Source organism: Dermacentor variabilis, chromosome 9, assembly GCF_050947875.1.
Source record: "Dermacentor variabilis isolate Ectoservices chromosome 9, ASM5094787v1, whole genome shotgun sequence".
Taxonomy (NCBI): domain Eukaryota; kingdom Metazoa; phylum Arthropoda; class Arachnida; order Ixodida; family Ixodidae; genus Dermacentor; species Dermacentor variabilis.
The window spans coordinates 3,478,898-3,623,076 of NC_134576.1; the positions used below are offsets into that span (position 1 = coordinate 3,478,898).

General features: G+C 45.1%; 2 protein-coding genes and 1 long non-coding RNA gene across 4 annotated transcripts in view; all 3 read left to right on the forward strand.

Moving 5' to 3' along the window:
* The first annotated feature begins 16,858 nt into the window (after positions 1–16,858).
* Positions 16,859–86,839, forward strand: LOC142558253 (uncharacterized). 2 transcript variants are annotated; one of them, XM_075670416.1, is made up of 5 exons: positions 16,859–17,210; positions 45,352–45,519; positions 55,477–55,747; positions 77,506–77,598; positions 85,024–86,839. In XM_075670416.1, the coding sequence occupies exons 4-5, from the start codon at positions 77,544–77,546 to the stop codon at positions 85,515–85,517; spliced, it is 549 nt and encodes a 182-aa protein (XP_075526531.1). In that variant the 5' UTR covers positions 16,859–17,210; positions 45,352–45,519; positions 55,477–55,747; positions 77,506–77,543; the 3' UTR covers positions 85,518–86,839. The 2 variants fall into 2 exon arrangements, with proteins under 2 accessions (XP_075526531.1, XP_075526530.1); XM_075670415.1 differs by lacking the exon at positions 45,352–45,519.
* A 2,806-nt stretch (positions 86,840–89,645) lies between these two features.
* On the forward strand, positions 89,646–110,553 carry LOC142558254 (uncharacterized). The gene has a single exon (XM_075670417.1). The coding sequence runs from the start codon at positions 101,109–101,111 to the stop codon at positions 101,583–101,585; it is 477 nt and encodes a 158-aa protein (XP_075526532.1). The 5' UTR covers positions 89,646–101,108; the 3' UTR covers positions 101,586–110,553.
* A 28,435-nt stretch (positions 110,554–138,988) lies between these two features.
* The window catches only part of LOC142558258 (uncharacterized), a 7,128-nt gene continuing 1,937 nt past the window's right edge, over positions 138,989–144,179 (forward strand). The window contains exons 1-2 of the long non-coding RNA XR_012823003.1: positions 138,989–139,152; positions 140,478–144,179. The exon at positions 140,478–144,179 is cut by the window's right edge and continues 1,937 nt beyond it. This is a non-coding gene — a long non-coding RNA (uncharacterized LOC142558258). The remainder of the gene's footprint in view (positions 139,153–140,477) is intronic.

Consider the following 144,179-nt stretch of genomic DNA (forward strand, 5'->3'; position numbering starts at 1 on the left):
AAAGCAGTCTCTCGAAGTAAGCATTTGCTCCTGCAGTCCCCACAACGACATTGGCTCCCAATTTACACACGCCGTGAATCGTGCTCCCCATTGACCCTTTCCTGCTGCAGCCATGGACAAATTGTGCCTGTGGCCTTTCTCGGCGGCGGTTAAGCACGAACGGAGACCAGCATACGTGCTCACATGGTCCTACGTGTATTAAAACTGGGTGGAAAGGCCCTCAAAAGTGGCTGATGAAGGTGATGCCCGCGAAAGCGACTTGTCCATACTGAGACAATGTTGGACACCTAGTGTGAGCCACATATTAGGGGCCCCGAAAGAAAAGAAACGTGCAGGTTGGAAAGGAGTCAACGCTAAAATACCGGATAGTCCATGTCGCTGTGTATGCTGCAGCAGCACACCTGCCTTCGACACCCGATTGCTTCGCAATGCATGTTGCTCATCTTTAACAGCGACTGTGGCTGCAAACAGGCGGGACACACTGTAAAATCTGCTCGCGCCGCTGGTTGTCGCTCGTTACTAGACCGCCATGTGCGACGACGACGGTGAGCCGTTTACGAGCTCGCGACAAAGATTCCAGCGTATCTCGACATACAAATTTTATTTCTGCTATTGCACGCGAATGTAACTGCTTGTCTTCTGGCAATAAAGTCGCACGTTGTGTTCACTCACTTGTGGCTTGTTTGTATGGGCGTCAGTGAGACTCTTTGGTCTCCTGGCAATTACAACTCACCAGCTACGCGGCAGCCAAGGCATTGAGGCATGCCGCATAGCCGGCAGGACAAGCACGGCGCGTACCAGCGTTATGGTGGCTAGAGGCCCCTCTAGCCACCATACCAGCGTACGCGACCGGCAAAAAGCGGCCATATTAAATTTTGCTGTAAAAGAAGTGCGCTTCCGCTTCCGGATTGAGCAGCGTCATCAGGCGTACACCTAAGTTCCATGCGCTGCCGCTGCTTATTTTCGAACCACTGTGGAATGTACAGTTTCCCTTCTCTAAGTTGGTTCTTTATTCTATGGTCTGACGTTAAGAACAGCCCGCTGAGGTGCAAGTTTTGCCAGCCAGTTGCGACAGCAGCGTCAAATTTTCTTGGAAAGCCACCGTTACGCTCTAGCCTCGGCGCCGTTGTGACTAAACGCGATCGGCAGACCAACTATTGTTACTGAACCCGCCACCGCCGATCTGATCTGCTATGAGCGGGGGAGTTGCCGAGGGAACGTCTCCGGAGGCCCCTTCCCACGCGCCCTTCAAGACGCAAGACAATGGACAACCGGCGGCCGCGCTCCAGGGGGTCAGCTCGGGGAATCGGATGTGCCGTTCCTGACGTCAGCTCCGAGTTCTACGAAGGCCGTCTGACGTCGGTTGGGGACCGTGAACGTCGCGCAAAGAATTGTGTGTGTAAGCCCTCGTCAACGGTGCCTGGTCGAACGCTTCCCTCACCTTGGGATTGAGGGAGGACCGAGTGTTTATCACCAACACCTCCTAGACTAGAAGGCCGGAGTGCTCGGCGAGTGACGTCACGGGCAAGAGGCCATCGGCACGCTCGGGGATACGGGTTCAGTGAAGGGATCGCGGCTTGGTTCACCTAGCAGCCGTATGCTTTTATTGACCACTCCACACGTTTTCTTCAGTCGAAACTGCGGAATGAGCAACAGGCACCTTACAAAGCATTTATTTAGAGGCACAGATACAAAACAGCTTTGTAAACTTGTGCATGTATTGATGCCAGAAGCTTTTATAGCATCGCGCTTTGTCGTCTTTGTAACGTACGTTTTTTTGTGAATTATTATTATTTATTATACCCCATACTTCATACCTATTACTTCAAGTAAATTGAATCCATAAAAACCTCTCCTTCCGTATTTTGTACTTGTGGTTTTTACGGCATGGCAATGACGAATGTAATGCACTCGATTAGCTTCACAATTGCGTATGAACAATCTTATTGGGGACACATGTATTTATTACAATCTAGATTATGGTCAAACGAATAATTTCGCTTTCGACGCACTAATTACCGCAGTCCACTAATTTACAACAACTCAAATGAGTTTGGAAATGGGATATAAAACATTGGTGCAGCTATTTACACGAAAACAGCTGCCTTATTGCGCAGAGTTTCAGCTTTTCTCTTCCTTGCCTTAGCATCGGCATCCAATATTTTGTCATTCATTTTCCAGCAGTAGTTCTTCAATAAAATATTCGTCCTACACCACAAAAGGTGCCTTAACACAAATTCAGATTTATGTCTATCCTCGAAGGCGTCGAACTCTGAGGAATCGTCACTTTCTGTCAATGCACTTGCTGTAATTGAGCAATTAACCTTTCCGTATTTTTCAAAAGTAACTATTTAAAGAAGTTCTGAACATCTTACCCTGGAGTGCGCTAATACAATGAAGTCTGCACGTGGTAGCGCCCTAATCCAGGCACTCTGGGCTTCTTCATCTCGCGGAAACTTGTAGACATTATTTTTCTACCTTGATTTGTACATGTGATTGCTCCGGCAATTCGGCACGCAGCACTTAATAGGCATATCTTGGCATGGCACTCCAAATTCCGGGGCAATGAAGACTCGCGGTACACACAATCGCAAGCACAGCAGAAGTGTTGAGACTACATGCACTGGTCACGTCTAGAAAAAAATGTGCGTTCGGAAGCATGCAATAGCATGGCCGAGCATGCCGTGACTTGTTTAACCCCGAAGCTATTCAAGGAGCGGCAGGGTTCCTGGAACTAATTGAATTGTTGTCGCCGCTTTCGTCCCCTCGGTCTTCTCCGAATAGCCGGGGTTAACCATTGTATATCTTCCGCGCTTCATTTTCAAAACTGGTGCGCCGCTCGTAGCTTCGTAGCACGCTGCACGGAACTTCTATGTTGGCCTCTTGTGCGTGACGTCGCTCAAGGGGAGAGGGTCAGCCAGAAGGCCTTAAGTTCTCTAGAGGGTGTTGTTATAACCCGCTGTTGTGCGGCTGCTCAGTGTACTTTCTCTCGCAGTCATGCTAGACTGATCAACTGCAACGTCCTTACGTAGATACTGTAAATAAACCCATATTTCTCGATGGGAAGCAGTTCTTCCCTTCAACAACGTCCTCAGCGTGGATAAGTTGGACGACGGCACGGGCCAGCTACCATCTAATTCATGCCCGACTCCAATTTTGACAACTGATTACGAGCGATGGGATTGACCCCCCAATCCTCATAACGCCCATACGCGCGCGCTCCGCAGCAATACTAAACAATCGCGATGTCTCATTACATTACCGTTGCCGAAGTCGCGTTGAAAGTTCATAATGAACTTCGCAAATTTGGCCGTGAGGTCGAATCGGCCGCTTTTACCGGCTTTTATTAAAATAAGCATGCAGTCAGTTTGAGATTAGGGACTTGACCTCGCTGTTATTGTATGGCCCAGTTTAGGCGACTACAGCAAAGCGTAGGACGAGCCCACACCTGCTGTATCGGCCAATAACCGGAAATGAGGCACGCATATGGGTTCCGCGAGGAGGGGACGCGGGCAGCACTCACGCGTGAAGAGAAAGCGGATTAGTGGCTGCACCGTAGAAATGGCACTAGAACGGCACCCCCGCTCGGAACAAAAGGGCTCAAGGGCCGATCTGAAGGGGAGCGTTCGGGGAGACGAGCGTGAAGCTGAAACAAGGGGGGTGCTTGAGGTCACCGCCACCGCTAATGCCCACGCGCTCGCCGAATGTCCCGTCACGGAATTTGGGCGACGCGACGCTGCCCAGCGGCTTTGATGTTTGCCATCCGCGTGAGCCTGCTAAGGATTCCCGTGAAAATGGCGGTAGCTTTATCACTTAGCCGGCTATGGCCGAGGAATGCTTTTATGTGCTATTGCCATCGGGTCCCAATTATGGTGTTTGTATTTCAGGCGAACCGGCACACAGCTGCACGGGAGACAGATTTCTCAGTACTGGCAGGGTAGCCCGCTGTCCGGCGGATATGGAGTTAATAATCCGCGATTTCACGGAACATTGTCGGCAGCTTGTATGGCGGCCGGTTGCAGGTGAAAAGAGGGAAGACACCAGGGGCCGATACTCGCAGCCCAACGTAGGGGAGAGGGAGGTGGCACGTGTCTTTGAGAAATCCTATCCCCTGGCGTTTTCTAAAGAGTGCCACTGTTTCCACCAATGCTGTGTGCGGCATGAAGGTGGTTGTGCTATTGGTTACAATGATGTGAACTCGCATGTGTGATTGGCTGGTTTGCGAATCCTTTGTACAACTGAGGGCTTAAAAAGTCATGTTTTGTTGTGTGGAAAGAGAGCGGAGCTTCGGGCTTGGACCCGGACAGACGATTCGGCGTTTGAATAAAACGTCACTTCGTCGGACAACGGCTCTTCCTTCGCGCTGCCACCGTGCACTCGAATCATCGAGGGGCGCCGACTTCGGACCTTCAACACCTTCCCTCCTTGACTAGCGTTGAAGCTACGAGAGGAAACGGGAAAGGAAATTAACTCATGCCTTATAAGGCTTGCCAAATGAACTAGTCTCATCAACCGCAGGTACCGGTCACTGCTCAGTTCTTGCGTGTTTCTTTAAAAGGTCACCTTTACCGCTGTCTTCTACTTGCTTTTCTCAGCTTGGGCTTCCTGGAGTTCTCAGACGGACTTGCGAGCTAGACGTCTGGCGATACGAAAAAATGTACGCATTCTCACTGCACTGCAAGAACGCACTGGCGACACATACGACACACCGACTAATTTGCGATCCATTTGGAGTTTATGAGCACAAACACATTCTCGCTTGAGGAATCGTCGTGCTTTATTGAACAAAATTCGGGTGGCCGCGCATACGCGAGCGCGCCGGCGATGAGGCATAATGACATTTCTGACTCCGCGTTTAGATTCATTGACTGCGGCCTGACGTGCCTCCTTACCACGGTAAGTGAAGCGTCATGGAACCAAGGTTCTGCGATAGCCGGCGCACGGTGCAAAACAGTACGCGCGTAGAACCGCCCTACGTGCGACCATGGAACTGCTGTTTGATATATTCACGGGCGTACGTTCTGTGGAACCTTGCTCACTCTTGCAGCGCATCCGCTACTTCATTTCCCTGCGCTTGTCGCGCGCACAGATAAGATACGCCTGCCATAGGGAAGTCAAAGCAACCACTTCTTTCCTATAGTCCAGGATGAAGCGTCGGCTGGTAGGCGCACGGTGCCGAGGGCAGCAAAATGCACATATTCTGCGTAACGCTTTATCAGCACGTGTATTGAGGTACACCTGTGCTGGTGTGCATGAACCTCGAACGCGCTCTGCTTAAAAGGCCTGGTGCTGTCGCGAGTACGGCGAGGAACAAGCAACAGTTAAGCAACATGTGTTTTAATATGCACAAAAGCAAGTTGCCACTGAACACGAACTATGCATTCATAACGTACGTCTACGTGCCGCAAATGCACTATATGCGCTGTCAAAAGCAGGAATCACTGACCTGCAAGGCGTTCATTGTACAGATTCTGAAACGCATCGGTTTCGGCCTTCGATGGCACGTTAGCGTGATTCCGCCAAAGAGGGCAATATTTCCCGCGGATATTCCTTCGTCCGTTGCCATTGCCGTGGCGCGGTACATTGCGTACAGCGTTGCATGCGCGTTCATTTCGCAAACTTTAGTTGCTCCTGTACAATCTGGCCACAGCAACATCCGGGAGAGCACGGCGCGGATAACGCAGCGCAACAAAAAACGGAGACCAACGCAAACCTGCCCGCACGGCGCCTTTGCCACGGTACGAAACCCACGGCAAGAAAGATCTGATCAAGAAACGGCAATGTATGAAAGCCTCTAACCCTACAGCTAGAATAGAACTGGCAGAACTTTCGAAGTTAATCAACAAGCGTAAGACAGCAGACATAATGAAGTATAATATGGATAGAAATGAACATGCTCTCAGGAATGGAGGAAGGATAAAAGCAGTGAAGAAGAAACTAGGAATTGGCAAGAATCAGATGTACGCGTTAAGAGACAAAGCCGGCAATATCATTACTAATATGGACGAGATAGTTCAAGTGGCTGAGGAGTTCTATAGAGATTTATACAGTACCAGTGGCACCCACGACGATAATGGAAGAGTAGTCTAGAGGAATTCGAAATCCCACAGGTAACGCCGGAAGAAGTAAAGAAAGCTTGGGAGATGTGCAAAGGGGGAAGGCAGCTGGGGAGGATCAGGTAACAACAGATTTGTTGAAGGATGGTGGACAGATTGTTCAAGAGAAACTGGCCACCCTGAATAAGCAATGCCTCATTACCTCGAGCGTACCGGAGTCTTGGAAGCACGCTAACATAATCCTAATCCATAAGAAAGGGGACGCCAAGACTTGAAAAATTATAGACCGATCAGCTTACTGTCAGTTGCCTAAAAACTATTTACTAATGTAATCGCAAATAGAATCAGGAACACCTTAGACTTCTGTCAAGCAAAGGACCAGGCAGGATTCCGTAAAGGCTACTCAACGATAGACCATATTCACACTATCAATCAGGTGATAGAGAAATGTGCGGAATATAACCAACCCTTATATATAGCTTTCATTGATTACGAGAAAGCGTTTGATTCTGTCGAAACCTCAGCAGTCATGAAGGCATTACGGAACCAAGGTGTAGACGAGCCGTATGTAAAAATACTGAAAGATATCGATAGCGGCTTCACAGCCACCGTAGTCATCCATAAAGAAAGTAACAAAATCCCAATAAAGAAAGGCGTCAGGCAGGGAGATACGATCTCTCCAATTCTATTCACAGCGTGTTTACAGGAGGTATTCAGAGACCTGGATTGGGAAGAATTGGGGATAAAAGTTAACGGAGAATACTTTAGTAACTTGCGATTTGCTTATGATATTGCCTTGCTTAGTAACTCAGGGAACCAATTGCAATGCATGCTCACTGACCTGGAGAGGCAAAGCAGAAGAGTGGGTCTAAAAATTAATCTGCAGAAAACTAAAGTAATGCTTAACAGTCTCGGAAGAGAGCAGCAATTTACAATAGGTAGCGAGGCACTGGAAGTGGTAAGGGAATACATCTACTTAGGACAGGGGGTGACCGCGGATTCAGATCATGAGACTGAAGTAATCAGAAGAATAAGAATGGGCTAGAATGCGTTTGGCAGGCATTCTCAGATCATGAACAGCAGGTTGCCATTATTCCTCAAGAGAAAAGTGTATAATAGCTGTGTCTTACCAGTACTCACGTACAGGGCAGAAACCTGGAGGCTTACGAAAAGGGTTCTACTTAAATTGAGGACGACGCAACGAGCTATGGAAAGAAGAATGATGGGTGTAACGTTAAGGGATAAGAAAAGAGCAGATTGGGTGAGGGAACAAACGCGAGTTATTGACATCTTAGTTGAAATCAAGAAAAAGAAATGGGCATGGGCAGGACATGTAATGAGGAGGGAAGATAACCGATGGTATTCCGGGTTACGGACTGGATTGCAAGGGAAGGAAAGCGTAGCAGGGGGCGGCAGAAAGTTAGGTGGGCGGATGAGATTAAGAAGTTTGCAGGGACGGCATGGCCACAATTAGTACATGACCGGGGTTGTTGGAGAAGTATGGGAGAGGCCTTTGCCCTGCAGTGGGCGTAACTAGGCTGATGATTAAGTTTCACAACGAGACCTGCCACCCTCTCGTTAATGCTGTAGAATTCCTGTATGTTACCAGCTATATTCTTATTAATCAGGAATTCGATTCCTAGTTCTCGTCTCTCCGCTAAGCCCCGGTAGCACAGGACGTGCCCGCTTTTTAGCACTGTATATGCTTCTTTGGGCCTCCTAACCTCACTGAGCCCTATTATATCCCATTTACTGCCCTCTTATTCCTCCAATAACCACTGCTAGACTGGCCTCACTAAATAACGTGCTAGCGTTAAACGTTGCCAGGTTCATATTCCAATGGCGGCCTGTCCGCAGCCAGGGATTCTTGCACGCGAGGCGGGTGTTCTATCTCTGCGCCACCGCTGCACCAGGAATACACCGAGCACAGGAAAGTGCTCCGGGTTTAATATAAACACAATGTAAAAACGGATTCCGAACAATCTGGCTCCGATTTTGTCTTTGTAATTAAAATATCATTTATCCTCCAATGGTTTTATCTGTCCTCCTGCCAAGCTGTAGCTCCTGCGCTTTAAACCATCTTTTTTGCTTGCCGCGCACGAAAGAAAAAAAAAACGAGTCCAAATTCGCCTCAGTTCCAACCATACACAACGTAAAAAAAAAACCTTAGGCATTGCACGCTTTTATTTATTTGGGGATACTGCTAGCCTCTTTCGAGGCTGTAGCAGGATTGGGGCATAATATGATACATTTGAACACGTCACAAAAGAGCCATCCACAGAAAGGAAGCCCAACATTTGAGTGGTATAATGCATTCAGCGGCAAGCGTTGAAAGCTAAATATATTACACGCATGTAAGTACAAATCACATTTGTACCATTTCTAGAGGAAAACTGACAGAATTCCTAGATCTCTATATATCAAAAGTAATTTCAGGTTCTAAACTAATATGTAAAAGAACTGCGCAATTAAAATAATCTTCTCCGCTCAACTGTAAAATGTTCCGTCTTTTGAAACCATGCACGGCTACAGAAATAAAGAAAATTGCCTGCGTGTTGTGAAACGAACGCTCTCATGACGATCTGCCTCACCCTGGTCCGAAGTCTGCGTCATAATTTTAAAAAACAATTGCACCAGTCAGCTACTTGTGCTGTGCGATAATTTTCTAGTGCGTGTCGCACACAGACTGCGAAAACTGCGTTTTCGTCCTCTGCGCCGGTCCGTATCAGGGAAGGCGAGCCTTGGGTTGCGCGCGCCATGGTGCGGCGAGAGGAGCAGTCACACCGCTTTCTCCGATTACGCTCTCTCCGTGCGAATGGAATGGCCGCAGCTGATCGCGGAGGCCACAGCTTAGGACATTTCTCAGGAGGCGAACCCCCATAGACACTAGCGCCACATTTTCCTCAAGGGTATTTATTTAGAAACTCTATGCTTTCGACACGGCCGGTCTCTAGTGGAGCGCGCGCTTCCCTTCTTACGGCCTTCGCATTCGCCGCGGAAGTAATGGGAGTGTTTCTCCAAGGGTTACGCCTTTCGCTGCCGCCAGGGGCGCGACGACCCTACTGCTAGTAGAGTTAGGATGGCTAGAAGGGGAGGTGTGAATACCGGCGGCACTTTCCTTCGGGCGCGCGAGACCCCCTTGCGCACCGATGCCACCAGGGGGAATGTGGCGCTGCCGCTCGCGGCGCGGTACTCGTAGCCTCGCTGGCCTGCGCCTCCGTGCCTCCGCTGTCACTTGGTCTCGTCGCCCCTTTTGGAGGGTTCCTTGCGACAACCTGTCATTCGAGGGCGGGATGCAGTAGGCAGCGAAAAAGAAGACGGAGCGTTGGCGCTTTGTGCCCGGATGTGATCCTGGGTGCAGGAAAACCTCAGAAAAAGTATCTCTTCCGTTCCCCTGCCTGCAAACAAATGTTTGCCGAACGGGATCGAGCGATCCCAAGGGCCAGGCTCATTGAAGCTATGACATCGAGGTTCACTGCAGAAGTCATGAGGTTATTTTAACATAGTTTTTCGCTCAAAATGGTGCATGATTGTTGTCTTTGGTATTTTAGACGGGGCAGCAAGAAAGAGGCCACCCTTGAAACTCTTCCGTTTCTTGATGAATGTGAGGCTCACTCCAAAGGGCTCGGCTTTCTTAGTAACAGTACTTCTGAAGGACTGAGGATGAACATCCATTCAACAAAACACCTTCTTCATGTACATGATGACTTCGAAACTGAGCCAAGACCGCCTAGAGCAATGTTTTGGCGTTGTGAGACAAGCGAGTGGGGCAAACAACTCAATTCATTCTAGTCATAAGGCATGTATACGTGCAAGCTTCGTAAATAGTTCCTATATGTTTTGCAGAAGTTCGGTTTGCTTATGTAACAAATGTTGCTTGTGCACATCCAGGTGTCTAAGCATCTACAGTATAGCAGGAGCCCCAAGGCGGCAATGTGCCGTCGGATGCCCTGGAGTTCTTGTTATCTGTTGAAGAGGCGCTGGCTGAACAAGAAAGCCACAGTGAAGACAGCGTGAAGGCTGTGCCAACTGATGCCGTGCAAGTGGCTTTGGACCACCAAAGTTATGTAGAGCACCGCAGCGACGCACGGCTAATTTATTACATTGCAGCTGCGTTATGTGGCGAGAAGGCGTGTTTTTCCCACACATTGTGAGGCTACAAAGCAGCATCTCTTAGTGATAAAGGCAATATCCCCAGAGAACTTCCATCAGAGGCATCCAAAGAGCGGGACCTTGGGGGTATTTTATAATTTTATATTCCTCAGAATAATTCTATAAGCTGGTCAATGCCCCTGAAAAGAAACTCACTCGTTCATTCAGTGTAATACACTTGCATGCCAAAGCTGTGGCCGAAATGTTGCAGTCAATTTCGTGACGTGCCAAAAATTGGTTGCCTGGACCGTTCTGTTACCCTGACAGCCTCAGTTATACGTTTTTATCGCCTCACAAGGATTTACTTTTTGCTTAAAGGTGTCAGTCAGCAGGGTAGGAGAAGAAACGGAAAACACTGAAATTTGTCTGTTGTAAAGTTATGACAATTTTTTTCCTCACTTGTAAATAAACGATTTCGCGACCAGATCTGTTGCTTCACTGTCTGCAATCATGGGAAATTGCTTAAATGAGCATCAAAATTACATGCTACAGGTCAAGCGCAGACAGAAAGTGGTTTGTAAATACGTCGAGACGAATTGTCAGGTAATGTCTCTTAATCTGCAGACATTACCTGATACGCATAGGGTGATTGACTACTGTACGTGGCTACGTCATAGGGTGATTGATTAGTGTGATTGACTACTATGCGTGCGTCACGCATAGGGTGATTGACTGCTGATCTCGAGGACGACGGTCGCATTTTCAGAAAGGCGAAATGCAAGGCGCCCGTGTGCCGTATTATGTCAGTGCGCGTTAAAGAACCCGAAGTGGTCGAAATTATTTCGAAGCCCCCGCAGTCAACAGCGTCGCCCCGCGGCATCGGTGCGCTGTGGGGTCACGTTTTCGCCGCCGGTATTCACACCTCCCTTTCTAACCACCCTAGTAGAGTGCCTTGATGTCTTCCTCGCCCGCCGCTCCGTTCAGGGTGGAGACAAGTGCGTCGTCTGCTACGGCGTCCGCCATGTTCTTGCACGCTTCGAGCGGCGCGTTGTTGGCGCGCGTGTGGATGAGCGGTTTGACGAAAGCAATGCGCTTTTTTGATTACTTCGATTACGAATTTCTCTACTATTAAGAAATATTTTTGCACCGAAAAAATATGTGCGCATTCCCTAAGGTCCCTCTTTTATGCCAGCTCAACTTCCTGTTTCAATTTAGTGTCGTTTTAATGCTGTCGTCTGGAAGTACCCGCGTAAAACGCGTTGCAACCACTGATCAGCGGCCTGGCGTGTTTTGTTTACGAACTGTAAACACAGAAGATAAGTTGCGAGGCAATCACTTTGTTTCACAGTGGGAAATGATGCGTTTAACACAAGCGTTCATAGAGGAATTCAAAAATTGCTACGCTGCCAGCATTTCTGTTCAAGAAGAGTTACGCCGTGAACCTGTGTTGCTTGTGAGCATGTTGGTATGCAGCCCTGGAAATTCCCATTGCATAAGAAGATGCCGGTGGTAAAGAAAAGAGGTCAATAAGTGACGAGTAGATACGTGATTTCGGTAACGACGTTTGGGTCGCCATGCAGGTTTATATTATGTGAGCTGTCAGGAGGTGTCAATTGCCACAGGTCTTTCGTAGATCTCAGACAAACGACCAGAAACTACAAAGAAGCCTTGACTTAACTTGAACAAAATAAATTAGAATGTCAGCTTGCAGCTCAGCTCGATCAGTTGGGAAAAAAAAGCGGTAAACTTGTACAGACACAAGGTGAAAAATCAGCATGCACAGCAAAGTAAAAATAAACACATGAACGAAAACTATATTAAAAGAGTAACACAATGAAACGAAAGTTTTTGAATTCTGGCGATAAGCATTTAAATTTATTTTAGTGTTCACTGTAGGCTCACTCCTGCACACGTCTTGCTTAGATGCCCGTCAAGTCCCGTTGCCGCGGCTTGACGCAGGTGCACACGCAGCCTCAGTCTCGCGTAGTTTGACACAAGGAGCCTTTCCACTGTTTCTTTGTGTTCCTGACAGGCGCCCGTTACGCCCCACCGCAACAACTTTGTCAAGTGTGCGGCTACAACCTTCAAAGGAGATTTCATGGTGAAAACGCTTTCCGTCCAGGTGGTGATACCATTAAAATGTTTCTCGCAAGATTTGAGAACTAGCATGACTGCATCGCTTGGGTAATGAAGGTTGCTGCCTTCAGAGACGTATTCCTTGTGGGACGTCAAGTACTCATGCTCATTGCTGCTTGAGCCTAACAATGCAGGCTTGCACTGCTCCCAGTGGCCAATAGATTTGAGGATCCCTTTTATAAGAAACCCACCGATATGAAACAAAATCTCGCACTCAGCTGATGTTCGCTCTTCGACAAACGGAATCTCCGCGTCGTCGATAGCTTCAATCTCGGCTTCCGCTTCTTGCATACCAGCCGACAGCAGGTCGATCAGGTACTGTGCGTTATCGACATCGTAGCTAGTCGTTGACGGTGTGTGGAAGAAGTGGCTGACACAAACACTTTGAGCGATTACTGCACAACGGCACGCAGCAGCCGGGCATTTTGTGCCGACGACACCCAGCGAACTCGTCGCAGCAACGTCCTACCACCTGCACCGTGCAGCGCGCGCGGCGGGCATGAACATGGGGGCGGTTGCTAGAACGAACCGGTTTTGGCGGCACCGGCGCCGTCAAAGAATGTCTCCACCCTGAATGGAGCGGCGGGCGAGGAGGACATCGAGGACTGCTAGGGACCGCTCTCTGCCCGCCTGCTTCTGCGGCGGCGGGCGGTGATCGCCTGTTTTCCCGCTGCTTCTTGTTCAACGATTCACCGAAACGAAAGAAAACAAAAAGCAAATAATTTATCTACATGTCAGCGAATAAGTTCACACGTGAACGGAGTTTTCATAGAAAAATTCGAACCAAGAAACATCAAAGGTTTAATCACTCCGTTCCTCAAAAGGTATGACAGGGAAATGACAGATGTTGCGGTCTGAAATGCCGAAGGTCGTATTTCGATCAATTTCTTGCATGTTTCATAGTCCATGCCGAAGTTAAGTGCTGGTGGAGAATTTAGTTAATGCGAAGGGTAACGGAATGGTTTATGGTTCATGGGGGTTTAACGTCCCAAAGCGACTCGGGCTATATGAGGGACGTCAATGTGAAGGGCTCTGGAAATTTCGACCACCTGGCGTTCTTCAACGTGCACAGACACTGCACAGTACACGAGCCTCTAGAATTTCGCCTTCATAGAAATGTACGTCTCAGTAACTTAGCACTCCAACCACTGAGCCATCGCGGCGGATTCATATAAGTTTCAATGCCGCCATATTCATTGCTTTCTTTTTCTCGCCACATTGTCAGGAATAGGGGTTATCGTCTCCTGACTCGGCTACCTGACGACGCCATTGTCGCCGCTGCTTCCGTGAACGGCATTCCTCGCAGCTGCGTGTCAAATTATGTCTCGAATTCCGACTCATCCGCCTTTACGTTGGTTTTCTAAGAATCCTCCCAAGGTCCAAATTCGCCGATCTTAACAATGTGCAGAAAAGCCTGCCAACTTGACTTCCCTCTTATGTGCGAAGCGCAAACGTCACTGTTTGTCTCCACTTGCTTTTTTTTTTCCGAGCCTCGCATATTTCTCTCTCATCGCACTGTGTGCCGGCAGGCAGCGTGGCCTTTAGTGCTGTGAGCGCTGGTGCACGTTTCTACCCATTTCTTCCACGGATTAAGTTATTTGCTGTGCGACGGTCTTTATTGCCCGCCGTTGATCATCCGACGCGGCGATAGTGTACTGCTGCGTACCGCTTTGCAAGTCGCAGTTGGGTAAGATGCAGGGCGTTTCTTTTCATCAATTCCCGAGTGATTCAGAACTGTTTGCAAAGTGGCTCAAAAACATCTCCAGTGAAAATTTCGTCTTGAACGACAAGTCGGCATCGAGTGTTGTTTGCAGTCGGAATTTCCTCGCGAGTGACTACGTTTCAGCTGGGTGCCGCATCAGAAAATTTTTGCCTGGTGCTGTGCCAACCGTGTTCGATGAGTCCAGCGTCCGAATCCGTCCAGCGTCATGAATTCATGCTAAATCCACTTTCGTGCAAAACAATAACGGCAGCGCTTGAGATTTCAGGAGCTATATTTTATACGCTTCGGAATTCTTAGGAATCTGTCATATTGTCGCGTAGCTGTCTTTACGTTTTTTTTCGTTGCCTGTGCTGTGTGGCAGTGTTCCTTTCTTTCTTACCGCTTTTCTCTTAAAATGTCTTTTCGCCCACGAGTCGGGAGGCCGGTTGGGGGGGGGGGGGGGGTCGGGGGAATCTCACGCGCGGCAGCCCCCCGTTCCGCCTGAGGGTCCGGCCGGCCGACTGCGCTGCACCCCCCCCCCCCCCCTTTGTACTGGCGACGGAAGCGGCGCCTCCTAATTGCTCAAACTGTTTGGGGATGCTTCTCGACTCTAATGTGCGTCTTCTTTTTGTAGACGCCGCTAGTTCGTCTAAAGCCCAACGGATGTCTCTGTAGTTTTCTGTGCATCTTTACTTTTCTTTGGGTCATAATTCTTCAGGCAAGCGGCCGTCATCAAGTTCAAACTCGGCGAAGTCCGCCAACGATTAGCTGTGAGGATTTGAATCTGTGCGGCCTGATTGGCGCTGGCCAACGAAGAGTTGGCATTGGTGATCTGTTTGCTCTCGGGCGGGATGTTGTGACGTTTCCCGAGGGTCCCAGGGGCGGTTCGCGCCGGAGACACCGAGGGACGAGGTCGCAGCGAGTGCTGCTGAGATGTCGCAGTTATGAATTGTGCAAGTGCGTACATGCTTATATTCGGTTAACCAAAATTCAAATAAATTAAATCAGGAAATGTCTACGGATCTTCAGTGTGCTCACTATCTCTCCGGCGCGGAACAAGTAGCGGACAACTTTCTACGCTGCAATATAAACGCTTCAAGTCGCTTATAATTCTACACACTGGTTAAAACCCGTCAGTAGGCAAACTGAAGAGATTGATAAATTTGTTTCTCTCCAAATTTAACGGGTAGAAAGTGTTGACGTGAGTTTACCAAAGCCTCATGCGACCATGCAGTCATACTGAAGAAGAGCACGCGATGGCGCCCGGTAGTTATTCTGTTGTTCATAACTCTTAGCTGCCAAATCGAAGAGGCTGATTGCGTGGTCTTTGCATAATGCATACGGGTGAAATATCAGGACCTCACAGTTACCACTCACGCGGGACGGACTTGGAGCGGGCGCGCGTTCTCCTTCCGCGTGAACGGCGGTCGCAGCGGCGGAGCAGTGGGGAAGTGGCGCCCCACCGCGGTGCGGTGGGAGGCGGAAACAGACCCCATTGCGAAGGCCGTAAGAAGAGAAGCGCGCGCTCCCCTAGAAACCTGCCGTGCTTTCGAGTATTCGAGTAAAATTCCATTCTTGAAGGCTATGCTTTTGCTGCTGGCTTCATCGCCGAAAGCATCACACGGAAGGATTTGCAGAACCAAAAAACGTTCATTTCATATGGTTTCTATTACAGGGACGTGTATATTACGCTTAAAATGTTCGAGGAAAAAAAGACATTGTGCTTATGGCTGTTGTTCAAATTTCTAAGAAAATCACGACATCAAGACAAAAAAATAACATTTAAATTTGCTTTCGTCTGCACTTTCCGCAGTCAGCGAGGCTTAAAAGATGAGGGCAATGTCACTTTCGTTGTCTGCATTATGGCAAAGCATATGGCTTTCAAGATTTGGTTCCATAAACTGTTAAGGACAGCATTTGAGAGAACACAACATTTCGTGTTAATAACCATGCAAGTCATAGTACAGGGGCTACATCAAACGATCTCTAAAAAAAGAAATGCGATCTTGCTGCAATATTTGAGCAAGAACAAAGCAGCCGTGGGCGCATTTTTTTTTTTGTCACTAATATATCCCATTCATAAGATTGCTGCAGTAGATCCGCAACAATCGTTTTTGCAGAGAAATATCTGCGCCAGCTTCTTCATTTTCACGTGCACTCACTATAACCCAACTTCGAGATGAAACGTGATAACGATAGGTACTTTCAGAGAGAAACATATGGCACATATATAGCGACGGTGCTTTCACCGGTTCGCGACAGCCGCTTCTCAATAAACGGCGCTTAATCCAGCTTTCCACATTCCAGCATATGGAAACATCACTGCGTACGGCTCGAGGTGTGCTTGCCAGCCAGAACTTGAAAAAAAAAAATTACCGTCCTCATCACGCAGAACAAATGCACCAAGGAATCGTCGAAGCATATTCCACCGCGATCCAACGGCACGTGTGTTACGTAAAGAAATCCAACTTCTGAATAGAGAAAATTTACGTCCATGCAGTTTGATGCAAATGATAAACGCCGTCTACGTGAAACTATGCATCTTGCTTTTCCTCGCTATTTATGCTTTTTCAGTCGTTGTTATCGAGCAGTTGATAGTCTGCGCTCGTTGTCTGCAGCCTAGTGTCTCAGTTCTAGCCACCCTATCTCAGTTCTTCGCATTGCTTTGAAACGCAGTGTTCCACGATGTCAGAGAGATAAAAGGACACGGATCTGCATGTACCGCTGCCTACAAATCTACACATAAAACAACCGTGGTTGGTATCCATGTTAGAGGCCATTAAGCACGGCTAGCTCAGAGACATATTTCCATGCACATTTCCTTCCTCTGCTGATACAGCAGCGGCATCCGAATCATCATCGCAATCGCCGTAATGGCCGCTTGCTGTGTTGGTTTTTGTTTCTGCTTTTCTAGGCGCGATAACTGTTCGTGAACCACCGTCCGGCCCGAAGAGTTGCCGCTGTGGTGACATTTGTGATTATTAAAGCCTGTCAGCGCCTGAACGACCTTCTGGACGCGTTCGGGCTCGAGCTGGCCCTCGTGGTCCGTGACGTTCGTCGGTGGCTCGTTTGAGCGCTTTCGAGGGTGAGTGCGCGCTCCGTCAAAACGCCTTCTTCTCCGGAATGACATTTGACAGGCGCAGTTCAACGGAAAGGTAAACGCACTCCCCGGCAGCCCCGAGAGGAGAGGCAAGTCGCTGCGGCAGGGCCACCTCTCGCATTCGGTAAGTTCGCCCTCACAAAAGAAGTCGGCGATTGAGGTATACCACCTCGGAGCGAGGCACTCGTATACCAAGAGGAAAACTGGGCCGTCTGTTGCTGTCCACGCTACGCGAGGCGAATCGGCGTTGACCCAGTGTCGTTCTCGACGACGCGATCGAGTGACCTGACCGATAAGAACGTCGACGCGCCGTCCTTTCTATTGTCGCCGTGTATTTGGAAAAAAACAAAATACATTGCGACCAAATCGAGTAGGCGTAGTGGCGAACTAATTCTAATTGTCAAGGAGAAATAAGGCGGTCAGAGCACAGGTTCTCAACATCGGACATTTCAGCGCTCGATTAAACGAGAAATGCGTAGCGCTTGTGTCTCTGTGCGATCTTGTATTCTAGTGGAACCTACATCGCTTAAAGCACATATGAGACTGCGTTTCGAAGCATAGTCACAGCTCGCATAGTGTCTGCATGCTGGCGTAGGCTGTAAGTGCGAAGCGAAGGAAAATAAAAATAACGCAGTCAAGATGACTCAGTGTTCGGCGGAAGAGAAAAGTGTACGGTGGCCTTGCCTCATTCATGCGTTGCCGCCGGTCGCTTCTTGCTTGGTCGACGGGTTCCGAGAAATATTTCGCGTGACTGTTTCGCGTCTAGGCGTGCGGACAATCGCTGCGTTTTTTGTCGCCCCGGATGTCAGCTGCGACATGCATCGGCGATTAGCCAGCAGATTAACTTCGTTTGTTTAGTAGATTAACTTCGTCTATTCAGTTCCGATAGAAGCTTTGCAAACATGTGGGTCAGGGCCGCTCGATAACTGCGGTAAACAAAGCAGGTGGGGTCGTAGTAGCGCGAACGGGAAAGCTGCCAACGGCTGGAGGATTTTGGTCACAAATTGCCCCGAAAAAAAAAAAAAAGAAAAACCCGTCGGCGTTTTGTTTCTTCCCTGTTTGGTGACGTGTACATACGGCATCGCTTTTACTTCCGTCTGCATTGCGCCACCCCATGGCCGTTTTTCACGTCTCCAGCTTCCGAGAGGCAGAAACTACATCAGTCATTATACAGGCGTCATAAGGCCACATCCGATCGCGATCGAGGCCTATGCGGATCGAAGGTTTTTACCGCGATTGGCTGCCTCCCGCAGCGGGCGCAAAAAAGCCAATTCGATGCCGATCGGGCTCGATCGTGATCGAAAGTGCGCCGCGTGACACCCGTATAATATCCCAGTCACACGGTGTGTGGTCGCGATCGAGGTTGATCGGGAACGAATTTCACGACCGCGATTGGCTCCCTTTCGTAGCCTGCTCAAAGGAGCCAATCGTGATACCGATTCTGCTCGAAAGTACCGAATGACCGGGGTGTAAGGAGAAGTACGCAAGAGCACAATGCAGTTTCGAATAATGTATTTTTCGCAATTCAGTCGCCTCATTTGTTGCTGACCATGATCACAAAAATATGAAAAATAGAGTTCAAAGTAATAAAATGAGATGACATAAGGTATTTTGCTAGAAAATTATAATCACGCTAGCCCGAAGTTACTTCAAGAATTATGCTCTGCTGGGTGAATGGCCGCTTGCTTGCTGCGCGCCTGTGCGGTCGGAATCCTCCATGTCAGCTTGTGTCACACGGAGCACTTTTGATCGCCATCGAGCCTGATCCAGATAAAATTTTTTGATTGTGGTTGGCTCCCTTCTTTAGCCTGGGCAAAGGAGCCAATCACGATGGAGAAATTTCATCCCCATCGGTTCCATCGTGATCGAAAGCGCCCTGTGTGAGACCGGTATGAAACATTGAAAGCCCCCATTAAAACATGGATAGAGTGCTTATATTTCAGGGGCTGCTTCTGTTCAAGAATTATGGTATAGTTTCACATCCTCAATATCTGGGGCTGTCGTCTTTAGCCCGGCTGGCATTCTTATTCCAACTTCAAAAACAAAATTTGCTCTTGCTGCAGGTGTGAGCTCACCTTCTCACAAGGTTGCAGATCTTAGTCCTGGTCATAATTATCAGATCTCAGCCACTTGATATCATTGCGTCCCTTACTTGTGCGTAAAAAAATGAAAAACACAGCCTTATATATGATGAGCACAAGCAAGCTGTTTAATCGACATGGAAAGCTTGATTTAAAACTTTTATTTCGTGTTCTTGTTTTGTTTTAAATACAAAACAATTTGACATTACGGACACACGCAGCAGCCCAGCCAACAAAGTCGCTCTGCATTGCCCACTAGCTGCACGGTATTGTTTAGTTGCCAACAAGTGGCAATAGGGAACACCACATGCGTGCACCACCTCGCTTGCGCTCGTACTCTGCTACTGTCTCCTCTCCTTTCTTTTTTAATACCCAGTGGTGCCAAGTGTTATATATTGGACGATGAGGACTAAGAAATAAAATCTTGTGCTGGAATATGAGCAAGAATGTTGTGCGAATTTAAAAATTTTTTTTTAGTCTGTTGGGATAAAAATACCACTGTACGTGCACCCAACTTGTGCAATGCTGGAGACTTCAGCATCAACACAGGAGCAGGGCTGACGCCTTCCTGTGACGATGAACTCAAGCAAAGGGCACAAAACTATTACTGGAATGACAGGCTATTTTGGACAAGAACAGCTGTGCAACACGGACACATCCGTATGAAAATTTCTTTTTGGGAGCTTTTGTCAACTGGCATTCTGAACATAAAATTTTTTTGCAGAAGCTGCTCTATATCTCTCCTACCTGAAGCTTTGCTTTTTATGAGGTCCAAAATTTTGTTGCAGTTGACCTTTGATCATCCCAGATCATAGTACCTTGCTGGTGAAGCAGCGCACAAACACGGACACAGTGGAGACAAGTAGGAATAGACGACACTCGCTGCACTCGCAACTATTTTATTTCAGAACACATACTTCAAGTTTATATACCTGCGCACCCTCAGGCGTCAACGCAAATCATGGCAAGATTAGAGGCTTTTTTATATATATATATATATATCGTTTGCCCGCTCATACTCGGGCGTCAAAGGCATTGCACTTATCTATCATGGTGTGCAATCCTATCGTAATTTGTTGCAACCCTACCAACGATTTTTATTACACATTTTCTTTTCTCTTCTTTTTAGTGTACTTCCAAAAACGCAACCTCACCATGGCTTAGATGGACAGATGGCTGACTGATACAACCCTCTCCCCTCTTGTGAATATGAAAGGCTTCGATTATTTCCCTGGTTAGTTGATCCTTATGGTGTGATAAAACTGTGGCATCATTGTAAAGCGGCCAGCACCCATGTTGTGAGCAGTGCCCCTTAATATGGGAATGAATGTTTCCCCCCAGTGACCTTTTGTGCTCTAAAAGTCTCGTGTTTACACAACGACCTGTTTGGCCGATGTATACTTTCCCACACGATATGGGAAAACAGTAGACTACAGAAGACCTGCACTCGACAAGTTTTTCTTTGTGCTTGACTGTGCACTTACGTCCATTTTCTTTTACTTTTGTTGACACTCTACGATCCAGTCCGGCACATATTCTTCCGAGTTTGTTAGGCGCTGAAAAAACTACTCGTAGACCGTATCTGCCACCTACGTTTTTTAAGTTATGCGCAATTTTGTGTGCATATGGTAGTGCCACAATTTTTTTGCTGTCAATCTCTAGTCTGTTGCGCTCTTTCTGATAGCCATTGCGCACATAACGGATCAACTTATACGCTGATGTACAGAGTACATGTTTTTCATACCCTGCATTCTTTAGTCTGATAACCTGTTGGCTGAATGTTTCTTTTATTTTTTCCGGGCAAGACTTAGTTAATGCAGCCCTCAGGCACGAGAAAGCTATGCCACTTTTTACGATTTTAGAGTGTCCCGAGTTATAACTAAGCAAGGGTTTTTCTGATCGTGGATTGTATGACCAGCAAACGTGGTCCGGTGTGGAAGTTAACGCCAAATATAAAAATTGTAGCTTGCCATTCTGCGGCAACTCAACAGTGAAAGCCAGTCCTTGGCTGTTGTCCTTGAACACTTTTAAGATTTCATTCATTCTTACGTCCAAAACACCATGTTCGATTATAACCAAAAAATCGTCCACAAAGCGGAACACTTTTACCGCTAAGTCTTTAAGGTTTGCAACTATCGCTTTGTCCATACTACCTAAAAAAATTGTGCTAAGTACCGGAGCTACTTTTGAGCCTATACATATACCGGACTTTTGTCTGTACATCACATCATTCCACATTACAAAGGTGGACTCAAGGTAAAATGTTAATAGTTCAAGAAATGTATTAACTGATACGCCACATTTGCTGACAAATTCCATCTCGTCGTTGTCTTCCGTTATACAGTGCCTAACACTCGATAATAAGGGACCATGCGGAATATTGTAATACAAATCCTGTACATCTATGCTGAAGAAATCACATCGTCCAGGGTTAGACGTGCTTAAGTACGTTACTAACGTTTCAGAGTTTGGTAAAACGAACGGATCGGTAACTATCAAGCCATTAAGGTGGTTTTGAAGGAATGAAGATACAACCAACTGCCACGAGTCCCTTTCTGATACTATGGCTCTGAACGGAACGTCAATCTTATGTGTTTTTGCCACGAAAAACAATTCGAGATGTAGGTTGCACGAGCGCTTAACTGCTGAAGGAAGTCGCTCAAAATTGTTGCTTGTCAGTAATGACTTAATGACTTAGCGGTAAAAGTGTTCCGCTTTGTGGACGATTTTTTGGTTATAATCGAACATGGTGTTTTGGACGTAAGAATGAATGAAATCTTAAAAAGTGTTCAAGGACAACAACCAAGGACTGGCTTTCACTGTTGAGTTGCCGCAGAATGGCAAGCTACAATTTTTATATTTGGCGTTAACTTCCACACCGGACCACGTTTGCTGGTCATACAATCCACGATCAGAAAAACCCTTGCTTAGTTATAACTCGGGACACTCTAAAATCGTAAAAAGTGGCATAGCTTTCTCGTGCCTGAGGGCTGCATTAACTAAGTCTTGCCCGGAAAAAATAAAAGAAACATTCAGCCAACAGGTTATCAGACTAAAGAATGCAGGGTATGAAAAACATGTACTCTGTACATCAGCGTATAAGTTGATCCGTTATGTGCGCAATGGCTATCAGAAAGAGCGCAACAGACTAGAGATTGACAGCAAAAAAATTGTGTCACTACCATATGCACACAAAATTGCGCATAACTTAAAAAACGTAGGTGGCAGATACGGTCTACGAGTAGTTTTTTCAGCGCCTAACAAACTCGGAAAAATATGTGCCGGACTGGATCGTAGAGTGTCAACAAAAGTAAAAGAAAATGGACGTAAGTGCACAGTCAAGCACAAAGAAAAACTTGTCGAGTGCAGGTCTTCTGTAGTCTACTGTTTGCCCATATCGTGTGGGAAAGTATACATCGGCCAAACAGGTCGTTGTGTAAACACGAGACTTTTAGAGCACAAAAGGTCACTGGGGGGAAACATTCATTCCCATATTAAGGGGCACTGCTCACAACATGGGTGCTGGCCGCTTTACAATGATGCCACAGTTTTATCACACCATAAGGATCAACTAACCAGGGAAATAATCGAAGCCTTTCATATTCACAAGAGGGGAGAGGGTTGTATCAGTCAGCCATCTGTCCATCTAAGCCATGGTGAGGTTGCGTTTTTGGAAGTACACTAAAAAGAAGAGAAAAGAAAATGTGTAATAAAAATCGTTGGTAGGGTTGCAACAAATTACGATAGGATTGCACACCATGATAGATAAGTGCAATGCCTTTGACGCCCGAGTATGAGCGGGCAAACGATATATATATATATATATAAAAAAGCCTCTAATCTTGCCATGATTTGCGTTGACGCCTGAGGGTGCGCAGGTATATAAACTTGAAGTATGTGTTCTGAAATAAAATAGTTGCGAGTGCAGCGAGTGTCGTCTATTCCTACTTGTCTCCACTGTGTCCGTGTTTGTGCGCTGCTTCACCAGCAAGGTACTATGATCACTCACCAACTAGCCCAACTTTCCACGTTACTGATCATCCCAGAAACAAGTATTGAGGAGGAAATTTCAGTGTTCTGTCAGTTTGGAAACATCTCTCTTACCATCTACATTTCCCGCAACCAGGGTTCTCCAGAAGTTTTTCAGGGTTGGATATTTAACAAAAGTGGGAAAGAAAGAGGAGTGCACATAAGGTTTTATTTTTGCCCTTTTCTTTTTTCCGCCACCACTGAGCCATTTTTGAGTTTTTGTACGCATTAACGAAACAAATGCAAGCCGGTGACACAGCCTACAGCGACTGCTAAACGTTGCTGGGATAGAGAAATGTGCAGCACGTGAAACCCTGCACCAACAATTCAAATCTGTGCCAGCCAATAGGAGTGCACACATGGCAGCGGTAATGAATTGTGGCACCAGTTGTTGTTCATTTCGCTTGCTTCACTTGGGATGGCGAAATGTGACACTGCAGCCGCACGGAGCTCCAATCTCCTTTTTATGACAGTGCCAAGATAATGGCGTAATGTAAAAGGAAAGCTGCACAAACCGCAGTGCAATGGCACCTCCAAGAGCCCGATTTTCTACCAGATTTTCGTCAACAGCACGCTAAAAAAGATTACTTCTCTGAGTTTCTACTTCACATTTCTTTGCAATATTTATCCAAGGGATAATGGGACACCTGGGTGTTGTGCGAACCAAAGAATAGGACACCTTGACCAAATTGACAAATCTAATTGCCAAGTCCCCTCCTCAAAGCGGTGGGGCTTAAACCGAAGCATTGTCCCCACCGCTCTCTGAGACGTAGAACCCTGCTTGCAATGTATTGCTTTTTCTGGTTTGACATTTCCTGTTCATTCCACTTTTGTGCAGCATTTTATTTTTATGGCTGTATTGTTGCACGAAGCAACTATGAACTTGTTTGCCAAAGCTATGCTTGGTCGTCATCTCTGCATAAAATTTGCAGAGCAGCACTTTACTGCTAGTGTATTTGCTCCCAAATTTTAGATTTATTGTGGACTGCCTGATGTTCATTGCTAATCTACAGGTCCTGTAGTAATACCAATAATTTCTCAATTTTATATTTGCTGGCCAGTTAGGATAAAACTTACTTAAAAATAATACTAGCAGTAGCCTCACTGTGACCAATTGCAGTGTGTTTACATTTTCAACTTGGCAACATTGGACTTCATCTCTGCTTCATTTGTGTTTTTGTTGCAGTGGACACAGTAATGGGAATAATCACTAAAAAAAAAATGTTTACTAGCATTTGCACATTTTGTATATTTCTCTCAGCAGTTGGCGTAGTGTTCTGGTGCATCTAAATAGTATGAAGAATGAAGGCTAAAGTCAAATTTTGCTATTACAGTGAGATGCTGAGCCAATCTTTGTCTGTGGCAGACCATTGTATGGCTGTTCATGGCAATCTCTACACAGAAGAGTTGGTGCAGTTTCTCTTGAAAATGATGGTGACACTTCTGCTTGACAAGCAAGAATTAGTATTTTTCATCAACAATTGAAAATTTTCTGTGCTGCACCTAGTAGTTATGACAGTTCGATGTTGGCGTTTGTGAAAGTCATAAAGAGACTTCCATATCACAAAGGTATGCCATAGGCCGGCTGCATTCAAATATTCATTTCAAGGACCAACCAGTACATGTGCACAGTAATCACCAGTAGCTGCCAGCAGGTGAGAGGAACCACCAAAGTTAGGGAAAGGAGCTTACTTAGGAAATCTTGAATTCTTGAATCTTACCAGGGAGAGAGAGATCAAGAGGAAAGGCAGGCAGGTTAACCAGATATCAGTCTCTGGTTTGCTACCCTACACTGGGGATGGGAGATAGAGGTTAGAAAGAGTACAGAGAGAAAAGCATAAAAAAAAAGAACACGCGCACATGCTTACCAATCGTACCAAGATCGCAATCTGATTATGACACATACGGTAGTGGGGTACTCGGGACAAATTTGGAAAAGCTGGGGCTGTGTAAAGTGCACCTAAATTTATGAGCACAGGCGTTTTCGTATTCAGCCCCCTCCATATATGGTCACCGGGCTCGGAATCGAACTTGCAACCTCGAGCTTAGCAGCGCCACACCACAGCCACTGGGTATGAAATTAGTTCCAGAATCTGTGGCAGTGTGGGTAGACACAAGTGGGTTCTGCAACACTTTACAAATATGGCAAATAAACTGGCTTAGCCATGAAGCAGTGCTATCATGAACACATGATCCAAATGTTATTCTTTTTAAAGAGCAGCGAACCTACAGTTTTGCTCAGAAGACCATCTTCTCGTTTCTTTAACTTTGTGAAATCCCCACAAGTTTTTATGTATGTTGTGGAGTGCTTTTAAGCAGTGTTGCCATTGACTGTATTTATAGATGACAGAAAAACTCTCCAACCACGAGGCACACGAACGGCAATCAACAATGGGCATCACTGCAAGGGGAGAAGGAAAGTGACAACTGAGAAAAACACAAAAATTTAAAAGTTTAACTCGTCAGTCAAACCTGAAAAATTCTACTCAAAGTAACAAAAGTTAATGGTTATAAAAATATGAAGCAATAACAAGACAACTGATCATAGTTCCTTCTAATAAAAATGTTAGATTGACGTTGATCAATCTTAAGTTTCCGTTAATGAATTTTCAGATTTATGTACCACTAATACAAAGGTCAGTTCCTCTATCTTGCCACACATCAGAGTGTAAGACAACAGTAATCACTTTTGTTTTTCCGTGACATATATGTGTCACTGTTTCCTTTCATATGCTTTACATATATTTTATTTTAGTAGTGTTACGTTTCGCCTCCGACGTGCGGTATAGCCAGCGCGGATGCAACGGACGCCGGGGCTTCGTTAACAGCGGCGGACATTTTGGCCAGTTCAGCGCTGCCGCAGCGGTTCCTGCCAAGCGCGTCCAGGCATGTTTCAATGCCACATGTCTTCGTGTGTGTGTGCATGTTGGTGCCCACGCTTGTCAAAACGCGGCAGCCGGGGAGAGGAGCTCCCAAACTGTGAAGCAAGGAGGTCGGACCGGCGCCGACCCGGCGGATACGTCACTTCTTGTCACAACATGTCCGTGTGCCGCCGTCATGGGCGCCTCTTTCAGAGCCGTTCCTTCTTGCCCTCCACTCCGAGAGTATAAAAGCAGCTGCCCCCGGACGCCAAGAGACGCTTCGAATTCTTCCGTCGAGTAACGTGCTCTCCAGTCTCTCCACTTCGGTTGACCAGACCGGCCGCTCTTTTGCGATGCTGTAATAAACAAGTTGTTCTGTTAGCAGTCGACTCATCCTTTGCCAGGACCTTGGGATGCTCCTAGCTGTGCCCCTGGCCGCCAGGCCAACGCTACCCTTGGGGCTTGCGACCCAGATGCAACAACTGCTTGCCAGCGGTGAGATCGCGACAACGGAGGCCAGCAGCGAAGATATGCGGTCGACTGTATGCTGAGCAACACAACGACCATCCGGGAGCAGTGCAACGAGCCCTGTGTGATGACTGGTTGCCTGCAGCGGAACGACTGCGCTGAATTCTTAGCTGCGAGGTTTGGTGAGTGCGGGACTTTCTTCTTCAGAGTTTTGCCAGGCTTTTGTTAGTGTCAGAAACAGCTGGTAATTGTGGTTGTCGTTGCTGCCGGGTTAGTTTGCGGCAAGACAAGAGTAGGCAGTAGAGAAAGCAGCATTCAGAGCAGCCATGGATTGGAAGTCGTTGCGCAAACCGAAATTGCTGGAGCTTGCAAGAGAGTTGGGTCTGGATGTCTCAGACAAACTCAGAAAACCAGAACTGCTAAGGGCTATTCTTGAGTTAGACGCTGAGGATGACGAGCTGTCGGAATGCCTTGAGACCATTGAGGAGAGGGAGACGGCAAAAAGACAGGAGCGCGAACATAAAGAGCAAAAAGAGAAAGACGAGCGCGAACGTAAAGAGCAAAAAGAGAAAGAAAAAGAGGAGCGCGACCGCCAACTTGCTTTGGAAATGAAGCGTCTTGAGGTACAGATGGAACGCGCTCGTAATGGAAGTCAGGCACACAGTGCAGGAGAACGAGTATCGTTCATAATGACTGACCTGATGCAACTGTTTAAGCTTGGAGAGGACATTGGTTTGTTCCTGGTTAACTTTGAGCGAACGTGCGAGAAGCAGGGGTTCTCTCGGGAAACGTGGCCACAGCGCTTGCTCACATTGTTACCCGGCGAGGCGGCCGACGTAGTCGCTCGCTTGAAGAGAGAGGAGGCAGAAGATTTCGACCAAGTGAAATCGAGTCTGCTAAATAAGTACAGGCTGTCAGCGGAAGCAATCCTTCGGAAGTTTCGGGAAAATTAGAAAGGCAGAAGTGAGTCATATACAGAGTTTGCCTACAGGCTTATTTATTATTTTATTTATTTATTTATTCATACTGTCGATCCCATCAGGGATCATAACAGGAAGGGCATACATAGTTATCTTGCAGTGTAACAATAATAATTAGCGCAATAATAAGATTAGACATATTAGACATGCAGTTAGCAGAGGCAGACAATGTAGTAGGCAGAAAAGTAACGTTATACACTGTAATAATGTTGCGAAAAAAGAAACAACAGGTAATCAAAGGTAGAAAATTTACAAAGCTGAACAAAATGGTAGGCATAAATTATACAATCATACATTGCATTAAATTTAAGAGTAACAAGGGGTAATGAGGTAGTCTGTCAAATATCAATGGTGGTGAGCAATAATTACAACAGGAAAAGAAGTAAACAATTTGCATAAATAAACAATAGTATTCAGTAATGGCAGGTAATACAAGTTATAAAAGTGAGGTATACACAAGAGGTAGTAATTCATAAGATACGTTTAAGGTGTAGTTAAAGAAATTGTGATTATGTACACAATCTAATAAAATAAAATGGCACAAAAATAGATGGGGACACAGGTACATCATAATTGTGAAACACGCAATTCATTTTCGGCTAGTGTCAAAAAAGTTGTTAACGATGGGCTGCCTGTAATACTAAGGTCCAGCTTATTCCATTCACGTGTCATTAAAGGGAAAAATGAATGCTTATGGCTTTCCGTATAAAATGGGTGTTCGTTTAATGACAGTGAATGTTTATGTCTAGTGACTCGTGTTTGTGCTAAAGATAAGTATTTGGAGCTGTCTATTTTCAATTCATTATGAATAAGTTGATACATAAATTTTAATCGTGCAAGATTGGCTCGTTTTTGTAAGGTCAGTATACCGGCCTGTTTTAGCAATTCTGTGGGTGAGTCTGTTAACCTATGTTTGTTGCAAATATATCTTAGTGCCTTCCTTTGAATTGCTTCTAGTCTGTTAATGAGTTCTTTGGTTAAAGGAAACCAAACAGCGTTAGCGTACTCTAATACACATCTGACAAATGTGTTATATGCCAGTAGTTTTGTGTTTGGGGGTGCTAGTCTAAGACCCCTGCTTAAGGAAAAACAATTTTTTTTGTGCGGTCGAGGTAATGTTGTTAACATGGCGCTCCCATCTGAAATCGTGTGTTAATGTTAAGCCAAGGTACTTGTACTCTTTCACTTTGTTAAGTGTGGCGTTATTTATAGTGTAGTTAAATTCTGATGCGAGCTTTTTTCTAGTAATTGATAAAATAGCTGATTTTTTAATATTTAAAGTCATTTGCCATTCGTTACACCATTTGTACACAAGTGACAAAGCGTCGTTCAAGGCCACATGGTCATTATGAGAATTGACTACCTGATACAGAACACAGTCGTCAGCAAAAAGTCTAACATTGACTGGAATATTAGAAGGCAGATCATTAATGTATATGAGAAATAAAACTGGAGCCAGAACACTTCCTTGTGGAACTCCAGATCTTACGCTAGATTTCATGGAATATTGTTGGTTAACCTCTACAAATTGAGTGCGGTTAGTAAGGTAGTCTTTGATCCAGTTCAGAATAGGGCCCTTTCCCAAGGTAAGTTCGAGTTTATAAATTAATTTCTTATGTGTTACGCGATCGAAAGCTTTGGAAAAATCTAGAAAGATTAGATCGATTTGTTTCTGTTGATCAATACTTAACGATACATCTTGGACAAGCTCAATTAGTTGTGCGACTGTGGAAACTCCTTTGCGAAAACCATGCTGACAAACCGTTAGTATTTCTTCCTGTTCAAGGTGTTTGGTTATGTGCTTTAAGATAATGTGCTCTAGTAGTTTACAAACAGTGCATGTTAGTGAGATTGGTCTGTGGTTAGCGGGTTCTGTTTTACTTCCCGATTTATGAATTGGTTTCACTTTAGCTGTTTTCCAATCCTTGGGGAGGGTACCAGAGGAGATTGATTTGTTAAAAATTATTAATAAGTACTTGGCCATCCACTCAGCGTATCTGCAAAGGAATGCATTTGGAATATTATCAGGTCCTGGTGATTTCTTTGGGTCTAAGTTAAGCAGTAGGTTAAGGACGCCTGTTTCGGTTAATGTGAGTGGCTCTAGTGGCTTATTTCTAGAGAAGCCTGCTTGTGGTAGTGTGCCGTTGTCCTCAGTGAAAACGGAGCAGAAGTAGTCGTTAAGCAAGTTAGCAGAGTTCCTGTTATCTTCATTTGAGGCTTCGTTGTCGTTACGATTCTTTTGGTTATTGTAGCTCCAGAACTTTGTGGGAGCAGTTTTCAAAAAGTTTGTGAGTGTATTAGTAAAGTAGGACTGTTTGGCTGTCTTAATTTTTGATTTCATAAGTTGGATAGCTGCGCTGAGATTTTCATGCGTAAATTTTAATGGGTTAGTTTTCAGCAATTTCCGCATTCGGTTTACTTTACGTTTCGCATGTATAACGTCACACGTTATCCATGGATTACGCCTAGTAAGTTTCTTTTTTCTAGTTGGTATGTAATTGGTTATACAATGAGATATAATGACGGAAAATGCGGGCCACAATGTATCGATGTCTGTAGTGCTATTTTGGGAAAGTTGCAAAAACGTGTGGTATTCATTAATCAGGTAATCAAGTATACTAGTGTCGTTAGCTTTACTATAGTCGGGGTAAGCGATGATTTGCCGAGGGGTAACGCTGTCATGAAGGGGTATAGTGCAATGGGTAATTTTGTGATCCGAAATGCCATCTAGTAAGCTTAATCTTGTTTCGTCATTTATGAAGTGATTGCAAAGGAATATTAGATCTAGTATGGAACAGCTGGATCCCTGTACACGTGTAGGTTCAGTTACAATTTGTGTAAGGTTGAACGATAACATAAAGTCAAGTAACACATCCGCACAGGGTGAATGATGCTGCATTGTTTGCCAATTCACTTCAGGAACGTTAAAATCAACTGCGATTATTAATCTGGACCCTGATGCATATTGCTCAGTATATTCATGCAATCGGCGCACATTGTCGAGGCCGGAAGAAGGACTGCGATAGACGCAGCCTACGACAACAGTATAAGATGCGAAGCGCAGTTTACAAAAGATAGCCCCAACACCTGCAACATCCGGTAACATTAAAAACGGGATTTCTTTCTTTATTAGAATGGCCACGCCACCACCTCGTGTTGTCCGGTCTTTCCGGATGATAGTGTAGTTGGCAGGGGCTATCTCAACATCTTTAATATCAGCTGTTAGCCAGGTTTCGGTTAGTGTTAGAAAGTCAGGTTCATATGCAAGAATCAAGGCTTCAAGGGAATCCGTTTTTTTTAATATGCTACGGGCATTTATGTTCAAGAAGGATAAGTCAGATATCAAGTTCGGCGTGAACGTAGGCTTCGAGGGCCGTGTTGCTGGTTTTTTGGATCAGGATTGACGGAACCTGGTTTCAAAGGAGCTACATTATTATTTTCTTCGTCCCAGTAGAACATTTCGCCATTGATTCGTAGTTTGTCATAAATTAGATTAACTTTATCTCCGGATTCTTTCCTTGGTTTGGCAGAATTCCGTAACTTCCTTCTTAAGTCTCGTATGCGAGGCGAAAAATCTTCGGAGATCGAAAAACTTGACCCCTTTAGCTTGAAACAGTTTCTCAAGATTTTAGTTTTGTCTCTAAAGTCGAGAAGCTTAAAAATTATTGGTCTTGTTTTAGTGGTATCCGGCCTGCCTAATCTATGAATACGTTCGATACTTACAGCTTCGAGTTTCAGGACATTTTTGACAATTTTTTCGTTTACTGTAAGTTGTAATGTGTCTTCATTTTCCTTTTCCTCTTCTGGCACACCATACACAATTAGATTGGATCGTCTGGAGCGGTTTTCAAGGTCGTCTATTCTTAGTTCCAGCGTTGAAACGACTTTCTCTAGTTTAGTTACCTTCTCCGCGCAAGACGAAATCTTTTTGTCTAGGGATGCAAGTTGCTCTAGTTTCTTGTCTATTGCGGTTAAACGCTGTTCCTTAATTTCTTTCAAATCCTTCAGGATTTGTTGTAGTTGCCGCGAAATATCGGGTGTATCAGGACCCAGGTTTGTTTCGATATCTCCAGCTAGTAGCAATAATTTGACGAGATCCACTATGTCAAAGATTAGTTCACGCAGCAGCCCAGTTCACACAGCAGCCTGCATGTCGAACATGCAGGAGTGGCTCAAAGAAGAGAAAGTGTTGGGTGACCACGAGAAAGTTCTGCAGTGTTTCGGGCTGGAACAGTTTTATAGTCGGTTACCTGAGAACGTGCGGTACTGGGTCTTGGATAGGCCAGACGTTAGTACGGTGGCTAAAGCCGCCAAGCTAGCCGAAGAGTTTGTGACGCGTCGGGCTCGCGGAGCTATGGACGGTCAAAAGGGTGAATTTGGCTCCAAGTTTGAGAGGCCGAAGTTCACACCCATGAGAGCAAGGGGGGACACACGTAGTGCGGATGCGAGTGAAAGCAGTCCGACCGAACGTAAGGAGACGGCGGCAGCCGAAGCTGAACGCATAAAGCGGTTCGAGACGAGGCAAGCGCGCGTGTGTTATACGTGCCAGAAGCCGGGTCACTTTTCGGCGCAGTGTTTGGAAACAAAAACAAAAGTCGTGTTTTTGTCATTATGCAGCACTGACGAGAACATGAAGCTTCTCGAGCCTTATATGCGAGACCTCGTCGTGAACGGGAAAGAGTGCCAAGTGCTTCGTGATTCCGCAGCTATAATGGATGTAGTTCACCCCTCTTACGTAGAACCCGATACGTTCATGGGCAAGTGCGCATGGATCAAGCAAGCCGTGGAAGCTCATAGCGTGTGTCTGTCCCTAGCAAAAGTGCTTATTGAAAGACCTTTCGGAGCACTTGAGACAGAGGCCGCAGTGTCATCTATGCTGCCCCCCCCAGTACCCGTACCTATTTTCGAACAGGTCCGATCACCTCCTGCGCGAGAAGGGGCTTTTGTTTGGTAAGGCTAGCGTTCAGGCCTTAACCAGATCGAGAGTTCGGGAGCTCGCTGCAAAGGTGGTAGTTGCGGGGCCGACGTTGTCGAACAATGAGAAAGGGTCGGAGGCGCAGCAAGCTGACATTCAGAGCACGTTCAAACTGAATAAAATTGAGCCTGTAGCGTTGAAGGCACCAGATACTGGAGAGGAAATGCCCGACACGGGAAAGTTAGAAGAGCTATCTGCAGTTTTGCTCATCGCGCCTACGTCAGATGGACTTAATAGGTTGCTAAAAGTCAGCCGGTTGGCTTTGATAGCCAAGCAAAAAAAGGATGGCAGCCTAGAAAACATGCGCTGCAATGTCAAGGAAGGTATCGCCAAGAAAAATGCTCGTTTTGTGGAAAGAAGTGGGGTCCTGTACCGGAAGTATCTAGACCGCAGGGGAGTGGAGTTCGATCAGCTGATCATGCCTCAGTGCTACCGTCAGGATCTGTTGCGCTTGTCTCATGGAGGTTCGTGGTCCGGAAACCTAAGAGTTAAGAAGACTAAGGACTGTCTCTTGCAAGAGTACTATTGGCCAGGGTGTTTTCGTGACGCAGAACACTTTGTGAGGACATGTGACACCTGTCAGCGGGTGGGCAAACCAGGGGACAAATCGAGGGCGCCGTTGAAGTTGGTACCTATCATTACGGAGCCTTTTAGACGGCTCGTTATTGGTACAGTGGGACCTCTGCCAGTAACAACCACGGGGTACAGACACATTTTGACTGTGATCTGCCCAGCAACAAAGTTCCCTGAAGCAGTGCCGCTTAAAGAACTCAGCTCAACTCGCGCAAATACTGTCCATATTTGCGCGAGTTGGTTTTCCTGCAGAAATCGAGTCAGATCAGGGCACAGTGTTTACTAGCGCTTTGACGACAGCCTTTCTCGAAAGGTGCGGGGTAAAGCTGTTACACAGCTCAGTGTACCACCCACAGTCGAATTCCGTTGAGAAGCTCCACTCCGTCATGAAGCGCGTGTTGAGAGCATTGTGTTTTGAACAACAAACGGACTGGGAACTGTGTCTGCCTGGGGTGACGTTTGCATTAAGGACCGCGCCGCATGCGGCTACGGGGTTTTCGCCAGCTAAGCTGGTGTACGGTCGCTCGCTGCGGTCTCCGCTTCGCATGCTTCGAGACTCGTGGGAAGGCAGGGGCGACGACCCAGTTGTGGTAGAGTACGTGCTTAGGCTCCTCGAACGCTTAAGAAGGGCAGAGGAGTTGTCAGGTGAAGCAATGGCAAAGGCCCAGCAGAGGGCCAAGGTTTATTATGATCGGACAGCCAGGGCCCATCGTTTTGAGGTGGGCGATGAGGTAATGATATTGCGCACATCGCTAAAAAACAAACTCGACGTGCAGTGGGAGGGCCCAGCACGGGTTGTTCAAAAACTGTCGGACGTTAACTACGTGGTGAGTCTGCCAGGAAAACGGAAAGCACAGCAAGTTTACCACTGTAATCTGCTCAAACCCTATAGACAATGGGAAGCAGTGGTGTGTATGATGGTAAACGTTCCCGAAGAGCTTCATGTCGAGCTTCCGGGACTAGGCTCAGTGACGAACAATGAAGACGCCGATCAAGTCATTAGTGACTTAATCAGTAAAGCACCGCTGTCGCCTGAGCAGAAAACCGAACTACACCAGCTCTTACAAGCGTTTCAAGGTCAGTTCTCTGAGAGGCCTATTAGGACTTCTGTCCTTACTCATGAAATAGAACTTACCTCCCAAGAGCCAGTACGATCCAAAGCGTACCGGGTGTCACCCCGCCAGCGCAATATTATGGAGGCTGAGGTAAAGAAAATGCTGCAGCTCGGTGTTATTGAGGCGGGTGGGAGTGATTATACCTCCCCTTTGATTTTAGTTGAGGTACCAGGCAAGGAACCTCGTCCTTGCGTCGACTACCGCAGGCTTAATTCCATCACTAAGGATCAAATTTATCCGATCCCTAACATCGAGGAGCGCCTTGAGAAAGTTAGTGGCGCTCAGTTTATTTCCACCCTAGATCTTGTCAGGGTTTATTGGCAGGTTCCACTTACAGAAGAGGCTAGTAGGTATGCGGCGTTCATTTCACCAATGGGAACATTCCATCATAAAGTTTTGAGTTTTGGTTTGAAGAACGCGCCATACTGCTTTTCAAGCCTCATGGACAAAGTGTTGCGGGGACAGGAAGAATTCGCTTTACCGTATTTAGACGACATAGCGATATTCTCCGCATCCTGGTCTGAGCATATGGCACACTTGCGGGCAGTGCTAACCCGCCTGCGCGAAGCAGGCTTGACAGTCAAGGCTCCCAAGTGCCAGTTAGCACAGGCCGAGGTTGTCTAACTCGGTCACGTGATTGGATGGGGTCGTCGCCGCCCCTCTGAAATAAAGGTGGCCGCTGTGCGAGACTTACCGCAACCGCGCACGAAGACCGATATTCGGTCGTTCTTAGGTGTCGTCGGCTACTATCAGAGGTACATCCCCAGGTACTCTGATATCGCGGCTCCCCTGACGGATGCTCTAAGAAAAACAGAGCCCCAAACAGTCGTGTGGCATGAGACAAGGGAAAGAGCTTTTAGCGCCCTCAAGAGCGCCCTAACAAGCCAGCCTGTGCTACGATCGCCAGACTACACAAAAGGGTTCGTTTTTCAGTGCGATGCTAGTGAGCGAGGCATGGGCGTTGTACTGTGCCAACGGGAAAATGGAAAAGTGGAACACCCCATCCTGTATTCTAGTCGTAAGCTGACCAGTCGTGAGCAGGCATACGGCGCCACCGAGAAAGAGTGTGCGTGTCTCGTGTGGGCAGTTCAGAAATTGTCATGCTACCTAGCCGGCTCAAGGTTTATCATTGAGACGGATCACTGCCCTCTCCAATGACTGCAGACCATCTCTTCCAAAAATGGTCGCCTCCTGCGCTGGAGGCTCGCTTTGCAACAATATTCCTTTGCGGTGCGTTACAAAAAGGGGAGTCTCAACGGTAACGCCGATGGCTTAAGTCGAGGCCCCTAACGTAGGCATCAGCCTCAAAGTTGTTTCTTACTGATGTTTTTCTTCCTGAGGCAGGATTTTTAACATATTGCTTTTGTTTAGTGTTTCAAAGTCATGACGTGCTTTCTAGTGCAATTTTCCAATTTGTGGACACGTTCTGAGTGCTGCTAGACCACTGTAAGAAACTAGGCAGTAGTATAAAAGGGGAAAGAGCCTGGCATGGCTTAGTGAGGGTTGTGTCGTGCTTGCTGACTGAGTGGTTGAGTTTCGGCGTAGTTCTAATGCTTGCTGGGAACGAGGAAAAAAATGGTAACTCTCCCGAAGTCACTTTGCAGTGTCCTGTGTGAACCTAAACGTGAGAATGAGGCCTTGTCTGTGCGCTGCACTCAAGAAACGCTGAGGGACGACCGACTTCGGTTATGAGCATCATCGAGCCACATCCTTTCGGACAGCGGATGCAGTCCCCTGACCATCGGGATCTCCTTCTCCCGGCGGGGCGGTCTGTTACGTTTCGCCTCCGATGTGTGGTATAGCCGACGCAGATGAAACGGACGCCAGGGCTTCGTTCACAGCGGCGGACATTTTGGCCAGTTCAGCGCTGCCGCAGCGCTTCCTGCCAAGCACGTCCAGGCATGTTTCAATGCCACGTGTCTTCGTGTGTGTATGCATGTTGGTGCCCACGCTTGTCAAAGCGCGGCAGCCGGGGAGAGGAGCTCCCCAACTGTGTAGCGAGGAGGTCGGACCGGCGCCGGCCCGGCGGATACGTCACTTCTTGTCACAACGTGTTCGGTGCGCCGCCGTCACGGGCGCCTCTTTCATAGCCGTTCCTTCTTGCCCTCCACTCCGAGAGTATAAAAGCAGCTGCCCCCGGACGCCAAGACAGGCTTCGAATTCTTCCGTCGAGTGACGTGCTCTCCCCTCTCTCCACTTCGGTCGACCTGACCAGCCGCTCTGTTGCGATGCTATAATAAACAAGTTGTTCTGTTAGCAGTCGACTCATCCTTTGCCAGGACCTTCGGATGCTTCCAGCTGTGCCCTAGGCTGCCAGGCCAACGCTACCCTTGGGGTTTGCGGCCCATTTGCAACAGTAGGTGATGCCGCAACATGCTGCCTCAGACCATCCATCCTTATCAAATGCCAGAGTGGCATCATTGTACACCTCCAGGTGGTGCCACCACCTTTAAAGTGATCATGTGACCTTGTATCCAATCTAGTACATTGAAAAGGAATCTGAAGATATCCAGCCAGAGCAGAAGGAAATGCCTCATCTTCTAGGAGTGCGGGGTTTCAAACTTGATGGGAGTATTAACTGCAGTACAGATCAGCAAGAGGTAGGAACGCTGTTGTCGCAGGTGTAGGTAACATTACGAGACAAAGTTGACATAGGCAGACTGCTAGATTGCAAAGCATATGTCATACCCTGACTAGCTCATGCAGGCTAGGTGCCTATTTGCCGCCACTTTCATTCAAAAGGAATTTCATTAGCGATCATCATCATGATGTCGTCTGCTTCAGCTAAAGGCACTGCTGTGTTCTAATGGATGCATGTATGGTTGCACTGTACATATTCACGTGCTTGTAATGCTCCAATTGCTTTAAATTTTCTCTTTGTTAATTTTGTCGCCACACATTTCTTTATTACCACTTGCACACTGCGCCCTTGGTTTTCAATTTGTTTAATATTTGTACCACAATTCTATCATTTCAGACTGTATGTCTAAGTCATAGTGGTTTTATGTATTGTTTTGCCGTATATTTTTCTGCTTGATATCAGGTGAACAGTACATCATTTATGCCATGATTGTACTGACGTCACCAGCATTGTCAGTGCATGTTATGATGTACAAAACATGTACAGACTTCAAAAGAATTTTGTTATATTGAAACTATATTGAAATTTTGCAGAGATTTTTCACGGTAAAAAAAGCTGTTTTTAAGAATGATGATAGTAACTGTAGGGGTTTCGTTTTGTTTATGCACCTCATTGCAATTGTTCTAAAAATTTTCTGATATCACCTGATTTCGAAAGATCTGTGAGAGAGCTTTGAGTGTTCATCACTGTTTTTATTTTTACAGCAAGTATAGAATTGTCATTGATCTCAATTGTTTTTTGAAGATGGCAGTAAGGAGCAGAGACTGATTTTGTGTAGCAGATGTTCTAGTCTAGATTAGAAGGAAGAGCTTAAGCCAGGCAGGTCATGTGATCTGTTGTGCAGATAACCTGTGTGTTACTAATGTAATAGGACTGATGCTGAGGGAAGGGAAATTCAGGAGTGGGTGGCAGATTATTAGCTGGTGTGATAAGATTATGAAAGTTTGCCGATGTAGAATGGGGTCAGCTGACACCACACATACGTAAGTGGAGATCACTGGGAGACGTCTCAGTCTTGCAATGTGCATAGGCTGATGATAGTTATGAGGATGATGGCTTTCTAAGTAGCACTGCCCTTTCATGCTTTTCCAACATCCTTATCAGCTTGCAGGTCAGTTTCGAGGCAGCCACCTGTTCACATCCTTGATACGAGAAGCAGTGATGAATGTGTGCCGTTTTTGCAGGAGCATCTGCTGTACATGCACACGACTAAATGTCACTACCACACACACATATGAGTGAGCAGCCCGCTGAATTCTATTTTAAGAGGCACAAAAGTGCAGCCTGAAGGCACATGCACTCATGTGGCTGTGGGTGCTGGCCCTTTGCTGATGTCAGTTCTGTCCCGTTGGATTCATTCAGCATGAGCTGCTCACTGACCATCTGCAGGATATCCCAGACGGACTTGTTCTTGGCCAAATTGGTTTGCTATTCTTGGCACAAAGTTTGGAGCATGAAGCAGGAAAGACACGGACAGTTGGTGGTTGGCGCTTCTGTCTTTCCTGTTCCCCTGCTCCATGCTCCGCAATTTGCACCAACAACAACATGTATAGTACACCTGTGGGATGAACACGTCATGGTGCTGGCCTTTAGGTGTGCTACTGCTGGGGCGGTTTCCTCACGTGACAGAATCTGTGGTGTGCCCCCAAGGAGTGCAGCTGTTCCCATGGCATCCGTGGCCGCTATCGGTGTGCTTGCACCAGAGCATCCACTTTCATCGCCATCCACCAGCTGAATGTGAACGATGCATTCTTGAGCCCTACTTGCTATTTTTAGTTGTTTTTCAAGCCCCTGCTTTGATATTGTACCAGTCAGCCAAGCGGATTTGATGAAAGAACTTTGAGCTTAGGCAAACTTCCTGTAAAGGTATTAGCTTCACACCACTTGTTGGTTGAGTGCAAGGGTCTTCAGTGGCGACATTTTTGGGAACAGACCAGCTCAGCTGTGGACCCTTTCAACAAGAGCGGTGTTCTAGCTTGGGCCATTTCGACACCTACTGTATTTACATGAATCAAACGTCCAATTTTTTTCCAAAAGAACAAGTGAAAAAATTGCATTACCATATCGCCATCGGCATTTCAAAATGGCCACCTAGTACGCGGTTTGAGCCTAACTGCCATAGCTTCATTCATGGGCTGCAGTACGTGTGCATAGGCAATACTTCCTTTGGCTTAAGTTAGTGCACCGTCCGTCTTCCCATTTCCTGCGTTTGCTCTATCAGCATGGAAGTGCCGACTGCAAGGACATGCTGAGTTCGTCACGATGCCGCAATTAAAATTAAAGCGATCACTTGTGTGCAGACGGACGCAAATCAAGTCATATCACGGGCTTTCGGATTTCCCAAAACTTGCGTGCGGAACTGGCTCAAACAGGAGAGGCGTGCTACACTGGTGGCTGCTACGTACGGCGCGGCCACGCAGCCCTTGTTTTGAAAGCGACCTGTGACAAAATCTACGCATCTAGGCACACCGCGCTGTGTTCTCGTAGCTTAGTTCACTTTGAAGTGAGAGGCCGCACAAAGGTCAATTCCCTCGCTCCTGCTTCCGCACTTCCTCGCTCCAGCGTTTTGATAAAGAGTTTCCACAGTCATTGAGAGACATGTTCATGTTTGCTTGTGCGCACGTGACAACATGCTTGTTTATTTAGCTAGTAAGCAAATGTTTAAAAGTTTATACGGATGATAAAACTATCATCCTTACTTTTCGTATCATCGCCATCATCATCATCTTTATCATCATCAGCCTGGTTATGCCCACTGCAGGGGAAAGGCCTCTCCCATATTTCTCCAACAACCCCGGTCATGTACTAATTGTGGCCATGTCGTCCCTGCAAACTTCTTAATCTCATCCGCCCACCTAACTTTCTGCCGCCCCCTGCTGCGCTTCCCTTCCCTTGGAATCCAGTCCGTAACTCTTAATGACCATCGGTTATCTTCCCTCCTCATTACATGTCCTGCCCGTGCCCCATTTCTTTTTCTTGATTTCAACTAAGATGTCATTAACTCACGTTTGTTCCCTAACCCAATCTGCTCTTTTCTTATCCCTTAACGTTACACCCATCATTCTTCTTTCCATAGCTCGTTGCGTCGTCCTCAATTTCAGTAGAACCCTTTTCGTAAGTCTCCAGGTTTCTGCCCCGTACGTGAGTACTGGTAAGACACAGCTGTTATACACTTTTCTCTTGAGGGATAATGGCAACCTGCTGTTCATGATCTGAGAATGCCTCCCAAAAGCACCCCAACCCATTCTTATTCTTCTGATTATTTCAGTCTCATGATCTGGATCCGCGGTCACTACCTGCCCTAAGTAGATGTATTCCCTTACCACTTCCAGTGCCTCGTTACCTATATGAATATACCTCCTATATGAATACAACTTTTCGTATAACTGTCTACTAATTTGCTACCGTAATCGATGCTTCACCTTTAAGGCTAAACTGTGACTTTCTTTATTTATCGCAACTTTAGTGCATTGGGAGTAAATCTTTGTTTTTTCCAAATGAGAGAAAGTTGTATTTCTGTATGAAAGAAAGGTGTGCTGTACTCTAAAGGACTTTTCTTTTTTTTAGGTCATGGCAAATGCATTACAATCAAAAGTGTTTTTTTTTTTCAGTTGCGGAAAATGGGTGCGTGTTACAATCAAGGGCGCATTAGAATTGAGTAAATATTGACACGTGTACTTATCTTTATCGGGCGACCACGTTTAGCCGCCTAACAAATGTTATCGCGTAGCGCAGGACGCACCTGCATGTATCAGAAGTTTCTGGAAAGTTATCGATGCTTCTATCCGCTGTCTGTTGTCGCCGAACCTTGTGTTATCTGATTTCATCGCCTGACTCGAATGGTGTAGAACTTTGTGGAAGGCATGCGGGTCCCAACGATTAGACTCGAACATTCGATGACTGCTGTATAAAAGCCGACAGGCTTGACTTGCTGATCAAATTTTCGCCGATCGCCGACCGTGTTCGCCGCTATCGTTGAGCCGTAAGTGTAGCCTGTTTTTGTGGGCACAGGTTCGCCCAATAAAATCCAGTTTTGTCTTTCACAGTATTGCTACTGTGTTCTTCAACGTCACCACCACGTGACAATATGGTACTGCCAGATTAGAGAAGGATCCACTCACAGCTGGACATGTTGGCTTCAATACACTACACTGGCTTGAGAAAATGTGACAGCAGAAAGCAGGGGTGTCGCCAAGTGGCGTGTGTGTGAGGTGTCATACCCGACCTTGCGTAAAACAAACATATTCCCAAAGATGATGGTTCCAGAATGTGATGGCAGCATAGGCTATTGATAATGTGGTGTAGACTGTTGGCACTTATCTGAGAACAACACAGATAGATGAAGCAACCATGGCATCCATGGTTGAAGCAACCATGAAGCATCCATGGGATTTCGCAAAAGTTTCATGCACAAACCAAAGTATGATTATTGATGGGTACCAATTTTCCCTGCTTTCAGTTCTTATGCTACAAAGAAAACCCCTCTGAAGAAAAAAAAAAAGCTGTGGTTGCGGAAAGCTTCTTGCAGTATAAAAACAAACCACGAACGTACCACTCTTCCAGGCAGTTATACCCTTTTAGGTAACCACAAAGCCAGTAGATCACAGTGCAACTGAGGGACCTCAGAACAGCACTTAGGCTACATTCAGTTCTGGTCAATTTTTGCACAAGGATGAAGTTTTCTTCAATTGCAGAGCTTCCTTACATGGAAGTGCAAATGGGTTTTCTTTTTGTTCTTGCGGTACATTGTGGTGCAGGCAAGTGTAGCCAATATTATAACTGTATTACCCTTCTTATTGCCTGCCACCTTGTATGTGTTGCAAACAACGTCAGTTGTTTTTGTGCCATAAAGCCCGCATAAACATTCATCTCTTTCTTGCGAGTGTAGTTGATATTGGGGCTAAAGCATGCTGGTGCTATGTCAAAGATAATGTGCACTGGAAAATCCAAGTTATGTGGATGATACAGCATTTTTATGCTGCCTCCTGCATACCATTGATCCAGAGACTGGGTACACCAAGTTGTGTGGAAAGTTTGCTGATGAGTGCCATTGGGTGTGATACTAAGAAGATAAGTATGGTGCTGCAGGTAGTTCAACTACCACCAGGAGAGTATGCATTTGGGCTGGTTGGTTCATGATTACGAGCAATAAAAAACAGTGCTAAACGACAGGACGAGTGAAGGGACACAGACAACAGCGCTGACTAACAACCAAAGTGTCTTTATACTTTTAGTCAGCATATATATGCTCCGCCGCTATCTGAAACCACAGAATTGGGCATGCGCAGGGGGATTACAATTAATGCGATAGGAAGGCAATCTCCTTCGGAAGGAGAGAAATGGAGGGAAGGCTTACACATGCTTCGCCGCTAACATGAATGTGGAAAGCTTCGGAAATAAGGCATGCACGGTCATCGCGGTATTTTGACAGGTAGGTCACATCTTTGAAAGACGGCTTGCAGCTGCATTCATTGCAATGCAGTGATAACTGACTATCTTTTGCTTGTTTTTGAATTTTGTTTGAGTGCTCGCGCATGCGGTCATTGATGCACCGCCCCGTTTGGCAGATATAAAACGCTTGCATGAAAGGGGATCTTATACACCACACAGTCACAACAGTCACTAACAAACCTCTGTCTATGCTGCTTTTTACAACTCTTTTTGTGGTTCTTGGTTACCCGATTGACTTGATGGCACAGGCTACCTAACTTATTTTTGGCAGTGAACAGCAACCTGACGCCTGCCCTGCTGACAACCTTTTTGAGATTGTGCGCAACCTGGTGCACATATGGTATAACCGCAACCATTTGCCGTGAGCAATTCTCAGATTGAGCATCTGCCAACTGCTTTCCTTTAAGGCTCATTGCGAGGCTTTCAGCAATGCTGGTCAAAAGCAGTACCGGGAAACCTGCGAGCTTCAGCCTGGCTACTTGCTTTTCGAAGCTTACATCCACTTGGTGGTCACAAGACCAGATGAGGGCCGCCTTAATGCAAGATCTTGCAATACCGCGCTTGACTACCTTTGAGTGCGCGAACGAAAAGGGGAGAAGGCTCTTGTGAGACCGTGGAGTGTAACCCCAACATACGTGATTGCTTGAGAACGATAGCTCCAAGTCTAAGAAAGGAAGCTTGTCGTCTGATGGATGCTCCGTGGTCAATTCAAAGGAATCTAAAACTATGCGGAACAGGTCAAATATTATAGCAGCAGCAGGCTGCGCGTCAGTAGTGTTAGTATTGTAAAAAATTAAAAAGTCATCGACGTATTGCATCACCTTTACAGTGCTTGTCTGGCTGAGCTTAGTTACAAGATTGCGGTCGTAGCTGGCTAATAAAATGTCACTAAGAACAGGGGCTACACATGAACCGATGCACACACCTTCCTTCTTTATAAAAAGCTTATCCTCCATGGAAACGAAAGTGGAAAGCATATAAAACCTTAAAAGCTCTAAAAAGTTGTCGACGTTGATACCACATGCATTTTGAAACCTAAGAACGCCATATTTGTCAATGCAATGGCCGACTTCAATGCATACATCTTCTTGAGGCAAGGAGTAATATAAGTCCTTGATGTCCACGGAAAAGGCTCGGACAGCCTTTGGACATTCCTCACGGAGAAAGTGGAAACAGTACCTGGCGTCTTTATGAGGAAGGGGTCATCTATGTCAAGGAGGCACAAAAACCTTGTGCCTCCTATTGAGATTGCCTTCCTATCGCATTAATTGCAATCCCCCTTGCGCATGCCCAATTCTGTTGATTCTGTGGTTTGAGATAGCGGCGGAGCATATATATGCTGACTGAAAGAATAAAGACACTTTGGTTGTTAGTCAGTGCTGTTGTCTGTGTCCCTTCACTCGTCCTTGTCGTTTAGCGCTGTTTTTTATTGCTCGTTACCACCAGGAGTTATGGGCCGTGCATAGTATTTTTGTACAATTTGGTATCACTTCATTAGTAAATCACGTTATGCTTTCTTTTAATGACCTCTTTGTTATGTACTAGCATCGCAACATATCTTTGCAGCTGTTAGCTGTTTAGTTTGCACAATGAATTCATTTTATCACAAGGTCTTGAGCACTTTAAAAAGGCATTTGAGAAAAACAGTAAACCATGTTGAGACTGACAATGTACTCTTGCAAAACTGTATAACTGCTTATTTTATGGCATTGGGTTGGCTATTAAAAGTGAAAGCGAAAATCTGTTTCTGAATTCGGCACTGGAACTGCAGGGCTGTTATGTCAGTATGATGTCACGGATTTCAAAGGATTTGCTTGTATTTTGGTCATTGTGGCTTAGTAAAGTTGGTGAAACTTTCCAGGTGCAGTCATTGGCTCATTTAGAACATAATGTAGTCCATCTCTGCCGATAACACATTAACTAGGTCTGAGCAGATGTTGCCAGCATCCATGGTGTCATGGCAAGCTGGTATGTGAACTTCAAGGCGGTCTCGCTGCCGGTCTTTTGTTTTTGCATCTTTTCTGGCTCACGAAATGTCTTGTAGTAAGAGTGGCTTTTTTGGTATTGTGGAAGAGTAATTTACCAATACAGCTGAAATAATCTTTCTCTTTAGTGTCCCTTTAATATGTCTCAACATTTTGTAATATGTGTGCCACTACATTTAAATGAATATTTAATGTTACACAAATTCTGGGTAAAAAATCTTGTCGTCATAAAGAATCGTTTTTATTTTCAGTAACTGTACATTGTAAATGGGAGAACTGGTGCAAAGGAACAGTGCTTAAGAACTGGACAAGGGAGGTGCAGTGTTTGTTGTCTCTGTTTTTAAGTGCTGTTCCTTCGCAAAGGCATGCACCAACCGACCCAGGGCAGACGGCAAAATTGAATTGAGAAATGAGGCTAACCACTATCAGAAAATTAATTCCCAATAAAAAAAAAATATCCAGATGGTTACTCAAAGTCAGAAAGACATGGCTTCGTGTAGCATGCATCATTCACAGATAAATGAGAAAAAAAAAAGCTAGGATGAATCGAGACAGCCTTTTGTTATGCCGATCCTCTTTTCCATGTGAGGCCGTTTGCGCATTTCTTGAGGAATAAGCCCTGTATGGCCACTGCAGACCATTTCAAGGCTTGGTTCGTGGTAGCTTGTCACTACCGGACACCTGCTCTTCATACCCTCTACACTACACAGCTGTCACATGGTGAGGGCCTATTTCCCATGAGCCTGTGTTTTATGTTTCTTATTCTTTATAACTATTCTTCAGAATTGCCGTGTCACATTCCCTCAAGTGTCACATTCCCTCAAGTGTCACATTCCCTCAAAGTAAATTTTTTTCCTTCCATGCCATCATCTTATAATAGCTGAGCAGCTACAGTCATACTGTGCGACAAGACTGAACACAAGGTGAGAAAGAAAACAGATGAGCACTTACTTGATACTGAAATCATTGATAAAATGTAAATGTCTGCGCTCACCCTTTCCTGTCTTGTCACACAGTTTGTGTCATTGCATCCGCACCAACTCGCCTGGACGTCAGTCTTGTGAGCCAGACTGACACAGTGCACTGATGTCGCCCTGCCTGCGCAGGCACGCTGTCGGCACCAGGCTTTCCAGCAACAAGGGCAGCAGCACGCCACCAGCCCACCATCGGTGCAGCACCCTTGGTCCCAGCGTGCCTGAAAAGCTCGGAGCACACATGCTTGTGTCACGCATTGCTTCACCGGGATTTCTCAATTTCCTCCTGTGTGTTCTGAGGTTGTTACACAAGCCTTAGTGTGAGCTGTTCAGCAAACTCTGCACTCATGTGTTTCATGTAGACATTTCTATTCTTTACACCATGACTTTGCAACATAAGCAGTCACAGGAAACTGTGATGCATTTTTGTACTGATAAAGGTCAAGTCAAGCCCACTTATAATTTATCCCGGTTTTAACCAATGCTCAGTACTTATGAACCAAGATAGCATGGCAGTCATAATTTTAATGTGACCTGTGGCTGTGCTTCTCGGACAGAACGGACATGTGTGGCTCCTTTAGAGAGAATGTGGAAGTATGTCTCGGTCATCAGGTTGTTTAGCAAGTTAGTAAAAGTGTTTCCAGGGTTTCTAATGATGCTTCAGTTTTGCCCTCACTGGCAGGGCAGGATCGCGTTATTGTGGATATGTTTAGCTTTAAAAGCTTTTCCAGTATAGCCTGTTGATTACCAGTGTAATTCCATTGGTTTTTGTTCTTCATATGTGATTCTTGATTCTCAGTTAGGTCTTTCTGGTGCAGTGTTTTTATAAGGTTTGCGTGTGTTATGTCTGGTTGGATGGTTCAATGCAAAATGCAATTGCAACATGTAAGCTAACTTGAAACAAGTGTTAGATGCATATTACTCTTTGGGAAAGCACCTGTAAGTGCAGTAAATCATCCTGGTAAACTGGAGTACTATGTACAGAGGAGTGCTCATTAATATCTGTACACTTGGCTCCCAGAAATGGGAGGCAGCCAACATATTTCTATATAATGCACCAAGCAGATCTCTGTGTCCAGTTTCATGCATACCAGAATATCTGCAGAAAATTTAAACCATGCTGCTTTGCCATATAGTTTGTATGGATTGTACTTATCCACACTGTTGTACCCGCTTCATTTTACTGGACAGATAGGGTTAGTGTGCAGCTATATGCTTCCATTCTTTTTTTCCTATTTGGTAGTCTGCATCAAAGGATAGCAAAGACATTCTCATTAGTGTTAACCTTTGAAAAACACACGGCTTGAACACTGTATGCGCAATTTTTTACTATACACGTCACGCTGCTTTAGTTCAATAATCCCTTTGTGCTTTATCGCAACAATTTCAAGACAATCATTATTTTCTCTGGTAGTGGCTGCAAAATCTTCCAATAAATAACTTGTGGTGCCACCATTTCGGACCACTATCGTCCCTGCAAAGGGACGACAGTGGTATGTGTTTCATGGCAGGGATGACAGCCACGGTGCACAGGCATGCCTTTTGGATGCACTGCTCCATACCACCTGGGGCGCGATTTGTTCTGTTCAGAGGTGCAAAGCAAGAGGCCCACTGGAGGCGTGCACCAACTGTTGCAAGCACCATAATGTTGTACATGTGGCATGGCGAAAATATCCTTGTGACTACCTTCTTTGAGCCACCTGTGCCTGGCATATATGTCTCTGAGGAATGCCCTGAGGATGAAGTGGGAGTCATTTTAGAGGGCTAATGCAGCCCTTAGGTGAGGGAAGATGTATTCCAATGCAAGAGCGGGGTGGTGTGCACAAGTTGGCATTGTCAAAGTAAGGACAGCTGATTTTCAGTGTGCTTGTCGAAGTTAACATTTTTGAAATTAATTTTTCTTAAAGTGCCCAAGAACAGCATTACGCCTTAATATTGGTGCACTTGTGTTACATAAAGAAGATAGAACTGAAAAACAAAACAGAATATTGCCACGTGCATTTATTTCGGCTTGTAGCGACGCGACCGGCGTCGCTTGACGCGTTTCGATCATGGACGCGAAATGTATAAATACAGGACCACCGCTTGCGCTGGTCTCAGTCCGACGAACGCCCCGGACGCGCTTGCTGCTTTCGCTATCACTGCGTTGTTCGCTTGATTTAGGGCACAAGTTTGCCCATTAAACTCTCTTTACATCTAACACTGATCTGCCTGCGTGCCAGGTAGCTCACCGTCACCTACGTGACATTTTGGTGGAGGTGCTTATGCTCCGGACACCCCCTCAAAGCCGGGACACCAGCCCAAGTGCATCTGGAGCTGGCGATGCGGAAGACAGCTCCAGAGAAGACAAGAAGGAAGAAACCCGGAGCAGCCGCCGACTACGACGACTGCCGGCTGAATTGGGACCACTACCTGCCCCTGGTCGCCGTGTGAACCACCGCTCGACGTAACCAATGCAAGCCGCCACTACAGCTGCGCCGCTCATCGTCCAGTAGCCACGAGTACCTCCGCTATTTAGCGGCTCCACTTGCGAAGATGTACAAGATTGGCTGGAATGTTACGAACGAGTTGCAACCTTCAACAAGTGGTCTGACAAAGACAAACTTCGGAACGTCTTCTTCTCTCTCGAAGACTCTGCTAGAACATGGTACGAGAACCAGGAGCTGACCCTTACAACGTGGGAGGCTTTCAAGAGGCACTTATCTGCAGCTTTCGCAAGCACTCTGCTCAAAGAACGCGCTGAGGCCTTGCTTCAAACTCGCCAGCAGCATCCAAACGAGTCCGTAACCGTCTTTGCGGAAGAAATGCAAAAGCTCTTCCACCACGGGGACGCCAACATGACTGAATACAAGAAGCTTCAGTACCTTATGAGGGCCGTCAAGGAGCAACTTTTCGTCGCTCTCATTCGCAACCCGCCGAGGACCGTCGCCGAATGGATTAGCGAAGCGGCCACTATAGAGAAGACGCTCGAGCTTCGTGCAAAGCAATACGACCGCAACTTACGCGCTCCTCTGTCAGACTGCGATGACTCCCGAAGTACCTCCGCAGTGGCCCTTCGAGATACCATCTGTGCCATCATGCGCGACGAGCTACGCAAGTTGCTACCGGGTGTGCAACCACAAATATCCTCGCTCGCCGACATTGTAATGGACGAGGTACAACAAGCGCTGGGCACACTCGGTCCTGCCAAAATGGCGCCAACCATATTGCCACCTTGCCAGGAGCCATGCGTTTCAACTTACGCCGCAGCTCTGCAAAGCCAAGCGAGGCCAACCAGCTGGCGACGGGAAACGTACGTGCCACCACAATGCAGCCAAGCCTACCCGCCACCGCCGCATCCGCAGCATGCCATCCGCTCAAACACGTTTCGGCAAACCACCACGAGGAAGACTGACATCTGGAGAACCCCAGATCGACGACTGCTTTGTTTTCACTGTAGTGAAGCCGGCCACCTCCTACGAGAATGCCCCTACCGTCAGATGGCCCTCCGCGGGTACAACATCGATGCCTCATGACCTCTTCCTGGCCAACGGCCTCGAGAAATTGAAGCCTATCTTCGAGCGACCGAAGATGCTGCACCACGTCGCTTCAGGTCCCTGTCACCCTACCCACGCCGTTCGTCTTCGCCGTACCAAGGGTACGCGAGGGAGAGGTCACCGAGCCCTTGTAGGGGAAACTAAAGCCAGCGACGTCAGGAGGTGACGCCACTCTCAAGCGAAGACCAAAAAACCCTCCTACAACCATGACGCGTTCCACCGCCTCGACGCATTCCGACAACACGACGCAACCCGACGCAGCGACACCACAAAACACGAAACCCCGACCTGACACCACAAATACAATGGCGCAGCTGAAGGCCACAACAGCACCTTGCCATGAAGCTTCCACCCGACGCAGCCGTGACCGTGCGAAGCGACAGACCGCACAGTCGGTGACCGCCCGACATCGAACGCAAACACCAAGTGCAAACTTACAAGTTACCCTAGATGAACATCCAGTGGTTGCACTCGTCGACACTGGGGTCGTCTACTCTGTCGTTAGTGGACGATTTTTATCACAACTCAAGAAGGTCAAAATCGCATGGGAAGGTCCTCAAATACGCACAGCAGGAAGCCACCTCATAACCCCGATGGGACGATGCACTGCGCGAGTAGCTGTTCACGGTCTCACCTACCCTGTGAACTTCATCATCCTACAGCACTGCTCTCGCGACGTAATCCTCGGGATGGACTTCCTGAACGAAAACGGCGCGGTGATTGACCTGCAGACGAAAACCATAACACTGACGACAAAACGGTCAGAAAGAATGCAAAGCAATCATTATCATCGCGCCGCGTTCACCATCCTCGACAATCAAGTGAGCCTCCCGCCAAATGCTGGCATCATGGCACTCGTCGAAACAGATGTGTTCTCAAGTGGCGATGCGATTGTCGAAGCAAACTTGCAGCTGCTTCTGGATCGCCAAATTTGCATCGCACGCGGTGTCGTCCATTTCCGTAAAGGCAGAGCGGCTGTACGAATAACCAATTTCAGCACGGAACACAAGCACCTCAACAGGGGTACTACGGTTGCTTTCTTGGAAGAGTTCGCTGAAATAAGCAACGCATTAGTGCTCTCCGAGTCATCCCATGAGGCGTCGTTAACGGTGACTGATGAGGTTAACTTCGACATTAACCCCGCTCTGCCTCAACAAAAGCAAGAAAAGCTACGTCGCCTTCTTCTGCGATATTCCGAATGTTTTTCAAAGTCGTCGAGGATCCGGCAAACGCACATAGTGAAGCATCGCATTATAACCGATGAATCGATTCGTCCCGTCCGCCGAAGTCCCTACTGCGTTTCAGCGCGAGAACGTGAAACAATCAAGGCACAAGTTGAAGAAATGCTTTGCTACGACGTCATTCAGCCGTCCAAGAGCCCGTGGTCTTCACCCGTGGTACTTGTAAAGAAGAAAGACGGTACCCTACGATTTTGCGTCGATTATAGGCGTCTCAAGAGCGTCACGAAAAAAGACGTCTACCCGCTTCTGAGAATCGACGACACGTTAGATCGACTGTGCGGTGCCAAGTATTTTTCGTCGATGGACCTCCGGAGCGGCTACTGGCAGATTGAGATCAATGAGAGGGACCGTGAGAAGACTGCTTTCATCACGCCGGACGGTCTTTACGAATTTAAAGTCATGCCATTCGGACTATGCTCAGCACCGGTGACATTTCAGCGTGTCATGGACACCGTGCTGTCTGGGCTGAAATGGCAGATATGCCTCGTATATCTCGACGACGTAGTCGTTTTCGCATCCACCTTCGACGAGCACCTTAATTGGCTGGAGACCGTGCTAGAGGCAATTAGGGTGTCGGGACTCACTCTGAAACCAGAGAAATGTCGTTTTGCATACGAGGAGCTCCTGTTCCTCGGTCACATAGTTAATCGCGAAGGCATGCGTCCAGACTCCAAAAAGACGGCAGCCATAGAAAGTTTCCCGATACCCAGTGAAAAGAAAGCTGTCCGTAGATTTTTGGGGCTCTGTGCATATTACAGGCATTTTGTCCGCGATTCCTCTCGAATCGCAGAGCCTCTCACTCGCCTTACGAAAGCCGACGCGCAGTTCACATGAAAGAAGCCCCAAGAAGACGCTTTTCGCGAACTTGACGCTTGCAGTCACCGCCAGTACTCAGCCATTTCGACGAGAGCGCTGACACCGAGATCCACACGGATGCAAGCAGCATAGGACTCGGTGCTGTGTTGATTCAAAAGAAGAACGGCCTGGAGCGAGCCATCGCCTACGCGAGCAGATCCCTGTCGAAAGCCGAATTGAACTATTCGACGACCGAAAAGGAATGCCTTGCTGTCGTTTGGGCGGTCACAAAATTTCAGCCGTATCTTTACGGGAAGCACTTCAAGGTTGTCAGTGACCACTACGCTCTGTGCTGGCTCGCTAACCTGAAAGACCCGTCAGGTCGCCTCGCTCATTGGAGCTTGCGACTACAGGAGTTCGACATCACCGTCGTGTATAAGTCAGGCCGAAAGCACGCAGACGCCGACTGCCTTTCGAGAGCCCCTGTTGAATCTGCCCCGCCCTGCGACACTGACGACGATGCCTTCCTTGGGCCCATAAGCTCTAACACCTTCGCACAAGATCAACGTGCCGATCCTGATCAATATCTCGAAGGGAAGACCGATTCAGTGCCAAAGGCATTCAAATGCGTGCTTTCATCGCTGTGCCTGCACGACAGTGTGCTTGTGAAAAAGAACTTCATGCCGTACAAAGCAGCATATCTACTCGTCGTGCCATTCAAGCTAAGGCAAGAGATTTTAGAAGCGTCTCACGATGAGCCGACAGCAGGGCATCTGGGATTCACTCGAACTCTCAGAAGAATTCAAGAAAAGTACTACTGGCCAGGCCTGAATGCAGACGTCGCACGCTACGTCTAAACCTGCCGAGATTGCCAACGTCGGAAAATACCGCCTACAAGGCCAGCCGGCCTCCTGCAACCAATCGAGCCACCATGAAAACCATTCCAGCAGATAGGCATGGATCTGCTTGGCCCCTTCTCGACGTCGTCTTGCGGGAACAGGTGGATAGTGGTTGCAATAGACTATCTGACGGGCTATGCCAAGACAGCGGAGTTAGCATCGGGAAATGCAATCGAGGTCGCCAGATTCTTCATAAAGAACATCGTTCTCCGTCATGGTGCACCTGAGGTCCTTATTATGGACAGAGGTACGGCATTCACTGCTGAACTTACGCAACAGATTCTGCACTTGAGCCACACGAGCTATCGGCGCACTACAGCTTACCACCCACAGACAAACGGCCTTACGGAGCGTTTAAATAAAACCCTCGCCGACATGCTGGCCATGTATGTCGACGTCGGGCACAAGACTTGGGGCGAAGTCCTTCCGTACGTGACTTTCGCCTACAACACCGCGCCACAGGAGACAATGCAGATGACGCCATTCGAGCTTGTCTTCGGTCGCCAAGTCGCCACGATGCTTGATGCAATGTTGCCTCATGTTGAAGACGACAACATCCATGCAGACGTTGCCGGCTTCCTTCAACGTGCCGAGGAAGCTCGCCAGCTAGCCTGAATGTGTATTAAAGAGCAGCAAAACGTCGACGCCCGACTCTACAACCTACGACGATGAGACCAAGATTACGCACTTGGTGACCGCGTTATAGCGTGGACACCGATTCGTCGCCGCGGGCTTAGTGAGAAGCTCCTGCGCCATTACTTCGGGCCCTACAAGATAACTCGACTTGGACCGCTGGTCTACGAGATTGTGCCCGATGGAGCGACGCACTCACAGCGACGTTGCGCGAAACCTGAGATGGTGCACGTCGCGCGCCTCGAAAAGTTTTTTGAGCGTTAGCGGACTAACAGATATTCTTTTTTTTTCTCGTTTTCCATTGTTGATTGCATGCTTACAAGTTTCTTGTTTTCTTTAGCCTCGGGGCAATGCTTTTTTTTTTCACAGGGGGGTAATGCCACGTGCGTTTATTTCGGCTTGTAGCGACACGAGCTACGCAGCTCGTGTCGCTGCGACGCAAGCGGCATCGCTTGACGCGTTTCAATCGTGAACGCGAAACGTATAAATACAGGACCAGCGCTTGTCCTGGTCTCAGTCCGACGAACGCCCCAGACGCGCTTGCTGCTTTCGCCGTCACCGCATTGTTCGTTTGATTTAGGGCACAAGTTGCCCATTAAACTCTCTTTACGTCTAACGCCGACGCAGTGTCCCTTTCTGTCTGCCTGCGTGCCAGGTAGCTCACCGTCACCTACGTGACAATATCTTAAACAATGGTAATACAAAGTGCAACAAAACATTGAATTTTTTCAGTTGGCAAGTGTACGTTTATTCAGCCATTGAATTATTCAGAGACTGAAGTCAGATAATGGGCAAATAGTAGAACTGAATATATAGAGATCAACATGTCCTTTAAGTTGGTGTACGTAGAGACACTTGCGGCGAAAAAAAAAAAGAATGGCAGCCTGCGTTTTTTTTTACAAATTTTGCACTCTCTAAAATATCGTTTTGTCAAACAGTTTACACCATGTTTTTCTGAGGCATGCTTTCTAAAAGTGAAGCACACAGTCTTACTTTCAATCATCTTGTCACGCAGTCTGTAGTGTCTCGCATAGAATAAAATGGTGCTAATGAACCATATTGTGTCATTGTACTGTTACCACTGTTCAAGCTTAAATTGACCTGCAAAGCATTGAACTAGCCAAAAATAAATAGTTTCATAAAATGTATTCATGCTCTGTGTTCACTAATGTAAGCATGAGACAAGGAAGTTGTTCACTTTTTCTACCAACTGTGTTTCACAGCTTTTATCGTGTTCACCTTAGCTGCCGATCATGAGCCAACTTGTCCTGACATAGGTTGCACCAACTTGTAATTTTCACGCATGAATAATAATACACATTGTCTTTTTAAAATTATTTTCAGTAAGAGCAGTCAAGCGTTATAGGCATTCTTGTTATCAATGTCTTTAGACAAGAATAAAAAAGAAAGTACCTGTTAAAAAAATTACTTCTCATCAATTATTTCGATATTTCTCAGGGCGCTTAAGGGGTTCAATGTGCAGTGTCCTTGGCACATTGTGCGTTTGCTTCATACATTCATGAGTATTGACTTCAGTTGCTTGGACCAGAATTCTTTGGATTTGGCTGAGGAGTTAACTTTATTTTCCCCAGTTATTCCTCTTTCCTTCTGCAACAGTAGTGATGCCCATTGTTGCGTGTACATGTGCTTTTGTGTGTTGATTGTTACCATGTGAGTTCCTCGATGGCTGGAGAGTTTTTCTGCTATTTGTGATTGTACTGTGTGCATCTGCCTCCTTTGAATCTCGAATTGCTTGAAACTTTCTTTTTGGCAAGTTTATCGCCGTACATTTCTGAATGAAGCTCTCAGATTGTGCTTGGATTTTAGACTTGTTTTATGTCTGCGCCACAAATTTCTCATTTTACAATGTATGTCAAGGTCATAGTGGTTGCATGTATTGCTTTGTAGTGTGTTTTTTTATTGATTTTAGATGAACACTACATGAAATGACATGAAAGATAGCAATGAATTTTTCCTGAAGTGCTTAAATATGTTTGCTTAGAACAATCTCTTTACATTTCACCCTAAATAATGTGCTCCATTCTTTAATATATGGTGTGACCTGTTGCAGTGAAAAAAGTAAATGAATATTGCAGGGATTCCCGATATCAAAAAGTTGTCTTTGAAAATTATGGTAGTAAATGAAAGAGTTTCATTTTGTTTATGCATTTCATCGTAATAGTTTCAACAATTCTTGCCTATTGCATGATTTTCCAGAGGACAGTGTGTTCAGCTTTGACAGCGCTTCAGTGTTTTTTCACTGCACATATAGAATTGGTGATATTAGCATTTCAGTGATGTGTTAGGATTTCAGCATAGTGTCTGTGTGCTCCTTCCTAACCTATCCTGTCTTCTAGCACTGGTTTTCTGTGATCATGAACCAACTGGCCTGCTAGTCAATTCTTGCCGGGGTTTCGGTTGGTTTAGGAGGACAGCAGTAACAGCAGGGTGAACTCGTGTGTAACTGATATTAGGACCTTAAGTGGCTCGTTGAAATGGCTCACACCTGAAAAAAGTGCCGTCTAGTCCGGTGAAGCAAAAGATGTCATCATCAGGAATGGCTCATGCCCCCGCTGAACATGAATGAACAAAAAAAAGAAAGAGCGAAGGAACAAAAGAAAGAAAGAGAGAACTTCTAGGTAGTGCATTAGGTGCTCGCATGTGCCGTTGAAGTGGTCGACCTACTGCACCATATGTTTACTTCACACTGTGGCTCGTTGTGCCTTGCTAGAAGTCTGACCCCTCCGATCGTCTAACTTAATGCCATGCCTTCACATGTTACAGGAGTGTAACATGCTGCCGAACTTTATTATAGTTGAGATTAAAAGGGAGGGCTGGGGGGGGGGGGGAACCGGGCAGATCACCTAATCTGTTAAACACATACCCTGTGTAAGAGGATGGATGCTGAAGAAAAGGAAAGTGGCACAAGGTTGGCTGATGAGTCGCGTAAAGTTGCAAGATAAGGCCTGGAGTCAGCTGACACAGGTCACAAGTATCTGGAGATCACTAGCAGAGGCTTTCTTCTTTCAGTGGGTGCCAAAATAGGCTGACAGTGATTAGTTATAATGGTGATCATGGTGGCAGGTCTCGTCGGTGACTTGGGTGGCACTTTCATGTTTTGCCAATGCGTGTACCTCTCTCCCTTGCTTGCAGGTGTGGTTCACGTTGGCGACCAATCCTCAAGCCGAGGAGCCTTGGCAGCACCACTTCCGCTGAACGTGCAGCGCTACCAGTGCAATATCTGCAGCTACTCAACTATTTACAAGCAAGCACTGAATCGTCACCAGCGTGTCCACACGGGCGAGCGGCCATATCAGTGCGAGTTATGCCCCAGGACGTTTGCACAGAAGTGCAACATGAAGTTGCACCTGCGGCGGCACGGTGCTTGTCCCTACCGGTGCCGGTTCTGCAACCGAATTTTCAGGTATGGTGAGCAGCTCCACGAGCACCTGCAACAGGAGCATGCAGCCAGCTTTTAAGTGCTGCTCGGATGGCTTCCTCGGGCGACATCAGTGCTCCTGTTCCCCGTGTGGATGGCAACGCCAGATCCAGCTCCTGTTGTTGTCTCGATCATAGCATTTGTGCCCGCCACCATTTTTCCTGCATTGACGCAGACCCGTTGACGACCGCCTTAAGAAGTGCCTGTGAATGGTGCATTCATTGGCTTCCATACGCATGCTTTTGGTCTGTTTACATGTGCGCTTGCTTTGTTACACACACTGCATGGCCAGTACCTTCCTGTTGGAAGCACCACATGTGGCTTGGCGTCCCACAGGTTTTCAGGTAGCGAGGTAGCGGGCATCTAGCATTTAATAAAGGAAGCACACATAAGGTTCATGGCTATCGTTGTGGGACTCGGTGTGAACTCCTAAGTGTGTGAAAATTTCTTTAGCCTGCTAGAAAACGTTTTACACATAACAAAAGACTTCCTCGTAATCAGGCTTGTCTGTATGCGTGTCCTTGATTGGCCAACATTTCTTGGAAGGTTAGTCTGATTGGAGACATGCATCTTGTGTACTGGGCTAGTATCACAATTTTGACTAAATGGATATGCATTCAGCAGTGATAGCTCTTGATTCCTCAATTTCAACATGTGTGCTAACATTGTCAGATAAGGGGCCGGTCTGGAAAATTTTGTTACTAATTATCTTTATTGGCATTCATCACACAGTTTGCTGTGTTCACCACTGCTGTGAATTTTGGCGAGCAATATTTCTTGCCTTGATTCGCCAATTTTCAAAAATTTGAAAAAGCTGTCACTGAAATTTTTGAAAATGGAACTATAACAGCACAGCAACACAGGCCCATATTAAGGGGCCACACACACACAGCTTTGGCTTGCAACAATATGCTAGACTTATTGCAGATATTGAAATGTATAAACACCACAGAAGTAATAAAATTGAATAAACAGCACATACACTATGGAGGTACAAAAGAGGGGTTACAAAATAAAAGATGAAATTGTGGAAACAATGCATGCACCTAGTAGTCGTGCCAGACAGGTGACCTTGCTATATGCGCAGTGCTGCAGACAGCGCTAGCTGTCTGCAGCCTTATGGATGAGGAACGCTTCGTCTAGCCCGTCACTGACTGCACTTGGTGACAATTTTGCACTTCTGGAACGGCAGACAGCACAAGCATGTGGAACAGTGAGCTGCCAAATAGCTGCTCACTGTCCCTTTAATGTCTTGTGTTCTCACGCTCTCATAGTTCCGTTTACAAAAATACCATACAAGCCAGCCCAAATCGCAAATATCCCAAAGTTTGTTACTAAAACGCCTGGTAAATGCTACATTTGTTTGAAATTCTCAATATGTTCTAGCATCTGTTTATCCTAATACATGTTAAAACATGCAGTATATGTAGTACGTACTAGGATATGTATTAACCGTCAGTATTGTCACATTTGCTTAAGAATAGGTAGAAAGTATTTTCTAGGCACTGCTCTTTCTGTCCTTCATCGCAGCCAAATTTTAAAAAATTTCAATTTCATTTGCACTAAATACAGTACATCACAATGAGCTATTAGCCCCGAGATCCTTGAGTGGCGCCCTCTTGCGTGTGACGTCAGGGGGGGGGGGGATTCTACTGCCGCGCCGTGGGTGCACTCACTACGTGACGGCGACTTGAAGTTGTCGGCTGATGTGCTCTGCTCAAGTATTGGAAATGTGACTCTGCAGGTATATTCCAGGACACTATTCCCCATGAAATCGAGCAGAGTCGCAGTTGTCACCACGCTTAGGGTGGATTGCTCCTGCCATCGTCTGCTAGTCATCAGTGTGTACATGTGTGTATATGGTGGTGGTTTGTTGTCATTGCAGTTTCATTGTCGTGGCGCAGTCATAATGATTTGTTGGCTCTTTTTTGACGACGAATTGCAGCAGTTGGCCACCTACTGGGTCTCCGTGGTAGTACCGTGTTTGGTCGCTTGCTCCATTGGCCACAGACATTCCAATTTTGTTGCTGCCTAGCGGGCTTAGCACATCACGGAAGATGGTTGATGCCATTCTTAGGAAACTACATAGTCGCTGCGGTGCATTAATGCATGTGCTGCTTTAGCGGCATTTCAGCAAAATGCCATCTGAAGCGTCCGATACAAGGGTGAACAAAATTAATGGGCAAAACAAAGCCATGTGGTCTTGTGCTGCAGTGCTGAATTTCGCAGGGAAATTTTATGTAAGCTTGATTGCTTTCACCTTGACACAGCTCGCCCCTGCATGTTAGTTGGCTTGGCATAACCATTTTTTTTGTTGCTCCTGCCATGGGTAGTAAGCACATTGCATGGCCAAGGTTCGTGTTATCACATAACAAAAACAAATGGCAACCTTTGCTTAGACCACAGTTTTCAAAATATTTTGTTCTGTAAATGCATCGTACATATTTAAAACAAACACAAGAAAATTGATATGCTTGAGTTTGCTGGTACTTGACCGAACAAGTAGCTCAAGCACTAAACACACACCCCATTAGCACACAATAAACACACACACAAAAGCGCAATAAAGTGCTCATAGGCTTTCTGGCGTTTTCTTTCTTTCTATAACATAATATTTTTGTAGTGCTGATACAGTGATGTTCTCGAAGTCGTTTTCGGTAGTCATAAAGTGTGTTGAACAGATATGGTCTTATGCTAACCTAAAAAAATTAAAATTTTTTGTGTTAGACTGCCGTGAAACTAATGTTCAAGATAAACTGCTTGTAAGTAAAAGTATTATATTTTTCTTGTTAAAAAAAGTGTCGTATATACAACACCAGGTGAATAGAATTATGTGTGAAAGCAAAAACTTGCATTCAACTACAATACCGTACCACTTAGTACGCACGAAATTTTATGAATGAGCCCTGCAATCATGCTTCATTTCCAGACATGTGTAGACTCTCATCTACACATTCAGCGCGATGTGTTATGACTGAGTCACGAGTTTTAGGGCATTCCCTGCCTGCAAGGGCTGTTGTCATCGCAAAAGAAATTTATTTAGATAAAAAAATGAAATCCTGGGGTTTTACATGCAAAAAAGCATGTATGTGTGTGAGCTGTGCCATAGTGGAGAACTTCAGAATAATTTTGACCTCCTAGTTTCTTCAACGTGCATCTAACTATAACTATACACGAGCATATTTGCATTTCGCACCCATTGAAGTGTGGCTATGGTCAAATCAGTGACCTCGAACTTGGCAGCACAACGCCATAGTCACTGGGCTAACACATCGGCTGGTTACATAGAAGGTACATTAAATATTTAATGTTTGTTCTCCTCCTAATGCTCGCATTAATAAATCTAACACTAGTAAAAAATACAAATAGTAATAGGACAGCGCTCTGCTAAGCGAGTAAACAATCTGAGCACGAGCAAACGAATGAAAATGAAGCTATTTTAGTAGGAGCATAGCAGACGACGAAACCCGAGTCCCCCGTCCGACGTCACCGGAGTGCCATTCACAGCGGCGCCATCGGTCATGCATGAGGCTAATATACTACTTGAAAAGAGGTCCCCTGACACTGCCCTTAGCTGTTGTGTGGATGTGTGCAATAGAGTATTAAAAAAAAAGGAAGATGGGTGAACTTGTGCTGGAAGCCTGTCCACCTCCATTTGATTGAGTTTGCTCTGTTAGCGTTGTCCTATCACTGGGACACCTAATGGCATTTTTTTCCTGTTTGTCTCACTGTCCACATTATTATCTTCCTACGTTGCCTTAGGTGAGCGTCATTCAGTCTTTCATCTCCTGTGCAGTCGTGTGCAGTATGAGCTGCAACACGGTGCCCATGCTCAAAACGCTGCCAACATACGAATATTTGCATAACTAAACCTCTTTACAATTACTGGTATTGATGCATCAGCATTCTTAGGGTACTTCATGCACTTTTCAGAGGCTGAGTATGTTTGTATGTATCTAACAGTTTTCCCTTCAACTTGGGTCACTGAGTATGCGTACATATGTGCCACTCTTCAGCGAACCTCTTTCACGCCAACATGGATGACTATAGATGCGAGACTATGTAGGTACCACCATTCTGTGAAACTCTGGCGCCAGCTTGGAGTAGTGGGTGTGTTCCGATGGGTCTGTGCTTGTCTTCAATGAACGTCTTTGATGCCAACTTGGGTAACTATGTATGTGCCACTGGGAATGTGCCGCTCCAGAATGGCGAAAAAATGTTTAAAGAAAATTTCTCTGATGCGGGGACAAATCGAATCCACACCCCAAGGCCTTATAGCAGGATGCACTGGTTCTTCGTGGATGGCAGCTTGGGTCACTGAGCATGTGCCACTGGGGGTTGCGGCAAGCGAAGGAGCCACACACTCGGCTGTGGAACGCACTCGGAGACGAGAAGTCTGCACCCCTTGTGTCCGAGACCAGACCACACTAGGTGGTGCCTCGAAAGAAGTGGAGCCCGGCTGCCGCATGACGCGCACGCACAGGTGCACCATGCATTTCAGAGACCACACATAGGCTTTGTGTTGGTGCTGCCAGATAGTGACGAGTGCTCTTAGGGAAGTGCAAAAGAGGAATCGTGCTGTAGTGCATGCCTTATACATAACTCGTTTTGACGGTGGCGATACGTTGTGTTGCTATATTGATTCAATGCTAAAAATGTTATTGGCGACACAAAATTTTTTATTGCACCAATTTTTCGTATGATGGCTCTGCCATGCAGTCTTGGGGCCCTTTTAAACATGTGGATTGTGTTGCTATAGTGCTCACTCACTTACTTGTGAAGAGACTGGCCTACTCTATATGCTTGTGTTAACCTAAAGATTTAGGTAAACTGTGCAAAAAGCATTACTGCATTGTAAGGATGTTTTATTGCTCTGAAACATGCGGCCCTATGTGTCTGATAAGAATAAAGATGCTGTAATTTCTCTGCTTCGTGATTGGTGCCACAGCTTTTATAGCCTGCGTTTAAGCGTGAGTGTAACTTGCAGCTGCTATTAAGAACTTTGTGGCAGATTGAAAATGCGAATTTTGAACAAGAAACATGCTCTAAAATTTGGGAGCTCTATCGGTGTACTGTCAGCGTTCTATAACTTTTGCTGACGTAGGGATTGTACTGGGCTTAAGGACATGTACAGGGCCTACAGCTGGCTTTCTGTCGCTGATTTTGATGTGGCACCAGGTTTTGTACCAATTGCAAAGGTTCACACTTGAGAAAGTGTAAGCACATTTTATTGTGCTTTCAACCATCCTTATGTGTATCCTTATATCCTTCAACCAACCTCAGTTATGGAATACCAACACGCCCTAACCTACGCTCTTTCACGATGTGCTACCATGTTTCAGGTTGTGTCGTGCATAATGTTTATTATGAGTGTCATGCCATCGTGTTTTGCTTTTGTACTGGTATTCTGTTTACTTCAGGTTTTGCTTTTTGTTTGCTTAGCTGTTGGGTGGTAATGTTTGGTGTTTGTCGTTGCTGATGCTAATACTTTTAACATATATACAGTGCTGTTTTTCCACGGTATTTCTGTGGTATTGCACACGATGAGCTGAGCCACTATTTAATTTTATTCCTTGCATTTATATTATGTTATATGCTCTCTGTATGAGTACCCAAAATAACTAGTGGGTGTCAACAGTGTTCTTGTGTTGTGTTAGCACATGTTACTACTGGGCCCATCAAGCTGCTTTGGTTATTCTAACCCCCTGTGTGAACTGCGACATCGAATATGCACTAACTGTGTCACAGTGTATGTTGTTTTGAATTTAGTTGCATTTGTGGTGATGTTTCTGATTGTGTGCACGATAAAATGATTTCATATGACACCTGTAAGAACATGATAGAAAAATTAATGTTGTGAGAGTGTGTATGGTCTGCAGCTTTGCGGTGTTCATCAAGGTGCACCTTTGCTTTTATGCGTCTAGACTGCTGCACCAACAAAAATATCAGTGAGCAAGCAAATGGACAAAATATACATCTAATGCTAGCAACGACTGAAATTATGAAAGATAAAAACTCGGCATGGAACACGTCACAGGCGTCATGTTGATCTACTGCTATTTAACATAAATCTATGTGAAACCAATATTTGGCTTAAACAAGAAGAAAGGGGGTTAACCGAGGGTCCCGATTTTATTAGTCATATTATATTTGGCTTGTATTTTGTTGTGGCTTTGCACTGTGTAAAGTGTCGCCACGAAGCTGGCGCCAAGTTTGTGCACTTGGTTGCTGCAGCTACTCCAGTGAAAAGCGGTAATCGGCAGAGTTGTGGCACGTGCTGCCACTTGCGGTGTGTGCTGGTGGTGGCTCTGTCAGCAGCAAGCTGCAGGAGTAGCTGCTGCCAGCATGACGCACAGGATTGCTGCCTCTCGCTATGCTCCATTTCATGTACAGTTGACTTCCGTTTATTCAACCCTGATGGGACCAATGAAGTTGCTTGAGCTATCCGGCAGCTCAAATTAAACAAGATTAAAAAGAACACCAGAACACACCACCGATTACTTTGGCAGCATGTGCCCGATTCTAAGTAACCCCCGAATAAAATGCACGCTCTCTTGCTATGTTTCCAAAGCAGTAAACTAACGCATAAATAAGAATAAAGCTCCCGAACAAAGCAGAAATGTTAGTGCTCACCCAATTTCTTAGCAAAAGCAATTGTTGCACAATTGCGACCGGTTTCCTAAACTCAGCTTTGCCACCCATTTTTTCTATATGGTCAGCTTCAGCTTTAACATCCGTGTTGTGCAGCAAAGCATGTGAGCATTGTGAAGGTGGTTTTCGTCTTGTGTCCTACTGTACTGCGCAGGCAATTTCTTGCCCAATATTCATTTAAAAAAAGAAAGGCGCGTTTTAGAATACAGTAAATAATCTACTCAAACATTGTGGGCTGCACATATTGCTTGAAAATCTTCCTAGAGCGGGCCAAAAATAAGTGTTTTCGACGAGAGGTGATGTTTGGTCAACACAATCATTGTCCTGTAAGCTCTGCCGAGACAGATGCTACCACTAAGGGGGTCGCTATCAGGGCCACCATAGGGGTTGGGTGTGCATGCGTGCTGACTGGTCAAATTCAAATTATCCGGCAAAGGCCAACTTTAGGATCGAAATAACGAAAGTTTGATGCCAGCCAGGACCTTCGGCCAGGATTGAATAAACTGAAAAAATCAAATTAACCAGAGTTGATGTAACAGAAGTATACTGTACTGTGCTTAGCCCAAGTTTAGAGCAGGTTCATTTATATTAGCCTATTGTATGTCTAAACTAGTTGTCTGCAGCTGGTTTACCGAAAAGAAATGCGCTAAACTCACAGCCATGGATTTTGAGTGTTTAAAATTGTTTATATTGCAGCTTGTATCTCATTGAAGCACTGGTAATTTTACAAGAGATGCAAGGTTTAATAATTGACATTCTGTACTGTATGTTTCCATCATTCTGCATTCTGCAAGCACTATCTTATCCGTGACCTTCACAAAGCTGCATTTTAGAAGCAAAAGATAATTACAGTTTTCTCAGCATCTGCTCTTGGAATCATAAATGTCAATACTTCTTATTTTCATCACATAAGTATGTTGTAGAGCTCACGAGATTCTGTAATTAGACTGAAGTTGAATGCTTTACTTGTTGAACATAAGATTGGAAAATATTCAACGTTTTCATGGAAATACATCAACTTGCCTTTTGTAGTTATTGAAAGTTTATGTAACACTTATTTGTGTGTTGAATATGCGTTGTCAGTCCCCTTGGGTATGTTGTTTATGTTTACACATTGAGTAATGCACAACCTTAACAGTTGCATTGAGTAAAGGTGCCTTAGAGCATCTCAGATATGCATTTATGTGCTCATTATTTTGTATGTGCTTTGTGCTAAATAGTATTTAGGTGCATAGCTTTATATGACAACTGCACTAGACAACAGTGATTACGATTATTGGTAAACCAATTCACATCTTGATGCATATTGTGTCGAATGTTTCCTATGCTTAGTGCCAGTAGAAGTACTGCTACTAACATCTTGTAACACTGCTTCATTGGTAACATGATAAAAGCTCTGTAATACAACACTGATATCTTGCATACGTCCATGACTGTGTCTTATTTCATATGGTGGGGAAGGTGTATTTTCCCGCTGTGTGATTGTTGTCACCAGCTATACATGTCTTTAAAGTGTCTGTCTTCTCCAAAACAAAACTCAATTCAAGTAATCTCAGCCGACTACTGAGCTGCCGTGTTCTGGGCTCCCATGAACCAGTGATAAAGAGTAGCATTTCGTTCTGAAAGAGTTAATGAGATCTCTGAAATACACCGTAATTCATTTTTATTTGAAATATTTTCATGCATTGTTCACATGGTCTGTAAGGTAGCAAAATAGTCAAAAATTTTAGCCCAGAAAAATAGTAGGGGCAATAACGGGACACACAAATGCCTGCGTGATGTCTTGCCATTGTGTTCGAAAATAGTACAATTCTTCTTAAAGAGAATTTATGCACAGGAATCAGACAAACACTCTGTAGGCAATGATAACAATGAAGGCTTCCAGCGATTATCGAATTGAATCCCTGTGCTTGTGTATATAAGATATTTATACATGCATCATATACATACCAGAGTGGCCAGCTGTGCTTGAATCAGTTTGGAGAATGTACGACAGCATTCGCAGGATGCATACAAATTGATTACAATGATCCCACCTCACCATTAAAGCGACAAAATTGTGCAAATGTTTCATTACAGAATGTTGTGCATGTTGCACAAAAGCAATGGTAAAAGTGCTACTTCAATGAAAGCTTTCACTGGCCTAAATAAAAACATGGCAATATCCAATGGCTTTCCTTTAACAGACAGTAAGCATAGACCAGCGTTATATCCTACACTCAGAAAATCTTTTATTCGCTCTTGTATGAGGGTTCCACACAACAGGTAACAATCACAAGACAACCTGGTGCATGCAGAAGGCATTTGCTGGAGTGAAGAGAGACATTTGCATTGCTGTTGACATCAACTGTCACTGTGTCACAGCTCTGGAAGTCGTGTTGCGTCTCCGTGTCGTGCATGTGTCGTTCACGAATGATTTATTTTCTTTCACCATTTGCAGGCACTTGCATCTCTTGAGGTAGATTGCCTCAAAAGGCAGACATTACTTATGTGATAAATCACTATTTGTATATATTGCCGCTAGGTGTCATGAGTCAGCGCAGAGAAAGAAGTTGGGGCTAGAACGCGCTTGGCAAGAGGCGGGCGCTGAAGAAGTAGAAACTGAGGACACTGGCTTGAGTTATTGCATGCCATCTTGTCTGCCTCGCCGACGCCGGGTACATCTTCCATTGTCTTTTCGTGACAAAACTGGTGGAGGTGCGGGGTACGGTTCATCCGATGCCACAAACCCCTCCTGGTAGCAGGAGTACCAGTCCTCTACTAGTGAACACACCTGTTCACTGGGCAAGCAGGAGAATCCAAGGATTGCCTCCAGAGCTTGATCATCTCTCCGCAACAACATCAATGCCCCCACACACCGGTATGGAAGGAATGTCGACGTCCCTACCGACCATTAGGCAAGGTACGGCCACAACGGCAACTCAGTACCTGCTGCAGGATCTCCGAGTGCCGAAAGTTTTCCACGGGGATACCTTCAAGGATGTAGAAAACTGGTTAGTCCAGTTTGAGCGCTTTGCCGAGATAAACGAATGGAGCGACGCGGCGAAGTTAAGGAACGTCTACTTCAGCTTGGAGGATGGTGCCCGCACTTGGCACGAGAACCGAGAAGGGCTCATCAAATCGTGGCTCGAGTTTCGTCGTACCTTGCGGGAAACCTACACCAATGCTGATCGCCGTGAACGAGCCGAACGGGCGCTCCAATCCCGCATTCATCTGTCGAACGAGAGCGTGACGTCGTACGTCGAGGATTGATGCGCCTCTTCCGTCAGGTGGACGAGGAAAAGAAGGTGCGCCATCTAATGCGGGGAGTTAAGGAACAGCTATTTGCTGGCCTTGTTCGAAGCCCGCCAAAGACCGTGGCTGAATTCTTAACCGAAGCCACCACGATGGAAAAGATGTTACACCAGTGCTCAGCTCTCTATGAAAGGAAATTGAACGCAACTTCACCTTCAGACCAGTGCTCAGCTCCGTATGACAGGCATGCGAACGCTGCTTCACTGACGGGCGCGATTGCCTTTGAAAACGTGGACGTTCTCTGAGACCTCACCCACTCTGTGGTACGTGACGAGCTTCAATGGCTCACCTGCCCGCCTCAGCCCACGCTAGGTTCCTTTTCTGCCCTTTTGAGGAATGAAGTGCTGCAAGCAATCCAAGGTCCCGTTCCAAGCAGCAATGTGCCGCCTCTGACAGCACAGAATCAGTGGCTGTGGTATTCAGAAGTTTTGAGGCGAGTCGCTGTCCCCGCTCCGACCCATTTCGACCCCGCCATGTCTTACGCTGCGTCATACGCCCCGCTGCTCCCATCAGTGCAACCGATCCAACGTATGGAGGATCGGCGCCTGCTCGAAAGAAAACCTGACATCTGGCATACCCCGGACAGAAGGCCTCTGTGCTATCACTGTGGAGAAGCCGGTCACGTATACCGCGAATGCCAATACCGCCACCTCGGACTGCAAGGTTTTGCCGCGGATTCACCAAGGCCCAGATATGGCAAAAGGCCTAGGGCGATTGAAGAATATCTGAACTAGCAGGGTATGTCACCTTTCCCGCGGCGGTAGTCGCGCTCGCCGTCCCCTAGGTGTTCTTCCCCAGCTCCTAGAAGTCCTCCAGTGGCAGCGCAGGGACAATCGCCACGCCCTCGCCAGAAAAACTAAGAACAGTGACCTTTGGGGGCGAGGCCGCTGATAATCGCCCTTCCGAAGACCTCCCATCGACGCGAGCACGGTCGATTCCGCACGATTCAATGGCGACAGCAGCCAAATTCAGCGACAGACTCTCGCTAGACATACCTGTTGTGCTCGACGGCCGGAACGTTAGGGCTTTATAGGACACGGGGGCCGACTACTCAGTCTTGTGCGGAAAACTAGTGACAGAACTTAGAAAAGTTATCACGCCTTGGTCTGGAACGCAAATTCGTACTGCTGGTGGGCATATCGTAACACCGTTGGGCATGTGCACGGTCAGAGTACAAATTCGTGGGTCCACGTTTCCAGCCAGCTGCCTTATGCACTGCAATTGTTCTCGGGACCTCATCTTGGGCGTTGACTTTCTGCAAGGATATGGTGCCATTATGGACCTCCGGGAGCGCACAGTGACTTTTTCGACAGAAAGAGCAGCGAACAGCCGTGACAATTGCCAACGTAATTTGCTTCGGGTTTACGCCGTCAGTGCAAGTGTACCACCACCCGCAAGTGTCCTGGTAATGGTTGTATGCAACGATCTGCATGACGGCGAAGCTGTTGCAGAGGGCAATTCCTCTCTTATGCTGACTCATGGTGTATGTGCAGCCCGCAGTCTCATTATGCTTCGAGGTGGACTTTTGGCGCTCCTCGTGACGCATTTCAGCCAGGAACATTGGCACCTATTTCGTCGTACTACTATCGCTTTCACTGAGCCCATTGCCGACATTGCTGAATGCTTTGCATCTATGACGAAGGAGAACCCAGCTCAGCCACTCAGCAATATCGGCATCAATTCAGACCTTTCAGAGGAAAAGGAGAAAGCGCTGCGTGAGTTGCTCCTTCGGTTCAATGAGTGCTTCGCATCTTCTTCTAAGGTACGCCAGACGCCCATCACGAGACACTGAATAATTATGTATGATGACTCTCGTCCCATACGACAACTACCTTATTGCGTATCGGTGAAGGAGCGCAACGTGATTAATGAACAAGTGAAAGAAATGCTTGACGATGACGTCATACAGCCATCCCAAAGCCCTTGTTCGTCGCCGGTGGTCCTCGTCAAAAAGAAAGACGGAACGCTTAGGTTCTGCGTTGACCATAGAAAGTTGAATAACGTCACAAAAAAAGATGTTTATCCGCTTCTGCAGATAGATGATTCGTTAGATCGACTGCGGTGAACAAGGTATTTAGTGGCAAATCGAAGTTGACGAGCGAGATCGCGAAAAAACTGCCTTTTTTACCCTGGATGGACTGTACGAACTTAAAGTACTTCCATTTGGCCTGTGTTCTGCACCGGCCATATCCCAGCGAATGATGGACAACCTGGTGCATGCAGAAGAATGCATTTGCTGGAGTGAAGAGAGGCATTTACATTGCTTCTGACATCAACTGTCACTGTGTCACAGCTCTGGAAGTTGTCGTGTTGCGTCTCCGTGTCGTGCATGTGTCGTTCACGAATGATTTATTTTCTTTCACCATTTGCAGGCGCCGCTCCGCTAATCTCACACTAAAGCCAGAAAAGTGTCACTTCGGTTACGAAGAGCTCAAGTTTCTCGGGCATGTCGGGAACGCCGACGGCGTCGAGCCTGACTCAGACAAAATATCTGCTGCTGCTGTTGCTTTTCTGACTCCTCGTGACAAGAAAGCAATACGCCGCTTTCTCGGTCTGTATGTGTACTATCGTCGCTTCATCGCTAATTTCTCGCACGTCGCCGAACCACTCATACGCCTCATGCCAGAAGACACACTCTTCGTTTGGACGGATGAGCAGGACGCAGCTTTTACCGAGTTACGGCAACGCCTGCAGGAATCACCCGTCCTCGCTCACTTTGATGAGGACGCTGACACCGAGGTGCATACCGATGCAAGCAACATCGGTCTTGGCGCTGTACTCGTTCAACACCAGGAAGGCGTCGAGCGAGTCATCGCTTACGCCAGTTGCACTGTTTCACGCGCCGAAATCAATTACTCCATCTCCGAGAAAGAGTGTCTAGCGGTTGTGTTGGCCATCATGAAATTTCGGCCTTATCTCTACGGTCACCCTTTCAAGGTGGTGACAGACCGCCATTCCCTGTGTTGGTTAGCCAACTTACGAGACCCATCTGGGCAACTTGCTCGATGGAGTCTCCGTCTGCAGGAGTTCGATGTTACCATCATCTACAAATCGGGCCACAAACACGAAGATGCGGACGCGTTGTCGCGTGCTCCCGTCAAAACTTGCGATAAGGACATGGACGAAGACAGCACATTCCTTGGGGCCCTCACCGCATCGGACTTGATCATACGGCAGCGCGAGGATGCCGAAATACGCCCTCTCATCGGTCTCCTAGAAGGCAAGAATGCTACAATCCCACGACACATTTCTCGCTGTCTCTCGACCTTCTGCCTCCGAAAGGGTGTCCTCTACAAGAAAAACTCGTGCCAGCGACAAAGAGTATCTATTGGTCGTACCTGCCACCCTCCGTGTTGACATTCTCCTAGCCTGCCATGATGAGCCCACGTCTGGACACTTAGGATTTTCATGCACTCTTGTAAGAGTACGCCAGACGTACTACTGGCCCAGACTTTCTACCACGGTGAAGCGTTACGTGCAAAGCTGCCGTGAGTGTCAACGTAGGAAATCGCAGTCTTTGAAGCCCGGGGTGGGGGGGGGGGGGTGTTACTCCAACCCATCGCACCACCTAGCGCTCCGTTTGATCAAATCGTCATGGATCTCCTGGGACCCTTTCCCTTGTCAGCCAGTGGAGACAAGTGGATTATAATCGCCATGGACTATCTAACACGCTACACTGAGATGAAATCTATAGAACATGCCACGGCCTACGAAGTGGCCCAGTTCTTTATCGATCACATAGTCCTCAGACATGGTGCCCCATCACATCTCATCACCGACAGAGGCACTGCCTTTACAGCCCAACTGATAGAGGACATATTCGAGCTGAGCTATACGCAGCATTGCAAGGTGACTGCCTATCATCCACAGATCAACGGACTGACGGAGTGGCTAAACAAAACCATTGCTGACATGCTGTCTATGTATGTGGACGTCCAGCTTAAAACATGGGATCAAGTCCTGCTGTATGTTACATTCGCGTACAACACTGCCATTCAGAAAACCACACGATTCACACTGTTTTGTCTTGGCTACGGGCGCGAGGTCCAGACCACACTAGACGCTATGCTCCCGCACGACACCGACGCATCACTTACTTTCGACGTCGAGCAACTTACTCAACACGCAGAGGAAGCTCGTCAACTCGCGCGCATACACATCACAAAGCAGCAGAGTACAGACGCACGACGCTATAACCTTCGACATCGGCAAGTCGAGTACCAGCCAGGTGACCAAGTCTGGGTGTGGACTCCAGTCCATCGCCAGGGGTTGTCTGAGAAGCTCCTTAGTAGATACTTTGGACCCTACAAAGTGATACGCCGAGTTAGTGAACTATGAGGTCATTCCTGACGGTGCTGCGTTGCCTCGGTGCCGACAGCACCACTCAGAGATAGTGCATGTTATTCACCTCAAGCCGTAGTTCGCGCGTTAAGGCGGTGCCATGTCCGATCTCATACGACTTCCACACTTCTACTTTCTAGTTTAGTAAGCATCGGGTCGATGCCTTTCTTTTGGCGGGGGAATAATGCCGCTAGGTGTCACAAGTCAGCACTGAGAAAGAAGTTGGGGCTGGAACGTGCGCTCGGCAAGAGGCGGGTGCTGAAGAAGAAGTGGAAGCTAGGGACGCAGGCTTGAGTTATTGTACGCCATCTTGTACAACTGTCTGCCTCGCTGACGCCGGGCACATCTTCCATTGTCTTTTCGTGACAATATATAGTGAGTATTTGTGCATAACTTTGATTACCCTTCTGCCTCCTTCAGCAGAACTTGAGACTTAGCAGCAGCTTTGAGTTCATCTATCCCCATTATCTGCTACAGAACGTGTTGTTAATTTTGACTTTTTTTGTTGAATATTTGTGATAATTATGTTTCAGCATGTTCAGAATTTATTCCTACAGACAGTCTGTTCACGACATGCCAGAGGCTAAAGACTGAAATTGTTTGACGAAGGTCTCTGATCTTTATTGGTTAGATAAGGGGAAAGTCACAAACAAGAACATAACCATAATTTCTCCACGCTAACAAAACATTACTTCTCATATTGAAGGACATTGCAGAAAATATAAACAAGAAAACACATTATTTTCTACAGTGACTACAACTTTCCTAGATTTAAATTGGCTAAGCCAACATTGCTGTGTCTTGTCTATTTGGTTGTTCCTTATTTGCACTGGAGAATAGAAGCAACAGCCTATTGGTAATACCTACTGTAAGTGATAGGTTCTATTGTGACGAAATTTTTGTGTTAACTAAATTTCAATCAAATAATGAATGATAAACTTCATGAAATTTAATTTAAGTAATTTCACTGCAAGATTAATTGCGAGTAGTTTATCAAGTTACTAATGTAGTGATAGCGTGGTTCCAACAATTAGATTTTTGTGAAGCCAGGTGCATTGTACCGGAAGAAAAATTTAGGCATAAGAAATTGTTGCATAAAGTAAATCGAAAATGTCCTCGCTGATATTGACACGTGACCTCGTTTATCTTTTACAGGTAAGCGCATTTAATGTCTAAGAAATGATATCGCACAGCGCAGGATGCGGCTACATGTATCGGAAGTTTCTAGAATGTTATTGATGCTTCTATCCACTGTCTGTTGTCGCCGAAACTTGTGTAATCTGATTGCATGTATGCACGACGTGAATGGTGTAGAACTTTTTGGAAGGCACGTGGGTCCCAGCGGTTACTCTGGAACATTCGATGACTGATCTATAAAAGGCAACGCGCTTTACCCGCTGATCAGATTTTGAAGATCGCCGACTGTGTTCGCCGTTGTCGCCATTCTTTAAGTGTAGCCTGTATTTGTGGGCGCAGGTTCGTCCAATAAAAGTTAGTTTCGTCTTTCACAGTATTGCTACTGTGTTTTTCATACATCACTCCACGTGACATCTAGTGGAGTTGCTTTTCATTCATGTACCGGACGCCCCCAACAAGCCGTGATCCAAGTCCGGACCGCATTTCAAGAACTCAAATGATGCATGCAGTCGCCGCTGGTACTTGCACACTTCGATGAGGTCGCCGATACCGAAATCCACACTGACACCAGTAGCCTGGGCCTTGGTGCTGTCCTAGTCCAGAGGAAAGACAGACTTGAACGGGTGATATTTTATGATAGCCGGTCGTCGCTATCAAAAGTGGAAGGCAATTATTCTAGGACTGAAAAGGAATGCCTCGCCATCATTTGGGCTGGAGCAAAATTCCACCCTTACCTATATGGCAGGTAATTCAAAGTGGTCAGCGACCATCACGCGTTGTGTTGGCTAGCTAACTTAAAGGCCCCTTCAGCACGGCTGGTGTGGTAGAGTCTCAGACTGCAAGAATATGATGTCACAGTAATCTACAAGTCCGGACGAAAACACTCTGATGCCGACTGCCTATCTCGTGCCCCCGTCGATCCCCCGCCACAAGACGACGAGCACAACGACGCCTTCCTTGGAATAATAAGCTTGGAAGATTTCACTAAACAGCAACGAGCAGACCCGGAGCTAAAAGGCCTCACCAAGTATTTAGAAGGAAACACAGATGTTGTCCCTCAGGCATTTAAGCGCGGATTGTCTTCGTTCATGCTACAAAACAACCTGCTCATAAAGAAAAACTTCTCACCAGTTCGCGCCAACTACCTTCTTCTTCTGTCAGCACTGTGTCCAGAAGTACTGTACGCCCTACATGACGATCCAACCACTGGGCACCTCGGATTCTCCCAGACGCTGTCGAGGATACAGGAAAGATATTACTGGCCTCGTCTGACCGCCGACGCCGCCCGTTACGTCAAGACATGCCGAGACTGTCAGCGACGCAAGACACCACAGACAAGGCCAGCAGGATTACTACAGCCGATCGAACCTCCTTGCCGACCATTTCAGCAAATTGGGATGGATTTGTTGGGACTGTTGCCGATGTCAACATCTGGAAATAAGTGGATCATCGTGGCAACGGACTATCTCACTCGCTTCACTGAAACTAAAGCTCTACCAAAAGGAAGCGCAGCCGAAGCGGCAAAATTTTTGGGCAAGAACATCCTGCTGCGACATGGTGCCCCAGATGTCCTCATCAATGACAGAGGAATGGCCTTTACAGCAGAGTTCACCCAAGCCATTCTGCAATACAGCCAGACAAGCCACAGGAGGACAACTGCCTACCACCCGCAGACGACTGGTCTCACGGAGTGCCTGAACAAAACCCTTGCCGATGTGCTAGCAATGTACGTCGATGTCGAGCACAAAACGTGGGATGCGGTTATGCCGCACATAACGTTTGCTTTGTGGGGAGCACCCGCCTCCATTACCTCCTGTGTACCCGTGGCGTCCCGTTCGCACGTGGCGACGGGTCGGGCCGGCGTAGACATGGGAGAGAGGCACTACGCCCCTCCCTTTCTCCATCGCTCTGATGACGCGCGTACCCCACTTCCCCTACGTGGCTCACGGGAAAGGGAAACGTATCCGGCGGGCGAGGAGGACTTCCCCTCGCAAAAAGGTAAAAAAGCATAAAAGCGCGCCACTCGGGGAGACTCGCTCTCTTGGGACGCCGACACCTTGGACCGCCTGGACGACAGCACCTGCCGCATCCCGCGAGTGATCTCGTTTGTCTGACCCACCCAGACAACAAGGCAAGCCTTTTTACTACTATTACTGAGAGGACGTCCCTCTGCGAGTGTTCGCTATTGCTAATAGCAGTAAACGTTGTTACCGTTGACACCGCTGGTTGCCTTATTCGTCCGAACTCGGCGTAGCCGCGATTCCCACGCTACGGGTTGGGAGTACCACGAAGCGACTGCGTGGGGCTAGATCCGGAGCTCGCCTTCAGCCCTAGCTGCACGCAGAGTGGAACCACCACAGCTTACAACATGGCGGTGCAAGAAAAAAACATAGATCATGCCGTTCAAGCTGGTTTACGGCAGGAATCCGATGACTACTCTAGATGCCATGCTGCCGCACGTCTGCGACGAAGAGAATCTTGATGTCGCCACCTATCTCTAGCGCGCCAAAGAAGACCGACAGCTCTCCTGCCTGTGGATCAAGAACCAACAGAGGACCGACAGCCGACACTACAACCTTCGACGACGCTACTTCGAGTACCAACCCGGCAACCGTGTTTGGGTTTGGACCCCTATACACCGACGAGGAATGAGTGAGAATTTTTCACGCCGCTATTTCGGACCATACAGGATCATCCGACTTATTGGCGCACTCGACTATGAGGTCGTGCGAGACGGCATTTCGCTATCACAGCGGCGCCGCTCATGACCTGAAGTAGTTCATGTTGTGCGACTTAAGCCATCCCACCAGCGCTAATGAACTTTGGGGACGTCGCATAGCTGAACTTTGGACTTCTTTTGGATTGTGTCATCTCGGCTTTGTTTCTTGTTGTTTTGTTTAACAAGTGACCTTTTGTGTTTCACTCTCCCGTTATGTTTGCAGCATCAGGACGATGCCTTTTGAGAGGGGGGAATTGATGTGAACTTCTTTATCTTTTACGGGTGAGCGCTTTTAACGTCTAAGAAATGTTATCGCTCAGCGCAGGATGCGTCTACATGTATCGGAAGTTTCTAGAATGTTATTGATGCTTCTATCCACTGTCTGTTGTCGCCGAACCTTGTGTAATCTAATTGCATGTATGCACGACGCGAATGGTGTAGAACTTTGTGGAAGGCACGCGGGTCCCAGCGGTTACTCTGGAACATTCGATGACTGATCTATAAAAGGCGACGCGCTGTACCCGCTGATCAGATTTTGACGATCGCCGACTGTGTTTGCCGTTGTCGCCATTCTTTAAGTGTAGCCTGTATTTGTGGGCACAGGTTCGCCCAATAAAAGTTAGTTTTGTCTTTCACAGTATTGCTACCGTGTTCTTCATACGTCACACCACGTTACAATATCAGCACATAACAAATAAATTCTTATACTCAATATTCAATATAATCAAAGTGTTTTCATGTCAGATGCAGCACAGTTATAATATTTGACTATATATTGAAGCAGGTTTTTGTGAAACATGGTCCCTTGCAAAATGCACACTGCTGTTCATGAATGCCTGTTCATGTATGCCTTTTTGCATACCACGGCCAATTAAATGAAAAGAAAGCTGTAAATTGTAAAATAAATTGCATGGTAAGATCAAATTAGTAGTATGCATGATGTAGTGGATGAACATGTCAGTTTAGTCTCTAAATCACACCCACTTAGGAATGAAGTTTTAACTCGGAACTCTTGGGTCCAGGAAATATTGTCCAAGAATCTTTCAGAAGTGATCACTCATGTGTGGTCCTTGAAAGACTTCAAAGTGCAAATGGTGGCACGGCAGCACAGGTATTAGAATTATCAATGAACTGTTTCATGGCTTGCCTCATCAAAAGTTTGAGACGCGAGCCTCTGTTGTAGTCCTCTGTGTTATGGCTGTGTAGGCATAATTGTGTGTCACACAATTTCTTGAAACGTTTCTGGGAGTGCTTACTCCACAGTCCTCTTTATGATGTTGGTCGTATAGGTCGCACGTCACTTTTTTCTTTGTGCTCACGAGGGTTTTGACGGAAATTTAGGGTACAGGCTCCTATCTCAAGCCTGTGAACCCTGAAGGAAGCCAGGGCGGTATACGTACTTGTGACCATTTGAGAACCAGTGAGTGCCTAATGGCGGTGGGAATCCAGTTGCAGCCGAGTGCCGACACTGCCTCGTCAGAGCTGGCACACTGTTTTTCATAGTTTTTTTTTAACTATGCAATGTTTAGAGCCGTTTGGACTAATTTGTAATGACTACTGCTTTATGCAGTGGGCTTCTTCATCCATGGCATCAATACCATTTTAGGAATTTCATACAATAAACCAACTTTTAGTGGTACAGTCTTAATTCCATACTCTTTTCTAGCAGGAGCACACAGTACTGTGCAGTGGCTTGTGTTTACTCCGTGCCCAAAACACTTGGGAGTGATTGAATTGCAGTGTTTGGGCATGGGTTTTCCTCATGAGCCACAAAATACTTGTTCTTGCCATGTTAGTCTAAAAGCACTGAACAGGTTTGCATTGTTCTAATCTCAAAAATAACAGCCATTCAACAGAACCTGCTTCAAAGTCTGTTCGGTAAGAGGACAGCAGTTTGGTGTGCTACCTTTCTTGTCTTTACTTTTTAGCATGGAATAATTTCTTCATGGACAGGTTTACACATATATGTGTGACCATTTTTATCATGTGCACTCTATCCTGCATCCTGTTGGCCCAAGAATGATGCTTTCATCGTCACACAGAATGGCATTACTTAAATGATATTGCGCGACATAAAAAACGACACGGACGTGAAAGAAGACGACACACCAAGCGCTTGGTGTGTCGTCTTCTTTCACGTCCGTGTCGTTTTTTATGTTGCGCAATATCATTTAAGCAATGGATTACCAACTTGCCCGGAATGCTGCTCTCATTAAGAATGGCATTACTTATTGCATTGGGAGGGAAGGGCTGACCCCAGAATATTTCTTCGTGCACTCCCATCAGCATCAGCCCCCATTCTACCATCATGTAGTACCAAGTGCAAGGATGCACTACTGAAAATCATTCCCCCCCCCCTCCTCAACAGAATAATGCTGGTGCCACCCATGGCTGTTAGCCATTTAATCTTCACAATGCAGTTATTTTAACATGCCATCTTCTGCACATCAACCCTTTGAGTGGAATTATGAGTGTACTTACCTTGCCACCCATACACACCCTTGGCAGCACAGGAGGTCCTTCATGAACGGGGAACATCTGTAGACTAGTGGCTCCGTCTACTTAAAAGTCAGTTAAAGTTCTATGAGAGGTTTTGTTTTTATACGGCAGATAGCGTGAGAAAGGTTATAGACTGCTTCTGTTGATTGTGTCTCTCATTTGCCAACACGGGGGATCAGCACAAGAAGCCTGCGCCCCTTTGAAAGAACTGCAGAAATTAAAGAACTTAAATCCGTTCTTTGATCCACTTTCACTGCTTTGTTTTCTTATTGATCATTATCATACATGTTTGCACCTGGGGTTGTGAGAAATACGGTGCTTGTCATGTTCACAACAATACGTTGTATGTAGTTCCCCCATTTTTGTTCCCTTTCTATGTAGCTACATGTGTACTACCCTAAGACCTTGTATTAGGTTGCAGTATTTAAAAATAAATAACTTGTGAACACTAATTCAGGGGAATTAGATGTTAAATATGAGGTGTCTTTAAGGTACGATTACAGTATGATTACATTGCTTGAGCAATACTTATTCAAATTTAAATAACTAGTATAAATTTTAATTATTTTTTTATTTCTAGGTTGAAAAATTTCGAACATCTTCAGCAGGATATTGCTAATAAATAGCCTTTGAATTTAAAGGCTGCAAACATGTTATAAAAATTGAATTTGTTGCATTTACAATGAACAAAACAACCAATCCAGGAAGGGTTAATAAATCTCAACATTTCTTAGTATACATGCAACCAAGTCTAGATTTCATAATGGTGGCATTCATTCTGAGTAAATTTCCTAATTCTAGAAAATTTTGTTTTCTGTAACTATAGAATGTAATAGTAGAAACAAAATAAAAAGTAAGGCCTTTAACCACTGCGAGAAAATAAGTTCATGATGAAAAACTATCAAGATAGTGGCACAAAGCCAGAAAGACTTTGTTTATGCAAATTTGTTTACATAGTACCAATCGTTTGCATGACACAGTTGAACTGAAGACAGGTGATGCGCAGGGACACTAGAGCCAGATATATCTCCTAGCCATATGGCCAGTACCAAGCACATCCTGGGGAGGTGTGCTGAAGCCATGGTGTGTCCTGGATACGCAGGTCCACCACCCTAGAGCAGCAGCAAGCCGCCAGTTCCGATGTGGCTTCTCAACAGTGTACAAGTGCAGCCTGATTGTACACCAGTGCACCTACGTAAGCAAGTGGCCTCCCCAATGTTGCCTCTGCTCACACCGGCAAGCTCCACCTCCCTGCAGATGCACACAGTGTTGTTTCCTGTCCTCGCACACGCAGTGCGCCACACCTGCCGCCACCCAGGCAGCCACAGTGGTTGTCGCTGCAGCGTTGTGCGCTCTAATTCAGCCTTGGCCTGAAGAGCCTGGGGCGTGTGGCACACACTGATTCTCTGATTCTTGGTAGAGCAGTGGATGCGTTCCCTTTCATGTGTTTGAACGTACCTTTGTGTGAGCTGTTATGGCAAATTCTGTACTAGTCGACTTCTGCAAGAGTTTCCACCGCCTGGGGCTGCCATGTTCACGACAGGAAGATATCCTCTTCCCCTGTCGTAATCAGCTACCAGCCTTCCTAAGTGTCGTCGAGTACCTCGACTCCTCGGGACTTTCGGTGAGACTATAGGACATTTCTACAAAGACGGATGGCCTAACGGCCATCCCACCACCTCGGGCTTCCTGATCGGCCACTGCTTCGATTCCATCTCTACGACCCTCTACCTTTCTCCCTCCTACCCTCTCTCTCTTTTAGCCCCATCCCCTCTACCCTGCTGGCGCTGAGCCGTGCTCCCGCATGGGTTGCAAAAAATAGCGCTAGCCTTTTCTCCTTCCCCACAAGAACTACTTGTCTGTGCGTTTCACATTTGTTTCACACTTGTGCGTTTTGTGCTGTAATGTTGGAACACATGCCACGAGCTGTTGCTGGCAGCCACAGGAAGCAGCTCCTCTATTGCTAGCAATTAGAGCAAGTGCTCGTACACGCACTTAGAGCATTGTTGCATGGATTATGGTAGCACCTATGTAACTCTCGTTGGAGAGGCTCGTATAATGCCAATTCTTTAGGGCATCTTTTTTTCATTGTTTTCACTCGAAGCAGGGGATAGTGACATAGATGTGAGTAGTCAGTGTATTCAGCCACTCCTTTTGGCTACACCCTGGCACAGTACGCCTCCTTTAACAATGATGCCCTTGCAGCATGTTCTGTCAGAATTCTTGGCAGTTGTACAACTTGAACTGTAGCTTGCGCAGCATAGGCCTAGTGTGTTGCCATGGCCCACCACATGTATTTCCGTTGCCACCTCAGTGTCTTAAATGAAAACTACATAGCTGCAGGATAACAGGTGCGTGTTGTTTGGCCTTATGCACTGCAGAATATTTGAATAGCATGAAGCTCGGTGTGCAGCAGAGATTTGTCTGCAGGCAGCATTACTGGCAACATGAAAGGAAACATTTTTTAGAGTAGATAAAGCGGCAGTGGCACCTACTTAGTGTAACCTGCTTCTTGCTTTCACGGAGCACAAACTGTAAGCCAAGTTATACCCCTGTCACACTGGAGGATTTAATGTGAATACATTGAAATAATATGACCAAGTGGACGAAAAGACAACCACGGGCCGAATCCACATGGTTCCCACCTTCAGCAAGTTATTTCTTCATCCAGTTTCATTTCCCTTTACCAAATTTATTTCTCCTTTGAAATTAAGCATAACAATTACCTTCCCCTGTGCTTTCTGTTACTTCGTTCTGTGCCACTTGGCATGGTTGTGATTACGAAAAAAAGAAAACAATCCCCTCTATTTCCCTTACCTTTTCCGCTAATTACCAACAAATGGCTGGGGTGTGTTTGGCAGGCATTCTCAGGTCATGAACAGCAGGTTGCCATTATCCCTCAAGAGAAAAGTTTATAACCAGCTGTGTCTTACCAGTACTCACGTACGGGGCAGAAACCTGGAGGCTTACGAAAAGGGTTCTACTTAAATTGAGGACGACGCAACAAGCTATGGAAAGAAGAATGGTAGGTGTAACGTTAAGGGATAAGAAAAGAGCAGATTGGGGTGAGGGAACAAACGCGAGTTAATGATATCTTAGTTGAAATCAAGAAAAAGAAATGGGCATGGGCAGGACACGTAATGAGGAGGGAAGATAACCGATGGTCATTAAGAGTTACGGAATGGATTCCAAGGGAAGGGAAGCGTAGCAGAGGGCGGCAGAAAGTTAGGTGGGCAGATGAGATTATGAAGTTTGCAGGGACAACATGGCCACAATTAGCACGTGACCGGGGAAGTTGGAGAAGTATGGGAGAGGCCTTTGCCCTGCAGTGGGCATAACCAGGCTGATGATGATGACGAGAAGTATGTAGCGTTGCAGAGCCGATCAAATGCGTCGTCTATCCGTGGAAAGGGGTATAGGTCTTTCTTCGTGATCTTGTTCAGTCGACTATAATCGATGCAGAAACGTAGGGTTCCGTCCTTTTTCTTCACCAGGACAACAGGAGATGCCCACGGGCTTTTCGACGGCTGGATGATGTCGTCGCGAAGTATTTCGTCGACTTGTTGCATAATAGCTTCACGTTCTCGCGGCGAAACTCGGCAAGGGCTCTGGCGGAGTGGTCGAGCGCACTCCTTGGTGATTATGCGATGCTTGGCGACTAGTGTTTGTCGAATCCTCGATGACGTCGAAAAGCAGCCTTTGTATCGTCGGAGCAGACTTCTGAGCTGCTGTTGCTTAATAACTGGGAGACTTGGATTAATGTGGTAGTCTGGTTCGGGAACCATTGTCATAGGGGTAGATGCGGCGGAATCCGAGAAGACAAATGCATTACTGGTTTCCAGAATTTCCTCGATGTACGCGATCGTCGTGCCCTTGTTGATGTGCTTGAACTCCTGGCTGTTAGGTGGGCGGTTAGGTGGGCGGTTGAGATTAAGAAGTTTCCAGGGACGACATGGCCACGATTAGTACATGACCGGGGTAGTTGGAGAAGTATGGGAGAGGCCTTTGCCCCGCATTGGGTGTAACCAGGCTGATGATGATGTTTGATTGACTACTACACAGGGACACTTAATGTCATTCAAAGTGAATATGCACCCCAGAGATACAGCAGAACAAGATGGGTGTTTATAGTTTGAGAACTGTGCTTAACAAAAGTTGTCAATTTTTGCATCCCTTGAAGTTTCTTCTACCAGTTTATGTTTTCTCCATTCTTCTTTCTTCTTTTTTTCACATCTTCAAGCAGCATATCATCTTATTTTCTGTGCTCCTGGAAAATGGGCTTGTGGTATTATCAGTACCTGCTTGCTTGGAACTGTTTCTGTTCTCGTCAGCCCACCTTCTAAACCAGCAGCAGTTCTCATACCCGTGACTCTCTATAACTAAACAACCCCCCTTTTTGTTTTCTTACCCCACCATTTTTTTTAGTACGGTAACTTCAGTTAGCCCACACTATGCATTGGGTTATTCTGGTCTTCCCCTTTCAGGGTCAGAGAGAGAGTGAGCTACGCGTACATAAAAAATTGAGTGGCGATTTAGCAGTAAATGCGAGAGAAATGCATTAGGCTTTATTTACACTGCCCCTCTTTGAGGCCCCAGGTCCATGATGTAAACTGTGTTCACGACATTGCAAAGTGTCACTCAGGAGCTCACTGGACACACCTCCTGCCTCTTTGAGGACTGAAGTGCAACTGACGGTGGCCTGGAGCATACCATCATCCATTGCACCACACACACACACACCCGTGTGCACGGACACACTTCTACCACGTGACCGGCTTCCAACACTTCAAACGCGCACCACAGCTGCCAGATAAAAGAAAAAGCCGTAGTGGTTGCATTCGCGGCTGCTTGGCTGGCCGGAATGGCACTACTTGTCGAAGATAGATGTGTCGACTTCCACGAGTGAGGGCATTGGCGCTTTTTCTGGCATTTTTTCTATGCCAGTCCTAGACAGCACTCCTTGACAGGTGGTTTTTGATGCACGCAGTAGGCCACACCTTCTTTTTTATCCAGTAGCTGTGCATACACAATTTCTTCCACTTTGGCACTCCTAATGCTAATGCACTAAAACACTGCTAAAGAAAGCGGTTGCTGCTTCTAATGAAGACGAGTCCTTTTGTTGACACGTTGGCTCCAGCAACATTGCTTGTTCTAGCACTGTTAATCACTTCAAGCCTCCGTCTCAGTTCTCACTTCTTTAAGCCATCTGCTTAAGAAGATGAGAAGCTGTACTACAGGCAAGAGATTGTACTCTCCATCTTGGCATCTGGGCACCACCACATCACTAGTCGGCCACTCAGGTGTCTGTAAGCACATGTTACGCTGGGGTTGATTCATCTCATGAATATGCACCACGCATTTACGCATTTGTGAAATTAATAAATAATGGGGCGACTGTGTTGTGTGCTGTCGTGTTAGAGATTGTTTGTAGGCCGAATGCCAGGATGACTGCATTGTCAAAAGCATTGATAGATGCGGCTTGAACACCTGGTGCATCCTGTTATTTTTTGCACTGGCAGCCAACTTGTAAATGATGATCTGCCGCTGGAAAAAACTCAGGGTTTCCATTCTCAACTGTGTTGGCAGCATTTTTATAAAAACAAAATGGAAAAATGCCTGGAAGCATGCATCAGAGAACAGCTGACTTAATAAAATGCCATTTCTCTCTTACGGCGTTGTCAGCGCGCTAACTTACTTGTACTGCTCTTTTTGTTGTATTCGTTATTTTAACGCGAGTAGATTCTTCGGCATCAGTGCTCTAAATCTACGGCACGTTTAAAACACATTTCATAAGTCACTTTTGAAGCCTCTCCTTGAGATGAACCTATGTGCTTATATGTAATTTCATTTCAAAGTTGTACCGGATGGCAACCTAAGCAACAAATAAAAAAAATCTAAGGCTAGAAGGCACTGGCTTCTGATGTACAATGTAACAGAAATCTAACCATGATTTATTGGTGTTTGTTATTGCGAAGACATAAATGAAAAAAAGAAATGCACCACAAATGGTTGAATAACTTGGCCATTTTATTCGGAGATAAATTTCTAGACATTGCAAAATGGAAGTTTTATACAAATTATTAAAAGGTTTTACTTTGTTAAAGTTCTTGAACTACATTTTCAAACACTTCACTCGCCAGTTTTTCTGAATTAATTGTTGCTATCTCTATTGAATGATTGATTTTTCATGTGTAGCACTGAAATAAGTCAAATGGCATTCATTGCACCGGTGTCATTTGAACCTAATCTTTTAGTATGACTGGGGTGTTAAAATATGTTAAGCTAGTTTTTTGCGTATGGCAATCCCAAGGAAATATTCTTCAGTGTATCAGTCTGTGCTTTGTTGGGCTGTGTCCTCTTGTGTAGCTTCATGCGAACCAGGAAGTGCTGGCATAAGGATAACATATTTTCGTTGAGCTAGTTGTGGTTAGGGTGCCCTTTATTTTGATCATTGAAGAAAGCAAGATCTCAGTGGCGCAGCTATATAAATAAGTTCACCGACAATTATGCTACTCCCTAATGTGAATTTTGAGCGCAGCTGTTAAGGTGTTTTGAATTCCCGATATATTGTGGCAAAGAATTTCATTCTAAACTACAGGGTCTTCTTGGCAGCAACAGTGAGCCTCTGCTCGGGCAGCTCGTTTAGCAGCAACGGCAGACGAAGCATTCCCACCAGTTGCATCGCTTATTGTTCAGAAAGGAGGCGTGAACCCATGGATGCATGGTTCTTGCGGAGCGCATTCTCTAGCAGCGGTGGCACAGGCGAAGTAGCATGTGAGCAGTGGGTCTCCTGCCTTGGAAGTTTTGTTTCCACATGTGGTGTCGGAAGTGTCACCACATGCCTGGCCGCCATCTGCTTTTGCCCTCCTCCTCTTTCATCCCCCGCTGAGCTCTGTGTTCGCTCGGTTATACCAAGGGATGCCTAATGCAGGAACCGATGCCCAAGAGCTGCACTCTAAAAGGCCTTTTAATGCAGTAAAGAAAATGCACAGTCTTTTCAAGGTTTTGCACTTGCTGAAGTGTGCTTTTGTCCAGCAATTTACATCATGTTCTTGTGGGGCAACCTTAGTAAAAGTGGAGCCTATGTTCCCTTTCTTTTAGTCGTCTTCCAACACTGTCAGTAGTGTCTCTCGTATAGATTAAGAAATTTCGCAGTGAACCACAGTGTGTTAGTTGACCTTTCTTTACTATGAAGAATAAAGTGGCCCTGCAGAGAAGTTGTCAACTATGAACATGTTCATAAATGTGAGGACCAGACAAGAAAGTTCTGGACTTTTTCTGCCCACTGTGTTTTGCAGCTTACCTTGTGCAAGGAGCACAGTGTCCTTGGCGGATGTTGTTCTTGCTTGATATTTTCATAATCATTGGCTTTTCTTACTTGGAGTAAATGTTTTTGTATTTGACTGAGGAGTTAAGCTTTAAATGCCAATGTTTTTCCCATTTATCACTCTTCGTTTCTCCAACTGTAGTGATACCCATTGTGGCATGTGCCTGTGCTTTTGTCTGTTGATGGTTGTTGTGTGTGTTCCTCGTGGCTGGAGTATTTCAGCTGTCTACTGTTGTACTGTACACATCTATCTACCTCCTTGTAATGCTCCAATTGCTTGAAACGTTTTTCTAAGTTCGTTGCCATACATTTCTGAATATCACTCATTCATTTTCTCCCTGGTTTTTTACTTGTTTAATATCCGCGAGACAATTTCCCCATTTTATCATTTTTATCCATGTCGAAGTGGTTGCTTGTGTTGTATTGCAGTGAGCTTTTTCTACTTGATGTCAAGTGAACTGTACTATGTCTTTCATGCCACAATTATACTGAAGTCACCAGCTATATCGTAGCTTGTTATGATGTAGTAAGCATTGTAGTACTTCTGAATAAATGCACTTTTTTGAAAGGGAAAGGTAGAGTGTCAGGTGAAACATTATTATTATCAGCATATGCTTTAGTCAGCTACAGAGGGGAAATATAGCACATAAGAATACTGCTATGATTTTTGTTGAGCTATGATGAACGCACTGAACTTATCGAAATGTTACGATAAATTTAATTGTTTAGACGACAGTCGAATTTCTTTACATCGCACGCGGAAAAGTTTATTATTTCGTTTAATATATTAATTTAGCCTGTTGCAGTAGAAAAGATGACTTTCGGAGATTAGTGATATAGAAAAAAGTTGTTTTTTTAGCTCATCACCTTGTTTTTAATAAGTCAGTGTATTCAGCTGTGACTGCCTATCAATTGTTTCTACATCAGCATTAGGATTTTAAGCGCCCTATAGAGACAGCAGTGAGTATTAGAGAGTGAACTCATGTAGCTGATATTCTAGTTATGATTAAGAGGGAGAGCTGGGAAGTAGGGCAGGTCATGTGACCCGTAAAGCAGGTAACCTGTGCTTTACTAGAGTGCTGAGGGTGCTGAGAAAATGAAAAAGTTGTTGGCAGAAGATTAGCCGATGTGATAAGATTAGGCAAGTTGCAGGTATGGGATGGAGTCCGCTGAAACAGGGCAGAAGTAACTGCTGATAATAATAATTTGTTGATTATCATAATGGTGGATCTGCCGCTTGGAGTCTTCACACATTGCCACCAATGCCCATACCTCTCTCTCTCTTGCTTACAGGTGCGTTTCGGGGTGGCAGCCGATCAAGCCGAGGAGCCCTGGCAGCGGTTCAGCAGAATGTGCGCCGCTTTCACTGCAGCTTCTGCAACTACTCGACTATTTACAAGCAGACGCTGCAGCGTCACCACCGCACGCACACGGGCGAGCGGCCATTTGAGTGTGAGTTCTGCCTCAAGACGTTCGCCCAGAAGTGCAACATGAAGGCTCACCAGCGGCTCCACACTGGTGCCTGTCCCTACCGGTGCCAGTTCTGCCAACTGGGATTCAGCCGACGCGAGCTCCTCACCGAGCACCTGCAGCAGGAGCACGAAATGCAGCTGGCCTTTAAGTGCGGCTACTGCTCGGGCGGCTTCCTCACGCGACACGAGCTTTGGCGACATTTGCGCTCCTGCTCCCCATGGGGAGCAGCGACACCGGATGCCATTGTGGCGTCGGTTGTGGCGCCTGTCACCACTGCACACATGCCGCCGCAGCCAACCTCCTCGCCGACATAAAGAAGTGCCTTTGAACGATGCCTTCGTGAGCTCCTATGCCAAGCACTTTCTCTCTGCTTAAATTATATTACGGAACAATTGCTTTCAGGGCTGCTGCTTTGAACTAATGAACTCGAACAAGCTTGCTGAAACAAAATAGCTTTGGCATACTTCCTGTCAGCATTAGCTTCACATTGTTTTGTGGTCAGGCGCAGTGAAGGCCCTCGGTGGCCACATCATTGGGAAGACTTAAGCACATAATTGACTTGATGGTGGACATTGTGTGATAGTGGGCTTGTGGCAGTCACTGAGAACCTTCAGAACTGTTAAGACAAAGCATAATTTTTGAGAATTTGGAAACCTTAGAATCACAAGTGCTTCAATACATTCTTATTTATTTATCGTATTTTTTCCTCAAGTTATCAGCTTTTGTTGCGTAATCCAGCCTCAAAGTTTGCACAATCCATAAGTGAAGCCAATGCTGTCTGTATTTTAGTGAATGACAGTGTTTATCTTGTCTTGCTTTCAAGCTGTTAAGCTCAACATTGCTTTGGTCCTTGATGATGCTTTGCCCCAAACTTACAAGCCATTGAAAAATATTAAAATTTGTTTCTTGATAGACCCCTAAAATATTATTTTTGTGATAATAGCTGTGAAACCTGGCAATATGTTTAAAAATGGCAAGGGTTTATCTTCTTATCCCCGGTGAATGAAACGGTGTAACTGCATACATGTAGGGCCTGTGATGGATGGATTCTTGGCTTCTTGTGGAGTGATCATAGCCTTTCCAGTGTCAGTAATCAGTAAGTACCAAAACAATTGGGTATGTGGTCACGTCACTTACGTGCTTTTTCTCTCTTGACTCATTTTTGCACAGCATACACAGGCTGAGCATACATCCCTGCACTAACCTTCCTTTTCATAGATCAGGTGGTTGTGTGGTTTTCCATTACTGATCTTTTTAATTTTTTCCATGTCGACGTTTTGGTCATATTATTGACTGCCGTTTGATACGGCAACCAGCATTATTCCTTTAACTTTTCAATATTTTGCTTACATCAGCTTTGTGCCTTCTCAAAGTTCGCAGCAATGCCCCATTTTACGGCCCAGATCATTCGATACTCCAAGGAAAGTTCCCACCATTTGAGGTGTATCTGATCCCTCCAAATTAATCGTCATTTCCTTTTCGTGCCCTTCCTTTCTGTAATGCTGCGCATGCCAGATCACGAATGACATGCACATTATTGCCGTGGCATGAAAGAAAATGGTTATTGTTTAGGGAGATGATACACCCTAAAGGGTGAAAGGGTGTAAATTTGTTAGAGTCATATAAAAGTTGGCACTCGGACTTGCCTAGTTTGCAATATATATATATATATATATATATATATATATATATATATATATATATATATATATATATATATAATATGTCTGAAGTTGCTTTTCCTACACCCCTCTTGATGTACCTCTTACTGCACCTCTTAGTGATTAATGGAAACCAATTTCAAAAGTCATGCTGTAGATGCCCGGCATGTTCTCATTATAACATCAGAGCCACTATGTTCTCAACATCATTCATTTAAAGAGGCACGTACGAAGGCAACTTCACCTTTTTTTTTTTTTTTTTTTTGAAATCAGGCCTGTAACATTATGAATTGTTGTACAGTTGACTTCTGTTAATTCGACCCTGATGGTACTGACAAAATTGATCAAATTATCCGGCTGGTCGAATTAAGATGCAGAAAAAAAAACATTAATACACACCATTGATTCATTTGGGAGTATTTGCCAGATTCAGCTTACAGTAAAACATGCATCCTCTTTCTATGTGTCCAAAGTAGAAAACGAACACAGAGATAGCATTAAAACACTCAAGCAAAGTAGAAATCTAATGTGCACCTGATTTTTTAGCAAAGAAGAATTGGCAAGGGTCTAATATGTGTTGCACCATAGTGCCCGGTTTTCTAATGCAAACTTTGCCACATGCATTTGTGTTATGCAGTAAAGCATACACATGCCATGAAGGCAGTCGCTTTCGTCGCACGCTATATTCAGCCCAATTTAAAAAAGAAAAGATGCGAACGTTAGAATTCGGTAATTACCATAAGCAGACGTTGTGAGCTACAGCTATTGCTTGAAAATCTTCCTAGGGCCGGCTGGAAAAAGAACAAGGCGTGTGTTCGGCACTGCACTCACTCTGCCGAGACAGATGCTCCCACTAAAGGGGTTGCTGTTGGGTTCACCATAGGGGTTAGTTAGGTACATGCTTGCTGACTCATAAAGTTAGAATTACCAGGCGAAGGCCAGTTTTTGGATTGAAATAACACAAATTTTGACTTGTAGAAATGCATGTATGCCAACTAAGACCTCTGCCCAGGATCAAATTAGACAAAAAATTGAATTAACTGGAGTCGAATTACCGGAAATCTACTATATTAAAAGATCTGAACCGCACAATATTATGTTTCTGCAAAATTTTAGCAAAAACAAAGCAGCAGTAAGTGCCAGATCTTTTTTGAAGGTGTTAAGGGAACAATGCAAGTTTCCATGCATTTCTGGTTGGCTTAACTTTTGACCTTGTGTGGCTGATTTATTAGATTGCACTTTTGGGCATTGTACTGTGTACAGGCCCAAAAGCATTGGATCGCATTGAGATTCCTGAAAAAGTCTAGACTAATGGAAAAGCTGTTCATCAGAAGCATATCACTGTAGCTGTCCTTCCACAGTGAATTCACTCGCTTCAAAGCCTTACTGCTGCCACTACATTTGTGCAATTTTTCTGAGCCAGTTTTATATATTTTTTTCCAAAGCAAAAGTTGTTCTGCTGCACAAAAGAAGGGGTATACGCACTGAAAATGAACTAGGAAGCTATGAAGTAATGCATCATGTCTGTTGGCTTTCTACTTGATGAGGATTGCTATTTACGCAAATAACCCTTTGGGTGCTGGGTATTTTTCCCAAGTTAAAAATGGACACATTAGTAGAATTTAAATTTCAAAGCTATTTATGGATGACATGTTTCGCAAAACTTTCCAAATTCTAACATATGAAAATTGAAACAAAGGTTATTGGTTATGCTAATTATTTTAATTAGGAGAATTAGTGTTCCTCAGGCAACATGGCATCTACATTGCTGTCACGGTCCTTAAAAGACACTTTGTAATCAACACCAAAGTGCTCTGAATGAGAGTTCATAAGAAGTTCCTGAATTTCTGCATCTTTCAAAGTTATCTAATCCTTAAAAAAATGCTCAGGTAAAACGAGACACAAACAAACATCAGCAGGGTATGGGTTCATTGTGCCGTCTGTTGTAGAAAAACAACTCGCCATAAAATATTTGTTTAAACCAACTTCTGAAAAGATGGCGTGAACAGCTTACAGATGTTCCATGTTCATGTATTATCCCAGGCATAACCAGGGTTTGTGCATTGGCAGCCAGACAAGTATATCGCTAAGTATGGACAGCTGGGCTAGTTGGTTATGATTAGCATTATGAAACATCGTTCCAGCGCACAATTGAACAAGGATGAGAAGAGAAAGACAACACGAACACCGGACTTCAACTTAATTTTATTCATGGAAAATAGGGCTTTATGTACACAGGGGGAGGGAGGGGGGGGGCTGCTAGTGCGCAGGACCACGCAAACATATTTCCTTGGTCTAGGCAACAGTCATCATTGGTGTCAAACCAAAATAAGAAAAAAGAAAGAACTTTTCCCTCTTTTTTACGTCATTTAGCCGACCACATTCGCCGTTGCTCGCACAAGCCAGCATGCAAGGCGTTTTTCGAACGAACACGTGTGTTGCGCAAATATAGCAATCAGAAAAACCGGGAAATTTTTGAAGCGTTTTGTATCTCCAATGCAAACGATTACTGTGTCAGTGCTCCTTCTGTTGTACTCGGGAAAAAAGAACTTGATTATCTCAGGGCAAACGGGTGTGTCGAATCAGCTAGGTAGAGCGGGAGATGAGCAAGATTGCACTGAGTGACGTAAAAAAGAGAGGGAAAAGTTTTTTCTTTTTTCTTATTTTGGTTTGACACCAATGATGACTGTTGCCTAGACCAAGAAAATATGTTTGCGTGGTCCTGCGCACTAGCAGCCCCCCACTCCCTCCCCCTGTGTACATAAAGCCCTGGTTTCCATGAATAAAATTCAGTTGAAGTCCGGCGTTCGTGTTGTCTTTCTCTTCTCGTCCCTGTTCAATTGTGCGCTGGAACGATGTTTCATAATGCCAGACAAGTATGCTTGGGCACGGCATATAAATGGTAGGCAGCAGTTTGAGTTTAATGGTCGAAATAAAACGGGCACTCGCCTCGTGTCTTAATTAGATGTGAGCATATTGATGAGAACTTCTGCTCCCTATTCACACATTTTGCTAGTGGGGTGCCACATCTTAATGGATGTGTGCTAGCAGCCACCAAGACGTTTTAAAAGTTGGATGCTGGATATGCTTGGGCAAGCGTTCTCATTATTTGCAGCTGTAAAACAAGAGCAAGGATGATTAGTTCTATTTGCCTCTTGGTTTAGCCGGGGGGTCTCATATGTCTCGTGCTTGTGAACAAAGGAAAAAAAAAGTACAAAATGTTTTTGTTTTTTGATAACTTTTATGATTGGCTTTGACTGAATAAGAAGGGGAATGTCAGCCTGCACCATGAAACTTGCTGATGCTCAATTATGACAATGAAGAGGCCTTTTAAGGGGAGATGTGCCTCAGAGAACCATTTTCCTTAATAATAAAGTAATTGGATGGAATTTATGTACAATGTAGAGTCCTTTCTCGTATTTTTTAGTGTGATTTTAGTTTCCGAACTCTCTGGGAATTTCCCTCTACCCTCTGAAAGTGGGAGAGTCTCATCCAAGGTTTGGACTCCATGCGAGGCCTAAAAGAGCGTTATAAAAATAGGCTTTATTGCTGCTACATGTGAACAAATAATTGCAAGTAAGCTCAACAATCTTTCTTTTAACTTTATTATTTAAAAAAAACTTTTTTCATCTGTACTATAGTCGTCTAGAACATTCATGGCTGGTTTCCTAAAATTAACATGACCTATATTGCTGCATGTTAGAATAAAACATAGATACTTGCATTCTGCACATACTTGGAAATGTGCATGCAAAATTTGGCTGAGATTGATAGACATCACGTGTAAGAATTCTTGTGCACATATAGTAAAAACAGTGCAAGATTGGAGAAGGAGAAAAACAAAGTTGGAAGTTCATAAACAGGCTCCTTACTATTGGAATTAATCAATTTCTGTCAAATGTGGCCAGAATGTAGACCAGATTTTCCAGAACAAATGTTAAACTTGAAAATTCTACTGCTGTATGTGTAGGTGGTACCCTCGGAACCCTTGCGAGCTTCCTTCTCCAACCAGGCTTTCTTTGCTTCACTGCAGTGACGAGATTTACCTTCAGTTGCCGATGTTCCAGAGGTTCTTTCAATTTTTCCCGGGTCTTTTTTTATCTCTCTCCCAAGACGAAAGGATGCCCAACTCCTGCAGAGCTTTTGTAAGGCCTTTGTTAAACCCCAGTGTGGTCATCCCCTCACAACCGTGAACGAAGCGAACCTTGTTTTAGGGCGCAGCAACCAAATCTTGCTGTTGAGAGACTTTTGGGGGTTGCCCTGAATATAGCGAAGCAACAGCTTGTCATATGCCGGAAGTGTAACCTTTGCGTGAGCACTGGTGAAAAGTGGAGACCACGAAAACTCGCCATCTGGGCATGCCTGTGAGCATCACCAGCCTAGCGTGAACGGGAAAACCCCCTGCTGGTGCCATTTGCACAGGTGGGATAAATGCCTTGGTTTTTTGCACATGGGCATGGAATGTTGAAGCAGAATTTTGCAATTAAAATCAAGATTTTCAAAAAGTGCAATTTTCGAATTTGCATCCCCTCCTGATAATGGTGGCAAAGTACATTGGCACGTCAATAGCATTGTATTAATATCTGAAGCATTTTTGTATCTTCTCAGCTTTTGTGGTCCTGTAATGTTTCATGTAATCATTAATGGACAATTTGACCAGCCAGCACACCCCCCTGGTCAGACTTGCAAAAACACTCTTAAATTTAGGTGCACGTTAAAGAACCCCAGTTGGTAAAAAATAATCCATAGTCCCCCCCTACGGCAGGCTTCAGAATCAGATCGTGGTTTCGGCACGTAATAGCTTATTTAACTTTATTTTCAAGGCTTTATAGATTGCTAATGACAACTCAGTCGTTGACAATTTCCGCATAGCAGAGATGCTTGTTTTTCATGAGACAAGCACTGTTTCTCAACTGAGAGCATGGCACTGCACATGTGTGCATGTACACCACCTGGTGCTAACATGACAGCTGTGGCGACAGCTTTGCCATGGTCAGTATCGAGCTTCTTTAATTCCAGTAGTGACAACATTCAATTTGACTTGATTTATGAGTATACAACACAGCAAGTAATACATACCATTGGTTTGACCCATAGCCTTATCGTCTAGTCCGGGGTCCACTAAATAATGTGCATAAACGTGACAGACCTTTGCAGATCAGTAGATCAGTTCCAAGTAAAGTTTGAACAGAATAGTGTGGGAAAATGCAAAGTGCACATTTTTATTTTTATTTATTTGTTAACATACCTACATACCCCCCTACATTCGCCCTGAGGCATTGTTGTAGGGGGGTGTTATACATGAGTAAACGGAAAAAGTTACACGCACGGCATAAAAAAATGTTTGCTCAATTTCACTGAGCAAACTAAGAAAAGTTTAAGAAAAGCAAGTGTATGAAATACATTGCAAATGTAGAACAACAGGCAAATATACGACTAAGATATGTTCGAGCACAAAACATTTCGGGCTGCTCAAGCTTAAATTTTTTTTACCGAGATCAAAATTTCTGGATTCAAAACACTGAAATGCTCTGCAAGGGTTGGCCATCATCCACGAGGACCCTGGGTGAAAAGCCAGAACTGGCACACTGGTGCACCGCACCAGGCACTGCTGTCGTGGCCCCAAAACGTGGGGAGAGTGGGCACCACCTCTGTGCCGTGCAGTTTCACACCTACTTTGCCGAGCTTTCTTTTGTTACAAATAATGTGAGCATTTGCTTAGCCCCCTGAAATTAAAGGAGTACCGACACATTCACCATGTCTTTTTTCCTTTTGTGTTGAGGGAAGTGTCAAGCCCTGCAAATAGTTTACTGTAATATATCACTTGCATTATAAGCCATTTTTCTGTTTGGTACCCAAGAGCCTATTGCATCACAACGTCACACACGCACACACTGGCTTCCTCCGTTACTGCAACCACCACAAATGCCATGTGTGAATGCAGCCAAAACAAATGCGTGCAGCACTTTTGTAAATTTTGTTTCACAAGCAACATCATCATCATTAACATCATCAGCCTATTTTTCTATCCACTGCAGGATGAAGGCCTCTCCCTGTGATCTCCAATCGCCCCTGTCTTGCGCCAGCTGATTCAAGGTTCCACCTGTAAATTTCCTGATTTCATCACTCCGCCTAGCTTTGTGCCATCCTCAACTGTGCTTCTCTGTCTGTAACTCTAATGGTCCACTGGTTACCTACCCTACTCGTTACAAGGCCAGCTCCATTTCTTTCTCTTAGCGTCAACTAGAATGTCAGCTATCCCCGTTTGCTCTCTGATCCATACCATTCTCTTCCTATCTCTTAATGTTACGCCTAACATATTCCGTTAAGTCGCTCTTTGTAGGGTTCTCAACATCTTCTCGAGATTCTTTGTTAACCTCCAAGTTTGTGCCCCTATGTTAGCACCGCTGGAATGCGATGGTTGTACACTTTTCTTTTCAACGACAGTGGTAAGTTCCCAGTCAGGATTTGGTCATGCCTGCCATATGCATACCAATCCGTCTTTATATTTCTGTAAGTTTCTTTGACATGATTAAGGTCATCATCATCAACATCATCAAACTTTGCCTTAATGCAACACGCCATCATAATTTTACTCCCTGTAACTTTAACAGTAATGTCTGTAGCACCAGGTCAGGCATTTTGAGACTAAATTTAGCATCAAGTCAAGATGGCTTGTAAGTATTGCTGACCTTCATACTTTGTGAGTATCATCCTTTTACAGGCAAGTAGCATGTGATAGAGTTTCTACAACTTTTGAAAATAAAGGTCAGCACTCTCTGTTGATGGAGCTTGACTTAGAGGGTCTATGGTGTAGTGCAGGTCAATTCTGTGTGCTGAGGTGCCGATATTTTTGTTTCAGCTTTATGCTGTTCACACCACCTAGTACCTTGGTACTTTTGGTTGGTCTCTGTATTTGCATTCATAGCTTTGTGGCATGCTTTGAAGGTGGCATTGACATCAAGTTCAGAGCGTGTCTTAGTTTTCCTTTAAGTACAGTGCAGTAGATGATGTGACTAGATGAGATAATTCACAGACATAGGATGGCACTGAGTGCTGTAAGTCTCTGATGCGACACGTGAGAGGTGGAGGAAGACCTACGCACAGGCAGCATTTCTGAGCAGGGATGCCATAAAACAGCCTCAGTTGGACGAGTTTTTAGAAAACATGGCTAATGCTTCTGAAATTGCCATATCAAAACTGTGAGATTCAGGATTCATAACAATAAATAAAATTAGCAAGTGGCAACAAAATCTGCATTTTTCAGGCAATGTGACGAACTCGGTCGCAGCAGGACATATTGCTCGAACGGGGGTATTTGCCATTTCTTTGTTTGAGAATATTGTCTTCAGATTTCCAAGCTGCAAATCTTGGTCATAATTGCAAACTAAGAAGCCCACCAACAGAGGGAACAGTTACTGTCCAGCTGATGACGATGGCACAGCACATTCCCGTTTTCTTAGCAGTTGTGTGATTGTGAATCCATTGCTGAAAGAAGTGCACTGCGCACAGGCAGTGTTTTTGTACATCATTCCAGGATGTGATAGATTAGAATGAATTCTCATTCATAATGCGTGTTTCTGCTTTGCTGTTAAATAACTGACCGTACTTTTACATGCCAGCTGCACTTCTTAATGCAAGCTGAAACAGACATGTATAAGCTGCCAGAATGAGAACAAGAAATAGTACGATGCCTTCCTCCTCTTGGTTTTCTGTTGCTTTCATTCAAATGTGAGGAACAATCATAAAAACTCTGATTTGAACAGCACCAAACAAGCCAAAGACAAAAAGAAGTTAGTTCACCCGCCGCGCTCATCCCATTTTGAGCTCTTTAAATTAGAATGTGACGATACATTTAACCAGCAAATCCAAAATCTAGTGCTAAAAAAATAATTTTTTATTATTTCTACAGTATGAAATACGGCATGGGAAAAATGAGGTGTAGTATAAGAGGACACGGGAAGCTGCACTGATCATACCTGCATACTCTGCTACTTTTAACTAGTTTTCAGCACCAAGCTGAACTAAATGCCTATCGCCGACCAGGTGACATGCACTATCCACTTCAACAGAAACGCACAAAGAAAGCATGAAAACAAGGGAGCACAAACATGAGTAACATTTCCGAACATCGAAGCATCTCTGCTATCCTTGGCATGTCACCACATGTACGGTAATTCTAATTGTTCTATACGCTCTTGTCTCTCTGATTGGCCAGCGATTCTTGGAATGCTAGTCCAGCAAGAGCACCCACACTTTAACATAACAAACAGCCTGTTTGTTTATATGTGTGCATTTTATGTCCTCCCTGCCCTTCCTATTTATCTCTCTGCCTCTGTGACCTTTAACTTCTAACTCCTTACGTAGGGTGTTTCAGTGATGATTGTTCCTGCTTATTAGGTAATAAAAAGCAAAGATACAATTTCTTACTCCAAAATTTAGTGCACATGTTGCAATTGTTGCAATGTTGCATTGACTCAAACAAGAAAATACCACTGTGTTTTAATTACTTTGTAGGCAACAAACAAATAGCGCGCACGACAAAATTAAAGTATCTTTGTGTCACCATCTCAAAAAACTTCAATTGGAAGAATCATGTAAACAACATATGTGGAGCTGCTCAGCGAAAACTTGGATTTTTGAAAAGAAAATTGACGCATGCAACACCTGCAGTTAAACTTAAGGCCTATACAGCTGTTGTACGCCCTTCTTTGGTATATGCTACTGTTATATGGGATCCTCACCAGGAATATCAGATTAACCAACTTGAACGCATCAGAGACTTGCAGTACGGTTTATATTTTCAGCGTATCACAAAACACAGTCCGTAACCACTTTGCTCGCTAGGGCAAATTTATAGACGCTGGCAACACGCAGAAAAATCGCACGACTGAAGTTTTTGTACCAGCTCCCTACTAATAAATTTAACTTAGATCAGTCGCGCTATTTGTTACGTCCTGGCAGAGTCTCTCCGCGTGTGAATCACCCTTATGTTTTTATGCCTTACAATGCCAGAATTGATGTTTTTAAATATTCTCCCCTTGTTGAGACAATTGAAGACTGGAATGGCCTTGATGTACAGATTTTTGATGACACAGTGACTGTACAATCATTTGAACGGAAGCTGGAAATGTACCTCTCGTGATGTATTTATTTTGTTTCATTGCTTGATGTGTTGACAAAATGTGCCAATCCTCCCACCCTGTACCAGCCCGAAAAGGGCTAACAGTATTCGAAATAAATAAATAAATAAATAAATTGTGGAATTGAAGGCACTGAATGCTCAAGGAATATTCATGTAGTAATGATTGATCACACTGGTGCCACTCTTGAGATAGTAGGCGAAATCAGTGACACAATTTTTGTTGCACAAATAAGCAGGCTTTTTGGGCTAAGAGGTTACCAAAGTAGGTTGACACCACTCTGGAAACCTTAGACAATACTTAGCATGTGACAACAGTCTAGTCTAAAAGAAGCATTCAAGTTCACAACAGTGAAGCAAACGAGGCAATCTTGCAAACAATAAGCTCTAAATAAAGAGTGCAACTATATAAGTGGAATAGCTTTGAAACATTTGAAATTTAACTTTTTTACAGGATTTCATCATTTAAATAGCAGTTGGGTGGAACATCAATGCATTTCGCTGCATAATGCCTGATGTATGTCATAACTAGGCTAGTCTTAGAAATCCAACTGAGTGAAGATGCCTTCACCAGTGCTTGTTTGCTCAGTTGCAACATATATGCTAACATAATCAGTTCACAGTCCAATGGATGAAATTTAAAAAAGGCCAAATTACATTTATCTACAACCATCTCACACTTTCTGATATTCACCATTTGCTGTGAACTTTGGCAAGAAAAAGTCATTTTACCTGGATTTTCAATTTCATAGTTGCTGAAATAATTGGAAAGAGTTGTCACTGAAACACCTGACATATGTTGCATTTGTTCTGTTCATTCTCTCAGATATTCAAGTACATAATGCAGCGTTTGTTAAAGAATAGGCATAAGGTAGGCATGCTTCATTGTAGACTAAGATTATTTTTTATTTTATGTGTATTCGATATAATCACAAGGAAATAAATACTATGTTGAAAGTTGTACCATTGTAGAACGCTGCATTGTGGTGTAATGCAGCACGTAAATAAAAAAAGAGGGGGGGGAGAATTCTGAAAACTGCTCCTGTCTATTTGACACTGTTTGTCTCCTTGCCTTTGAAGTAGCTTGCATCATTGCCTTTGCACTGCCTCTTCGACATACCTCATGAGCTCTTTGCTCTAGTTTTCGTCTTCATTATTTGGCAATTCGCGCTTGTTACCAACTTAAAAATAGAAACTGACACTCTGCCTTGTTAAAATCTGAAAACATATGGAGACGACTATGCAAAAGCATTCCTACATTGTAAGGATGTTTAAATACTCACTCATAAATGCATAGTAATATGTATCTTTTTCAGACTAAGCATTTTAACTTTTCGATTGCAGAGTTTTGAAAACTTTGTGGCAGATTGTGGATACCATTTATGAATGAAAAACATGCTCGAATGTTGACGAGCTGTATCACTGCACTTTACCACTACACTGAATGTATTGCTGGTCTTTCTTTTTGTTACTGTTTTTAATGTGGTGCCAGTTGTGTAATGGCAAATGTAAAGGCTTCCCTTCAACAAACACATTTTTAAAGCACTTGTATCATTCCTTAGGTACAAAATTATGTGCTGCCATGTTTCAGATTACATGCCCCATTATGTTCATTTTGAGTGTCATGTTATCCTGTCACACGTTTCTTGTAATACTTTTTGTTGGCTTTCTGTTTACTTGGCATCTCCCTATTTGTTTATTAAGTTTTTAAGTGGAGGTGATTGGTGTTTTTCATTGCCGATGCTAATACTTTAACGTATATACATTGTTTTTTGATGGTATTGCGCACAATGGCCCTTAGCTACTATTTAGTTTTGTTCCTTGCATTTATATTATGTTATGTATTCTCTGCATGAGTATCCAAAATAAGTAATGAGTGTCAACAGTGTTATTGTGTTGATGTATGTTTGTACTGGGCCCATCAAACTGCTTTGGTTGTTCTGACCTCCTGTGTGAGCTGGGAAATTGAATACCCATTGACAATGTCATAGTGTATGTTGTTTTGCATTTGGTCACATTAGACCAGGTGTGTCTGATTGTGTGCATTACAAAATGATTTCATGTGATACCCGTGGGAACACCTTAGAGAATTGAACAGTGTGAGAGTGAACACTGTCTGCCACTTTGTTGTGTTTGTCAACATGCAACTCTTTTTAAAAGCAGGACAGACTGCTGCTTCAGAGACGTGGAATAATAACACCAGTCAGCATGGGAATTGACACAATGTTCATGTGATTCAGTGAAAAGTAAAACTATGAAACATAAAAACTTGCAACACGGAACACATTGCAGGCTGCATGTGCATCTAGGCCTAGTTATTGTCCGTGTCAGTGTGAGAACCAATACTTCACTCCGTGTCTTTGTGGTTTTGCAAGGCCTATGTTGTTGCCACGAAGTTGGCGCCAAGTTTGTGCACTTGGTTGCTGCCACTACTCCAGCAAAAAGCAGTAATTGGCATTGGCATAGTCGTTGCTGCCACTTGCAGTGTGCGCCCAAGTTGATGGTTGTGTCAGCTGCTGTCGCGCAAATTGCAGAAGTAGCTGCTGCTAACATGAAGCACAGATTTGCTGCCATTCACAGTGTTACAATTAATGTACTGTGCTTAGCCGCAATTCAGACTACCATTCAGCTGCTTTCAGCATTTAACTTTGTTTAAATCGCAACTAGTAATTTATCAAAGCACTTTTCATTTTACAATATGTGCAAGGTTTGATAAAACTTCGGTTAAGGCTACTTGGCACGTGGTATTTTGAAGAGGAACAATTTAGTGCAAAACGCAGTACAACCCACAAAGATGAGACGAGACAAGCGCTGGCGCTGAGTAATAATTGATTTATTCTTCTTGCGACAACGCATATAAATACCCTTCACCACTCGACCACGCATGCGTGTGCAACAAAAGACACAGAAGTTCATGCCACACGTTTTCGGTAACTGGCTTTAGTGCAACATAAATTTCTGTGTCATCTGTTGCGCATGCATGTGTGGTCGCGTCATGAAGGGTACTTATATGTGTTGTCGCAAAAAGAATAAATCAGCCAGTGCTTGTCTCGTCTCTTCTTCATGGGTTGTCCTGGGTTTTACGCTGAATTGTTCACCTTCAAAATAGCAAGGTTTGATAACTGAAGTTCTGTTTTGCACACTTCCACTTTATGCTCAAGTCAGTATGCATTCAAAAAAAGGTCTAGAAAGGTTGTAATTTTATTAAACTCTCTTCGTGGTATCATATTATGTCATTACATCTTTGTAGTTTTGCGGCATGACTGTGTCGTTAGTCATGGGCTTTTCTAATTACAGTGAAATTGTAGGCTTTGCATGTTAAACCTAAGACTGCAGAATAGGAAACATCTTTGAAGACAGACATTAGCTTGCCTTTCGTAGTCCTTGCACATTCATGTATAACTTAGTTGTGTGTTAAACATGCGTGTTCGCAGTCTCCTTGCGTAAATTGCTTGCGCTTACACATTGAGTGATGCACAACGTTGAGAACTGCACCAAGTAAAGGTGCCTTAGAGCATCCCAGATGTACTTTCATGTACTCATTTTATTTTATGTGCTCTGTGGTATGTATTTAGGTGCATTAGCTATATACGGCAACTGTGTTAGACAACAGGTGGTTATGGTGATCCAGTAAATTATTTAACATGTTGGTGCATGTTGTGATGAATATTTCTTATGCTTAGAAACTGTAGAAGAACTGCAAATAACATCTTGTAACACTGCTCCATTTATAACATGCCTAGTGGTGTAATACAGAATTTTGATACCTCGCACACTTCCATGATTATGTCTGATTTCATATGGTAGGGAAGGCGAATTTTCCCATTGGGTGATACTTCACCACCTATCTTTTATCACCACATAAGTTGAATGGAAACATTTAAACAAGAATTAGGATAGGTAACGTATTAAGTTGCTGAAATGTTGCACTGTAATTTGTTCAACTAAGAAATGCGCTACGTAGTATAAGATGCCCTTCTTTACTTTTACTGATATTATTTTTGTTATGAATGCTAATTTGCATGTCATTAATGGAACATTTTCATTTGTTAATTGCATTCTGCTATTCATCACTTATGTGCATTTTTCTCTCTACCACAACTCGTCAGAAAAAAATGTGCCTGGTAGAATTTGAGAATGAGTTTAATGGTATATAATATCATTCACTAGCAATATCTGTGATGTGGCAAATCAGCATGTGGGCATATCAATCCCTAAGTTACACCCAGCTGAAAATTAAGTTTCAGCTGAAGCTGAATTTGAAGCTTGCTGCAAGAATATTTCAGAAGTGGTTATTCCTAATGTGATCTTTCAAGAGAAAATGAATTTTATTCAGAAGGATGGTTAGAATCCTCTAAATTGCAAAATGTGTCATAGGATTAAAGTACTGGCATTTCAAACATTGTTTCGTGGTGTCATGCTCTTCTCTAAGCAGCTGGCCTGTCATGTGCCTGGCCTGAAACCTGAGGTGCAAGCCTGGCAGATTTCTGGCACTGTGGCAGTGCAGGCATCACTGTTGTTTGCACATTTTCTTGCTCTGAAAGTGCAAACCTGGCTACATTGTTGGTCATGCTATTGAGCAGCAAGGAAGCACTGCTCTCACGGCCTCATCAGTGAGAGCATATTATTTTGCTTGGAAGTGTGTGGACCTGTAATACTATATGGCGTAGTTTCTGATAACTGCACCTTAATGCAGTTGGCCACATCATCAGCACTGTTCTAGAAATTAATCCCATAAAAGACATCATGTTTTAGTAGTTTTGTGGGAAATATGCATCATGGGGCTTAGAGAAGAGTACGCTTCAAATGGACATAAATACCTATGGCAAACAAGAGTGCACAGCACTGTGCAATGGCATGTGTTTGCCAGGCCCATAATACTTGTACGAATGATTGAATTGTGCCATGGATATAAGTGTATCATTTGAGTATAATCGTCAGCATGGGTTTCCTTACAAGCCAGAAAATTTTCATTGGCAGATATCTTTGCTAAAAGCATCGTGTTGTGTTCAGTGTGCACTGTTCTGAACAGCAGAATTTCAAGAAGCGCAACCGTTAAGTCTCTCTCTGGCGCTGTTAGCCCTGCTGCTGCAGCCTACTGTATGGCACATGGAGCCATGGTGTGTCCCGCATGTGCAGGCTCTCCGACCCTGTCGGCATTCGACGTTCCAGAGATGGGAGCAGCAGCAGCACGCCGGCAGTTCCGGTGTGGCCAGTGTTCCTTCTCGACGGTGTACAAGTGCAGCCTCATTGTGCATCAGCGCACACACACGGGCGAGCGGCCTTTCCAGTGCCGCCTGTGTGCGCGCACGTTTGCGCACAAGTGCAACCTCAAGAGCCACCTGCGGACGCACACGGGGGAGCGGCCCTACCGGTGTCCTCTGTGCCCGCACAGCTTCACCCAGCGAGGTGCGCTCACTGCACATTTGCATGCGCAACACGGCGCCACCACCACCCTGCCGTCGGTGGCCACGCAGCCGCAGCGGCCGTCGGTCCAGCGCTGTGTACTCTGTCCCAGACTGTTCGGCCTGCCCGAAGAGCTGAGGGCACACATACGTGTGGCACACCCCGCTCCTTGAGCTGGTCCGTTCTCGATAGACTGGCCGATGCATTTGCGCTGACGTATTCCGAGGCAGTTTCTTGTGGTGCATTCACACGGGCGAATAACCGAGGTCACGTGATGAAGTTGGCCGCGAAGAAATGGCCACAAATGATCGCCTTGGTCGAAATTTGACCATGATTTTTGGGAAGTTACCACAAGAAAACATGAGACTTGAAGAATGGGACAACATGAAGCAGTACTGACAACTGATGATTTAATGAAATGAATGCCAAGCTTATATAGATCATACACACGTGTGCACCCGACTAGCAACATAAGAACCAATAAAAACAAAGAGTGACCTTAAACAGGGGTGTATCGCACCCCTGGTTAAGGTCACTCTGTGTTTTTTGTGTATATACAATGAGTGCTCCCCTTATAAATGTGCACAGGAACGAAGGAACATTAGGAAGCCATGGATCACACCTGAATTGCTGAAGAAAATTTATGAAAAGGATAGGCTATATAAGAAGTTTGAAAAAACTTGGGATCCTGAGATGCTTAAAGTTTCTAAAGTGTTTCGAAATAAACTGGCAGCGGAAATACGCTGTGCACGTGATCAATATCTCTGTAGCCAGTTTTTCTGCTCGATGAATAGGTCGGATGAATTATGGAGGGAACTGAATGGACTTCTAAGCAGATCTACAGGCCGAAGCCCAGTAACAAAAATTCAGACTCAAGATAAGGAACTCACAGGCACTGATTTAGCTAACACAGTCAACAGCTACTTCACAGAGATAACTAGTAATTTCGTTGATTCTAATACTCATCATATAAGAAACGAGAAGTTAGTGTTCTTAACGCCAATATCAGAACCGGATGTCAGTTTTCATGGGGCTAAATAATAGCAAATGTGGTGGCGCAGGCGGCATTGTAATAAAACCAGTGAAGTTTGCAATAGGAGACATCACAGAGTGCTTAGCTCACGTATATAACCTTTGCTTATCTCAAGAACATTTCCGGGGCAAATGCAACTTGCCAAAGTTAGTGTATGGCACAAGAAAGGAAATGAGAATGATTTGACAAATTTTAGACCAGTTTCCATACTACCCGTTTTCTCAAAAGGATTTGAAAACATGGTTCTTAATAGAATAACAAATTTTAGCGAACAATGGCTTCCGTAAATATTGATCAACAGAAATGGCACTGCTAGAACAAAAAGAATTTATCCTGCAATCGCATGAAAATAAAGAAGTAGCCCTTGGAACATACGTAAATTTTACAAAAGCTTTTGTTTATTTAAATCACTCCATCCTGCTAAAAAAACTTGATATGTACGGATTCCGTGGAACGGTTCTATCGCTTCTGACGCTCTACCTTAGTGAACGCAAGCAGTACGTGTATTTAAATGGCTACTCTTCTAATATACTGCCAATTTCTGCCGCTGTACCTCAAGGGAGTATTCTGGGCTCATTTCTTTTTAACTTATATTTGAATGACATTGTTAATGTCGATCCAATGGTGAAATTTGTCATTTACGCTGATGATGTGACTGTTATTCTCTGCAAGAAGTACGGATGAGATAATTCTGAGAGAGAACGCTTGTAGAATTAGATACATGGGCGCAACTTAACAAATTGAAAATAAACGTTAGTAAAACGAAGACTGTCTATACCATGCGAAAAACAAGAAGATTAACGTTACCTCAGACATTGAGCTGCACAATTCAAAGATAGGAATATTAAGCGCATATAAAGTACTTGGAGTCTATTTCAGTGAAAATATGACCTGGGACATTCATATTGACCACATTGTGTCAAAACTGTCTCACATCATTGGACTGACGTTCGCCAACAGATATATTCTACCGCCAAAGGTTAAGCTTCTATTGTACAATGCGCTATTCTACTCGCATATGAAATATTGACAATTAGTTTGGGGGAACACAATAAAAGGTAATTTGCAAAGAATCATTATATTGCAGAAAAATATTTTAAGAAATATTGAAAACGTCCCCGTGAGTCATCCTTCCCACCCTCTGTTATTGAAGTACTGTATAATGAAAATAGACTAGCTATATCCGCATTGCTTGTGTTCACATTATATGCTTGAAATAAAGAATAACAGCTATTCCCTACTACGGTTGGCATCGCTTTCTAAAAGGACCACACCTTATGAGAGCCGAAGCACACAGCCATGGCTAATCAAAACGTGCAGAACCGGATACGGACAACAAATGGTAAACAGAACGCTACCGCATTTGTTAAATTTCTGCCATAACAACGGATTCACTCCCGAAACAGCATCAAACCAGAAACTGAAATTGTTTTTCTGTGGCAAAACTCCTTTCTCATGGCAGAATTTTATATGGTTTTTCATTTCTGAGCATGTACGGTATACGCACTGCAAAGTACCAATGTGCTGTTAAAAGGTTAAAAAAACTTCTTATTTCTAGAGTTAGTTGTTCTCACTGTTGTGGACAAGTTGTTGCTGCATTAGTATTACTATTTGTTTGTGGTTTTATGTTGCCCTTCCAAAAGTGTTCTGTTTCTTGTATTTTGTACTCCGGGGAGCTGGGAAGTAGTCAAGCTGACTTGTCAGCTTTTTTTCCCGCACTCCCTCACTTCACGAGTGAAATAAAAGATTATTATTATTATTATTATTGGTTCTTGTGTTGCTTTTCAGGTGCACACGTGTGTATGATCTATATAAGCTTGGTGTTTGTTTCATTAAATCATCAGTTGTGAGTACCGCTTCGTGTTGTCCTTTTCTTTAAGTCTTATGTCTTCTTGCAGTAGCTTCCCAAAATCATGAATAACAAACTGGCCTACATCCACACACTAGTATGTTAAATTTGACCTATTTCATAAAGTTGCTTATTCACCGATTCTCCAGTTCCGTTACTGGAGTCACAAAGCTGTTGAGCCAATCAGCAGTACAGGATGTCGGAATATGCTGATGGCTATATTGCATGGCCATGGTTATGTGAACAGACGTCAATGCCAGCAATCATAGCAATTGTGAGACATTTCGATGTGGTGAGGGGCAGGTCACAATCACTGGTGTGAATGTTAGTCACTGTCAGCAGCTCCTTGGTCGCCATTTGTGGACTTCTGTCAGCTGCTAGTGTGAATGCCCTTAGTGCTTGCTGTCACAGCAAACTGTATGCCTGTGTGTTTTGTACAGACCTCTTCATTATTTACACTGTGACGTCGGAACACATTTCATGGATGTGCAAGCACACACAGAAGGTGGTTCCTGTATAGTATTTGCTAGTGGTTTTGAGCATTAACTATCGTATGCATGGTCGCAACAGTGCAGCAGAGATTATGGCTGCTCCCAGGCAGCCCGTCTTACAAAAGTTTACAGTAACTATTTAGTGGGACAAGTTTTCTGACAATAATTGTTACCAGAAACTGCTGATAGGGAAGCAGACGTGAGAAGTTAGTATATTTGACTGTTCTTTCTGCTTATTTTGTCATTTCTTGGTTCTGAGAGAGAGGAAAACTGATTTTCGATGCGCTCATTGAGGTTAACATGTCCCTTTGATACATTCATAAAATGCCCAGTAAGGCAGTAAAAGCAAAGTAGATTGTATACTTGTCAAACATTTTTACACCCTCTGGGGTGTGCTTTCTTCCTTCAACCTATGCTACTGCAACTTGCAGCAAGCAATTTGCAGGGAATATGCTTTGTAAATGTTTAGTGCATGTTCTATTGCAATTGCATGCGAATGTAGGCATGCAAGGCAAAGATAGTGCAACTGTTGCCATGCAGACAATTATGTGCACACAGAAACAATAGATCACCTTTTGTGTGACAATCGTACACTTACAAAACACGTAAAATATTGCTGAGTTATGTGTCAGGTCCATTAACTGTTTGCTTAAGGGCCTTGACGCTTACTTGAAAAGAAGCCGATCTTTGGCCATCAGACCATGTATAATTACAACAGCTGCTTTGCTCAACACAGCGACACAAAGCTCACATTGCTTTGGGCCTGCTGGTACGCTATCAGAGCAGACATGGACGAAAGAAACGGAATGCACATGGTGCTGTGTCTGCTGTGCGATTCTTGTTCACCCCCTAATGCTCATTTCACATGCAGTGATCAAGGTGACTGTAATTATTGTATGAGCGAGAACCTACCAGAATTGTTTATTGTCGGCGTCAACTTATTCAGCAAGACACACAGCTTTGGTTGAGAGTTGTATTGCTTGCAACATAAAAGGGGTTGCATCGTTCTGGCCTCTTTTGCAACATAAAGCTTATTCTGTCCACCGCGAAGAAAACAGTAAAATCACGCACAAAAGCTGTTTTCATAAAAATTCATAATATCTGGACCCACTGTTCTATCAAAATGAAAACAAGCGGGCCACTGCGACGTATCTAACAAGCCGCGTTGCCATTGACACCCCTTTCACCCTGCACAAACAGAATCATGGGGTGGTTCGCCACTTCGAAATATTGAAACATCATCTGCACAACGAGCCCAAAAGCACATTTGCTACACCTACTACATCACAAGTTTGAAATTGCACTATGTGGAGCACATTTGTGCAGTACAAACATTTTCGGGCAGCGTGCACTTCCTGGACGATTCCCCTTCCCACTGTGAAACAGCTGGCTAGAGAAATGTATTTGCCTTTTACTGTGGCCTTCCACATGTTACCATCACACTGAAATGGATTGGGATAAATGTATGGTAAGAGACATGAGGACAGCTGTGGTTCATATAGAAGGATGTTGTTTTGTGCGAGTGCCCATTGCCAGAGCTAGTTAGAGTTAAATGGCAGTTAGGCAGTTGTCAAGCAGTACTTTATTATATTACATTGCAATGGGCTGAAAACAGCTTCGTAAGATATTGCAACTGTTGGTGCTGTTCATGGGTGCGCTTTGCTAGTATTATGTTAGCGGCAATAAGTTTGTGCCAGGATCACACTGTAACTGTATAATGAAGTCTAATAGGCTTGAATTACAACCAACAGTTTCAGCTGCATCAACATTGAGGCCATGATTGACAGGCTAGCCTTTGTGTTTCTAGTTACATGTACCATCATTTGAGTGATGATTTGAGTGATGATTTTTATGTTGAAGCAGTTTACGAAACATTTGTTTTCTTTCTCCACAGTCGTGCCCTGAAGCTACGATATTTTGCATATACATTTGTTTGCCTGTGACATAGAACAATCATAACTTGGTGTTTCGACAGCCATGCCTCATGCCATCTTGACTCTTATACTTTTTGCTGATGGCTATGCCTAACAGAAGTGCATACTGTATGCTGATTACTTGCATGAAATGGGTTTAAAATGCTTCTGCTGGACGTTGCATTTATGCAACTCGTAACGTGAAGGCAGAAGTCACAGGATGCAAAACATAGACAGACATTGTATGCATGAGGAGAATGGAACAAACGAGGGTTTTTTATGTTTGGGAGCTGGTTTAACAGCTGGCTAATCTTTGTATACATCAGTCATGAGACTGAATTAACTGAGCGACATCATTTTTAATTTATATCTTTCTCTTCTAGAGAGTTGACTCACTTCACTTCTTTTTGGTTTGACTTAAGAAAGTTTTGCTTAGGGGACGCAAGTAGATTTTGTACCCAAGAACCCAGTCTCCTTGGGTTTGATGGGATCTAAGTGGCTTGTGTATGCAATCGGAATGGAAGTCTGTTGCGTGCCCTAATCTAAAACTTTCTTTTTTCTTTTTGCATCTGTGGGTAGCCCATGGGTGCAATTGAGTCGTCACTTTCAACAGCCAGCTGCCTTAACATAATTGTGTACAGTTTGCTTAGTCAGCATTTTCACCCATGGTGTTGGGCTGCTGAGCACGAGGTCGCGGGATCGAATTCCGGCCACGGCGGCCGCATTTCAATGGGGGCGAAATACAAAAACACCCGTGTATAAGATATAGATAAGATAAGGTATAAGGTATAAGGTATAAGATATAGGTGCACGTTAAAGAACCCCAGGTGGTCTAAATTGCCAGAGTCCTCCATTATGGCGTGCCTCATAATCAGACAGTGGTTTTGGCACGTAAAACCCCATAATTTAATTTTTGTCCACACCGAGAGTCAATGGCCCAAGTGAACTTGCTGCATTGTAACAGAATAGTGAACTGTGCATATCCATGCACCGGCTTAGTTGGTCAAAGTATTCTCTCAGGTTCCTGCAGATGGTTGGTGCTGTTGACAGTTTCCTGAAAAAGCAGCTGGTGCAACTGTGGAAATCTTCATCCATCGTAACTGTGACTAGTTGTCCTAGGGTGTACCACGAATGTATTCGCATATTTATCACATTCAAGTTGCAGTACTTCCTCATGGAGAACCTCCATGAGTGGTGCTGAATATTCAACTCAAATTTCTGTGTTTGCCGTGGCATTAACACTTGTGAAACTTGGCTTCAGAACTTAAGCTGGATGTTGACTAAGTTGGCATATTTATTACATATGGCTAACATTGTAATAGAGAGGCACTTACACAGTGTACAGCGAACGCTGTGTTAATAAAGTTTCATTCAAGCTGAAGTTAAAGCATCAGGAGAGCACGCCTTGACACCGTCACCACTTGGCTGTAGCACATACGCGAGAATGACATATGCAGCAGTAGTGTCAGCACAAGAAACACTAGCAGGGCACCTAAGAGCAGCAAGGGCAGTGGAATGCCATCTCTGTGCTCTGGATTTTTATGGCCCAGTGTGCCAGAGCACAGCCATTTCAAAAGCATAGCACCGAAACTTTGACAAGAGCCCTGCCGTTACATAAGAAAAGCAGAGTACCTATACTTTGACGAGAGCTCTGCCGTTACATTTAAAAAGAAACAGCACCTATACTTTGACAAGAGCTCTGCCGTTACATAAAAAAGCAGAGTACTTATACTTGGATGAAAGCTTTGCCATTACATAAAAAAGCAGAGTACCTGGTGACCCTTCTCACAGCAGTGCCATGGGTGCTGCCATGTTCGATCACATGGTGACAAGTCCATTGCTTGCCTCAGCTGCCTCTGTGCCCATGACGCTGGTGCGTCTCTGCAAAACTCTCTTTCGGCAGCTATCGTAGGCGAGATCGTGACTGGATGCCACCTCGGGCAAAAGATCTCGCAGCTGCTCACAGTTATTGCCCGAAAGCATCTCTACAACATCCTGAAATGTTTTCAAGGGTGTATTGCACTGCATACTACGAATGCTCAACACCTTGCCCACAGAACTTCAACAGGTGTGTACTGTCACCTTTCCCAGTCAAAAACTCCTCAATCTGCATCACGTACTGTCACATTTCTGGTGGATACCTGTCGTAGAACGAGGAATCTACTTTGTCCAATAACTCATGGAACCACTGGCGGTACATGTCCTTATATGAGGTACAGATCCTTCTTCATACCATTGTGGAATCTTCCTTTGCCTTGGCACAGGAGCTTCTTTCTCTTTAACATTCAGTTACAAATCACGCACCTCTGCGTGTATCTCATTCCAAAATAGGCAAAACTCTAAGTCTGCTAAGACTCTTCCTGACGACTGTGACCATTTTTTCTGCTTGATCAAATCTCGGTGCTGCTTTCTGCAATGCAGTACTTGCTGTTTCTAATCGCAAAAACATGAGCATCAGGAGCTTGAGGATGAAGTATGTGTTGAATTTGACAGTGCCTTAAAAAATCCTCTGGTAAATTTGGCTCCGGCATCATTCTGTTCTTGTGACGTTAGGCCATGGATGAACGAGATCAGGTGGCTATAGTTCTGGACAATCGGTGGGTCCCCCTCAGTGGCGTAGCAACAGGGGGGGCCGGGGGGCCATAGGCCCCGGGTGCAAGGGGCCAGTGGGGGGGAGTGTGTCATATACATCTGAAGGCACCCCTTTTTCCGCCGGCTACACCAAGGGGGAGGGGAGGTGACAGAAGACCTATGGGCCCCAGGTGACAGAAGACCTATGGGCCCCGGGTGCCAGACGACCTAGCTACGCCACTGGTCCCCCTTTCTTAAGAAGTAGCTGTAGATTAAGTGTGTGTGACCAATTCCCGGATGGCATACGGCTACCTCGTAGAACCCTTCCCAGTGTCTGGAACTCCGCCATTCGCTCAAGATGGGTTTAATGCTGTGGAGTTCATTATGGAGCTCAGAGTCCCATTAATTTTGCTATGAACATTTTATTTATGCTCGCAAGGATGATGTGTAGTCTCTGCTGGGCTTACTTCTAAAGGTAAGTTCATAGTTGAAGTTTTCAGTAAGAGCTGATTTGGGTGTATTGGAAGGGTTCGAAGTCTTAGAAAAGAATGCATGTGCATGAAACAAACACCTGCATTTGTCAAATGGCCATTCATTTGATTCTGCACAGAGACTTGGAACAGTAGACGTTCAGAGAGCTGTCGTTGCCAGTCAGAATCCCTGACAATGAACTGGATTTAAAACTCTTGGTGTCATCATCCTTTTCCTTTGTTAGTGCAAGACAAGCCTATGTAGCCATGACAATTTAAGGCTGTGCTGTTCTTTATACTTTAGGCAATTGTAGTTCTTCAGTCAACTTGTCCAAAACCGTACAAAAGACACGATGTCCCCTTATTCCATCGCTAGTCTCCTGGGTGGGGTCGGGGGGTCTCCAGCTTTCAAGGCCCCCACATAGTCAGTGCGTATAGCTGAGGCAATGTGCGGCATGCCACCGAAAGTGCCATCTCATTTCTCAAGAGCAAGGTGCTTTACGAAAAGGTTCAATACTTTGATGAAAGCTCTGCCGTTACATTAACGCCACACAAGGAAATAAAAGCTGCTTCCTCTGCTCATTAGGTTTCATAGTAAATATTTCAAAATGTCAGCTGCAGACAAATAAACAAATCTTGATAAAAAAGTACGATATCTTATCACCCTTGCATAGCGGAGCATGCTACACCACTTAGGTAGCCACACTGTACTTTACAGGCGGTACAGCGGTCATTTGCACTCTTTGAAGAGCCCTGTGCATGTGAAGAAACTGTGGCCCTAATGGTCCATTTGTGCTTTTAATAAACAATGTTTCATGACATACTATGTTAACGGCTTCTGCTCTCGCCTTGTTCTCGTGTTGCTCATCGTCTTGAATTTCCATTATTATTATTTATTTAAAAATACTGTCAACCCTCAGTTGAGGGTCACAACAGGGAGGGATGTTACATATGCATTCATACAAGACAGCCAGATACAAAAGAAATATGCACATGCACTAGAGTGTCCTATGGATACAATACAAGATACGATATACAGACTGTAAGACATGTATTCAAATGTTCAACCAGCTGCCGCACGCACACAAACAGAAAAAAAGGAAAAAGAGAAAAAAAAACAAAAGAAAAGCACTTTATAATATCCACATGGTACAGTTTTAGTAAAGAACCTTGATTGCATTTGTAAACAATGCAGTATCAGAACTGCGAACAATTTCTGCAGGCAGCTTGTTCCACAGCTCTATTGACTCTGGGAAGAATGAACAACGAAAGGCATTGGTTTGGGACAAGTACGGTTGAATAGCTTCACTATGATTTAAGCGGGAGCTCAGTCTGCCTGGAGGTTTTAAATACAAATCTTTATTAATTTTTAGTTCGCCGTGAATTATTTGAAATAACGTTTTTACTCTCTGCTTCTTGCACCGATCTTACAATAATTCAAGACCGCAAGACTTTAACATCGCCGAAACTGAGTCTGTCCTATATTTCGAACAAATAAAGCGCGCCGCCCGGCGTTGCACCTTCTCTATTTTGGCCCACATTACCTTTTGATGGGGCGCCCATGCTACTATCGCATATTCTAGGGATGGTCGAATAAGAGATCTGTAAGCCAGCAGTTTATCTTTTGTTGCCCTCCCCAGTTTTGCTCTTAAAAAACCCAATTTCTTCTGTGCCGCAGAGCACACTCTTTCTACTTGATTGTGCCTTTTTAAATTATGCGAAATAGAGACACCAAGATATTTGAAACAAGGAACATTAACTAGATTGTAGCCTTGAATATCGTACTGAAAAGTAAAAATATTCTTTTTTGCAGTGATATGCATGTATGTGGTCTTATCAAAATTAATTCGTATTTCCCACTTGTCACACCAACTCCCAAACGCCTGAAGGTTTCGGTTGAGCTTAATCTGATCCTCTAAACAAGATACCGGCGCAAAAATCAAGCAGTCATCTGCAAAGAGTTTTATCTTAGCAGAACTATCTAAAGCGGTTGCTACATCATTGATGTAAAGCAGAAAAAGTGTTGGCCCTAACACGGACCCCTGTGGTACTCCTGAGTATACATCTACAAAACCAGACTCGGAACCATCAACGTGAACTGCCTGCTTGTGGTTAGTTAAATAATCAAATTCAAACAGCGCTAAAACGACAGGACCAGAATGAGGAGGAGACAAACACGGCGCTGAGTCCTCCTCCTCATTCTGGTCCTGTCGTTTTAGCGCTGTTTGAATTTTATTGTTATCATGCAACACCAACTTGCCCAATCCGCTGCCCTTCTGCAGTTAAATAATCTTCAATCCATTTTAGAATGTTTCCACAATCCCCATGTGTTCTATGTATATTATGTACGTACAGAAACATGGTAACGTTAAGAATACTAGGACGTGAGCATCCTTTTATATTAATTGCAATAACGGCTGTTCATTATTAAAAAAAATATTTGAAAAGTATTCAATATTCTATTCGCTTCTGGTACTAATCGATTCATATTCGATTAGGTCTGAAACATCACTATTTGCAAAGCATTGTCAGACAGTGAAGGATCATCGAAAATTTTAGATAAGTTTGTTCCAGAACGTGGCAGCCCGGCCTTCGCTATAGTGCATTGCGCGGCTGATGAGATGCATGTCTAATCGATGTTTTACCAACGTGGCAAAACGACCTTTAGAGGGCAGCCCTTAAGCCCGGGATACACGTAGCGGACTTTCATGGCGAATTTCGCCTGGCACAAACAGACACAGCGGGACGATGATACATGCCAGCACACCTAGGGAGAAACGCATACAAAATGAGCAAAGAAACTTCTCGACTGTAGTACACAGGCAAAGTCATATATTAAAGGAGCAAAAGCCTTTTTCTCTCTATAATTAGTAAATAGACTTGAAACAGCGATGCTGTTGAAGCTGTTTGTTTAGGCCGGCGAATGTGCGCAGCAAAACCTCGCCTAGCGATGACGTCATCGCGCTTGACGGCGCCGCTTCACCTTAGCTTTGCCGCGCCGTACGGAAGCCGCGCATACGCAGACGCGGATCTAAGCCGCGACTTCACCACGGGGGTGGTGACCATAGAGTTTCTCACTATAACACCTAAAGGGAAATCTGGCGCCACCGTCTATGGGGAACTAGCGTTGGAGTTTTCACGACGCCTGCAGCGCCGCCCTGGTGGTCAGAACGTGCACAATGCAGCCGCTCCCGCGGATGAAAATTGCTACTGGTAGTGGCGTTGCGTGTCCTGAAAGTCGAAGGAAAACAAAAGGACGCCGACGATACTGTTGCGTATACAAGTGCCACAACTACGTCGGGATGAGGGAGGATGTATCCTTCTGCGTCTTTCCATCAACCCTACGAACAAGAATAGAGTAGGCGTTGGATCCAAGCAGTCAGGCGAGCGGAGTAAGTTCCCCTCTTGTCGCCCGGTCAAGCGGTGTTGGGCGACTAAATCGAATTTCGCGTGTCATCATCATCATCAGCCTGGTTACGCCCACTGCAGGGCAAAGGCCTCTCCCATACTTCTCCAACAACCCCGGTCATGTACTAATTGTGGCCATGCCGTCCCTGCAAACTTCTTAATTTCATCCGCCCACCTAACTTTCTGCCGCCCCTGCTACGCTTCCCTTCCCTTGGGATCCAGTCCGTAACCCTTAATGACCATCGGTTATCTTCCCTCCTCATTACATGTCCTGCCCATGCCCATTTCTTTTTCTTGATTTCAACTAAGATGTCATTAACTCGCGTTTGTTCCCTCACCCAATCTGCTCTTTTCTTATCCCTTAACGTTACACCTATCATTCTTCTTTCCATAGCTCGTTGTGTCGTCCTCAATTTGAGTAGAACCCTTTTCGTAAGCCTCCAGGTTTCTGCCCCGTAGGTGAGTACTGGTAAGACACAGCTATTATATACTTTTCTCTTGAGGGATAACGGCAACCTGCTGTTCATGATTTGGGAATGCCTGCCAAACGCACTCCAGCCCATTCTTATTCTTCTGATTATTTCAGTCTCATGATTCGGATCCGCCGTCACTACCTGCCCTAAGTAGATGTATTCCCTTACGACTTCCAGTGCCTCGCTGCCTATTGTAAATTGCTGTTCTCTCCCGAGACTGTTAAGCATTACTTTAGTTTTCTGCATATTAATTTTTAGACCCACTCTTCTGCTTTGCCTCTCCAGGTCAGTGAGCATGCATTGCAATTGGTCCCCTGAGTTACTAAGCAAGGCAATATCATCAGCGAATCGCAAGTTACTAAGGTATTCTCCATTAACTTTTATCCCCAATTCTTCCCAATCCAGGTCTCTGAATACCTCCTGTAAACACGCTGTGAATAGCATTGGAGATATCGTATCTCCCTGCCTGACGCCTTTCTTTATTGAGATTTTGTTGCTTGCTTTATGGAGGACTACGGTGGCTGTGGAGCCGCTATAGATATCTTCCAGTATTTTTACATATGGCTCATCTACACCCTGATTCCGTAATGCCTCCATGACTGCTGAGGTTTCGACTGAATCAAACGCTTTCTCGTAATCAATGAAAGCTATATATAAGGGTTGGTTATATTCTGCACATTTCTCTATCACTTGATTGATAGTGTGAATATGGTCTATTGTTGAGTAGCCTTTACGGAATCCTGCCTGGTCCTTTGGTTGACAGAAGTCTAAGGTGTTCCTGATTCTATTTGCAATTACCTTAGTAAATACTTTGTAGGCAACGGACAGTAAGCTGATCGGTCTATAATTTTTCAAGTCTTTGGCGTCCCCTTTCTTATGGATTAGGATCATGTTAGCGTTCTTCCAAGATTCCGGTACGCTCGAGGTCATGAGGCATTGCGTATACAGGGTGGCCAGTTTCTCTAGAACAATCTGTCCACCATCCTTCAACAAATCTGCTGTTACCTGATCCTCCCCAGCTGCCTTCCCCCTTTGCATATCTCCTAAGGCTTTCTTTACTTCTTCCGGCGTTACCTTCGGGATTTCGAATTCCTCTAGAATTTCGCGTGTGTGCTTGGTTTATTCGACAGTTAAGACGGTAAGCCGTGGCAGACAGTACCAAACAGCAGAATCTGCAGTCGGCATTTCGTCGGAAACAAAATGAGCAATAGCATGCACCATCCGGCATATGTACCAACCATTTTTCTTTCGTAATACCACCGCCACCGCACCAAGCGAAAGATAAGAAAGGTAAATATTATCCGTTCATTGCCAAGAATTATGTAGGAGGGAAGCTGCCTTGTAATACGAGTTGTGTGCGCGTACTGCCGGCGCACGCGCGACTAAGCTGCCTATGTGTTTTTAAAAATGCGCATGCGGATGAGGACTCGGCGCTGTGATGCATCCGCTAAATTTATGTAATTAATGCTAAACGTAGCCAGCGTTACGGATCCAGCAGCGGAGCACTCAAACCTTTGCTAGCGTGAGTCAGCTGATGCGATAAAGCTTTCTTCTCCATTGACTGCTGTGGCGAAGTAACATTAGAATTTTTTATGTCTAGCCAGAGAAATATGGAATGTCTTCAGGCCAACTAGTACTTCCGAAACCATAGCGCAGCACGACCGGAGCCGTAACTGCTAGATTTGCGAGGCAGCTAAAGGCGCAACCGTTAAAGAAACACACTAGGGTGCCTCAATGTCCTCCTCGCCCGCCCATAGCCTCCATAGCCTCCTATAAAATATAGGAGGCTATGGCCCGCGGCTTCTTACGGAGCGGCGGGCGAGGAGGACATCGAGACACCCTAAAACACACGACGAGCACATCGAAATTGGATTTCACCGCTCTTTCTGCGCACGCGCGAGGAGCAGCAGTTGCGAGTGAGAAATGTGGGGACTTTTAGTGCTCAAAATTTCCCTTCGCCTAGGTACTACGGGGAAGAAAGCTGTTAGCTCCGTTTCTCCCTAGCCGAGCTTGCAGCACAGAATCGACAGGATGCGTGGTTGGCAAGACGAAAAAGCCGCGTCCGAGGTGAGTTTGTTGCTATTTTGTTGCGACGGTAGCATATTAAATTTTGTAGTCGCAGGGGATACGTTTGGAAGTGAGGTGTCTTCTCGGATGACTTTAGTGGCAAAGTATTACGTCGTGCCGATGCATTGTTCATTAGTGTCGTTGATCAAGGTCAGCATACCACACACTTCAGGGGAATCGCGGGAACGGAAACAGTTTACGAATTCAACTGCCGTGCCGATGCATTAGTTCTTAATGTAACTGAGCATACAACACATCAGGAGTTTCGCGGGAATGGAAATTTTGTACTCTGTATGTGTAAGTACTAAAACTTCCGTCGGTATGCAGTCTTAGCAGCAGATCGTTGTGAGAGCTGTACAGCCACACTGGCAAAACACCACGCCCTGCGGATGAATACGCAACAAATTTATGCTAAAGAAAAGTGGCCGTCATGCAATTTCATAGCAGTAGACCGTTGTCAAAGCTGTACAGTAACACTGATATTCGTTACGTGGTGCAGATTCGTAGCGTTTCTGAGGTGCTTGAGCGCAAGGGTAATTAATAATCCCGGCTGTTACGATGTCTAGCTCATATACGGGGCGCTCTATGTGGGCGAAACAAGGGCTCAGATCGCTACAACCGCGTGCGAAATAGCTCTGAAGGCCTGCCAGTACACTTGTTCGGCGTCTCCGTACTTGTACTGCGACAGGAGACGTGGCGGAAGGTGCGCACGTATCCTCTGACTGGCCGCTTTCCACTCTTGGTTCACTTCGCCGCAATACACTGCGCATGTTTGATTGCGCGACACTTGTGCCTTGCGGCGAAGCTGGCTTTAGGTAAACGGCATTATGCAACGCTCGAGCCATCTTGTCCGTCACTGCGGATAGAAAACGCATACACGTTCAAGCTATTTGAGCTGCATCATTTTGTCGATGTTTACCCCTCTTTACTAAATGAAGAGGATAACGTACGCCTGTGTGGGTGACTTAAAAGATTAATAAAAAGCCTGGTAACATATGTGCAGTCAGTGAAAAAACACTATTAATGCAGGCCTCCACGCTCCTGTAAAAAAAAAAAAAAAAAAAAAAAGATGCAATTCAGTGGCGACCCTCTGGAGGTGGATCCGCTTCTATGTAAGCACAGCCGGCTCATTAGTCACAAAGTAGGAGATGAAGAGAACTTTTTAATGCTCATTACACGACATTGACACCGATTAATTTGTGGTCAGCCAGTGACAAACACATTGCACCAAAGAGTGGGACTTCGTCTTAATCCGCAATGCTTACGTGGCGAACAGGAGAGCTAAAGGTGAAAGAATGTTTTCATACAAGGCAAGTCATCCATGTAGTGGAATTGCATTTATCGTTGGTGTAGTGTTGATTCACTTTCTGAAGTCTAACCTTTAATGCAGCTTAGTTTCCGTTGGTGCAAGTGCTTCTACTGGAAATATCCAAAATATGATTTATCAAATCAGGTTGCCGTCTTGTAATTTCTGAAATTTTCCTCTGGTCTTAAGTCTTTTCTGAATCTAGAAAAGCTGGCTGATTGTACATTTAATCTCGAGATAGTTCACACTTCCAGCAGCACAGGTTACCACACTTCGTTGAGTGCAGATGAGCACTGCAAATTCTATCATTTTGATGAGGCACCGATCTAATGCCGCTCACTCTTGCCACAATGCTTTCTGAACTTGTACTTGTTTCTTCCACCTTCCATTTGCAGCACCAGGGCTAAAGCACAACAGCAATAACATTTCTAGCAGAAAATGCTTGCTCCTTGGCATCTGATCTCCCCATTCATTTGCTACTTTCCTCAATTTTTTTTATGTGATGCTCCTGCCTTCACATACTGTCAGACTGTTCTCCTTCATGCGTTTCCTTGTACTCTTTCTGTCCGCTTCTTGCTCGACATACCGTGCATGCCTTCAGTCATGTCCAATTGATCGATGCAGTCTTGTCCTTTTCTCTTTCTCCTCCAGAACTTGCAACTTTCGACAACCTAGCATTATTTTGCTCCTTTTTGAGATAGTGCCTGGCTATCTGTTGCTGATGCCACACATTCACTTTGCAATGGTTTATTAGACCACATACATAAATTAATAGCTGTATAAAACCTTGACCCTCCAGCACTTCCACAACATTCATGCAGGAGTGGAAACAAAGATTACACTTAATTCCTCACCACATGTTACTATGTCTGCATCAAAGCTTGATATTAGCAACATGTGTGCAGTGTCGTTGCCCATGCTTCCTGGACAGGAAAGCCAGTTGTTCCAGTTCACAAGGCTAGAACAACTGCGAAGTGATTTAGCTATCTGCTTGTGCTGCAGAAACCACATCTTTTTGCCTGCTGCATTCCTTTGTGATACATTGAACGTGTCTGCTTCCGTTTCCCCTGCTATTTTTACAGCGAAGCTGTATATGGCTAGGTTCTGACCATGACTAATAGTGCATACATCGACAGGGTGTGTAGAAAAAAGTTGCATCTACAAAATTGAATCCACAGTAGCCTGCTGTGCGCCAGCAATGCTCAGTGGCTCCGGAGTGGATGGCAGAATAATAAAACGTCATTGTGTACCCACCAATGTCTGTGCCTCGTTTTCTTGTGAAGTCGACATCGCTCTAGTGACGTTATCAGCAGTTTTACTTTGGTCCTGCTATGGCCAGGACGCGTCTAGTCTGTACTGAAGAAGAACAATGTGCATGTTAAGAGCACCGGTGTGAGCAACAGCGTGAAGACAATGGGCAGCTGCTATAGCCAGACCCGTCTTGTCTGCAGATCCGTAATGTCGGATAGCTGCTCTGTGACCGATGAAGAACAGTGTGCCCGTGAGGATCACCTTTGCAAACAGAAGCGGGAGTGGGCACGAAAGCATCGGCGACCAATTGCAGTATATCACAGTGACCACAAAGCAATGGTTACCATGGTGACAAAGTAAATAGAAAATCAAAGATAACGAAGTTGTGTGTATGTTTCTTTATTTAATCAATATAGCAATTAACCATATATAACTCAATATACTTGTCAACAAGTACATCTTCAGCTGGTCTTCCATCTTCACATAATGGAAGGGCTCTGAATTGTATTTTTTTGATCATTTGTCATCAAACTTCTGCATTTTCTTTTTGTAATGCTACAGCCTGTTTCTTCCATTACTGTTGTCTCTGCTTTCGCCTATTCTGCAGCGGTTGCTGGTATTGTCTCTTGCCTAGGTGTTGGTGCGCATGACATGCTAGAGATGCCACAGACAGTTTAATCACAGGGTGTTCAATGTAAGAGAAGGTCAAAATTACTGGTGTTTCTCATTTTTTAAGCAGACTTTTTTTGAACTCTTGTGTGATAAAATCTCGCTTTGTTGATAAACAAGTGATTATCTTTGACAAGTTGTTTCCAATGACAACATTTTTTGTGTCTCGAAAGTTCACACATTTGCCAACAAGGTGCACACATGACTCAAAGAATTTTGAAACTTTATAGGTCTTGCTTCATGCTTTGTCACTTGGTTTGACATTTTATTCCCATTTTTGATCTCATTAACCTGGCTGCTGTGCGGGAATACCGAACTTGCTACTTAGTACTCAGCCTGAAACAATGCTTTAAAACCACTGTGTTGTCCACTTGCCTCACCATGCCACTGTGTGGTTTTGATCAGAATTTTCCATCATAAGTACACTGTTACAAACTTGAACATGACAAGTACGTTACCCTGTATGCAAGCAATGCACTGTTTAAAGCCGAGCTAAATACTTCACCAAAAGAACTGCTTTCACCTCCAGTCCACTCTTTTTAGTCTGTTGTCTAAACATCCTGCCAAATACTGTCATTGCTATTGTGTCCTGCCGCAAATGTTCATTGTCAGTAGACCTTAATTGTTTTGTCTGCTAGCGCAAGTAATATGCCTGAAAAAGTACTATGGTGGTGTCCTGTCCTCTTAAGGATGACCAATTTTCCTGGAAACCATAGTAGCCAGAAGAATGGCGTTAAAATGTGCATCACCAAGGTCCTGCAGAAGAGCAGAGCTCAGTGTTTGAGCCTTTACATCACTCCATAGAATACCTGCATATCATTTGTGCTCAATTAACCTTGCTGCAAGACTTTTTCCAAGGGCAAGGCCTAGAATGTTGGTCAATTTTTGATGCTCGGACCTAGTTTGATGTGATTTTCTGTGACATTTTTCTCTATTCCTTTCTTGATTATTTTGGATAGTGGCCTTCTTAGGAGCTATTGCTTCATTAGACGTTTCCTAGGAAGGAAAATCTTGGATGCCTTTATACCACACTAGTGCGCATCATCTGTATGGAAACACCCGCCGTGGTTGCTCAGTGGCTATGGTGTTGGGCTGCTGAGCACGAGGTCGCGGGATCGAATCCCGGCCACGGCGGCCGCATTTCGATGGGGGCGAAATGCGAAAACACCCGTGTGCTTAGATTTAGGTGCACGTTAAAGAACCCCAGGGGGTCAAAATTTCCGGAGTCCTCCACTACGGCGTGCCTCATAATCAGAAAGTGGTTTTGGCACGTAAAACCCTAAATATTATTATATTATTATTATTATTGTATGGAAACAAAGCGCTCCATGAGCAGAGGTCTGTCTGCGGCAGCTGCTGTGAATTGCGCCCACGCATCACCCATGTGCTGCTCTCGTGGTCTTCCAATTAGCAACGCAGTCGTGCCACACTTCGCTTTGTTTGCGAAAGTGCCACACGAGACAGATTGTCCATGCTAGCCAATATATTGCGAAATGGAAACATGTATAGAGCTGCACTCAAATTTCACATTAGGCAGTAGGCGAAATATTTTGTAAAAATACCAATTATATAAATACCATGCAATGAAACCAATCAATATGTACTGAACCAAACTTGTCACCTAATCGCACTGCAGGGAACCCCTGATCATTCTAAGTTACACCAAAGGCTTGTCATATTTAAGTTGTCTCTTGTGCACGCATTGCATGAATGGGATATCATTGAAAAATATGTGAATGCCTAAGGGAGTGTAATCAGGATTGGCACTTTTTTCACTTTAACTGTCAGTTCCCTATATGTTGCTTCGATATAGGGAGGTTATGATCTAATAGAAACAGTTGGAAGACTGTTCTGTCCACATTGTCACTTCCATATATATTTTGTTTTGCACTGTGCATTCATTTAAGACCCATCAACTAGCCCAAATTAATTTACATATCTCATAAAAGCAAGTGCACCGCAGTTGGAGCTTTGGAAATAGGCCTGTGTTTAAAACAGATTCGAGTGGTCGACACATGAAGTGGGCTCATTCATGTGAGTATCCATGTCAGTGCTGTATTGTCTTTTTTTGAAGAGGATCGATCGATTGTTTCTGCTTTAGATAGTCTAGTGATCTAGAGAGCATATTTTAAAAGGCTGATGAAAAAGGGAACACTTTTGGATTTTGCGTGCTAACTACTATCTTGTCAGCTGCTACAGCTTTTGTAAATATTCAGTAAACATATTTGGTGCATCTCTTTTCCTCTGTAACACTTTCATGGAGGTTGTGGACGCTTCCAGACACAAGACTGATTTATGCAGCAGGCGCTCCTTGGCTGCATCTGCAATGCTAGCTAAAGGCGAGAATGCTTTGGGCACGTTGCCATCTGCGTCCGCAGTCATCCTGGCACAACTGCCATGGTATGTTGGCCACAGAAACGTCACGTGGGTTGACAATATGTGTAGGCTGCTGTGAACACAGTTGGCAGGTGGGCTTTGCTTGCCTTGCGTGGTTTAGATTCCAGCTTATGATCTTGAAAATCTCACCCTGTGCTTCTACTGAAGCATTACAAGCAATGGTGTCTGTCCTTTGGCATCATTATCTAAAACTTTTCACCTGTGTTGCCATCTGTTTACAGCAATGTTTCTCTAACTTATCTTATGTTCAAGTGCCATTGTAAGTTAATTCTGGTTCACACATTTGAACCATCCTGTCATGTCTCGGCACCAAATGTTACGGAACCTGTATCTGGGAAAATAGATGGTTTTCACACCATTTTCTCCTCTAATATAGGATACTGATGATGTCGATAGCGTCTTGTTTCTGCGGAGAAATCGGCAAGGAAATGCTCTGTCCTGACAGACGCGTGTACCGTGATGGGGCCGATAACACCTGTGTGAATCAGGCCTTCGTGAGGAACATAGTTGTCAATTTACCTTTAGACCAGTCTGGCTATGTCAAAAATTGCTGGATAAAACACACTTCTCTCTTTCAGAAAGAGATAATTGAAGTGTTTTGGAGGTTGTCCTAGTTTCCTGCCTCTGGCTTGAGCAGGTGTGCAAGATGCAAGCATTAGGTCCATAGAATTGACTGCACCATTTGAAGGTGCACCACTGTAAATGTTTGGTTTGCCTGCAAGACTGTGAAACATGCTTTGTTAAGAGTCTTATGCCTTCGGTAAATATTACGTCTCAATGTGCAGAAATACGTATCAAGATGTTGAACTTTAAAGCGGTACTTACATGATATTTTTTACTATTCATTTCTTGCGTTAAATCAAGGTCCTAGACTTCTAAACTCTAGAAAAAATTGTGACAAGCTTCAGTGTCGTTTCTTTTTATACAGTGGAACCTCGATACGATTCTGCTTAATACGTTTCTCGAAATGTTAAGTTTTTTTTTCTTTTCCCGAAAATCCGATTTGGTTGGATAATATGTTGGATAATACGATTTTCCTATGGTACACTTTATTTTCCAGTTCCTGTGAAGATCGTATCAACGAGGTTCTACTGTATTTCAGCTTTTAATTTGTTTCTCATTAACCCTTTATTGACAATTGTTGCCTACAGGCACCATACCAGAAAAAGAATGTTTGTCCTGCGTAGTTTCATTATTCAGTACCAAGATTCTGGCTAGGTGTCTTTGGCCAACACTGAATGAGAGGCAGCAACTGTCATTTGTTAGTTTAGAGCAGGAATACTTGACGAGGAAGAAGTTTGGCATGTGACTCACTGTCTTTTAAAAGTAAGGTCAGAGGATACAGGCCGATGCAAGATATCCAACTGCGGTGGTGTCACACATCTGAAGTACAGCAAAAGAAATGTACACCTATGGTTCATATGTGATGAGAGCTGTCTATGCAAATTGAAAACAAAGCCTCAGGTGGCTTGGGGTGAAGCCCACTTCCAGATTCCTGCCTGGGGCTATTGTATTAAATAATTACCCCTTCATATCAGTAAAATCATAAACCTTTCCACATATTTATTCATGAGGTGGAAATGTGCACATCAGCTGCTGTGAAATATAACCTCACCGAGCATTCGACCTCACTCAACCTCAAATTTGTCCATGAGGTTGCCATTGCCATAGCTAAAAAATTTTAACAGCCAACCAATGTCGCATCACTTTGGGAGGTTGAGATCAGCTTAGGTTGACTTCATTACGTCATCCGTGTGAACATTGTGAAGTTGGCCATCTTTGCATGGAAGTCTACATTCTATGGCCCCCTGTAGAATCCTGGGGTGCTATGACATAAAATGATTCCAAACTTTTCTATTCCAATTCTGCAATCAGCCCACCACGATTGGTCTAAACTCTTTCAGGCCACTCCAAACTTCACCAATCTGTCACGCGACGTCACGAAAACCGTGATGGCTCTCCATCTGATATACATGTACACAATGATTATGAATGATTAAACCGCACAAAAGAAAAATAATTATTCCTGATTCAACGCCTTTTCACCATTAGCCCTCTGCTATTGGTTCAATGTTTTTGGGCAATACCCACCTCGCCTGGCTGTCACGCGACCTCACAAAACCGCAAAAACTCACTGCATCAAAGTGACGTGTATGCGAAAAAAAAAGCATTAACATGCCGAACAAAACTGAAAATTTTTCTGCATAGCCAGAGACTGCCCCGTTCTGAAAGAAATAGAAGATGGCTGCCCGCCGATCGCTCAGGCCCTCGCTAGTCGCACCTGCTGGTCAGCATGTATTTATTTGCACATGATAAACCTTTTTGCATGGCAGTAAAACGTTATCGAGCCCTTGCGGCATGTATACAGCATCACTCTGCCAACTCTTTCTTGCTGAGGATCCATTTTAGCGGCATTCTTATCCTTCTGTTGCAAGCCGCCGCGATTTTCAACCAGCCACCGCAAGCTAAGTAAGGTGAAGCAGACCAATCGGAGAAGCCAGCACCACCCTCTTCATGCGGTTATCTGTTTTCACTGTGCTGGCTCGGCCCCATCGAAACCCCCTCCACTAGACCGTACTCCTCGCCTCCTGTCAGCCAAATAGATAAGAAAAACCACTGAGTGTAGGCAATGTTATTGGTTTTGAAAGTGAACAAAGGTGACCTCCTATAAACGAGGAGAGTGTTTGATTGGGTTGTTCAGACCACGCTGCAGGTCACTGCCCGATGCTTGCACCGGTGGTTACGTTAATTTGATGTCAGGAGATTGGAATCAAAACAGTTTGAAATCATTTTATGTTATAGCGCCCCTGAATGTGCTTTACTTTTGGTGCGTTCGATTCGCCTGCACCGCCTGAACCAGTTCACGAGGTGTTGCACCCTGCCATTCGTTCCAGTGGTGCAGCAATGGCGCCTGCTGAACCACTCTGTTCATTTCAAAAGGTGCAGGGCTGGTTCATTTTGCTGCACCTACTCCGCTGTCGGTGCCGACTTGGTGCAGGCGTACAGGTGCGACGCAGCAGTGCAGCAGACAGTCCAGCACATGGGCGCAAGCGCCATTAAAAACCTGCTTACGCACGTCTGAAGTGTGTACAGGTGTGGTTTGTAGTTAGGCCCACAAGCTGATAATACTTGTAGTTCACGATCTTTCAAATGTACGCACTCTGTGCACATTAATCAGGCATAACACAACGCCTGCACCGCATCTGCACCTTGGCATTCGTTTCGAGTCTTGCGCTGTGCCTGCACCGCAGAAACAAGCTGCACAATTTCTGAACTTCTCGTGAACCTCCGTTAACTGGTTCACAGTTGTGCAGGTGAATTGAACAGCCCTTTTAAGTGCTTCCACATGAAGTTCTTATTTGCCCTTACGTTGCTTAGTGACCTGATGGCTGCTTCAGGTATTGTACAAAATGTTCGATTCAACATTGAAAGAAAATTCAAGGATATGAATGCTCATGAAGGCCAAAATTCAGTGACATACAAATGCATTAATTCTGCACATAAACTAAAAATTGTCAAATTTCCTTCTTCCTAGCTGCATTCAGTTAAGCATGCTACTAAGTTGGAATTGCTGGAAAAGTGTAAAAAAAGGCAATTCTCTTTTATAGTGTAGTGTGTCGACTGATAACTGGCCTTACGGCCAGAAATGATGTGCATACCTTGAGGAGGATGCTTTATTTCAGTGCCAACTCTAATCTCTTTATTCAAATACATGTAAAATGCAGAAATGCTTTTGAGACAACTACTGGAATAATTGCAATGAAATTTGTTGTATTTGAGAGAAAAAGATAAAATTTAGTCATTCTAGGCTGCATAATTTTGATTTAGGACCTTGAATATTTAGGAAAAATTGCTGAGAGTCAGTAAGCTTAAAAAATATAAGCACGAAGTTTACAATTTCATAGCTTTTGTATCAAGTTGTAAACTTCATACGGAAGTCTTTTTAATTTCACAATTTTCAAAATTTCCTGCCACAAAAAATTGCCCCCTAGAACAGTCGCTACATTTCAGCTTTTTTTTTTTTTACATGTAACCAACCTCATCGAATTCCGTTGCTGGCTTCAGAGAAAAACTATTTCTCTTTTCCCATGTATTCAGATAGGAGCTCCAGAGATAAAACTGCCTCCAAGTCAGGTAAACCATTGTATTAAAGAACATTATAAGAAGGAGAAGGAAAAACATTTATTAAAAAAAAGAAAGGAAAAGCGGGTGTCTTTCTGCTTGTGTGGGAGGCGCCCTTAGTCCAGGACTCCTGTGGCTCTTGCTGTCTCCCGGGCTCACCACACCTGGTGTAACAAGAATTGTGTTCTCATCTGAATTACTGAAGTATACTTTTTCCTTTGTCATAGGTGGAAAAGGAAAGTATCAGCAACGTTCTCACACCTACACTGTCCTTATTGGTATGTAGTGTGACTAAATTCTGCTTCTGCATTAGTTGTGTTGATAGCATGCTTGTTCCAAATTCTTATTTGTTCCTTTTGCAAATTTTCATTTTGTTCACAGAACTTTCCAAAAGGGGAACGTATCCAATAAAATAAAGCACTAATTTACTTTCATGCTGAAGATTCATAAATCTTACAAATTGATGTGGTTTCTACCTGGTGATCTTCACTGCACTAAAGAGTTATGAGCTAGGTACTAGGGTATCCCAGCAACATCATGAGCAAGCAACACCATCTTCTCTCATCTCTTAGAGAGAAAAAAAAATTCGTTATAACTTTACTTCACTCTGCAAAATGCTTGAAGCATAAAAATATCACTCGTTTCTTTATTTTTACATATTATAGTACACAAGCGCATATTAAACAATGAACAGTATCCCTCATTGTCTTCTCCCATCCAGTCATCCCTGGCCCAAGACTATGCGACTGCCAGGTCAGCAAGCCAAATTAAAGAAAGTGTACCACACATGAAATAGGACGCTGAAAAACTTATAGATAAATTGTGTTGTAGTTTAACCTAACCCTCCCCTCCTCCTCCTACATGACAAAAACTTGTTTGCATGTCAAGGTAGCATCAGAAAATACTAAATTTCTTTTCTGATTGAAATTAAACCTGCAAAGTCTTCTATCAAGTGCAGAGGGCAGAAGAGCATTAGCAAATAGCATAGCTTTCAAGATTTTTCATACAGTGCCTATAGGTTGCCTTGATGCTGCCTCCAATCTCCCTTGTACTGAAGCATGCACACACATTATACCTCCATTGATACCGAAGTCCCACTCAAAAGTCTCTGGCCACCGCAAATCATCCTGCATGTACCGGTGACAAGGTGTACATCTTTGGAGAAGTTATTTCTGATTCAAACATCTGATGGGCCAGAAAACTATAAATTTCGTTATGTCACCAATAACCAAAACACAAATTAATATTCCTGCTTGCAGGGACACAAACTGACTGCTGTTACTGAACAGCGCTCCGTGGCATTCAAGTGAAGAATGATCTTGATCGTCACTTATACGAATAATCATTTGGTTGTATGGCTGGGATTCCTAGGTCATGTGAATTGCAGTGGAGCTGGGATTCCTAGGTCATGTGAATTGCAGTGGAGCTACTTAGTGTAGTGACTGACTTGGGGCTGCTCAATAGTCTTTTTTTTTTTTATGCCACTCTAATGTCCGCCAAATAAAAGAAACTGTTTCTTTCTACATTGTGTCTTATCATTGCTTTGCAATTCGCAAGCACAGTACAGCAAAAAAGGGGCCTTGCCTTACATTGGTTCTATTTTAAATAGGCAATAGCTGTTTATTTCGGCATACATGCTGCAGCTTGTGCCCTCCAGGTCTCCAAGCATGAGCGCCTGCTTCCGAGAAGATGACAGCTGTAAGAAACAAATGACTCTGTGTCACACAACTACAAAAACATGAAAGTGCCTGCTTTATGATAAATACAAAAAAATGACAACTCAGGCAGACTGGCAGAGCAGTCATCAATAATAAAACAAGACATTGCACAGTTTATTTGCCTAAGAAATGAGGTCTGCACATCAAGCTTAGCAATTCTTGGCAGCTTGCTCGCCTTATACAATCAGTCCACATTGTTAGCTCAACATAACTGTTTGATGGATTTCACAGTCCTCTTTAACACTCTGCCTGTCCCTCACTTCACCAAATCTGTTGTTGCCGTGAACACCACTGAAATTACAGTGGAATCTCATAAGTGTCCAGGCAATTGTAGCTGTCATTCGTTTTAACATCTATTTCAACAAACCAGTTGGGCAGGGGCCTAAAAACCAGCAATTTGGAACCATCAAGTTACAGTGCACAGGGCTGGGCAAACACTTTGAAATTGGGTGCCAACAGCACAGAAGGTTCGCACTACCCGCCGTGGTTGCTCAGTGGCTATAGTGTTAAGCTGCTGAGCACGAGGTAGTGGGATCGAATCCCGGCCACGGCGGCCGCATTTCGATGGGGGCGAAAACACCCGTGTACTCAGATTTAGGTGCACGTTAAAGAACCCCAGGTGGTCGAAATTTCGAAAGTCCTCCACTACGGCATGCCTCATAATCAGAAAGTGGTTTCGGCACGTAAAACCCCACAATCTAATTTAATTTTAAGGTTTGCACTAACTTTCCAAATGCAGGCAGATTTAGGTGAACAATCACATTTAAGGTGGAGCTTATGTGCTGCTGATCTATGGTGTAAAAACACACATCTTGCTTTTACGTTGGCCTTGTTAATCAAAGAAACATATGTGCCATAGAATCTTGACTGTGGGTAATATTAGTGATAGCCACATTGGACAAGTGCACCCGTCCTACTGGAGAGCTTCTTTGCATTCTCATGGGAGGAACTTTTGAAGTTCAACCATGTCATAGTTCTGTACAGCGAGGGCAATTTCGTCTCAAGGCCAATGAACCAGGAACGCGAAACATTTCTCTATGGAGTGAACAGCGTACCCTACTTTTTTAAACTTACTAAGCTGAATGAGCATATTTTTTCTGTCCATATCGCCAACAGCAATCTGCCAGTATCCAGAACGAAGATCAACAGAAGAGAAATAGCTGGAACCGTGGAGGCAGTGAAGGGCATCGTCTATATTTGGGAGCGGGTAGACGTCCTTCTTAGTAATTTTGTTCAGATGACGGTAGTCCACACAGAAGCTCCACGTGCCGTCCTTCTTAACCAAAACCACAGGCGACGGCCAGGAACTCGAAGAAAGCTTAATGATGTTTTTATCTAGCATTTTGTTCACTTCACTTAGAATTACTCGGTGTTCCGATGCAGAAACTTGATACGGTCATCGGTGAATAGGCGTAGCATCGCCAGTAGAAATCCGATGCTGGACCGCGAGCGTCTGGCCTAAAGGGCGATCGTTTGAAGTAAAAAATATCTCGGTACGACGATAATACTTGGCAAAGGTTGTCAGCCTGCGCAGAGAATAGGTCCACCGCAACCATTTTCTTTATGTTGGCATCGGTGCCCGAGGCTGGTGCGAGGGGCCTGCTAAGCTCAGAAGAACCATCGGTTGATAAAGCTGCTACGTGATGGTTGCCGAGACAATCAACGTTGACAAGGCAAATACCTTGCAGTAGGATTTGCTTTCCCAATCCAAAGTTAAAGATAGGCATGCGAGTACGGTTAGCAGTAACAGTCAGAATGCTGTGAGGCACGGTGCTGTCATACTGTAGTGGAATGTTGGGCAGCGGAGTGATGAGGTACTCGCCATCAGGAACAGGTGGGCAACACAACAGTTCAATACAGGCTATTGACTTCGGCGGCAGGCAAATAAAGCAGGTGGGGCGTAAGCGGCACTGGGGTGCGTTAGAAGGTTCTACGAGAATAGGCAACTCAAGGCAAAGGGTACTGGCAGAGCAGTCAATAAGAGCAGAATGCGCAGAGAGAAAATCGAGTCCGAGAATTAGGTCGTGGGGCAATGAGCAATCACGGTGAAGAGGACAGGAGTGTGGCAGCCGGCGATGCTCACACATGCCGTACATATGCTGGTGATAGGCACAGTACCGCCATCCGCAACGCGACCAACGCGTGCCGACGCTGGGGTGAAGTGCTTTTTCAGTCGTCGTCGGAAGGCAGCACTCATAATAGAAAGATGTGCTCCTGCATCGATGAGTGCAGTGACAGGTGTAATGGTTGGAGTCGGGCATGAAATAGATGGTAGCTGGCCCATGCGGTCATGGAACTTATCCACACTGAGGACGTTGTTGAAGGGAGAGACTTGTTCTCATCAAGAACGAGGAATCTGGGATTTATTTACAGTATCTGCATGAGAATGTTACAGTTCATCAGTCTAACATGACTGAAAAAGGAATGCACCCTGAGGAGCCGCCAACGGCTCCTTAAATACACTGTCCTCCCGAAATCCCTAGGTGAGGGAAAACGGCAGTTCGCCGACCAATTCGGAGCGTCCAAAGTCATCGTAACCAACCCGCCTTTGAGGGGGAAGGTTTACGCACTCACTTCTGCACAGGTTGCACTGACCACACTAAAGTGAGAGGGTTTTCGCAGACACTGTGCTTGACCCGAGCAGGCGCCTCTTTATCCCAGAGTTGACCCTGCAGTCAGTGGCCGCCGCATCTGTCTATTGACTGACGCGTGAGACGGGTTTTAAGCTGCATGAGACGGCACCGCAAAATATCTTCCAGGAGCTCCCCTGCTCCAAGCAGACCTTGACGGTGTACACGCTAACAATACTTGCTCCGCCCACTGTGTCTAGCCATCTCGGCGCCCTTCCATTGGGGACCCGGCGCATTGTCCTCCTAACAAAACCAGTCGCCGCCACAGCCGTGGTGGCGCCGATGGGCTGGGGACTGATGTCTGGTCGTCCTTTCAAAGCGAGTCGTCACAGCAGACCTGGTGGCGCCTTTCCGTCGGTCCCTTCCTCGAAGATCGCCAGCCCCCGCTGGTCGAACCTAACACAGGATACCCGTCAACGTCAAGAAAGTTTTGGTTCATAGGTAACATGAGCAGAGAAATTGAGGGCAGGGTCGACAACACAGCTTCACCTCCAGAAGCTGTAGTGCCTAGCTTTTGGCTGCATCCAGGAGGTGATAGGCGGCGAGGAGAAGCGACGGGCCTGGGGCGAACAAGACTGATGGCGTTGAGGTGAGGGCGAGTGGCTGTAGCGAAGGTTCGGAGGTGGGGCAACAGCGGCAGTGGGTTCTAGGCGGGTGGCATAGGGAACAGTAGGTCCAAAGGTGCAGGAATAAGCGGAGGTGTATGGCCGAGGAGGTGGTGGCCATTGGTTGCGGCAGTGACGAGCGATGTGGTCGATGCGACAGCAGTGGAAGCAGATCGGCTTGTCATCAGGGGTACGCCATTTGGGCGGGTTGCGATATGTGGCAGAAAAGGAGTGCCGGGGACGAGGAGGGCCGCTAGAGAACGGGGGAACGCTGGGTTGAGTCGTTGAACACAGAGTTCAGACCCATGTTCTCAAATTCCTGTCTGACGAGGGCCTGAATCCTGGCAATTGTGGTTGCTGGCGGGTTGGAAGGTGTTGCGGAGAAGGCTGGCCAACAGGTGGCCTCGAGCTGGCGGCAAACAATACGGGTTAGGTCATCACAGGTGGTCGTCTGATGTGCTCGACCCTCACATGTCGACGTAGCAGCAGTGTTGGGTAACTGCGTGATGTGGTGTGTGATACGGCGGCTCTTAGCTCGTTCAAGGCGACGGCATTTATTTATTATGGCGCCGATAGGAAAGACATTGCCAAAAACAAGAAAATTGAAAGCGTCGTCGGCGATGCCTTTTAGCCACCTTATCTGCTCCATTCATCAACGTCCTGTCCCTCCAGGCCACAGAAGAGACCAGGATCACGATGTTGGGCAACTATGACGATAAGAGCAGTCGGACAAGCTAAAGCCGTTACAGATGCGGTCTCGTCACCGGGAGGTATGGTGACAAGCTCGATGTACCGACCACTTCGGAGTGCCATGACGAGGACGGGGATCGCTAACCTCCACTAGAATGTTGCACAGACACAGACGAAATACACAGATCAAAGAGGCTATTTACACTGGAGCCAGAAAGCCAGCCCGACACTCGCTCACGCCATAAGCCCAGACACACTTCATCTCTTCCTCGCGGCGGCTTGCCTTTTGAGCATCTCTCGATGAGATTGTAATAATATGAATGTCTGTACTATATTGCTACGGCATGAGCCGGGCGAGAAGAAGAGGAAGAAGAAGTGAGCTGGTGCAGCCTCAGGACGCCATCTTGACTTTACCATCCATCTCGTCCCTTGAATAAAGCCGGTTTAACATTAACCGTAACAGTTTTGTGGTGGAGGTGCGGGGTACTTCGACCAAGACGACGGAGCTGCTGCAGCAAGTGCCACGCCGGAGCCGACGCCTCGCTCGACTGCCTCCAACACCGCTTGAGATCCCGATGTCCCACAGCAGCGACGAACAGCCTTCTCTGGCAGCTCCAGTGCGAACAACCGGCGCCTGGATGCATCAGATGGAGCCCCGCCCTTTCTCTGGAAAATTCGGCGAAGACGTGGAGGAATGGCTCACCCACTACAAACGAGTGAGCAAGTACAACGGCTGGAACTCCACGACTCAGCTCGACAATGTGGTTCTGTTCCTCACAGACACGGCGCTAGTGTGGTTCGAGAACCATGAAGATACGTTCACAACGTGGGACAGCTTCGTTACTCACCTCACAGAGTGCTTTGGCGATTCCACCACGAAACGGAAGCGGGCGGAGCAGACATTGCTTCAGCACGCTCAAGTCCCAGGTGAGACCTGTACTACGTACATAGAGGCGATCCTGAAGCTTTGCAAGACTGTCAATCCTCGAATGTCCGAAGAGGACAAGGTTGGACACCTTCTCAAAGGCATAGCCGAGGATGTTTACAATTATTTAATCGGAAAGGAGAGTCTCGCCTCGGTCGCCGACCTCATCAAGCATTGCCGCACATTTGAGGCCTTGAAGCTGCGCCGTATCACGCCAAAGTTTGGCAGGCTAGCAAATGTCACAACGGTGGCAAGCGTTGATGAAAACGACAACTACAGCTTTCAATTTGACCTTGCGGCAACTATAAGGCAAATTGTCCGCGAAGAACTTGAACGACACACCAAAGGGGCGGATGTCGAACAGCTTGGTTGCGCTTCCAACCAACCTCAAGAACATGCATCTGCTGTGTCAGCATTGTCTGTCATGCCAGGCGTTGCAGACTGTCGAGGTGATCAGCTGCGACAGCACCGACGTACCTTTCCCGACGACATGACGCACGATCAACGAACTCGTCGAGCTACCACCACGAATCGGAATTCGGAAGATCGCGTTTATTATTCGCAGCGTCCCAGGGTTGACTCCGAGGCATACAACGTCGGCCGCGCATCTCCTGTATGTTACAGCTGTGGCGCCTCAGGACACATTGCTCGTTTTTGTCGCCGGCGCCGACAGACAACAACATATGGCCCACCACCAACTTGGCCTAATTTTGGACGTGATAGTTATGACGACCGTTGGCCGATAGACCCTGCAAACACCACAGGCGCGCCACCTCGGAATACCTTCCGTCAGTATAGTAGAAGGAGTGGCTCGCCAGCTTCTGACCGCAGCCTGACGCCCCCAACCAGTCGCCAACGCCGTTCACCGTCACCACGGCGACGTGCTACGTCTCCACCGCCGTCGGGAAACTAGCCGGCGCGGCCGATGGAGGTAAGGTCGCCGGACAGTCTGTGTATCAGCGAAATACTCCTCTGCCTATTATGATGGTGAAGAACAAAGTGCGTGTGTTAATTGATAGTATACCTGCAACAGCATTAGTGGATACTGGTGCTACCGTTTCCGTCATGAGTGTGACTTTCAAAGAGAGGCTGGGTAGGAAAGTTATGTTCCCGTGGAATGATGGTGTGACGTTTCGTGGTGTCAGCGGAGAGTGCCTAGTTCCCCTTGGTATTTGTGTTGCAAGTGTTTTATTCGGAGGAGAAGATCTTAAAACAGAATTTCTCGTACTACCGCGATGCACTCATGATGTGATTCTCGGGATTGACTTTCTTCAGGATTGTGGTGCATCCGTTAACTGTGGCACAGGCGAAATTACTTTGAATAGCGCGCTTCTCGCCACCCTTGCCGACACATCCTTACCAGTGAAAAACTATTGTGTTGTTTCGAACGATTTGCTGCTACCGCCTTGGTCGCTGTCACGTATCCCTGTCAATTTCGCTGCTGCCGACCTTTCATCGTTTGACGCGCAAGTCCAGCCACTTACGTCGAGCTGCGCAAAGAAAGATGTACTTGTACCCCGCTCTGTCGTGAGAGTAGTGAATGGCGCCTCCAATTTATGGGCTTTCAATTGTTCTTGCGTCCCTGCCGTTCTCCCGCGTGATATGAAGCTTGCTGAATTTGACGAGATTACTTACAGCTCCATTACAGTTCTAAGCGAGGAGGAGCAGTCTCATACTAGCGATCCCCAAAGAAGCATTTCTGAAGAACAGATCCTACGAATGATCAACAAGGCACTGCCCTCACACGAGCGCCGCGCTCTCGCACAAGTTTTGTGGGCACATCTTTCTGTGTTCGATTTCACACAAGGCGACAAGCAGGCTTCACTCCCGCGTTCTCGTGCTCGCCACAGAATTGACACCGGATCTGCGCACCCCATACGGCAAAAGCCTTACCGCGTTTCTTCAGCAGAGAGGACAGTTATTGCTGAACAGGTGAAAGACATGCTGCGGAAAAGTGTTGTCCAAGAGTCTTCTAGTCCGTGGGCAGCACCAGTAATCTTAGTAAAAAAGAAGGATGGATCGTGGCGGTTTTGCGTTGATTACAGGAAACTGAATGCGGTCACCAAAAAGGATGTGTATCCGCTTCCTAGAATTGATGATGTCATCGACTGTCTACATTCCGCTGCCTACTTTTCATCACTGGATTTGCGATCGGGGTATTGGCAGATACCCATGCACCCAGATGATAAGGAGAAAACGGCCTTCGTGACACCAGACGGTCTTTATGAATTTAACGTTATGCCGTTCGGCCTTTGTAACGCGCCAGCAACATTCGAACGATTCATGGATACTATCCTCCGAGGACTTAAATGGGAAATTTGTTTGTGCTACCTCGATGATGTGGTCATTTTTGGCAGCACATTGAGTGAACATAACAGCCGTCTCAATCTTGTTCTGGATTGTGTCAAACAAGCCGGCTTGATCCTAAATTCCAAGAAATGTCGTTTTGGAGAAACCGAGACGTTAGTACTTGGGCATCTGGTCGACAAAAATGGTGTGAGGCCAGATCCACGGAAGATTGAGGCAGTCAGCTCCTTCGAAGCACCGAAGTCAGTGCGGGAGTTGAGGAGTTTCTTGGGCCTGTGCTCGTATTTTCGGCGCTTCGTCCCAAGATTCGCCGACGTGGTGTACCCCCTAACATGTCTTCTCCAAAAAGCCGTCCCTTTCAACTGGACATCGGCTTGCGACGACGCGTTCCGTCAGCTAAAATTTCTACTAACATCAGGGCCCATATTGCGTCACTTCGATGCATGCGCACCTACGGAAGTGCACGCTGATGCCAGTGGCATCGGCATCGGCGCCGTACTTGTGCAACGTCATCAAGGAGCTGAACACGTTGTGGCTTATGCTAGTCGCTCTTTACTAAGGCGGAACGCAATTACACTGTGACCGAGCAAGAATGCTTGGCAGCTGTTTTCGCTGTCCACAAATTTCGACCTTATATCTACGGACGCCCGTTCACTATCATTACTGACCACCACGCGTTGTGCTGGTTGGTGAATCTCCGTGACCCGAGTGGACGACTGGCACGTTGGGCTCTTCGACTGCAGGAGTACGACTTCGTTATTTCCTACAAGTCCGGGCGTCGCCACGCAGATGCGGACTGTCTCTCCCGCCTTCCTCTGACGACGACGGAGTGTGACGAAGACAATTTTGATGACTGTTTTGCTCCCATTTCTTCTACATTCCCAGACTCGATGACTTTCAAAGCAGAGCAGGAAAATGATATTGGTTTGGAACCTCTATTTGTGGCCGCATCGCGTCCTGGAGCCACCGGTCGATTTTGTGTCCGTGACGGCCTGCTTTACAAGACCAATTATTCGGTTAAAGGCGCACGCTTCCTTCTGGTGGTGCCGCAGAGTCTGCGAACGGACATACTGAGAGCCATGCACAACGATGTGACCTCTGGCCATCTAGGATTCATAAGAACTTTGAACCGGACACAGGAGCGTTTTTACTGGCCCAGAATGCGGGACACGGTCAAGCACTACGTCGCCAGTTGCGAACAATGTCAACGCTACAAGCGCCCTACGACCGCTCCGCCAGGTCTTCTCCAACCTCTGCCGCCGCCTCGCCTGCCATTTGAACAAGTGGGTATCGATCTTCTGGGCCCATTTCCCCGATCATCTAACGACAACCGATGGGTGATCGTATGTGTAGACCATCTGACCCGTTACGCGGAAACGGCGGCCGTGCCATCTTCAACAGCTGCGTCCGTTGCAACGTTTTTGCTTCGATTCATTATTCTTCGACATGGTCCCCCCCGTGTGATCATTAGCGATCGCGGTCGTCAGTTCGTTGCGGACGCCGTAGAAGAACTGCTTCGTCTCTGCAGTTCGCAGTTCCGTCATTCAACGCCTTATCACCCTCAGACAAATGGGCTTGTAGAACGTACGAACAGAACTCTAACTAACATGCTGGCCATGTACGTATCTTCCGATCACAAGGACTGGGATGACGTACTCCCCTTCATCACCTATGCGTATAATACTGCAAAGCATGAGACGACCGATTACAGTCCTTTTTATCTCCTTTACGCACGTTCACCGCTAAGCTGCATTGACACTATACTACCGTTTGACTTTCACAGCGAGTACTCTGTTGCCAAGACGCTTTGTCTTGCCGAAGAAGCCCGGCGTATCGCTCGTCTTCGTACTGTGGCATCGCAAGACCGATCGAAAGAGCGCTATGACAGCCGACACCAGTCTGTCTCGTACGCCAAAGGAGACTTTGTGTGGTTGTGGACTCCTCAACGTAAACGTGGCTTATGCGAAAAGTTTTTACCTCAGTACACGGGCCCATTCGTCATTGTAGATCGCTTGAGTGACTTGACGTACGTAGTGGCACGCTTGACGTCGACTGGTCGTCGGTCTAGCCGGACCCAGTTAGTACATGTTGCCCGTCTTAAGCGGTTTCACCCTACGCTTTCCGAGTGATTTGGACTTGCCCAGCGGGCTTCGTCTGGCAACCGGGGATTGCTACGGCATGAGCCGGGCGAGAAGAAGAGGAAGAAGAAGTGAGCTGGTGCAGCCTCAGGACGCCATCTTGACTTTACCATCCATCTCGTCCCTTGAATAAAGCCGGTTTAACATTAACCGTAACAATATAGTGCGGTGTGTAGTGCGTGACACGGTGTGGCAGATGGAGAGAGACAAGAAGCAGACGAGAAAGAATGTGCGCGCAGAGGCGAATTCTGTACTGGATGGAAGACAACGTTGAAGAGCATCCAGCACGTGAGCACGCAGCACAAGAAGAAAAAAATAAAAGGAAAAGGCATCCAATCAGAAGAAAACACGGAGCTTCCAGGGGCCAATCAGGAAAGGACAAATCGACCAGAGCGGCAGGAAAGCGAGGTGTGCTGGAAGAAGAAGGGAGAGTTTCAAGAAGCGACGCCAAGAGAAGGTCGGCCACCGGACCGGGAGTTCAAGACAGTTGGCAGGTTGCGGACCCGAGGCACCAGGACTTACCCAACCGGGACCTCCTGCCAACCCATTCCTGGGCTTTGCCACTCTACCCAATCGTGAACTGCTGCTCGAAACCGGCGAGTTTCTGCGCCCGTGGGCAGAACGAGAGCAGTCTGGCTATGGGCCCGAGTTCTACGCCCAGCTGCCTGGCCAGAACGCCACCACCATCTGCCGCCGCCTGCCTTCCCTCTTCAAACCGGAGCCACCGCACTCTGGTCGCCTGTTCATCCACCGATCCCATCGACATTGTGGTGAGACATTACATTTTTTTCTGTTTTCCAAATCCCCTTCACCAATGAGAAATTTCGCAGCAGCCCCCTTTCAAGTATTTATTGAAGAAAGCTTTCAATAAAGAATTCATTCATGCTGATGTAATTATGCAATGAATTACAGAACTTCATTCAACTTGCTTGAACAATGAATAAAGAAATTAAATGGAAACCATTAGTCGGTTGGACTACACCTTAACGTGCAACATAATTGGTGAATGTATATCCATAATTTATTTCCTTCCATGTCAGTTAATTTCGTTGCTCTGAGAAATTTTCTAAATTATTTTTGTGCTTGCATTACTATGACCACAGCTAAAGTAATACAAGGCGGCAAATTATTCACTGGTGCCAAAAATCAATTTTTTTTTTGCCACTTGTCGGCAGCAACGCAAGTGGAAAACTGCTTAGCAAGATTTGTATCTAGCAAATATGTGTGCAGTTGGCATCTTCATAACAGAGAGGTGGATCATGCTACACTGAGGCTCAAGGGCTAACTGGACAAACCTAGCCGAGCTAGACAAGGGTGGACCAGTGCATGGTACTGGCTCGGGTCAGGCCAGGGAAAAGTGTCCATGCAGTGCTCTACTTTTATGCACTGTTTTTAAGTACTGAAATTTCATCCTTAAAAAATTTCTAGGTATTGCAAGCATACTATGCTCTTTTATATCCATCACAGCTGCCTCTCATTTTCACAACTACAGTAATGTTTTGTTTATACACTAATGTTTTGTTTATGTGTTCCTGTCGTATGTTGAAAGGCAACGTTTTGGTTGCAAGGTGACTTTCAGTTGTGTTTTGCCTCGGCACCATGACAATGACGTATTGTCAAAAATTCATTCAACAAGAGAGATAGCAGTTGATGCCACAACGTCACGCTTACTTTTTAAGTAGCCGGAACACATTTTTACACAAAATGAATTCACCCAAGGCGCACGATCACCAGGTCACTACAGATGTTGGTAAAGCACTATTTATTTCACACAACTGTTGCACCTTACTTGCAACTGTTGCATCTTCCTTTCCTTAAATTCCTTTCTTTTTCACACGGAAGGGGTGGTTTGCATAAAATTAAAATATCCGAATACACAAAAATACGGAGCAGTAAAGAAAGGTAAAGCGGCAGATGAGCAATATTGTCGCTCCAACGTAGTGACAAATGAGCTGCTACAAATGCTTCTGAACAGTCATGCTTTAACGGTATGAGTGGTGCCTGCATTGCGTTTAGAAAAAATTTACGATGCACTACCGAGGTTTTGCTTCATTTATCATGTTAAAGGTAAACAGCCGGACTCCGCTGTTATACTCTGCGTCGTCGCAAACTACTGAAAGGCGTCACAACGCATCTACAGCGCGTAAATGTATAAAGCAAGGCTATCAAAAGCTCACCTTAAATGCAAATCGGAGCGCCGAACCTACGAGTCTTGTTGGAAAGACGAAGCGAGTGCTCTTCAAAACGCAATAAACAATGGCCACATATCGATTTATCAATAAAGATCGTTATAAAACGCTTCTGTGTACTGGCGGTGCAAAAAATACAAACTGTTTGAAGAATTTAAACCATTTAAACTGGGACTGAATCTTTCAATGACACGGACGCCCTGCAACAAACTAATAGAATAACTTCCGAACGCTGAGAACGAGATTAACGCTTACAAAAAAAAAAAAAAGATTGGCTTTGCTAGTTTCTGTTTCGGTTTCTGATGCACGAAGCGCCACCTGCTTCCTACAAAAAGTGCCATGGCAGCTTCCTGTTTACTTTTCGAAGTTGGCGTAACTAACGCAGCTGAGTCTCGAAGCTTTCGTGTGCCGTTATGCATAACGCAATGTCATTGAATAGATGCTGTGAGTATTTGTGGAGCCTCTAGAAAGTCATGCATCGATGCGTGTGTGTCTTTGTATACGCGCCATCTCTGGAGGTAAGCAAACCCTCTCAGCCAGCTTGCGCCGACCTTCGTTGCAAGGGCAATATTTGTAATTTAACTACATGCTTTATCGGTATACAGCTGCATCTGACCGCCACTTTCTTATAGGCCTGATGAAAAGTGGTATTGAAATCACTACATGAGTACTACCGTAACCGTAATCTCTACCGTAATCTACCGTAATCTTAACCTGCGTTTTCGTTTGCTTCAGTTCTAGTTCGATTTCAAATAAAGATCCCATTTGTTGGTACTCATCGTTCATTATATGCTTAGCATGTTGGCTTCGCCCGATTTGTCCAGAATAATATATATATCATCGCCTTATAACAGACACGTCGGTATCGGAGAAGCTCGCAGGTGGGTGTGCCGTTTTCACTGCCTAAAGTACGTATGAACGACGTAGATAATGACATCTAGTGATTCATAAATAACTTGGAGTAAAGAAATGCTGTGTTGCTGCGAAATTTTAGTAAAAACAAAGCAAAGATACGCCTGAAATGTTTTTCAGTGAAGTATTTGTGCACATACTTGGGGACGTATTCTGAAACGTTCCACTTCGGCGATAGTTTGCCTAGGCAACAATTTCGACTTCAGGCGCGCTGAGATGCTAAGATTGCATAACAAAATACAGTGGTGACTACCAGCTGATGCTTTTTGCGGGAATTACAATATATGTAGCAATCAAAATGCAAGAAAAAGTAGCAACAGAAGAAGAGAAATTAAACACCTGTGAGTTTATTCAACCATGCACTTGTGCATACATATGTGCTCACAGGTAGTTCTAGCTTTCTTTTATTGTGTCCGTGTTTTGCTGCACTACCCAGATACCATTCCATGATGACCGACCAACAAGCCCATATTGCCACCCTTGTCGATTTCATTTCTAGTACAACAGGCTTTTTTCAATATGTTCCTCGGGATTCTGGGCATACTATTGCCCTCATTGCCACGGCTGCCAGCAGCACGTGTGTCCTAAGGTTCTGTATTCATAACAAGCAGCTGCCACAAGATATAAAATCGTTGTTTACTGGTTTCGCACCATTCGGATGTCGGTCACGGAAAAAGAATTTTAAGATTGTATGTGCTGAACGACTTCAGCAGGCGTGTCTCCACAGAGATTATCTCAGCGTGCAGATGTTTGATCAGTATGAGCTGTGCGTTGCAAGGAATCTTCTGTGGAGGCACCTGCACTTAGCTGATCAGGTCACCAAGTTCCTTTGACAACCTCAAATAAGACTACTACGGGCTCACGTGAACAAGGATTGACAGAAAGCAACAAGTGATGTCTACGTTTCTGAAGGTTTCATCCTTCCCAACAGTGTGTGCAAAGTTCTTGGCCTCGGTCCAAAATTTGCCCAAGCTACCAGCTGGACTAAACCGGAACTTCCCTGTCCGTCATAAGTAAAGTGCCCAGAAGAGCCCCGCAAGAAGATGGTGTGAGGATGAACTCGGAAGGTTTAGATGCCCTGTTATGATGTAAGCCCCCAACCTTCTAAGTTACCTGTAAAATGTGTAGTCTTACCTGAAGAGTAATTCATTGTGTGTCATACCAGCTGACAAAGAGGGTGGTTTTGCAGTTTTTTCCTTTAAATGTTTCTTGGAAAAAGCCAGTCAAGCAATTTCTGCAGTGTTCAATGAGTGCAAGGATGTATCACTTATGAAAGTAGCAGCAAAACCAAGGGAAATTTACAGAAAGTTGAATCTCGATAAACTAAGGAAAAGCTGAGAGATGTAATTTTTAGTAAGTGCACAAGGAGGATGTTCCTTTTCAGGTCATAATTTCTGAAAGGGGTACCTGGCAGAAGCAAGCTGCCCTGTACCTGGTTTCAAAGCTGAATGTTAAAGAGATTGATGACCAGTTTCTTGTAAAAGGTTCTGACGAATCCTTGATTTTGTTAGGTTTCACGGCAAAAAGGGCTTCAAGGCCTTCTCAGCTAAGGTCAAAGAATTATATTATTCTATCCTGCTCAATGACCTTATCCAATGTGTCGAGGATTGTATTGACAAATATGGCGCTGTAAGGTTTTCACAGGAAGCAGGTTGTTTCAGTAGAAGGGTATTTAGAATTATGGTGTTTTTACATGTCGTCAACCTTTGCACAGTGGAAGAATAGGCTGAATCTGCAGAAGAAAGGCATTTGCATAGGGTTGTGTCTGGCTCCCGTCTTTAGCAATTTATATTTAGCACAATTAGATAGGCACATATATGACCACCTCACGGGACTAACAGTTTTTCAGCGAGCTTTTAGATTTGTCAACAATTTTTTAGTGTTTCTGGATTTCCCTAGTAATAGTTTTCTAGAAAAATGTCCTGATGTCTAAGATTTCTTGGGAGTGTTTGAGACCTCTTGAAGTGACTTTTGAAGTGCAATACGTTTCAGTTTCTTGACTTTCAGTTCATCTTTACTGATAGTAGGACTTGCTGGGCTTACAGTCCATGAGCTAAGAAACCCCTTCTCCAATTTCATTCAGCCCATTTGAATTTGGTGAAGAGGGGCATAACTAACTAATAGGGATGGCTTTCTGCCCACTACTGCGCATGTGGATGATGGCCGAAATTCAAAAAATGTTTTATCGTTGCAAAACACGGAGACCGTGTTACACGTGAGATAATCAAAGCGGGAGAAATTCTATGTTTAAAGGATGGTTGCATCAGCACCCCTCTATCGCTCTCACTGACAAGGAGATCAGACACCTCGGGCTATCACCACGTTGAATTTTGTGTGGCTTTGTCGTGGCGTTCTAAGTATGGTTGGTGGGCTATTGTGTGACTGTATAAATAGCGATGCTTTCTGAAAAGAAAATAAACAGTTGGAAGTTCAGCGCTCCGTTCTCTCTTCTATCCCTTCTGGTGGCTTTGCGCTGTTAGCCTGACTTTGAAGCATAATTTATCAACAAACCCAATCTTACACCCTTCGTAACTAACGTGTTTCAAAAACGTCCTAATGAAAACCAATTTCCAGCAACAGGCTGGTTGTCCTAACCACGTGTTGGTGTCGGTGGCAGAAAGGCTGCTCAAACAGGAACGTTCGAGACGATGCCTCCATGCAAATGCAAGAGCTAGCAGCTGTGACCAGGTGAAAACCACTGTGATTCCGTATATGCACCAGATATCACATAGCCTGAAAAAGATAGGAAGCCAAGGTAACGTGCGGGTGCTTTTTCAGCTCCAAATAAGCTAAGCACCTTGTGTAAAACCACTAACCCAATAAGGACAAAAAAGCCGGTTTGTGGTAGAATCGCAAAGATGAGTTCGTCGGATGGGCTGTAGGAGTGGTCTATCTTATTCCACTGTCATGCCGTAGATGCTACGTAGCCCAAACCGGAAGATGCATTAATGAGCACTTAACAGAGCACAGAAATATAGTGTACCAGGTGACGATTTTCTTGCTTTGCATTGCAATACATGTCCATGTCGCCCTCTTCTAAATGACACCGCTGTTATATACAGGGATAAGCATAAGTGTGTAATATTAATAGTATAAACTGGGCAAATCCTCTCGGCCGCTGACCAATGTATCAGCAAACTATCACTATCATTGTCCGTGAGAAAGTTACATTATTTGCACATGCCATGAAAGTTGACTGCATTTGCAATGGATCATTTAGGTTTCTTGGTGTTTTCTTGTTGTACCTGTTTTAGACAGTGTGGCTCTACTCATGAGCCATATATACAGTCGACTTCCATTAATTTGATCATCTTTCTGGGGTTTTACTTGCCAAAAGCAGTTCTGATTATGAGGCATGCCCGTTAATTCGATCCTGACGGGACCATTGAGACTGGTCGAATTAAACAAAAGGCATAAAAAACATTGAAACATGCCATTGCTTCACTTTGCAGTATTTGCCTTTAAAATTAACTTTGGTCGCGTTTCAGTTTAGCGCTACACCTGCAACGATCAACAGCTACCAGCTCGCCCAGTTTACTATTTTTCTTAATGTTAGCTTCACTGCAATACAGCCATGTTATGCATAGAACCATACCAAGCAGGGAAAGGTGCCATTGTTGCAAGACAGCACGTGTTCCCTAATTTACGTACATGCACATGTGCAGTCTCCAGTCACAGTATGAGCACCAAGACGCCTAATAGGTGTATGGGCAGGCCTTCAGAGTTTGATATATTCACCCTCTTTTGTTGGCTTTTAACATCTCCTCGGCTTATCGCAGTTTTTTCAACTTACTGACTTCCTTTTTGCTAGCTTTCCCAAAACACGATTGTTTTCCACTTCTCTGTGCATGGCACATTTACTTAAAGAACATGTACTAGGCTTCATTAATGGTCTCATATACGAGACATGCATGGAAGGTGAAAAAGGACTCAAATCACCACTGAAACGTAAGAAGCAGCTCTGAATGGCTGCCAGTATGCTTATTAGGTGGCTAGGTGCTCCTACTGTGACAGGAGACTGCATGCCTGTATAATCAAGGAACACGTGCTATGTCCTGTGACAGTGGCCCTTTTCCATTCTTGGTATGCTTCACCACAGTAGGTTGCATATGCTTCAGCGCATAACACAGCTGTATTTGGGCGAATCTGACCAGTGAGGTTCGAATTATCCGACGAAGGCCAATTTTGAGATTGAAATAACAGAAGTTTGGGCTCACAGAAATGTATTTCATTAAATAAAAAACAATCATCAGCAAACAACTTTATTTAAAAGGGGCGACTGACTACTTCTATATTATTAATATATATTAAAAATGACAAGAGGCCAAGCATGCTGCTTTGAGGAACACTGGAAGTAACTGGCACTTCATGGGAAGGGCAATCGCTTATGCTGACGAATTGTTTGTGCTTAGTTAAGTATGCAGAGATCCAGCCAATTAAGTATGGCAGAAGATTTGTGATTTCGAGCTTCTCAATTAGTTTAGAGTGTCAAACAAGCTCAAATGCTTTTCTGTCTGCAATACAGGAATATAACATCAATCTGGCCAGGTTTATCAAGAATGCTAGCAAATGCTTGCTTGTATAAACCCGTGATCCAACTTCCAATAAATCGTTGAAAGTACCAATTGTGTGT

What these genes read in the sequence shown, in the direction of transcription:
- LOC142558253 (XM_075670416.1), top strand. Translation starts at nt 77,544, where the DNA reads ATGTGGCTTCTCAACAGTGTACAAGTGCAGCCTGATTGTACACCAGTG. An exon ending in TTGTACACCAGTGCACCTAC is followed by an intron (nt 77,599 to 85,023) that starts GTAAGCAAGTGG and finishes TCTTGCTTACAG; the next exon opens with GTGCGTTTCGGGGTGGCAGC.
- LOC142558254 (XM_075670417.1), top strand. Translation starts at nt 101,109, where the DNA reads ATGGCACATGGAGCCATGGTGTGTCCCGCATGTGCAGGCTCTCCGACC.